We start from the raw sequence: 138,492 nt of genomic DNA on the forward strand, positions 1-138,492 counted from the left end.
CTTGGCTAGGCTGATCTTCCAGATGCCCCAGAACAAGTCCACCAAGTTCATGGAGTCGGTGATCTTCACGCTTTACAACTACGCATCCAACCCACGGGAGGCTTACCTGCTGCTCCAGCTCTTCAAAGCAGCGCTGCAGGAGGAGATCAGGTGGGTGGTTATGGGTGCCCCCGGTTTGGGGACAGGTTTGGGAAAAGGCTGGACCAGGCACATCAGCTTGGATGCAGTTATCTCCTCTGGCTGCTGCCTCCTGGGTTGGAGAACGCACACACTGGTCCATCCCCTTCATCCCACCCATCCCATCTCTGATCCCAGGTCCAAGGTGGACCACGTCCATGACATCCTGACGGGGAACGCCACGGTGATCCGGCTGGTGGTCAGCTTCTACCGCAACGCGCGCGGGCAGAACGCCCTGCGGCAGATCCTGGGTGGCCCGGTGCAGGAGGTCCTGCAGGACAAGACCCTCAGCATCCGCACCAACCCCGTGGACATCTACAAGGCGTGGATCAACCAGACCGAGTCACAGAGCGGGCAGAAAAGGTCAGGCCTTGGGTGAGGAGGCTTAAGTCAGTCCCACCACAGGGTGATGGGCACTGGGATGGTGATGGAGACCTTGTCTTCCATCCACAGCAAGCTCCCATACGAGGTCAGCCCTGAGCAGGCTCTCAGCCACCCCGAGGTCCAAAGGCGGCTGGATATTTCCATCCGCAACCTTCTCGCCATGACGGACAAGTTCGTCTCTGCCATCACCTCTTCTGTGGACAAGATCCCGTACGTATCTCGATGGCTTGTGTGCGCATCCCTGCAGCGCTGTCACCTTGAAGGCAGCTTCAGCAAGGCCTTGGAAAGGGAGGTTGGGTGATGGGGAACTTCCCGGCCCCTCGGCTGCTGCAGGACTGAGTTACTGCACTGTCAAGAGGAGAAATCCAAATATCAGTGGGTGCTGCTGCTTCTGCTCCTCCAGCAGAGCCCTGGTGGGCTGGCTCGTCTTGTCACTCTGTTTCTGAGCGCTTTGCTACCGGCGTTGAGGTGTCTGCAAGGAAGAAGATGAGTTTTGTGGTAACCCCAGAGGATGAAGGCTTCCTCCAGGGATGTCTGGGCTGACAGCAGGGTAGGGGAGGGAGCTGAGGGATGCAGCAGCCGCCAGCCTCCCCTGTGGGCTCCTTCATCTCCCCAAGGCTGGGGGCTTGCCCCTTCTTTGGGTGGTGGGTTGTAGGGATGGGGCAGGGTGGCCAAGCTTCATGCTGCCCCGCATGCTGACGGACCTCTCCTTGCCCTCTCCTCAGTTATGGGATGCGCTACGTGGCCAAAATCCTGAGGACGTCCTTGGCTGAGAAGTTCCCCAAGGCTTCAGCGGAGGAGATCGACAAGGTACCCCTGGGCTTGGGGGGTCTGCGTGGCTTGGTGGGGTTCAACCGCGTGTGCATGTGAAGTGCCACTATTCCTTCAGAGAAGGTCAAGTCCTCTTGACTTAAAAACACCTTCAAGTCAACGTTTTTCTTGAGCCACTAAGGAAATGCCAACAGTGGGCTCTTCCCTGTGCTGCTGTCCCCTCTGGGAGGGTCCCACCGGGCAGCGCAAGGACGAACCCATCCTTCCCTGCTGAGCTCCCACCTCCTTGGCCACCTCCCCACCACCCAGCCTGTCTTGTCCCCTAGATCGTGGGGAACCTGCTCTACTACCGCTTCATGAACCCAGCGGTGGTGGCCCCTGACGGCTTCGACATCGTGGACTTCTCGGCTGGGGTGACTCTGCATCCCGACCACCGCCGCAGCCTGGGCTCCATCGCCAAAGTGCTGCAGCACGCGGCCGCCCGCAAGGCCTTCGACGGGGAGAACGTGCATCTCTGCGGGGTGAACCAGTACCTGGAGGACACCCATGACAAGTTCAGGTGGGCACCAGGATGGCGTCGGGGTGGGAGGGCGGCTACGAGCCGGTGGCTGATGGAAGAGGTCCTCCTCTGCAGGAGGTTCATCTCTGCTGCTTGTTGCGTCCCTGAGCCAGAAGAGAGGTTTAACGTGGATGAGTACTCGGAGATGGTGGCGGTGGCCAAACCGGTCATCTACATCACGGTGGGGGAGCTCATCAACACGCACAAGGTAAGGGCATAAAACTCTTCTGCAAACAAGCAGGTTCCATTTCTTCTGCTCCTACCTCCTGGGCTTTCTGCTGCGTTCCATCACACTCCCTTGTATCCCACCACGAGCACAGGTCCTCCATGCCTTTTTTCATTTTTTAAGCAAGTAAATAATCCAGATTCTGCAAGTTCTCCACTGCTTGTCCTTCCTTGAACCTCACCACTTTGCAGTCCCCTCTCGGGTGCATTGTTCCTGACTGGCCTTCGCTCCCTGTTCCCTTCCATGCCCCTTTGCCGCTGACTCTCCTCCCTCGCACCATCCAGCTCCTCCTCGAGCACCAGGACTCCATCGCGCCGCACCACGGAGACCCCCTGCACCAGCTCCTGGAAGATCTTGAGGAGCTTCCTACGGTCCAGTCCCTTGTCGGTAGGTAGAGCTCTGGGGCCACCACCCCACCTCGGCAGGAGGAGGATGGAGATCAGGATGCTTTTCTTGCATGAAGCTCTAGCTGGATTGCTTTGGGCATGGGGAAATTGGCCCTCCTGAGCCCCACGTGGCTACTGGGGCTCTCTGTCACTGCAGGGGAAGGTGTACCCAGCCCAGCGGACAGCAGTGCCGAGCAGGCGCTCTCCCAGCTCAGCAAAATGGAGATCTCCCTCACCCTCACTGGCAAGCTGGTGCCGACAGCCAGTAGCGAGGAGAGCGAAGCGAGGAGCTTGCTGTTGAGGTGAGGATGGGCTCTGTGGGCTTGAGGGGAGCTTGGTTGGGGTTGGGGTGCCAGCTGGGATGCTCAAGTGGGGCAAGAAACCCTTGGGAGGCAACTAAATAGTGTGCTGCTCTGGTGGAAGGGGGTGATGGTCCCGATCGGATGCCTGACCTCTCCCTCTGGTCTCTAGCACCAAGCAGATGCTGGTGGACGTGATCCAGTCCCAGCCAGGAGATTCCCTCCCGGAGATCCTATGGACACCGGCCTTGGAACACGAGGTGGGATGTGTGAGGCTGCTGCTGGGGATGAGCTTAAAAGCTTCTTGGGGAAACGGCAAACAAGCCCTCAGCAAAAAGCTGCCCTGCTCCTCTCGAAGGCTTGGCCACTGCTCTCATGTTCCAGCAGTGGCTGGGCTCTGTTTTTTAGAGAAAAACCTGTATTTTGGGCCAGGAGAGACTCATATTGAAGTGTGTGTGAGGGGGGGTTTGATTGCTCCATCTCCTCGTGTCCCCTTCCAGCCATGGGCCAGGCTCTCACCCCTTTCTCATCCCCAGGAAGCCTCCCACGACCACCTCATGCAGAGGCGAGCGCTGCGGGACGCTCAGACCCCGGCCAAGCTGCAACGCAACCGCTCCCTGGCTGCTAACAGCCAGCTGTCCGTGGAGGAGAAGAAACGCAAGATCATCCGCAACCTGCGGCGCTTGGAGAGCCTGGGGCTGGTGGACTCTGCCCATGGGTACCAGGAGCTCATCAATGAGCTGGCCAAGGTGTGCTGGGGGGTGGAGGAGACTGAGTTGGGAGGTCACCTCTCTAAACCCACCTGAGATCCCACTCTGGTGCTTTGATAGAGCTCAGAATGGGTTATATCAGCTTTTTGATATGGTTTTGTTTCCTCCAGGACATCCGCAACCAGAGGCGTTACCGGCAGCACCGCAAAGGGGAGCTCCTCAAGCTGAGACAGACCCTGCAGAGCCTCGACGCCAAGACCTTGTTTTACGAGGAGCAAATTGATTATTACAACCAGTACATCAAGACCTGCCTCGACAACCTGGCAGCCAGCAACAAGTACGTTTCCTCCCAAACCCAAGAATTTGATCGTCCCTCTGTAGTCGGCACTGGTGAGGCCACACCTTGAATCCTGTGTCCAGTTCTGGGCCCCACACTTCAAGAAAGATGTTGAGGTGTTGGAGCGAGTGCAGAGGAGGGCGACCAAGCTGGGGAAGGGTCTAGAGGGTCTGACCTCCGAGGAGTGGCTGAGGGAGCTGGGGGTGTTTATCCTGGAGAAGAGGAGGCTCAGAGGTGACCTTAGTGCAGCCTACAACTACCTGAAGGGAGGTTGTAGCCGAGTGGGAGTTGGCCTCTTCTCCCAGGCAACCAGTGATAGGACAAGAGGACACAGCCTCAAGCTTGGCCAGGGGAGGGTCAGGTTGGACATTAGGAAGCATTTCTTCTCAGCAAGGGTCATTAGCCATTGGAAGGGGCTGCCCAGGGAGGTGGTGGAGTCACCATCTCTGGAGGTGTTGAAGAAAAGCCTGGACATGGCCCTTAGTGCCCTGGTCTAGTTGCCATGGTGGTGTCAGGGCGATGGTTGGACTCGATGATCCCAGAGGGCTCTTCCAACCTCATTGATTCTGTGAATTTAAAAAAAAAATAGATTATTTTTTTCATTGCTATCTGGATGTTGAGTCCTGGAGATGTTGGAGGGTCCAAGGGGTTGTGTGTGGTTGAAGAACGTGGTCCCTTCTCTTCAAGGGTCAGTGGGAAGAACAAGAAGCTGCAGCCGCTGCGCTACACGGCGGCGCGGCTGTTGGAGAAGGGGGTGCTGCTGGAGATCGAGGACCTGCCGCTCAGCCAGTACGTAGTCCCTGGTCCCCGGGATGAGCTATCGCGGCACAAAGCTGGGGCAGGTAGAAGGAAAATAGCCTGGGAAGAGGGTGGATGTGGGCCCACCATCATCCCCCCAAGGCTGGGGTGAGTTGTTTTGGGTATTACCAGGAAGACATGGGAGATTTGGGATTTGGAGAGGGGTTTTGGGTGGTTTTGACCTTCTCCTTGGTTGCATTAATGTCTTGAAGCCTGTTGTGGTAACGAGCGGCTCTGTCCCTTCAGGTTCAGGAATGTGATTTTTGACATCGTCCCCTGCGAGGAATCGGGCAGGTTCCAGGTGAAAGCCAAATTCATGGGCATCGACATGGAGCGGTTCCAGCTGCACTACCAGGTGGGGAGCCCAGGGCAGGTGGATGGTGTCCCCACAACCTGCCTGGGGCTAAACCTCACCGTGCACCTCCCTGCTGAGTGTCCTGCTGCTCCCCTCTCCCATGGGCAACGCTGCAGCTGGGTGCCCAGGGTGCGATGGCCCCTTCCCCTGGCTGGACACGCAGTGGTGACAGTCCCCTCTTCCCCAGGACCTCCTGCAGCTGCAATACGAGGGCGTAGCAGTCATGAAGATGTTTGATAAAGCCAAGGTCAACGTCAACCTCCTCATTTTCCTCCTCAACAAGAAGTTCTTCAAGAAGTAACATGGGGGGGTGGGTGGGGAGGGCTACGGGGGGGGACGAGAGGGCTCCAAGCTCAGCCCCAGCCCTGGGCAACCCCAAATCGGTGTTGCCTGGAGCCCCCCCACCCCTGTGGCTCGCGCAGGCGTGAGCTGGTACCTGACACTCCCTGCACCAAAGATGCGGCTGCCGCAGCTTTTTGCAGCTCACGTGGCTTTTAAAGTCGAGACTATGGATTTTTGGACACTACACATGGTTTTAGTGATGAAATAAAGGTATTTTAATATATATATATTTTTAATTTCTCCCACTAACGCTGGGGGAAATGTCAGAAGTTTAGGGAGGGAAGGAGAATAGAGAGGCAATAACTGTTTTTTGAAGACACCCATGGGCTCTTCTCTAGTAAATCAAGGTGCAATAGGAGAATTTTCCTTTTTTAAAAATGAATTTCTGGGCTAGAGGAGGGTGGCCTAGAGCCACTGCTGGCCCAGGGATGCCTCAGGGACCTCTCCTCTCCTGTGGCCTGCAGTGATGCCTGGCAGCTGGTGTGCAGCAGCCCCAAGGTGATACCTGGGCCAGGGTGGTGGTTTCTCTGTCCCCTGGTGCTTTGCTCTGATGCTTAATTAGTTTTAAAGTGTGACATAATGACCGAGTTTGGCCACGGCTGCTTTTAAAGCACTTTCTTCTCCATGTAAAACCCTTCCACGTGATGGGAAAGGAGCCGGTAACGGTCCCCATCCTCCTCCCAACCCTGTATCCTCCAGACACGGGAGCTGCAGGTCTCAGACCCGCTCCCCAAAGGAGGTTTTTTGGGGGACCTGAGCAGGAATCTCCTTCCCTGCTTCTATAACTGCCTCAGCCCCTCAAGGCGGCTCAACGGTACCTGATCTATTGACATCTGCGGCGTGTGTCTTGTCTTTGAGAAGTGATGAGTGTTTGTGAGGATTTTTATGTATTTTATGTATTTTTTTTTCTTCTGTCCTATAAAAGCTGCAGCCAGCGCTTACCCCTCCCCTGCGTGTGCTGCCTCCCCGCTGCGCTGCCTTTGCTCATTTATTCTAAATAAATATGTATAAGAAACGAGATAATTGCTCTAGATTTGTTATTTCTCCTTCAAACCAGCCCTGTGCTCCTCACCTGCCTCTCCTCTCCCTTACCGGGTACTTTCAGCCTTGGGCCATTTCCCACAGCACCAAGGACCTCCCCTTGGCTTATGGCTACTGGAATCAGGGCCACGGTAGCCCGGCACCACGTGCTGCTGAGTTAGATGCCAAGGCATCAACTCAGCTCTTGCACGAGGAATTTAGGCCGCTTTCAGACGCACTTAATTCTTCAATAAATACTGTGATTACATCTCGTAAAGGCTGTGATTATATCTCTAAAGGAACGAATCGGGATCAAGCTGCAGCGCTGTTCCAGTGTTAACCGGTTGGGTGCTGCACCATCAGCGGGGACACGCTCCTGGGGAGTCACTGGTGTGTGTTACCCATTGCCACACTTTTTTTCTTCTTATTACCATATATTTTTTTTAAATTCCTTGTCTTCAGTGGAAGAAGAACTGGTGCTTCTCTGGCCGTGGCTCGGTGTGGTCTGTTTGCCATCAGCCACCTCCTCTGGCAGCCGTTGGCTTTGTGGGAGCAGCATTTGACGCCCTAAAACCATTTATTTGTGATCATCACAGAATGGGTTTGGTTGGAAAAGACCTTGAAGCTCATCGAGTCCAACCGTTAACCCAGCACGACCAAGGCCACCACTAACCCATGGCCCTCAGCACCACATCTACACGGCTTTTAAATCCCCCCAGGGATGGGGATGTGAAAAGTTAGACGCAGAATTCCCAGAACTAACCTATGCTTTGGGGATAGAGGGGGGAGCCTGACCTAAAAGGCTCTGCACGATGATAATAATAATCCCCAGCTCTTCGTTAAGCGTGTCAGCCTCAGTACAGGCTGGAGGGGACTCGGTGTTGCTGTGGGAAAGGTGATTTTTGGCCCTGGGAAAGCCGTGCCACGGCCGGCCACCACTTAGTAATCAACTGCTGGGTTTTGTAGAGGTGGTTGGAGGGGAAAATCCAGCCCTGGCAATGCCGAAGGAGGCCCGTGAGCTCGCTCGGGCTGAGCCATGTCCCCGAGGCAGCTCCACTAGATGTCATCGCATGCCGGGGAACGTGCCGGGGCTGGTAGGAGCCCACGCACCGGCTGTGGGTGCTGTGCGGGGCTGAGCACTGTGGGTGCTCCGGGCACCCCGTAGCATCGTGGGGCCCAGCAGCGTCCTGCCGCGGGGTCCTGGTGCAGCCCCGACTGGAGGGAGGGGTCAGTCGCACCGTCCCAGGGCGTGTGGTCCAAATCCGGGACAAAGTGGGACTGAGGCACGCGGGTGAAGGGGACTTGTCCTCGCACGCATGGCCCTTGGCCTCTCCTCGGCCCTGGCGGCTTTCCCCGAGGCACTGGGCTCGCTGGGGGCTGCGTGGGGCTCGCCCAGGCTGGGACAGACAACGCGAAAGGGGACAGGGAGGAAAGGCAAGTCCTGCCCCAACTTATTGCTAAATCCATCCTGAAAGGTGTTATTTGGGCATGGGGAGAAAGGGAGAGATTTGGGCTCCCCCTGAGCCTCATATTTCACCTAATCCAACTCCAGCGGGTCCCATCCAGCACCTTGCACCCGTGGTCCATCCAGCCCCTTGCACCCATGCTCTGTCTAGCACCTTGCACCCGTGGTCCATCCAGCCCCTTGCACCCATGCTCTGTCTAGCACCTTGCACCCGTGGTCCATCCAGCCTCTTGCACCCTTTCTCCATGGAGCACCTTGCACCCACGCTCCATCCAGCATCTTGCACCCACGCTCTGTCCAGCGCCTTGCACCCATTCTCCATCCAACCCCTTGCACCCATTCTCCATCCAGCACCTTGCACCCACGCTCTGTCCAGCACCTTTCACCCACGCTCCGCCCAGCACCTTTGCTGCACCCATCCACGGCCGCACGCATCACGCCCACGCTCAGCCCCCTCGCTGACCTCCCAGGTCTCGCACCCAGCCGTGATCAGTGTCCCCAGCTCTGCAGAGGAACTGGTGACCGTGCCACGCTGTGCCAGAGGGTGCTGGTGAAGGCGCCACATCCCCAGTGGCCACGCAGCCCTTTAGCAACACCAGCCCCGCTCTCTCTCCCTCATTACTTATTGCCATAATTGCCTCCAGGAGCAGAAATGAGCTGCCAGATGGGTGAGCTTTAAAAAAAAGAGAGGGAAAAAAGGGCATGAGTGAGGGTTAACAGAGTATGTGTGTAAGTACACGCGTGTGTGTGTGAGAGGGAGAGGAAAATGGTGTGGGGTATGAGATATGCTTTAAGGATTTCAAGTCTAATCAGGCTGGTTCTCAGGGCATCAGGGATAACCCCCGCAGCCCCTGGCACTCGGTGTTTGCAGGAGTTAAGGAGATTGGAGGCAGCTGCCAAGTGTAATCAGTGGGGATAGGTGCCACCAGAGCCACCCCGGGGTGGGGAAGGGGCTGCTGGGTCTGGGATTTCTCAGATTTTGGGAGGGAGAGGTGAGATGGGATGGAGGAGCGTGGGAAGATTCATGGCTGGGAGCATCCTCTGGGATCCATCCATCCCCCAGCGCTCTCACAGGAACCCCCAAACCCCCAAAAGGATGGAAAAACTTGTTAAATTGGGCTCAGAAAGCTGCTGCTGAAAGCCCTGATCCTGCCAGCTGGGGGGCTGCCTGGCCCGGGGGTGCTGGCTCAAAGGCAGCGTTCCCGGCGAGCCGCTCTCCCCCCGCGTCACGTGCCGCGGCGACGCTAATCCCGGTTTGAACGCCCGCGCCCCACGCTGCGCCCGCTAATCCCCCCTCGCTGAGGCGGCTGCGGGGGCTCGGCGAGCCCCGGGGTGTCCGTGCATCCAAGGCACCCTCCATGGGCGCACCTGGCCGTGTCCCCATCCTCTGCCTGCTCCTGCTCCAGCCTTGAGGATGCTCCTGTGCTCAGCACCCTGTGCAAAAGTGTGCTGAGTCCTGGACCCCCCCCTAAAACACACTGTTGGATAGAGGTACCAGCACTGAGGTCAGGACATCCCCGACGGCTGCCCAGGAGGAGGGAGTCACCTCCCTTGGTGACCCCAAGGGAGCCAAGACCTTGCCTGCAGCACCGAGGAGGTAGGTGAAGAGGCTCGAGCGCGGCCGTGGTGGATTTGGGGTTCAAAACAGGTTTTCTGGTTCCTCCCCAAGAAGCAGCCGCTTTTCCCAGCAGCGCTGGAGGTTTTTGCTCCGCGGCTCGTGCCGGGATGGCTCAGGCTTCGTGCGCTTCAGAATAATATTGTTCCTCTCTGATGGCAGCAGCTTCGTCGTGGGAGAAAGTGGGGGGGGAAAAAAAAAAGCACAAACCGAACCGGGGAGAAAATAAGAGAGGGAATGTTTGCCCACTGTCTGCTGCGTGTTGTTGGTGTTTGTTGTGTTTCTGCCGTTGCTTTGGCAACCCCGGGGAAGCCATGCCAGGCTGGAGCATCGCGGGTACCAGCGCTGCGTGGCGAGGAGCCGGGGAGGATGAAGCTGCCGGCCCTATAGCAGCGTCCCCCCTGGTGAGGATGGGGGGGCTTTGGGGTAGGGGGATTGATGGGGTGATGTTTGCGCTCGCTTTGGGATGTGGCATCCTGCGAGAGGGACGCGGAGGTGAGATGAACCGTGGCTGAAATCGGGCACAAACTGAAACATGGGAAGTTCTGTGTGAATATAAGGAAAATTGTCGTGACTTTGAGGGTGCCAGAGCCCGGGCACAGGCTGCCCAGGGAGGGGGGGAGTCTCCTTCTCTGGAGATATTCAAACCCGCCTGGCCTGACCCTGTGCGACGTGCTCTGGGTGACCCTGCTTGGGCAGGGGGTGTGCTGGGGGGTCCCCAGAGGTCCCTTCCCACCCCAGCCAGGCTGAAAGGTCTTGATGGGTTTTCCTCACCCCTGGGGTGCCCGGGGAGTGTCTGGGCTCATCCCTTTCCTTTTTGTGCAGGGAAAAGGGAGCAAACCCCCTGCATCGTGGGGGGTGGGTGCTGTGCAGCACCGTGCGCAGCTCGCAGGAGGGGCTGCGAGGGCGTCGGGTAATGCCGTGTGTGGGTGCACCCGTATCCATCCAGGGCAGGAATTATTCCTCTTGATGCACCAAACTGTGGCAAAACGTGGTTAAATTGCTTTTTATCTCCTGCTTTGCAGGCTGGGGGTGGAGGTGGCTGCTGCGTGTATGGGCAGTGAGGGATGGAGCAGGTTGGGGCTGGGGTGACCAGGACAGGGGGAGAAGGGCCAAGAGCAGGCTCAGGGAGGATGGTGATGATGCTCCCGGGAGCTGTGCGAGGGCTGACATCCCTGACAGGAGCCCTGTGTGCCCCGCGGCATCCCCAGGGCTGAGCAATCAGGGGATGGGTGAAGACTTTGTCCCTGGGGGCCAGGAACCAGCTCTGTGCAGCACCAGAGATGGGTGTTAACCCTTCGGGGGCTGCAGCGGGAGAGCTGAGCTCCTCGGGGATGTGGTCACGGTTCTCCTGGGGTTTTGGGGGTTATTCCCACAAGCCAACGGTGTGAGGGTTCCATCGCTTTCCATCCCGCTTCGTGGCAGCGTGGAGAGGTCGCTGGTTCCAAGTGCCAATTTAATGAAATGATTTAATTGCCTCGTCTCCGAACGGCGCTTGTTTTAACTGAAAGGAGAGAGGCCTGCTGAGGAATCCTGCCCTGAACTGGGAGCTGACTCATTCTCCTCCCAGTCCTGGGGTCAGCGCTGGATTGCAAATAAACACACCGAATTCCCACCGCTCCCTTCTGGGAACGTGCTCAGAGGGCAGGGACCCGGGAAGGGGCTGGGTACCCGCCTGCCTCCCGCTCCATCCTCCCACCCTGCGAGCAGGGGGGGGCTTGGTGGCACCTACAGCCATCTCAGGGTGGGGAATAAAACCCCCGGGGGCTTTAAGGGGAGGGAAAACCCCCCGCTTTGCTCTGATGAGGGTCTGAAAAATCCCGAAGCGCAGGGATTCACTGCCCTGTTCCCTCTTCCAAAGGGAGGGAGCAAGGATCAGGCCCCAGCTCTGTCGCATCCTTGCTGTAGGTACCAGCTGAGACCCAATTCCTATTTCTTTCACCCCATCCCCTCCTCGGGGTATGATTTCCATTGCTGTGTGCAGCTTCAGCCCGAGCCAAGAGCTCGGAGCAGGGAAAAGCGAAGCAATAAGAGGGACTTGAAGCCCCCTCTGACTCCCAGGATGGGGCAGAGCCGGGGGAGGCAGCACTTTCCACCCCAAAACCCTCCCTGCGTGGGGCTGAGCTGGGAGCCAGCCGTGAGTCACCCCGCCAGGACGGAGCGACCTTGTGCCGCTGAGCCAGCGCGCGCTGGGGACCCGGCCCCGGGAAGGGGAAGCTTTTGCTCAGCACGGATGTTCGCGGGGAAAGAATGAGCTTTGGGGCTGAAACCGCTGGTCGGAGGGGACAGCAGTGACAGGCGTGAGGGCAGGGAAGGTTTGGGGTCTGCCCCGTCTCTGAAGGGAGAGCACAAGGGCTGCGTGCTCCGGGGCTCGGCGCACTGCGTGTCACCCCAGGGTGGGACCTGTCCTCTTCTGTGAAACTCCAAGGGGAAAAAAAACCCCAAACAATCTCCCCTCTGCTCCTGCCACCCTCTCCTCAGCCTTGGGATCCTTCCAGCCTGGCGCTCGCCAATGTTTTTCCCCCTCCCGTTGGCTTCTTTCGCTTGAATCAGCGGACGTGACTCACCGGGAGGGAAAAAAAGGGCTTGGGCGAGCTGGGCTGCAGCCCGCGAAGGCGACGACGGGTCCCTTTGGGTACAAGGTTGGACTCGATGATCCTAAAGGTCCTTTCCAACCAAAAATATGGTTCTGTGGTTCTAAGGGCTGACGCAGCCCGGCGCCGTGGAAGCGGCGTCTCAAACCCCCTTTGCGAGGAAGCAAACTGGGCTGCCACCCACCTCCGTCCCACCGCCGTCCCCTCCCCGTGCCCAGCCCAGTTGGGTGCAGCAGGGTGGGAACTGGTTGAGCTGGTGCACCCCGTCCTGGCGGAGAGGGGACATTCCTCTGATGGGGAGGAGGGGGCAACACTTTGGGGGGGGGGCTGTAAGGTGCCTGCGCCTTTATCACCGGGGTGGCCGTTGCACCACGAGGGGACCCAGTGTTGGGGACATGTGTCACCCATCCCAGGGGACTGTCAGAGGGGGGAGCAGGCAAAAACCCAACCACAGCAGGTTTGTGCTTTGCTGCGGGGTGGGGGAAAGATGGAGAAAATTGCTCGGTGGTCGGTTTGCTCCTCTCAGCGCTGGATTGGGGGAGCAGATGAGCGAGGGTGCCAAATCTTGGCTCATTTAATCTTGGCTGGATTAAAGAGATGGAGCAGGCGAGGGATTAGGGAGTCAAGAGAGCCGAGCCACCTGCAAAGGGGAAAAAAATACCCCATGGAGGAGGATATGGTGGAGCTGCGGAGAGAGGTGTGCGAGGCCTGGGCTTGGGAGCGATTAGATAAGTGAATCGGGGCCTCGGAGCGATTAGAGAAAGAAATCAGGTTTTACACCAATTAGGTAAAGTCCCCGAGCGATTAGATACGGCGGTGGCTGCAAAGAGAGGTCTCCCAGAGGTCCTTGGAAGAGATAGGGCTGAGAATTGATTAAAGGAGCATCAGAGGCTGAGAGCAATTTGATAAGAAAACAAAACAGTGGATCAATTAGCCTGGGAAAGAGGAGGAGGCTGGGTGATAACGAGGACGGGAGAGCGGAGCCGGTGAAACCAACCCCTGTGGCTCCTACAGTGGGGCTGGTGGAGCTGATGGGATGAGATGGGGATGGGGATGAGATGGGGATGGGATGGGATGGGATGAGATGGGGATTGGGATGAGATGGGGATTGGGATGGGATGGGATGGGAGGAGAACGGTCCCCACTGGATCCTCCAAGGGCTGTGAGGACCTGGGGCACCGGGCTGTGCTTAATGGACAACTTCAGCTTGATTTTTAGCACAGGTAAATTAACAACCTGGCCTAAAGATGAGTGTGTTGTTGGCCGTGGCTGGTGTGAGCCCCGTGTAACTCATCACGGAATGCAGCAAAGCATCTCCAGGCTGCTGCTCCTCTGAGGTCTTGCTCCTCCGACCAAGAGAAGCACCAAGTTCTTCATCTCGGAGAATTTATTTTATTTTTTTAAAGTGGGTTTTGCTCTGGGCTCACACCATCACACACCTGGAGCAAGTTTATTCCCTGGAAAAGCAGTTACACCAGGGTAACTCAGACCTGAGTCCTGTCCCAGATGCTCTGGGAGCTTTCAGATACGAGTAACAAATGAGTAAGCAATTAAGTAACTCAACGGAGCCTTGGAATGATTAGACCAAGGAACGTGGCTCCGGCAGATGAGTTTAGTGAAGGAATGGGAGTGTTGGAGAGACAGAGATGAGAAGGGTGATCAGGTCTCGGCACAATTATCTAGAGAAAGTCTGCTCCAGACTGATTAGAGGAAGGGAAAAGAGCTTTCCGGGCAATTAGGTGAGGGAAATCAAGTCTGGGCAGGAAGAAAAGAGCCTGTGGAAGAGATTGGGGTGGGAGATAGCGAGTTGTGTCTGCTCCCGAGTCGGACAAGGGAGCTCGATAAGGGCAGAAATGAGGATTAGGGGGGATTAGGGAGCGGAGGTGGGTGCTGGGAAAGAGGGAGCGGGGTGAGAGGGGGCAGGTTGTCCCTGGGATTGCCCAGGAGAAACGCAGCCCTGCGCCTGGGGAATGGGAGGAAGGAAATCCTGGGATTAGGGCTGACACAGTAAAATGGGGGTCCTGGCCCCGGCGAGGCAGCGGGGAGCGGTGAGGAAGGGAGTCGGGCATTCTTTCCGCCCCATCGCGTGGCAAGATGCTCCCTTAATCTGTAAAACGGGATTAGCCCCTCGTGCCTGGAGCTGTTACGAGCTGGCAGGTTCTTTCTGCAGGAGTGACTTTGGCTTTAGGGCAGGGGAACAGAGCGTGGCCGGGGCAGAGCACGGGGCGAGCAGCCCCAGGGACGCGCCCCGTGGTACCCAGCGGACCCTGGCTGGAGCTGGGGGTCGTGCAAAAGGGGGTACCCACTGCAGCGAGCTTGACCCCAGGGTTTTGGGGTGCTGAGCCACTGTGAGGGAGGTAACAACGGTCGGCTGCAGCCCGAGGTCGTGTCGCAGGACGGCGGCAGCTCGCAGGTGCCGAATCCTTTGGGAACGGATGCATTTGCTGCTTAATTAGCCTTGACTGCTGCTGGAGCAGATATTGCTGGGCTTTTCCTCTCTGAAGCTGGCCCCGGCTTAAATTCGCAGGGTGGTTTTTTTTTTTGCCTTCCTTGCCTTATTTTTTTTTAAAAAAAATTCTTGCACATAAAGAAGGCGAGCGGAGGGAGGGAGTGCAGCATCACCCGGGGCACATGATGCTGACTCTGGCGCTGCTGGAAGGGGAAGCTGCGGTTTGGCTGCCGGGGCATATTTTGCCCTCTGGAAATGACCCTCTTGGAAAGATAAGGGTTGTCGTGCCAAGCTCAGTCAGGGGACTCAAGCAGCCCTCCCCCGGAGAGGCGGCAGCAATGGGGATGGAGCGGGAGATGTCACGAGCAGCGACGCAGGGCGATGCTCAGCCCCCGGGCACTGCTGCACCGCGTCGGGGCTCAGCCCCAAGTTAACCCAAGCACCCTTGGAGGTCATGGAGATTTTTAAAATTTGTTTTATTTTATATATATATTTATTTTTTATTTTTAATTTATTTTTTTTTTCCCCTCCCGATTTGCCCTTGAGAGGTTTTGCCGCAGCTCCCTGCGGCTGATGGTGAGTGATGGAGAGCAGAGCCAGGGCCAGCAGGGGAAGGTCTCCTGGACGCTCGTCCCTCCTGGGTGTCACAGTTGTGCTTTTTAACAGCAGGAGGGAGGCTCTGACATATCTCCTTCACCCTTTGGCCTCTCCGCTGAGCTCGCCGGGACGAGCCTGGTTTCTGCGGGGTGACAGCGTTATCTGGGACACGAGTAGAGCCAGGCTCCGCTGTGGTCCCTGCTGCTTCGCTGGCGGTGGGTGTCCTCGGGAGATAGCGAGGCAGATCGTCCCCCTGGGACTCCCTGTGCTTCACCTCCCATCAGGAGGATGGAAACGGGGTTTTATGGTTTGCTACGACCCAGCAAAGCCCTGCACGGATCCATCCCTCTGAGGGCCCAGGGTTGCATCCTCCTCCCAATCCTGAGACGCTGCTTTTATTCAAACCTTAATGTGGATTTCAGTGTTTTCATGATTTGTTTTAATTTTTTTTTTTCCCTTTCCAATTCTGATGAAAAATATATTTGGGGAAAATAGAAATATTTAGACATTTCCCTAACAGTTGGTAGAGCTGGAAGGGTTCGGGGAGATCCGCAGTACGGCATCAAATATATACATATATATATATCAAAACCCCCTATAAATGTCATATTATATATATAAAATATATAAAAAATATTTTTCATTTATATATAAAATATATTTTACTTTGCATTGTGCATCCGTCAGGGCTGGCAAGGGAGTTGGGGTTTGTGGTTCATACCAGCCACCCATTTTTCCATCCGCAGGGTGGGTGCCTGGGTGCCCACAGAGGTTGGGCCACTTGTACCTCAAAAGGGCCAGTGAAAAATCCCACCCGCAGCCCTGCACGGACCTTGGGGGTGTCAGCGAGGGCTGCTGGGGACAGAGCCACCCTCCTCGGTGCCGATGGCCCTGGGATGATGAGCCCAGACCTCCCTTCCCAGAAGGCAGAGAAATCCCCAGCCCCGAAACTTGCCTTCCCCACCCCATTTTTCTCCCGCTCACACCCTCGGGTTTTGGTCTCGGGGAGATGTCAGCCGCAGAGGAGGGCTGGCTGCGTCGCCCCGAGCGGAGGGCGGCCACCGCACCCTGCGCCGGGGAGGGGACGGGTCCCATCCCTCACCCACCGCTGTCCCCGCGGGCTTGGCACCCATGGGGTCCCCGGACACGGGTGGCACGTGGGGCTGCCGAGCTGCACCCTGGGGAGCGAGAGGGGCTGGAGGTCCTTTGGCTTGGACTTGGAATCACCGGATCCCAGCCTGGCTGGGGTGGGAAGGCACCTCTGGGGATCCCCCAGCCCAACCCCTGCCCAAGCAGGGTCACCCAGAGCACGTCGCACAGGGTCGACTGAGATCCCCCCTCAGTCTGCTCTTCTCCAGCTGAACAGCCCCAGCTCCCTCAGCCTCTCCTCGCAGCAGAGATGCTCCAGCCCTCTGACCATCTCCGTACCCCTCCGCTGGACTCTCTCCAGTAGCTCCTGGTCTTTCTTGAACTGGGGGGCCCAAAACTGGACCCAGTTACTCCAGGTGTGGCCTCACCAGGGCAGTGTAGAGGGAGAGGAGAACATCCCTTGACCTGCTGGCCACACTCTTCCTCATGCACCCCAGGACATCATTGGCCTTCTTGGCCCCAAGGGCACCTTGCTGGCTCATGGGGACCTTGTTGGCCACCAGAATCCCCAGGTCTTTCCAAGCCCACTTGCCTGGAGACCCCACAGAGGCATTTTCCTGCTCTGAATTTCAGTGAGGTTTTTTGCAGAGGTGTTCAGTTGCCCCCTCCCTCCCCTCTCTTTTCTAGCACATTGCTGGGGTGGAGCAGGGGGGGGGAACTAAATGCATTTTAAGAGTTTTATGGCTGCAAAATCTCCACAGCTCTGGATCACGCGCAGCCTCCGAGCTCCCAGAGTGGGGAGATGCCGGGGCAGGGCAGTGGCGGTGGGATGGGGCATCCCGGTCCCTGGCCCCAGCCCCTGCCTGGTGGGAAGAGCAAGGCAGGGCGAGCTGGTCCCAAATCACCTGCAAACCACCCCGTCACCCTCGTGTCCCTTGGGGAGGGGACCTGCAGGTGTGGTTTTGCCCCATGGCCATGTCTGTTCTGCCTCAGCCACCCTTGGTCTGTGTGGATCCCCACTGTGTGGTGGAAGGCTGGAGACCCAGACTGACCCATAGGGACAGGAGGGATGGGAAGGGCGGTGTGACAGTGGGATGGGGTCTCCGTCCTCCCCGTTAATGGGGTCGGGCTCGCTCGGAGCACGTGCATCCTTGGGCCATGCAGACATTGAAGGTGCTGAGGCAGTTTTGCTCCAGCAGTGGCAGGGACATGCAGCAACGATGGTTTTCCCATCTGTTGGTGCTGGTTTTGGGGGTCGGAGAGTGGCACGGGGTGGGCAGCGGGCTGGTGGCTCACTGCCCCTTCCCGCAGCCCCCCCCCAATGCATCCCGGCTCCATCGTTAGCCTGACCCCCTGATTACACTCCGCAGGCTCTGCATCGCTGCCGTTGCCCTGGCAACGTGTCGTCGCCACGGCAACCGTGACAACCTTATGTTCATTAATTTAAAAAGGTTCACAGTGTAACAAATGAAATAGTTATAAGCTTGTCAGGGTGTTAAGGAGCAAGGGGCTGACAACTCACCCCCCCCCTCTGCCTGCGCCTGCCGGAGCCACCCAGCCCAGCTCCAGCCCTGGGATGCTCATCCCAGACCCTCCAGCCCAGCTTTATCGCACCTCCCTTAATTACAGCAATTAATTTGGGGCAGTTTTTGGAGGATCCTGGCAGCGCAGCATCACACGGTGACTCCCCTGGGGAGATGGAGACCTGGGAGGCGAGGTCTGCGGCAGAGAAGGGTTTGGACCAAAGGTTCTCCTTGCACTGGGGCATCAACCCTGCTGATGTCTAGGATGGGGTCAGGGTTACCCCACCATCCTCCAGAGCGAGTGCGGGATCTCGTAGAGGCTAATTGTTTTAATGCAACCTGTAGCACCTTGGTGTTATTAAAATATTGGTATATTAAAATGAATATCTTTACTTTGGTACCCAAAGGGCGAGGATGGACAGACCAACTACATGATGATCCATATCTTGTTTCCTTAGGTCAGCATCATATTTACCCCGAACAACCCATCTCCGTGGTGGGGGGAAGTTAATCCCGGCTGGCTGAGCCCAGCAGCTGGACTAAATCAGCATTTCCCTTGAAGTCCCTGGGCCAGGTACAAATAGGTGTGAAACCCCAGATAATAAATCCCCAACAGTTGATGCCAGTTGAGTATATGTGGCTCTTTACTCCATTATGTATTATTTTGCTGATATCTCAGCAGACTTCGAGTTTGACCATAACCCTTTAATCTCAAACAAAGACCATCCTCTATTTGGCTTTTTTTGTGAGTGGAAACATGAAAGGAACCGGTTTTTAAAAAAAAAAAAAAATCTCTTGCTGTTGCGAGCTGAGAATAAGGTTGTTTCTCCAGCAAGAAAAGTGGTTGTTTTAGTTATAAATTAAAAAATGGTGAATTTTGGGCGATGTTCGTGCCTGGTGGAAGCCGGCGCTGGGATCATTTCCCAGCTCCGACATCTCATGCAAGTGGTCCCTTGTGCTGGGGACAGGGTTTGTCCCTCGTTTCAGCCCCCTGAGCTGCTTTCCCCGTGTGCAAGAGGGGGTTATTGCGGGGTTATGGCAAGAGGGGTGCTCACCCACCGGTTTCAAAGCCTGACCCCGCTCTCCCCATCCCCAGGGCCAACAAACAGAGCCTGGGAGGGAGCCGGTGTCGGAGGATTCATGCGGTGAAGGGGGATGTTGGCTGCTACGGCCCCGCTCTCTGCTTGGTTCTTCAGGGCAGGGGAATCTGGTGAGCACCCGCGGATGCTCTTCTCCTCGCCTTCAAGAGATCCTTCAAAAGCTTTCTCAATAATTCAACGAGCAAAGCCTAAATATAGCCCCGAGATCTACTATATGTGGCAGGATAATTTAAGGGGAGAGCAGGGAACGAAATGTCCTCCCTGTCCCAACCTTCCCCCCCCCAGCCCCAATGACTCGGTGGGCACCAGCTTGGCACGGGGACGGTGCTGGTTTCAGGGGAGCAATGGTCTGGCGGTGGGTGAGCGAGATGTTCTCCAAAGCAGCCAGGTTTGGGGAAGTTTTGTGCTCTGGAAGAGGCTCTTGGGCAGCTTTTTATGTTGTGGTGGCTTTTGGAAGGGTACGCCTGGGGATCCCAGGCTGCGGTGAGGAAGGGACCCGTTGGGGCACCCCGTTGTAGCTTGGAGACTTCTCCTCTGCTCCAGGCACCCCAAAATAAGCTGGTGGCAGGGTCAACCACCCAGCCTGTGGTTCACGTGTATGGTAGCTCAGGAATAGCATCCCCAGAGCCCTTAAATACTTGGCTCTCCCAAGCCCTCACTTATCTCCAAAGCCCTCCAGCAGAAAGCAGGGCTGCGCTGGAGCAGATAAACCCATCACCTGGAAGGGGAAGGTGCTGCTCGAGCCTCTGCTCATGGGAGAGGGCTCCAAGGGGAGTTCTGGGGCTGGGGGGGCTCAGCCCCTTGGGGCACAGGGATTCGGGATGGTGCTCATGCCATGCTGGCCTTCGAGGGGTGCTTGTGCTTCTCTGTCCCACGGGGAGAAGCTAAATGGGACTCGGTGCCAGTGGTCCTGGGGCACAGAGATGCAAAACGGGGCTGTAACTGCCCCTTGGAGTGTAATTAATGATTCTGGATGTGACCCGGCAGGGTTAGCTGGGATGCTGCTGTGGTGTGGAGGAGCCCACGGGGAAAGGGACCCTGTGGGAGCGCTGGGATGCCTGGGAAGAGGAGAAGGGGAAGGGATTAGGAGTGGCCAGCAGCCCCAAAGGTAGGGCGAGGGAGGGAGCCAGCGTCGCTGCCTCTCGGTCCCAGTTTGGGGCACCCCAGGACCTGCCCGCTCCCCAAACGGGGTTCCCAGCCTGGCCTCCCCAAACTCCCTCGCAGCGAAAGGCAAACAGCTCAGCAGCACGTTGCATAACCGGGAAAAAAAGGCGTCCTCGGAGCCGGGTGGCTGCCGGCCAACGTTCGGCATTAAAGCTGAGCAGAGGATCCCGGGAGGGGAGCGGGGATTAGGCGAGGAGGAGATGGGATCAAGCGAGCAGCAGCGAGGGCAGCCTGGCCGCTGCCTCGCAGGGGGTTTGGAGGGCTCCAGCCCTTTTATCGTGGTGTCGAGAGCCCCGGGCATCTCCCATGTGCATGAAGGATGGGTCGGACCCAGGGCTGGGAGGTTGCTTTGACTCACGGGTGATAAGGACCTCACCCAGGAGAGGGTTGTTTTTTTTCTGTTGTTTGTGCAGGTTGAACTGGCTGGGTGATGGGGAAGGTGCCGGGCCCTTTCATTAGGGCCAGGCGTGCGTGCAGGAATTGCAAAAAAAGAGTCTCAAGGAGGGTTGCAGGAGGGGAATGGAGATGGTTGTCACGTACAGCAAAGAGATCCTGGCTGCAGAAAGCCACATCTTTGCTTTCTCCGGGCTGCAGAGCGTGGAGCTGCTCTGGATCTCGCGCTCTGATTCAGCAAGACGTGAAGGCTTGTAACTTTGGGGAGTTCCTTGAAATTGGGCTGCTCCCAATCAGCACCTAACTCCTACACATGAAGGAGATGCGCTTGCTCAGGGAACCTGCTGAAGCTCTACCCCGCCGCGTGCGCTCAGCTTTGGAAGAAAAAGGAGAGATCTGGTTAATCTGGAACTGCGAGATGCTCTGCAGTGTTTTTCTTCAGCCTCAGCTAGCTGATAAGCTGCGTGCTGGGCTTAACCCTCAGGGGTGCTAAAAGACACCTCCCTCACTGATAAATCCCCCAGCAACGGGAGCTGGGGGATGCTTTCGCTGTGCCCGCTCTGCCCTAGTTGGAAACCTCCAACGCAGACCAGCAAAGCTGCTGCCAGCTTGGGCTGAGTTAAGCCCCAGGCTGGGCTGAGTTAAGCTTGAGCTGGATTTGCTGCTTGGAGAAGGTTTTGGACATTTCCCATCAGGGTTTGGCCCTGGCGGTCACCCCAAGGAGCACAAGCTGTGGTGTGCAGATCCCGCACCCCCCCCCCAATTTACCAAGTGAGCTCCAGGCTGGTCCAAGCCTCCAGCCAGCCCCGGCAGCCCAGATGAGGAGGGGGTGACCTTCCTTTTGCCTCAGTGCCCCGAGCAGGGTGTCAGAGAGGATGAGAACGAGCCGTCCCCGCGGTGGGTCCCATGCTGGCCTCAGGGATGCTCACACAGGGCTGTCCCTGCGAGGGGGTGGCCCTGACTCAGCTCCTCTCTCGGCCGCAGACGGTCTGTGGGACTTTGGGCAGGACACTGAGGTGGCTGCTTTTATTTTTTTTAAGATTTTTTGTTTTTTCCCCCCCTCTGTCATGGTGGCTCCTGTTTTAGGGCTTGCCACGATGGCTCCCACTCACCCATCTGTCTGCCTTCGAGAGCAGAGTGTCGCACCGATCCTGCTGTGAGCGCGGCACCGAGCAGGGGATGCTCGAAGGGAGGAGGAGGAGGAGGAGGAAGAGGAGGAGGAGGTTTAGGGCTGGGAGTTTGTGCCCCAGGGAGCTGAAAGGCAGCACATTTGCACACAGCTTTGCATCAAAATCAGGGACAGAGCCAGGAATCTCTGTCCCCCACGAGCTTTGTGGTGCCAGCGCTGGTGGCACGCTGCCCAGGCTTCCCGGCCTTGGGTCGCGGATCGGGGCGAATCCCGTTTGAAGGCAAAAGGTTATGGGTGGGAAGGAAGCAATCATAAAGCAAACACCGCAGCGTTCTCCGACCGCGCACGGCTTTGGCACAACCAACAGAAGGGAAGGGACAAAAATAGCCCCCCCAGGGTTGCAGCGTGGACGCAGAGAGGAAGCAGGGCTGTTTGGGGGCCGGGGGGTTGCTCTCTCACCCCACCCTGGAGCCCTGAGTCACGGGTAAGTTGATGTCGTGCGGCTGTAAAACAATATCCAGGAGCAGAAATGATGGGTGGGCTTCAGGGAAGGCGCCTGAGCCCTCGCAAAACTCGCTGCACCCCACACTCCTTGCAGAGATCTGGCGCCTTCCCTGCGTGCAAACCCTGTTCCCAGCCTTTAGGACCTTTTCCCTCCCTGTTCTCACCCCAATCTGTAATTTGGGTGCAGGCAAAGCGCAGATATAAAGGCACAAGGACCCACCCGGAGCCTGACAGCCGGGAAAAAAACGCACCAGGAGCCTGGTTCTGGCTTTTGGAGCCAGGGCTGCAAGCTCGCACGTCCAAGGCAAGCTGCCCTCCCTGGCTGCCAGCGCTTCTGGTCCCCATTTGGGGTGGGTTGGGAGAGCAGCGGGGAGGGAGGATGCAGGCTCAGACCTGGAAGCAAAATGTTTTCACGCTCCCGTGCAAACCTCGCTATGGGAGAGAAAAAAAAAGCCTCATCTCACCCCAACCTGCACCGCGTCCCCCCGGGGTTACACCGGGAAACACCTCCCGGCTGCACCAGGGTCTGGGTGTAATTGGGGTGGGGGGGTGCAATGGGGCCTGGGGGGGCAGGGGCTCCCGTGCCCCCCTCCCTGCGCAGCTGGAGCCCTCGCAGGGCCCTGCCGCTTTAAACCTGCCTCTCCCACGTGCTGTCTGGTTGTGCTGGAGACGGTGACGCAGGCGGGACGTCAATGGACGCTGTGGGAGAATTTAGACTTGGAGAGGAAAGAGAAGGGGGGGGGGCAGGGAGGAAGGGACCGTTTGCAGGGAGCGGGGGGCCATGGGGGTACACGGCTGGGGCAGGAGGGACCCGCCATCCAGCCTTGCAGGGTCCCCTGGGAGCATCGCTCCATGCAACGTCCCCCCCCTCCCCAGCAAACGCTGGGGCTCTGCCAGCTGCGAGGGCAAATAATCCGCCTCCAGCGTGCCCGTGCCAGGGTGGGCGACATGGGGGGGGGATTGGGGTGGGACACGTGAAGGTGACAATGCTTCTTGCCCCCCCACCCCGCCACCGCCTCGTCACCGCTCGTGTGCCACCCTCGTCCTCCCCCGGTCTCTGAGCTGCACCATGCCCCGGGCACCCCGCAGGCAGGAGGGTTGTGGGTGCCGCAGGGTGTAGGGCTGGCAGGGACCCTTGGGGGGGTCACCGGGGCTGTCCCTCGGCGCGGGGCTGGAGAACATGGATTGAGCCCGTGAGTGAGTCTCGCTGCACAGCTCCGGCTCCTCTCCCCGGTCGGTGTTTGCTCCCCTGTCCCCAAAGCTGGGCTGTGCCCCCCACCACCCACCCCTGGGGTCAGGGTGCAGCTGATGTGGGGCTGGCAGGAGACCCCACATCCCCCTCCCTCGCTTTAAGCCCTGCAGCATTGCCGGGGGACGAGCACTTCCACGCCAGCGCGTGATGAGCTGAGCCGTGGATTTTGGTTGACATCCGACGCCGATGTTTTGAAGAACCAAACGAGTCTCCCCAAAGCCAGCCTGGGAGCTCTGCTCGGCTCGGGGGGACGGACGGTGGCAGAGACCGAAAAGTCACCGCGAGGAGGGTAGACATGATGCTCAGGACGCTGCTCTGGGCCTCTTGGCTTTGAAACCAGCCCTCGACCGGCTCCTCTCCCATCTTCCCAGTGCTCGGTGCAGGGAAGGAACAAATATTTTTCCCACTTTAGGTTTTTTGGGTGTCTTGGTTTTGGTTTTGTTTTTTTTTTTTCATAGCCTGAGGGTGGAGGTGGCTGCATATCTTGGAAGACCCAGGAGTCCTGCCTCCTCCTCCTCGCTGCCACAGGGCAAGGGAAAGCAATTTCCACTGTCGAGAGGCTGCGCACCAGCTGTACGAAGCCATCAGCCTGGTGTGGGAAGGGAGTTACTCAGCACTTGGTTCCCAAGAGAAAAAAAAAAATTACAGCTCCAACCGACTTTCCAAAATACTTTGAGGTTCAGAGTAATGTTCTTGTCTTCGTCTCATAAATATCCCGGGTTGGATCCTTCCTTCGTTTCCATCCCGTAGCTCACGGAGAGGCACCGGAGCTCGGCTGCTGCGCATTATGCTGACTATTTTTATTTTTTATTTCTTTGGATACATGATCTCAGTTGATTGGAAAACAAACCCCAGAGAATCTTTGAGGAGAGACTGCAAACAGCTCTTGGTGAGATGACTAATCCCATCTCTATCTAAACCAACAGGGTGCTAAAAATAGCCCTATTTCTAACAATAAATATAATAAAATAACTAACTGACAACAAACAGCCCCAAAAAGCCAAACACACTGAAAAGTCCACTAGAAATTGGGGGAAGGAGCCAGCGGGGAACTGTGTCACCGAGTCAGAGGGATGACAACAGCGGAGGTGCCCGTGCCACCGGTGATGCTCGGGTCGGATCCTGCCTCTCACCTCTTGCCCTAAGGGAGATATTTGTGTCTTTGCTTAATTTGTCCCAGATTAACGCAGGGAAAGGTGCAAGGGTCTGGCTGGATGTGATCCAATGGGGCTGGGATATCCTTGTCACCAGTCCCCAGACCCCCCGTGCTGGGACAGTGGCCTTGTCATCACTCAGCATCCCTGGCTTTTGGGGCATCAGACTCCCGCAGGATTCGTGCCAGCTCCACACCACCTGTATGGGAAGGTGGGTCCGGGGAACCCATGGAAAATCTCCCAACTCCCTAAAAATCAGAGTCCTGCCCCAAACCACAGCCCCAAAACAGTGAGCACTGCAGTGGGAGTCATTGTTCAACAGGTTGGATTTCTTGAGGGTAACCACAGAGCAATTTATCCGTGTTGAAGCTACGGGAGGAGCTGGAGGAGAGGAAACGTAATGCCCCAGCGTGGAGCGGGCCCGCAGCGCCAAGACCCCGGGGTTCAGGGCCGGGATGGTGACAATCGAACCCCACTGACCCCAGTGCCCTGTGCCTTGTCATCCCATGGAAGGGGGTTGGAACAAGATCACAGAATCAAACTGCTTTGGGTTGGAAGGGACCTTAAAGCCCATCCAGTTCTCACTCCCCTGCCACGGGCAGGGACACCTTCCACCAGACCAGGTTGCTCCAAGCCCCATCCAACCTGGCCTTGAACCCTGCCAGGGAGGGGGCAGCCACAGCTTCTCTGGGCAACCTGGGCCAGGCTCTCACCACCCTCACACCAAAGAATTTCTTCCTCAGATCTCATCTCAATCTCCCCTTTTTCAGTTTAAAACCGTTCCCCCTCGTCCTGTCACTCCATGCCCTTAGCAAAAGCCCCTCTCCCGCTTTCCTGTAGCCCCTCCAGGTGCTGGAAGGCTGGTTTTTAAGTTCCCTTCCAACCCAAACCAGCCTGTGATGATTCCCTGATCCCCACAGGAGCTCCTGGCAAAACCCACCTTCTCCCCCCCTCTCATCATCCCAGGGCAGCTGCCCCCCACCACAGGGGCTCAGGGGACCCCACATCTCCCCACCCCGCTGCTGTGGGTGAAGCACCGACACGAGTGGGGCCTGTGGGGGTGTGTGTGTGTGGGGTCGCACCTCTTCACCCTCTCCCCACCTCTCCCCCCCACCCCAGCTCCCCGGTTCTCCCCCCCCTGGCTCCAGCTCTACCCCCCGGCCCTGGTTCTCTCTCCCCCCCGCCCTGGCTCTACGCCCCCACCCCGGCCCCAGCTCTGTCCCCCCGGCCCCAGCTCCCCGGTTCTTCCCCCCAGACCCCCGTTCTCCTGCCCCCTCCCCAGCTCTGCCCCCCCGGCCCCAGTTCTCCCCCCCCCAGCTCCGGTTCTCCCCCTTCCAGACCCCAGTTCCCCCCACCCCCGGTTCTCCCGTCCCCTCTCTGGTTCATCCCCCCCTCCCAGCTCTCCCAGCTCCCCGGTTCTCCCCCCCCCAGCTCCCGGTTCTCCCCCTTCCAGCCCCCCGGTTACCCCCGCCCCCGGTTCTTCCCCCCCGGCAACGGTTCTTCCCCCCCTCCCGCCCCCCGGTTACCCCCGGCCCCGGTTCTTCCCCCCCGGCCCCGGTTCTTCCCCCCCTTCCAGCTCCTCCGTTCTCCTGCCCCTGGCCCCAGCTCTGCACCCCCCCAACTCCCCGGTTCTCCAGCCCCCACTTCCCCCCCCCCCCCCCGGTTCTCCCCCCTCCCGCCCCCGGTTCTCCCCCCCCCCGCCCCGGCTCTGCCCCCGGCCCCGCTCCCCCCGCCGCGGCCATTGGCTGCCCGCGCCCTGCGCCGCCGCGTCCTGACGCTGCGCTGGGCCGGCCCCGGCCATGGTCGCTCCCCGCCGGCTCCGCCGCAGCCCCGGCAGGCGGCCGGGCTCCGCGCCCCGCTAAAGGTGGGTCCCCGTCCATCCTTTCGCGCTTTTTTATCACATCGCGTTGCTTTTATTTAATTTTTTTTTTCCTTTAAATTCTTATTTTTGTCGTTATTTTTGGTTTTTTTTTTTTAAACGTCTTTTGCGATTACTTCCGAGAACGGGCCGCCCCGGGCCGTGCCGCCCGCTGTTGGGAGGGCGAGGAGGCTCCGTCTGTGTTTCTCGTGTGTGTGTGTGTGGGGGGGGCTCTCTGGTAGCCCCCCCCCCCCGCCCCGAGGCGGCGGGGATGGGCGGCGGAGCGCGGCCGGAGCGCGGGGGCGGAGAGCACATCCTTCCCCTTCACCCCCCCCCACCCCGAGCTCCGCCGCTTCAAAACAAACCGTCACCAAAATGGTGCAGAGGTGAAGGAGGGAGGAAGGAGGGAAGGGGGAAGAAGTGTCGCCTCGGCGCTGCGTGGGAGGGGGGACAGGTGAGAGGGGTGGGCTGGGGAGGGGGGGACGCGGGTGGGATGGGGGTGGTGGGTGCGATGGTCCCTCTACGCGTTGGGTGCTGCTGGTGTGGGGGGGGGGGCAGGCACTGGAGGGTGCTCACCCCACTCTAGGGTAGTGCCGGAGGGGTCGCATCCCTGTGGGACCCCCGTGGTGACAGTCCCCAAGCCCGGGTGTGACACCGCGGCCACCCCGGAGAAGCCTGGTGGGACCGAGCAAGAAGTGGGGCCCAGCAGCTTTTTTGGGGGGTGGGTGGGAGGGTGCCCTCCCCAGTGGGGTGTGGGGTGATGCGGAGGGGGGAGCTGGCAGTGACAGGGGCCACCAGCGAAGCTCGGGGTGCTGGTGATGGCGGGGTGGGGGGGCTGTGGTTTGATTGGCAAGAGCAGCTTTTTGGAGCAGCCGGCGGTAAATCGAGTCCTGGAGCTTCAATGACTTGGCCGGGTGCCGGCTCCGGAGCTGACAGCTGTGATTGTTTGTTCCTCGGGGCCGGTGGCAGCGGCGGTGGGGACGCAGGGACGGTGGCAGCGGCGGTGGGGACACAGGGGCAGTGGCAGCAGCGGTGGGGACATGGGGACAGTGGCAGCAGCGATGGGGACACAACGTCGCGGCTGCCATTTGACGGCAGTTGGAACGAGGTGTTGTGGTGGGGGGCAAAGCCCCCGGTACCGTCACCGCGGCCTCCCCGGGACGTTGAGCGTTTTCTCGGCGATACGAGGCGGCGAGGGGCTGCGTGATGCCGGGGGGGAGGGATGCAGTGATGGACGGGGCGTCCCAACATCTGGGTGCTGTTTAACATCTGTAACACCTGTTTGCCGGCGGCTTATCTCCTCTCCCCCCAGCTCGCCCCCCTTGGCTTTGTTGTTGGCTTTTATATTTTTATTTATTTTCTCTTCCCCCCCTCCCTGTCCTTGCGCACAAGAGCAGCACACACGCGTGTGCACGCACACACGGCTCTTTCCTCTGCACCCCACGAGCTGGGGTGTCCCCCCCCTCCCTCCTCATCCTCACCAGTTGTCCGGAGCTGCCGCACGTTTTTGGCCAGTGACTTACCCCCCCGTCACACGCAGGCAGGGGGGCAGATGCCGGTAAGTGGAGCGCAGCCGGTGCGAATTCCCCCAGCGCTTCAGCACAGCACCTCTGCTTGCACCCCCCACCGCGCCGGGGAAGGCCCGATCCTGCCCCTCCAAAGCCCCTTCTCCTGCCGCGCGTGGCCCCACGTGGATTTTGAGGCTGGTTTTGCTCTGCCAAGGTGGGTGCTCCTAAACCACCGTCCCGGGACAGCCGCCCCAAAACCTCGCTGCCGACGGGGACGGGGCAGTGCCGAACTCGATGTGACAGGGACATGGGGACAGCTGCGTCCCCTCATCCAGGCTGCAGATTTTGAGTGTAGAAAGGTTTATTTTCGGTGTTTTCTTCCCTTCCCTGCGCTGATTCGGTGCCGACGGCCCCGGCCTGGGGGGTGCCGGGGCTGCCCGTGTCCCTTGGGCGCGCAGTGAGCTGCCTGCCCAGCCCCGGGGCTTGCTGCCCGTGGGCTCCTGAAGGTCACGGACCTCTGGAAGGGCCTCACGGCTTCTCCTTTCCTTCCCCCCCCCGCCTCGCCCTTCAGCCCCTGCAGTTGTCGTGGCTTTGCCAGGCTGAGGCATCCGCACTTGTGCTCGGCTCCGAGCAGGTGGCCGATGTCCCCGGCGCGGCGGGGGCCACCGCTCGGGTTTCACCGGTGCTGCCAGCGCGGTGGAGAAGCGCCCGTCGCCTCCGCCACGGCGGGGATTTAACGTGTCGAAGGGGCATTAGCTCCCGCGGCGGGTGGCTCGGCGCTTCCACCCCTGCCCCGGCTTCCCCCGGCTCGGGGGCTCCTCGTGACCCTGCGTGCGCTCCGTCCTGCCGAGGGGCTCCGGGGACCTTGGGGAGTGACCTTGAGCAAGTCCCTTTGCTTCCCCACGCTTCGGTGTTGCTCTGGGGAGGGGGGTGGATGGTGTATAATGTGTTTAACCCCTCTCCTCTCCTCGCTGGTGCTCTCGGCTCCGCTTGGGAAGTGCCACCGCGGAGTTGGGAAGGGCTGTTGCTATTTTATCCTGTCCCCGAGCGGGCAGAGCGGAGGGACGGACGGTGCCGGAGTCACCCGCGGTGGATTTTTTCCCAGGCTGCCAAGTGAAACAAGTGGGGTCTGATTCTCATTTAACGCCGCGGCCCTTTGCTGCCACTCTGGCAACGTAAAGGAGCCTAAATATGGTCATAAACCACATCCACGTCGAGGTCCCTCCGTGCTGCCAGGGCAGCGCGACGGCGGCTTTGCGCGAAGGAGAACGAAAGCCGAAAAGCATCGGATGAAAAGTACGGGAGCGGGACCCGGCTGCCGCGGTGCTGGCACGTGCCGGGAGATGTCGGTGCCGGTGCAGGCCCTGGTTTGTGGAGAAAGGATGGGGAGTGATGCCGCCCGGCTCATCCCGAAGGACCGGGAGGGCTCGGTTGTGGGCTCTGCCACTGTGACCCCCATTTAAACCTAAAAAAGCAGCAGCGGTGAGGGGCAGAAATGGCTTTTCCCTCTTTTTTTCCCAAGCCAAGGTGCTTCCCGGGGTCAGGCCGCGAGGGACCCGCCGTGGGATGCTGCGGGGCGTCCCCCTGCCGCGATGGATTGCAGGGCCGCGGCCATTTTGCGGTGGCTTGTTTGGGAATGGAGGGGACAAGGGGGACAGGGATGTGTGTCACTGGCGTCGCCAGACCCCTGCCACCCCGCAGGTGTCCCTGGCATCCCAGTGCCGGCAGAGATGCGGTGCGAGCTGGCCCTCGCCAAGCGATGCCTGAGGCCTGGGAAGCGAGCAGGCAGCATCCCGTTAAATCCCGTTAATACCCGGGAGCAGGCACGGAGGTGGCCCGAGCGGGACCACGGCGAGCTGACACCGGGGCTGCCGTGCCGACGCCGTGCTGGACTTCCCCATCTGCAACCAGAGCTAAAAATACCCCCTCTGCCTCGCCCCGTGGCCACCCCATCTGTGCGGAGGGCCAGCGAGCTCCTCGGGCCAGCGACTCTTTGTTTTTTTCCCTTATATTTTTATAGCTATTTTGGCAGTTCCTAGAGGCTGAGCCGTCCCGAGTTCAGAGGTGACTCTATCGCAAATGACAGTCCTGCCCCCGGGAAGGTACGGCTCTGCCGCGGTGAGCCAAAAAAGCGAGTGAGTCAGAGCAGGGGCAGGGAGGAGGAGGAGGAGGAGGAGGAGGAAGGCTGGGGAGGGAGGCATGGAAACCCGGGTGCCCCCGGCCGCGCTCGCCCTCCCTGTGATGGCAGAACCATGGGACGCATCAGCCCCTCGCTTCCCCGCGACGGTATTTATGACTTTACCATCCGATTATTATTATTATTATTATTATTTTTAATATCTTTTTATTTCCTTTTTTTTCACCTCTAATTAGAGACGCTTTCAATAAATAAAAAAAAAAGCTGAAATTTGTTAATCATTTTGTTTGATCAGAGCTTAGGCAGTGCCGGAAGACCTCGAGGTTTTTTTTTTTTTCCTTCTGCCTTGTTTGAGCAGCAGTTTGCTTTTGCTTTCAAGATGGATCTAGCCGCCTGCCTGCCAGCAGCTCTACCTCCCCAGATCTGTCGCTTTTCATCTCCCGTTCGCTTTGCTTGGGGTTTTGCTTTTTAATTTATTTTTTTTTTCTCCCTTTTCCCTCGCTCCCGGTGTCCTCCCTGCCGTAGCTCCCCGCCGCTTGCAGCCTTTAAAAAATTATTAAAAAAAAAAAAGAAAAAGCAGAGCGAGGGCTTGTTAAATACGTGGGAAATCGATTCAGAAGGATTTATTTTGAGGTGGGGGCGAGCTGTAGGTTTGCTTTCTCTTACATGGTGGCTAAAAAGATGGGGGGAGTGGGGTCTCTGAGCTGCACGGGGAGAGTTTTTTGGGGCAGCTTGGCCCGTTTTCGCAGCGTTCGCGCCAAACCTGGGGGGATGTGGCAGCTGCTCCCCAGTCCTCCGTCTGCTCTCTCCTGAGCTATAGGTGTGCCTCTTCCCCTATATAAAAGCAGGGGGGTAGGTATGGATGAGACAAGGCGCATGGGGTGGTGCTGGGGCTCCGTCTCGCCTGGAGGGGCCTGGTTGTGGTGAGATGTCCCGGCTGCGGTTGAGCGTGGGGATGCGGGAGCAGCTGTCGGGGCCTGTTCCCCGACGGGGCTTTTAACAGCTTCGTGCCACCCCAGTCCCCGTGGGAAGGGGTGAGTGGTGCCGGGACGGGCGCCGTGGTGCGCGCAGTGAGGTCAGGATGATGCCTGTGCTGGGATGCGTCAGGCTCCGGCCACCACCCAGGAGCCACCGCGATGTCCCGTCCCGAAGCAGCCGGACCGGCCCGTGCCGAGGCCGCGGGTTTCGCTCCGTGCCGAGCAGGACACGTCTCATTTCACCAACGTGCAATTAGCCGTTGGTTTTTTCCCAGAGCCGGCGCGCCGGGGCCGTGCTCGGTGGCTCTGCATGGAGGAGGCTCAGCCCCGACCCTCGTTGCTTTAATTAAACACCGCTAATTGCAACGCAGGAGAGGCGTGCTGAGTCCTCGCCATCCGTGCACGAGCAGCTCAAGGTCAAAGCCGTGTCTTCGGGCTGCTGCTGGGCGCGGGGTTGAAGCCCTCCCACCTTCTGCCTTGAGTCACTGTTGTTTTGGGGTTGGAAAGGTGGTAATTAAATGACCTATTTCTGGGCAGGGAGGAAGAAGAGGAGGAGGAGGAATTGTTTCTCTTTCCAGAACTTCAAACAGCTTCCAGCAAGCGTCCGGCGCAGACCCAAAACCACTGCGGGGACGACGTGCCTCCGATGGCCCCCCGAGCCGGGATGCTCGGGGTGCGGGTGGGGGACAGGGTGCTGTGGGGTAGGGTGACCTCCTGCTGCCACATCACCCTTTTTTTTGGGAACCAGGCAAGGCAAAGCCGCAGCTCCTGAAATTTTATTTTTTTTCTTTTTTTTTTTAAAAAAAAAAATAATAAAGAGATTTGGGAGGCAGCACCCACCCACGGGGCTGCGTCCCTGACCCGAGCCCCCCCTGGGGCTGCAGAGCGGGGGGGTCACCTCTTGTAGGTTCATCTGGGAGGGTAGCGAAGGAATTCCTCCTCCTCCTCTTGAAATAAGGGGGATGATTTGCATCGCCTGCGAGGTGGGATCCTGCACCCCGCGGCAGGGTGCTGGGGGCTGTCACCTGCCCGGGAGGATGCAGTGGAGCTTGCGGGGTGGAAGGTGTTATTGATGGTTATAAGCAGTGGTTATAAATAACTCTGGTTGAAAGTTTTCATTTTCCTTTTTAAATGAAAGTGCCTTTTGGAACAATGTGACTTTTCCCCATCCCTTTGGACAGCATCTTTTTTTTTTTTTCTGATTTTGAAGACGAAACCTTTTTTTTTTTAAAAAAAAAAGATAATTTTTCCTTCCCAATTATTGGAAGACTTCAGAGGAAAAATTGCCGAAACAAATACCCAGGAAACAGATCCCATGTCGTGCAGGTGGGGAAAATATGTGGGGTCAGATTTGTTTCGTTTGGTTTTCCTCAAAAAAAAAGCAATTGAGAATGGAAAATGTTCACGGCGTCAGAGTTTTCTATCAAAATTTTGGGGGAGGGAGGCTGAAAAAATGGGGTTTGCTTAAAACCTGCTGCATTGAGCTTTAAAAAAGTTAAATAAATTAAATAAATTGGACGAAGGGCTTCCGTTTAGCAAAAAACTGGGTTTGTGTGTGGAATTTTTCAGTTGTAAAACCTGAAATCCTCCCTCACCCCAAGCAGTAACCTTGAGCCGCGGTGCCGTAGCAGGAGTTTCCACTGACGGGGAAGAAAAATATGAAAAAAACCCCATTGTGGATGAGTTATTTTGATCGATCAGACTTTTTTTTTTTCACCAGTTCAATCACCGAGACCATCCTGTCCCCCAGCCCGTGCCGAGAGCATCTTCTGGGAGCAGGAAATAAAATAACGTGATTAGGGGTTGCGGCGGGGAATGGCCAGGATCGGGCTCCTGGTGCGTGGTGGCACCCGTGGGAGGGGACCTTCTGCAAAGAAATTAGTGTTTTTTTACCGATTTTGAGGCGTTACGGAGACGGGGAGGGGCTGTGCGTTTGCGTAACCGTCGGTGGGGTCTGAGCTGTCGTGCGTCGTCGAGATATTGCGATAAACGTCCCCGTGGAGCGTGCTCAGGGCAGTTTTTGGTCTCGTGTTGTGGTGAGGAGCAGTGGTTGGGATCGTGTGAGCATGCCGGGCTCTCCTCCGAGCGCATGGACCGGCGTCGGGGGCTCGGAGGCTCCTGGGGAGGGCTCAGGGCTGTGGATTTGGGGTGCAGCAGGAGCCAGGCTGCTCTTCAGCCTCTTGGGTGATGCTTCCCCAGCGAGGTCGATGCGCCGCTGGACACCTCGATCTGTGCGACTTTTGGGGACTTGCTGCCCCATCCGTAATCGGCACTGGTGAGGCCGCACCTTGAATCCTGTGTCCAGTTGTGGGCCCCGCACTTCAAGAGAGATGTTGACGTGTTGGAGTGAGTCCAGAGGAGGGTGACCAAGCTGGTGAAGGGTCTGGAGGGTCTGACCTCCGAGGAACGGCTGAGGGAGCTGGGGGTGTTTAGCCTGGAGAAGAGGAGGCTCAGAGGTGACCTTAGTGCAGTCTACAACTACCTGAAGGGAGGTTGTAGCGGGGTGGGAGTCGGCCTCTTCTTCCAGGCAACCAGCGCTAGGACAAGAGGACACAGCCTCAAGCTTGGCCAGGGCAGGTTCAGGTTGGACATTAGGAAGCATTTCTTCTCAGCAAGGGTCATTAGCCATTGGAAGGGGCTGCCCAGGGAGGTGGTGGAGTCACCATCTCTGGAGGGGTTTAAGAAAAGCCTGGACATGGCACTTAGTGCCATGGTCTAGTTGCCATGGTGGTGTCAAGGCAGTGGTTGGACTCGATGATCCCAGAGGGCTCTTCCAACCTCATTGATTCTGTGATCTCCTGGGTTTTGGGCATGGGGATCAATCACAGCTCCATCCCCAACCTTCCCTTGACTGGGCACGGCCGTCCTTCCCACGCGCCGCGGGGAAAAACTAGCACCTCTCGACTCGCTCGTTCGAAAATATCCCCGGCCCCGCGCGGATGCCGCTGCCAAGATGGGGGGGAGCGGAGCCGACGGCGCTACCTCTTTGCAGAAATCTGTCGCCTCGCTCGGCGGCGGGGAGGTTGGGAGCCGCGGAGCGCCCGAACCCCATCGCTTTCTAAAATAGCAGCAGAACAAATGGTTGGAGCGAGATGCCGGTGGTGAAGGCAGCCAAGGCTCTTCCCGCGGCAGCTGGTGGCTGGTATGGCTGCTTCTTGCTCCCTCCATCAATCCTCTCCCCCGAGCTGGCGTTTTATGGCAGGGGGAAAGGCGAGCATCTGTTTTTTGGGCACCTGGGTGCTTTTTTTGGGGGTTTGGTGTCATTCCTCCCTTTGCTTTTTGGGACGGTTCAGCTTTAATCGCGTGGTGGGGGGTGGCGGGGCACAAAAGGGTTTCGGTGCCTCGGCGGTGTGCGCCTGTGAGAGATAAGGAGGAGATGGGGAGTTGGGTGGCACCAGCTCGCGAAGGGACTTTGTCCCAAAACAATGACGTAGGTGCTGGGCTGAGCCTTGGGCACGGTGTGGCAAAGGGTGCTGGCATGGCGTGTGGGATGGGTGAGCGCGGAGCTGCTGTATCTTCCGCCCGCTCCTGCGGGAGGGTGGGGGTCTCCATGGGGTGAGGTCCTGGGTGCTCCCGGGGTGTTGGAGGAGCCACTTTCGGGCCACCCTCTCCCTCCTCTGGAGGAGTGGGGTTGGGGTAAGGCTGCACCCTGCCAAGGGTGGGGTTCTTAGAATCACAGACTGGTTTGGGTTGGAAGGGACCTTAAAGCCCATCCAGTTCCCACTCCCCTGCCACGGGCAGGGACACCTTCCACCAGCCCAGGTTGCTCCAAGCCCCATCCAACCTGGCCTTGAACACTGCCAGGGAGGGGGCAGCCACAGCGTCTCTGGGCAACCTGGGCCAGGCTCTCACCACCCTCACAGGGAAGAATTTCTTCCCAATATCTCATCTCAATCTCCCCTCTTTCAGTTTAAAACCATTCCCCCTCGTCCTGTCACTCCATGCCCTTGTCAAAAGCCCCTCTCCAGCTTTCCTGTAGCCCCTTCAGCTGCTGGAAGGTGCTAGAAGGTCTCCCCGGAGCCTTCTCTTCTCCAGGCTGAACAGCCCCAGCTCTCCCAGCCTGTCTCCAGAGCAGAGGGGCTCCAGCCCTCTGAGCATCTCCGTGGCCTCCTCTGGACTCGCTCCACCAGCTCCGTGTCCTTCTGCTGTTGGGGCCCCAGAGCTGGACGCAGCACTGCAGGGGGGTCTCAGGAGAGCGGAGCAGAGGGGCAGAATCCCCTCCGTCGCCCTGCTGGCCACGCTGCTGGGGATGCAGCCCAGGACACCGTTGGCTTTCTGGGCTGCCAGCGCACGTTACCGGCTCGTGTTGAGCTTCTCGTCACCCATCACCCCCAAGTCCTTCTCCTCAGGGCTGCTCTCCATCCATTCCCCACCCAGCCTGGATTTGTGCTTGGGATCGCCCCGACCCACGTGCAGGATCTTGCACTTGGCCTTGTTGAGCTCCATGTGGTTCACATGGTCCCAGCTCTCCAGCCTGTCCAGGTCCCTCTGGATGCCATCCCTTCCCTCCAGCGTGTCACCGCACCGCACAGCTCGGTGTCACCGGCAAATTGCTGCGGGTGCATCTGACCCGCTCCCCTGCAGACGTTGCTCCCGAGGACGGGGGGCCACGAAGCCACGTGGCTGCTGGCACCCAGGAGAGGAAACGCTGAGACTGTTGCTCTGGTTGCAAATCGAGAGAGTTTGGAAAAAACCCGTTAACTGCCCTCTGCTCTTTGGAGGTTTGAAGGCCAGACGCGAGCTGTGGGCTTTGGCAAAGCAGGATTTCACGCCTGCTTTTTTGTGCTGGAGAGGGCTGCTCCAGCTGGATGAGATGAAAGTGGGAAGGTCGGGAAGAGGTTTCCCGTAAGGGAAGATGTTCTTGCCTTGTCCTTTCCAGCAGAGAGGACCAGCCACGGCGAGCTCAGCATCCTCTTGGGTGACCTTCAGGCCTTCTGCTCGGTGAGGGACAAAGGCTGCTTTGCATGTTTTCTCCCCCCACCGCGATGCTACACATGTAGGAGGAAAAAAAAAACGGGGTCTTTTTGTTATGCAAATGCAGCTTTGTTTTTAGCTTCTCAAAGATAAATCCCTTTGAGGCTAAATATGGAGCTCAGGGCACTGCTACAAGCAACCCCGATGGCTCAAGGGCTGACAGGTCGGATGCTGAGGCTGGTGGTTTGGGGGTTTATCTCCCCTTTGGGGACTCAAACAAAACGCTCTGCGTTATTTTTGTGTTTACCCTGAGGTTACACAAGCTTTTCTGCAGGTCTGGGCCCAGGTGGGACGTTGCACCGAGGAGCATTGCGAGCCCCGGCGTGGGGTCCCACGGCAGCACCCGCTGCCCCACGCCTGCATTTCCCATTTTTACATGTGATTTTTTTTTTTCCCCCAAGCATTTATAGGCTCGGGAGACCCTTTTTTGTCCCAGCATCACGCCTCCCTCTGAGCATCCCCACTTCAAGCTGCCTTTCTGAGCTGTGTCCTGGCACCGTGGCTCCGGCACGGGACCGATGGTGATTTCCACGTGCCGCGTGATGCCGTGCACCCAGATTTTGCCGTTGATTCTTTCTCTTGTGCAGAGAGAAAAGCCGAGGGGTGCAGGCTGCATGGCTGGATGCTGTGCCAGGTGCCGTGCACCGGACCAGAGAGCCTTTTTCTCACCTCTCGCCTCGCAACCGAGCGCTGGAAGGGTGCGTGGGCGACCGTGGCGTGGGGCGAGGCGTCCCCCGGGGACTTTCTGGCTTCCTTTGGGACCCTGGCAGCCCGTCTCCCTCGTGGTGGTGGGGTCACAGGCCGTTGGGTTGTGTTTAGGCCGAGGTTTTTGTGTACGAGCTTATTTTTATTTGTGCCTCGTTCGGAAATTTTGCATCACGGGCGGGTGCCGGTTCGGTGCGTGGCGGTGGGGTGGGAAGGGGGGGGTGGGGAATGGAAACGCGGCTAAAATTGGTTTAATTTCTGCTTGTGTAATTCTCCTGTGCTGCAGGAGAGCTTGAGGCTCCTGGGATTTTTGGAGAGGCTGAAGGGGTCGTGGTTCACTCCTCATGGAGGGTAACAGGATGCCTTCCAGCCTGAAAACTTGCTGACACCAAAAACTCGCTGACACCAGCCCGGGGGCTCTTTGGGGCCGAATCACGATAACGTGACGCTAAGAACACCCAGAATTATCTCCTGGCCTTGCAAAACCAGGGAGCAGCGGTGGGTTTTTCTCCCGTTGGGAGCTGGACAGGAGCTCGGGGACTCCCGCATCCCGTGGGCGATGGGATGTTACCGGGAGCTGATGTGGGCAGAGCGAGGTGGAAAGGTGGTGGAAAAGAAAAGGTTTAAAAAAAAAAAGGGCTGGGCAGCTGTTGCGGAGCTGCTGCTTTGCAAAGTTCATTGGTTTTGCCACTGAGCCGTGGTGGGCAGAGCTAAGGCCACCCCAAAATAGGGTGTTCCTGCTCGGGGCTGCCTGGGGTACTGCAAGGGAATTTAGGGCTTGTCACTTTGTCCTGGCAGGGTGACAAGGCTGCATCCTCCAAAACCCTGCGGGGGCTGGAGCATCCACACCTGGGGAAGCTGCTGCCCAAGCGATGCCCAAAAGCAGGGGCAGGAGCTGACCCCCGTCCCCTGCATCCCTTCAGCTCTACGCCTCCATCTGCTGATGGAGCCAAGGTGCCCCCTTACTTCTTTCTTTCTTTTTTTAAATTCTTTTTCCCTAAATCCGTTACCACTTGCAGCTTGTCCATATTTCAACCACCTTCTCCCTCCTGTTCTCGCGCTGAAGTCTATAACGCTGAAATTATAGCATCGCCCTCGTCGCCGTGGCAACGCGCAGGGATGTATTTAAAAAAAAAAAAGAAAAAAAAAAAAAAAAAGGACCAGAAGCCCTTCAAGGATTATGACTTCAGTGAGGGATCAGGCTGGAGGGGAATCTGGGTCACGGCTGGAGGAGGCTTTTCTTCCAGCCTGTCTTGGGTAATTCCCCTTCCCGTGACCGAGGGGACGCGTCGGGGCAGGGCAGAGCCGCCGTTAGCACCCATGGGTGCTCCCCGGGGCCACCCCGGGAGGTGCTGCGCTCCCTGTATCGCCGTGTGCACCCCGGGAAGGAGCATCCTCTGCGAGCTCCGTGCTCCCACCCCAAATCCAGGCTTTTTGAACCAAAATTCTTTTCTATATTACAAAGCGCGCGGTGCCAGAGCCGCCCCCCGCGCGTTTGTGCATTGCGAGTTTTCTCTCTCATCCCCCAAAATAAACAGGGCTCATTTTTTTTTTTCCTAATTTTTTTTTTCTCCTCTTCTTCTTTTTCTTCTTCTTTCCCCCCCCCGCCTCCCTTTTTCCACACCCCCAGAGCCGCTGTTGCTGGTGGCAGGGAGCCCAGACTCCGTAGGAACTCAGAAATGCTGCAGATCCAAGCCCCGGCTGCCCTCTTGGTTTCGCAATCCTTTGGAAGTGGGGGGGAGAGAGAGAGAAGGAAGAAAATGGGAGGGGATTTCTCTTTATTTCTTTATTTTTTTTACATTTTTTTCTTTATTAGAGATTTATAGACTTTCCCACCAGTCAGGACAAGGAGCCAGAGCCGAGCGGTCAATTTTCAACAGTAAGTTTCCGACACTGCTCCTCTCCGGCCTCCGCGAAAGCCTCCGCGGCCTCGCCGACGCTCGCTTGGGTTGGTTTAATTTTTGGAAAACCATCAGCGATGCCGACATGGGGGGGGGGACACGGCGGGGCGAGGGCTGCCAGCGCGGGGGCCGGCGATGCCGCTCGGTGTGCCGGCACCTCCCACGGCGCCGGCGGTGGGTTAAACGATGCTAATGGCCGGGAAAAATCAACTCAGGTGGGGTTTTTTTTGAGCTGTTTGGCCTTTTTTCTACCTATTTCTCCGTCGCACACGAACCCTTCGGTTTGGGGTTCCCGGTGATGCCGCGACCGTCACTCGTGGCCACGGTCCCACCGGCTTGCCGGGGCACCTTCGCTGCCGTCTTCATCCCCCTCTGCCGTTTGGCGTCTTGGGGTTTGTGGTCTGGTTATTTTTAGGTAATTGCAGCGTCCGGGGCTCTGAAGTCGCCCGTCGGTACCCGCAGCCGGACAAGGGAGGGTTTTGTTCACAAGAGTATTTTAAGCAGCTGTTTTTTTTACAGGCAAGAGCCTGGCTGACGTGGAGGGAGCCAGCTCCTGGCCCCGCAGGTACCCCGTTACCTGCACCCGGGGCAGGGTGCGAGGGTTTGGCTCCCCGGCCCCGCTCCGCGCCCTCGCACAGCATCCGACCCTCTGCCAGCATTCCCGTTGGAGAGGAAAAATCCTCCCTCCTCGAGCTGTGCCTGGGTGAGGGCTGAGTCCTGGCAGCTCCGGTCCGAACGTCCAGTGATTAATGGGATTAAACTGGCGCTCCTGGTGAGGTTTTTTTTTTTTTTTTAATTTTACATCTGGTTTTCTCAAGACTTTTTCAGCAGAGGGGGGAGGACCGGAGCAGCGTCGCGCTGAGATCTGATTAGATAAGGGAGCGAACAAAATTCCTACCGGATAATTATTTATACCTCCGTCTGCGTCACTGGTAAACATCTGGATCCACTCCAAACATCTTCATTCGATTTGTTTCGCAGGCTCGCGCCGGGGATGGTTCTCAGATCCCCTCCCCACCTCCCTTTCGTCGCGTGGCTTTGGGCCACTCGGCTGAAATGAGGGGTTGCCTCATTGCCCTGTTGCCCGTGGGACGAGCCCATCCCTGCCAGCGAACGCGCTGCCTGCTCCGTGCCAGCCTCTCTTGCCCGTTCACCCCTGGGTGTTACCGATCTTGGGGTTGGTTTAGTAAATCCCCACCTCCTGGAGTCTTGTGATGGGAGGTGAGAGTCATGTAGCTCTTTCTTGGGCAGGAGAAAGTTTCTGGTGTTTGTGGTTGCAGGAAAAATACGAGTGGCCAAAAAAACCAACCCCAAAAAGCAACCCCAGATGTGTTGCTTTCTATTTTAAACCATCATCGTTTGATTTGGGGGCGAACCAGACTCCTGCCCTTTCGGAGCGCGTGGGGCTGGCAGTCACGCCGAGCTCTTCGAGGCCAGGGCTGACTTCTTGCTCTGTTTGCGTAGAGCCAAGAAATGAATATTAATAACTTTCCCTGAATGAGAGTCGAGTACCTGCTTCCCTGGGGCTCCTTGGAAGGCTCCGGCTCGGGGCGGATAACATCAACAGTCATTCTGAACGGGATGGAGAGATGCTCTCCCGCAGCTGGGATGCAGATGGGAAGGGGCTGGTGTGGGAGGGGAGGGATGAAGGGAGCATCTAGCTCGCTTTTAAAGCGCCTCGGGCTGGGCTTTCAGGCGCCACGAGCAATTTTTTTTTGCTGTTCCTCCATCCTTTTTGCAGCCCCGCACGACTGCGGTGAAAAACCATCCCGAGTCGCCGGAGCTGGTGACGGATGCTGGTTCTCTCCGCGTTGGCGGGGGCTGAAATCCGGGTCTCACCTCTGCCGGGCTCTAAAAAAAAAACAAGAAAAAAAATAAATAAAAAAGTTTCAGCGCTGTACCCAGCCTTAATCTCTTTAAACTGTATTTCGTTAATCCTTCATTAGGATCTCATTGTGAGCTTGTTATCCCGTTAGGGCTTAGAGCCGCGCGTGGCGGCATCGCCCGCAGAGCCGGGGTGGGAAGGGGCTGCGTTGTCCCCGCCGGGACGTGCCGGGTGCCCGGCTGAGGTGGGCTGTGCTCTGTGGGGTGGGTGCCTGCTGCTCCGTCCAGTTCCCACCAGTTTAGGTGCTTGAAGAGGAGTGGGTGACAGCAGGATGGGTGCTGGGCGCCCGCAGTCCTGGTGTCTTTAGTGTCGACTTTATCTTCCCCTCCATCGCTGGACGTGCCCCTCTGGGGTGTCGGTGCCGGCGATGGGGGGGTGTGATGTAAACTAGAGCTGGGTTTGTTTGCACTGAGGCTGGATCTTCCGTAGGAGCATTTCTGAGTGGCCCCGGGTGCCAAGGGCAACGTTTTAGCCGGGGTTATCCGGCGAGCTCGCGGGAGGTGACCCTGAACCGGCATGGCAGGAGGAGGGCGAGCTCGGTGCTTGCTTGACCCCCTTCCCGCTGCCACAGGAGCCTTAAAAAGGGCATCGGTGGGACCCGACGTGGGTGGATTCCTTCCCTTAGCTGGGAGGCTGGAGCTGCTCCGTGCCGCCGGCTCCCCGGGCACAGCCACACTCCCCTTGGCACCTTTTGGCATCCTTCCCCCATCCGCAGGGACCTTGGGGCGACCGGGTGGTGGCAACAGCTCTGCAGCACCCAGGGGTGTCGGGATACCTTCAAGCCCTGATTTTGGAAGGTGTTTTTTGGAGGAGGAGAGCGGCTTCGCACGGGTCTAAAGCCGGCGAGGTGGGAAGCGTCTCGCCGGAGAACGGAGCGGGGCTGAGCGATGTGCGAGGCGTCGGGAGATGGTCCGCAGGGCGATGTGAAAAGCAAACCAAAACCTGCACGCCCCTGTGTTCCCACACGTGCCGGCAACCGGGGAAGCGAGCAGCTGGAGTTGAGACTCAGTTTCCCCTCCCTCAAAAAAACCAATAAATTAGGTGGGATTTTTATCTTCCCTGTTTTTTTTGGTGTAGGAACGTGGCGCTGAAGAGGGGCTAAAAGATTGCTGCGTGTTTTAGTGCTTTCTTGTCCATCCTCGTCGCTGGAAGGTCTCGCAGGACACGTTAACGTGTCCTCGTCCGCTCCTACGTGCTGGATACCGGGGTCGGGTGAAAGGAGGTGACTCCTGTGACATTGCCCAGCGAACGAAAATGGCCCAGACTCTAAGATGTGGCTCCATGGCGAGCGTTTGATGGTGTTTAAAGTTTAATGCACATTTATTTGCCTTCAGGTCACGGAGCATCTCTGCAGGTCGTGCTTTTGGCAGGGCGCGAGGGCACGGTGAGGGGCTCGTGGCATCGCTTGGAGATAGGAGGTGGGGTCTCCGCAGGATGTGGGACAGGAGAAACTTTGGTTCTTGCTGCATTTATTTCTGCGGCCGATGCTCAGCCTGTGCCGGAGCAGCAGATTTTACTTTTATCCTTCCAGAAAATGGGAATAATGATGTCTGGGAGTGCCGGCTCCTTGCCTTGGGTTTCACCTTCGGGGTGCTCCCACCGTGGGGCTCGTGCTGGGAAGGTAAAGCTTTTCCAAACTCCTCTCTCCCCTTTTTCCTGTGCCTATAATTAGCCCTGGCTCCCCGCCACCGTATACTTGTACGATCCTGGAAAGAGGTCACGGCTTCGCCGAAATTCTTGGGAACGGAGCTGCCTTTGCAGCTGGGAAAGCGGTGCAATTTCCAAGCAGATAAGAAATAGGGCAAATGTGACTTTTTTTTTTTTTCTTTTTCTGCTGTAATTTATGGGCTCTGGGCATGGCAGCCGCCGGGCTCCTCCCTGCTCCGCTCTCCTCTTGCCTGGGGGAGCGGATGAGTCCGTCTGGATCGGCACAGAGGTTAAACACGCTTCTGCCTCCTCCATCTCCTGGGCTACTGGGTTTTGTTTTCCCCTTCTGCTGTATCCCATCCAAGGTCTTCCTCAGGGCTGGAGGAGGAAACAAAGCCCGTTCCTGCGTGTTTGTGGTCCTTTCAACTTCTAAAACTTCCCGTTTTTATGAATTTCCCTGGAGCGGGGATCTCTTTGCGGCAGGGTGAGGGGTAGGACCCCGTTTTTCTCCCACAAAGGGGCAAAGCAAATGGGAGCAGAGGGGGCTGGGGAGGGTTTTCCTGCCTCTGAACCCTCCCTTGCCAAACCGGTGAGAAACTCAAAGCGAAAAGAGTATTTTTAAAATAGAAAACTCCCTTCTTCCTAAAAGAGAGACAGAAATACAGCAAAATCCCCTGTTTAAAAGTTTCCCGAAGCTCTGCTGTTGTTTCTCTACCCCTGTGCAGTAATTCTGAGAAAAAATCAGGATAAACAGGACCAAAAAGGACGGGAATGGAGAGAGCGAGGGCTCAATCCCGGCATGTGCCGTATCCCTTCCCGGCAGCATCCCACCGCCGAAGCCGATCTTCCATTGGAGAGATTATCTAAAAAAAAAAAAATCAAGAGCTTAAAAAGCAAAACACTAATTGGCTCCTAGGCCCGAGAGCGGCTTTTCTTCCCTCCCTTTTAAATCTGAACACTGGGATTTTCGCTTTTAAATTCCAGCACCGCAGAGCTGGGGTTTTAAGGGGAAGAAGCACCGAGGATGCTGAGACCTGTGATGCTGCTGCCAGGTCCCCTTTTGAGGCACCAAGAGTTTTTCCAGCAATTGCAATATTTGATAAATCCCTTTTTTTTGTGTGTTTGCTGGCGTGTTCATATTGCAGGTTGCATTTGGGATTTGGGATTTTTCCAAGGGTTATCTTTAATAATCTTTAATATCTTTAGAGATGATCTAGACGTAGGGATTGAGTGCACCCTCAGTGAATTTGCAGGTGACCCCAAACTGGGTGGGAGTGTCAATCTGCTGGAGGGTAGGAAGGGTCTGCAGAGGGATCTGGACAGGTTGGATCGATGGGCTGAGACCAACGGCGTGAGGTTCAACAAGAACAAGGGCCGGGTCTGACACTTGGGCCGCAACAACCCCCTGCAGCGCTCCAGGCTGGGGGAAGAGTGGCTGGAAAAGGACCTGGGGGTGTTGATCGATGGCGGCTGGATATGAGCCATCAGTGTGCCCAGGTGGCCAAGAAGGCCAATGGCATCCTGGCCTCTCTCAGGAATAGTGTGGCCAGCCGGTCTGGGGAAGAGATCGTCCCTCTGTACTCGGCACTGATGAGGCCGCACCGTGAATCCCGTGTCCAGTTGTGGGCCCTGCACTTCAAGAGAGATGTTGAGGTGTTGGAGCGAGTGCAGAGGAGGGCGACCAAGCTGGTGAAGGGTCTGGAGGGTCTGACCTACGAGGAATGGCTGAGGGAGCTGGGGGTGTTTATCCTGGAGAAGAGGAGGCTCAGAGGTGACCTTAGTGCAGTCTACAACTACCTGAAGGGAGGTTGTAGCGGGGTGGGAGTCGGCCTCTTCTCCCGGGCAACCAGCGATAGGACAAGAGGGCACAGCCTCAAGCTTGGCCAGGGGAGGGTCAGGTTGGACATTAGGAAGCATTTCTTCTCAGCAAGGGTCATTAGCCATTGGAAGGGGCTGCCCAGGGAGGTGGTGGAGTCACCATCTCTGGAGGGGTTTAAGAAAAGCCTGGACATGGCACTTAGTGCCCTGGTCTAGTTGCCATGGTGGTGTCAGGGCAATGGTTGGACTCGATGATCCCAGAGGGCTCTTCCAACCTCATTGATTCTGTGATTCTGTTATGGGGGCGGATCCGTGCGAGAGGTGCTGGGAGGTGATGCTTGCACCAGCCGTGGAGGTTTTGTTGCCCCACGGGGGACAGAGTCATTCGGGCAGTGGCCGGGCGCTCTCCTATGGATTTGTGCTGCTCGGTTGGCTGATTAACCAAATTACACAGAGCTTTTTTTTCTCTGTAGGTGCCTATAAAACCCCCCTCCTGCTTTCCCCTCACAGCGGCGTACGTGGGGGGTGGTGTAGGAGTCGCTGACGACGGCACCGAATGTGCAAAGTGTTTCTCTGCACCTTGCCGGAGAGAAATATTTTAATTTTTTTTTTTAAATTTTTTTTTTAAAGAAAAAAGTGGATCTGAAGTTTGGGGAGCAGGCGCCCTCCCTGCGGCGATTCGCCGAGGATGCAAAGGGTTTTTGGGGCTTGAACCTGTAGATTTGGGTAACCCCAGGGGTGATTTTATTCTCTGCTCGGGGTTTTCCCTCGTGGGGTTTTCGGAGGCTGCCGGGTGATGGAGGTTTGCTCCGTCGGGATGCGGCTCACGGTTTTCTGGGTGTGAGCCTGGCTTTGCAGCCGGTGCAGGATCAGTGCTTTGTCTTTTGGCCCAAAGAGTTTGCACGAGGGGTCGGGGTTTGCACGAGGGGTTGGGGTTTGCACGAGGGGTTGGGGTTTGTGTGAGGGCTCAGCGTTTGCACAAGGGTTCAGATTTTGCATGAGGGATCAGGGTTTGCATGAGGGCTTGGGGTTTGTTCAAGGGATCGGGGGTTGCATGAGGGTTCAGGGGTTGCACGAGGGTTCAGGGGTTGCACGAGGGTTCAGGGGTTGCACGAGGGGTTGGGCTTTGCACGAGGGGTTGGGCTTTGCACAAGGGGTTGGGCTTTGCATGAGGATTTGGGATTTGCATGAGGGTTCAGGATTTGCACAAGGGGTCGGGGGTTGCACGAGGCTTTGGGGTTTGTTCAAGGGGTCGGGGTTTGCACAAGGGTTCAGGGTTTGCACAAGGGTTCAGGGTTTGCACAAGGGTTCAGAGTTTGCACAAGGGTTTGGGGTTTGCACAAGGGTTTGGGGTTTGCGTGAGGATTTGGGATTTGCACGAGGGTTTGGGGTTTGCACAAGGGTTTGGGGTTTGCACGAGGGGTCAGTGTTTGCACGAGGGGTCAATGTTTGCATGCCGACTTGGGTCAAACACCCTTTTTTTGCTTTCCAGGGCTGAGCAGCCCCGGCTCCTGCTCGGGTCGCGGCGGTGCCGGCTGCTTTCCCAGCTCCTTGCTTGGGGTTTCATCGGGCAGCGCTGGCGGGTGCTGGTGTTGGTGGTGGGCTGGGTGCTGGGGAGCGGGCGGGTGAGAGGTGCTGGGTGCCTGGCAGGTGGCAGCAGCCCTGGCCGTGGCCGGCTGAGCTGGGGACACACTGGAGGGTCTGTGCCGCAACCCAGAATTAAAGCAAATCTCCCACCTCCTCCCTCTCTGCATTCACAAGAGAGGGGTTTTGGGGGATGCCACCGCAACGTGTCACCTAACGGCAGCCGGGAGGTGACTTAGGACCCACCACCGATTGTCAGAGCCGGGAGATGGATGGGCTGGAAGGTTTGGAATGGGGCAAACGTGTTTGTTTGGTTTCCATGGGGAGAGGATGGGTGGCAGCCCGAGCTGCGATGCAGAACGTCCCCGGGGCCAGCGGCTGCTGACTCAGGGGACAGCAGAGCGCAGCGGTGAGGGGACCTGGGCTTTGCTCTTAATTATGATGATTTTTCTCCCGTCTTCCTTCCCACCCGGCCTCGGCGCACGCTGGCGCGCAGCCCTGGCTTGCCACACCTCGCCGGGTGGCCCTGGAGTTTGGACCTGCCCTGCAGAGCCAGGGCTGGGGCTGTGCCAGGGCTGGGGCTGTGATGCCAGCGGGCGCAGGGGCACCCAGTCCGGCTGGGTTCCTGTGCCCAGGGAGGGGGCAAGCGCTGCATCAGCCTGGGCAAGCTCCCTTGGGGTCCTTGGTGACCTGCCCAAGGGGTGGTTGTTCCCAAACAGGGGGGCGAGGGGAGCTGGTACCGCTGTGGGTAGCCCTGCCATGCTATGTGGCTTGAGAGATGGGTGAGAATCGGATCTGTGGTGTTTGGGGAGAGCCAGGAGGGGTTGGTGGGAGGGTCAGGAGGGCTTAAGGAGGGGTCTGGGGGGCTGGTGGTGACTCCTCTGCTTTGGAAATGCCATCAGGAGCTGGAATTGTGAAGCCGGAGCAGCTCTCGGTGCTGCTGTAAAACCTCCTGCATCCCTGGAGCAGCGCTGGGCGATGCCCCGGCGGGTACCGGGGGATGCGGGCAGAGCGGGGGCACCCGCAGCCCCTCTTGGCACCTCGGGGATGGGTTCACACATGCACCATCCTGGGCTGCCATTAAGGAGGTTAAAATTAGTTAAGGAAAGCAAAGCGGCGGCTGCTCTGGTCAGACGTGGTTGTACCCGTAACCCCGGCCCGGTGCCTGGCACAGCACCGCAGAGATGCTGCTGTCTCTGTGGGCCATGGGGCCCCGGGGCCGGTGCCAGCAGGTGGCAATGTGACCCGAGGCATTGCCACCGTCACCAGGGTGAGGGCAAGAGCTGGGTACTCAGGGTATGGGGCACCCACATCTTGGCATCCCTGGGCTCTCATGGGAGCCCCCCGTGATGCCCTTGGGTGTTTTGGGTTTGTTTTAGGCTCGGGGTCCTCCTGGCGCTGGTGGTTGAGCAGGAGGGAGGTGAGGGGCTTGCTCAGGGGGAGGGAATCGGCGTTTGGGCTGGGGGATGTTTGTGTTTCCAGCTCTGCTGTTTGCTTCCCCTCTCCGTGCCTCAGTTTCCCTGCTCTGGGAGGAGCAGGCAGTAGGGCCACCTCATGCGGGTGGTCGCGGTGCTGCCGATTGGCACTCGGGGACATCCTGGACGGGCTCTCGGAGTGGGGACGTGCAAACTGGAGCCTGTAGGCACCGGACCCCCCCCGCCACCCTTCGGTCACCGGCGTGGCACGGTGCGTGCCGTCGCTCCGAACACCGTGCCGGTCCCCAGCCCTCCCGGCCGCCCCCCCCGCCCGCGTCCATCCAGCTGGAGGTTTCGGTTCTGCATCTCCACCGCCCAAGGGGGAACTCAGCCAGCGAGAGCGAAACTCAGTGGCTCCAACCGTCGCACAGGGGCACCACCCCCCTCCCCGGCACCATCTCCGTGTCCCCCAAGTCCTGGCAGGGCCGGCGGCTGCTGTCGCAACACCTGTGGCCGTGGCTGTGCCATGTGCTCGGCCGCTGTGACCTTTCCTGGAGCACGGCTCGGTGGGGACGGAGAGCAACTCTGAGGAGAAGGACTTGGGGGTGATGGGTGACGAGAAGCTCAACACGAGCCAACGTGCGCTGGCAGCCCAAAGCCAACTGTGTCCTGGGCTGCATCCCCAGCAGCGTGGCCAGCAGGGTGAGGGAGGGGATTCTGCCCCTCTGCTCCGCTCTCCTGAGACCCCCCTGCAGTGCTGCGTCCAGCTCTGGGGCCCCAAGAGCAGAAGGACACGGAGCTGGTGGAGCGAGTCCAGAGGAGGCCACGGAGATGGAGCCCCTCTGCTCTGGGGACAGGCTGGGAGAGCTGGGGCTGTTCAGCGTGGAGAAGAGAAGGCTCCGGGGAGACCTTCTAGCACCTTCCAGCAGCTGAAGGGGCTACAGGAAAGCTGGAGAGGGGCTTTGGCCAAGGGCATGGAGTGACAGGACGAGGGGGAATGGTTTTAAACTGAAAGAGGGGAGATTGAGATGAGATATTGGAATGAAATTCTTTGCTGTGAGGGTGGTGAGACCCTGGCCCAGGTTGCCCAGAGAAGCTGTGGCTGCCCCCTCCCTGGCAGTGTTCAAGGCCAGGTTGGATGGGGCTTGGAGCAACGTGGGCTGGTGGAAGGTGTCCCTGTCCGTGGCAGGGGGGTGGAACTGGCTGGGCTTTAAGGTCCCTTCTAACCCAAACCAGTCTGTGACTCTGTGATTCAGCCCATCCCTGTGCAGGTGTTGGAGGAGCACCGGGGGTGGCTGCACCTTCTGCACGGCGCAGACGTGTCCTCGGCACGGCTGGCTTGTGCCATCGCTCGTCCCGACGATGGGCGGTCGGGTTCTCGCTGCGTTTAACCACCAGCCTGTCCTGGAGTGGGATCTCACCCAGTTTGTCCCTTCCCCGGAGGAAACCCAAATGTAAAAGACTCATCAAGCCTAATTAAGCCCTGGGGATGTTCCCCGGGGCTGGTGCAAACTGGAGGCTGGAGAAACAGAGAAAATCCTATTTTCTTTATATTTTTTTAATATTTTTGGCTGATCCTTGCTGTTGCTGCGACCCCCAGCAACTGGGAACTGGGGTCTGGGGTGGCCCCAGTTTGGGGTGGGGGGTCCCCAAGCAGCAAGCTGGGTCAGGAGCCCCGGGGCAAGGGGAAGTTTGGGTTTGGCATCCAAATGTTTGCGGCCCTGAGCCCGTTGCTGGAGGAAACATGAGAAAAGGGGAAGGAGAGATTGCGGTCGGCTGCTCTTCCCCCGCAATCTGCGCCTCCCTCTTGGCCCCTCGGGCTCCGCGTCGGAGGCCCAACGCGCAGCAGTTCCCCCCCTCCATCTCCCCTTCTCCTCCTGTGTGCTGGGATGTCCCCAGCCAGGCTTTTGAGGCCTTAATTGGCCGGTGATTGATCTAATAACGAGGCTGGGAGCTCGTTTGGGTGATTTAGCGTCTTCCAGCCTCCCGCACCCGGGTTTTGCCTGAGCGTGTCCCTCCGCCAGCTCAAGGGGATTATTTATTTGGGGGTATTAAATGTATATGTGGTGTAGTTGGGGGTGTATATGTATGGGGGTGTATACATTTTGGGGGGATATATGTAAAGGGGATATATATTTGGGGATATATATCTATATATGGGGATATATACATATTTGGGGGTATATATATATGGGAATATATATTTGGGGGTATATATATATATGGGGATATATATTTGGGGGTGTATATATAGGGATATATATATTTTGGGGGGTCTATATCTGTATATGGGGATATATATATTTTTGGGGGTGTATATCTATATATAGGGATATATATTTGGGGGTGTATAATCTATACATGGGATACCTGTGTTTGGGGGTGTATATCTATATAGGGGGATATATTTTTGGGGGTCTATATCTATATGTGGAGAGATATATATATTTGGGGGTGTATATCTGTATATGGGGATATATATAGTTGGGGGTGTATATATATGGGGATATATATTTGGGGGTGTATGTCTATATATGGGGATATATTTTTGGGGGTCTATATGTATATATGGGGATATTTATTTGGGGGTCTTTATATATGGAGAGAGAGATATATGTTTGGGGGTGTAAATCTGTATAGGGGGATATATATTTGGGGTGTACATATCTATATATAGGGATATATATTTGGGGGTGTATGTCTATATATGGGGATATTTATATATTTGGGGGTGTATATCTGTATATGGGGATATAGAGATATACACACCAAATATATATATAGGGATATATATTTGGGGGTCTATATATATGGGGATATATATTTGGGGGCCTATATCTATATATGGAGAGAGATATATATTTGGGGGTGTATATATCTGTATATGGGGATATATATTTGGGGGTGTATATCTATATATGGGGATATATAATATATTTGGGGGTGTATATCTGTATATGGGGATATATATATTTGGTGTGTATATCTATATATAGGGATATATATTTGGGGGTGTGTATCTGTATAGGGGATATATATTTGGGGGTGTATATATCTATATATAGGGATATATATCAGCCCCACCAGCCACCCCGCTGCCTTTGCCTGGCCAGTTGCACCAGCTCAACCACATCAGTTACAATCTGGGGGGTCCCAGGAGGTGTGTGTGTGTGTGTGTCCCCACCAGGGAGGTTTCTCTGCTGCTCTCGGGGCAGGTCCCGCCTCGAGGGGTTTTGGTTTGTCGCTGGGCGAAACCGAAGCTTCAGTTTTCAAACAGGAACAATTTTATCGCCTGCTCAGCAGTTCTGCCTGAAAGCTGGACACAAAGATTGTCTTCTCTTTCCCCCTTTTCCTCCCCTTCTTTTTTTTTTCACTTAGAAAGAGGAATTCACTTGCCTTTGCTGCCTCCATGCCTCCCCTACGTGATTTTTTGAAAACACGGCACTTTTCCCCTTTCCTGGGCAGCATTTCTCTCTTGAAAACAAAAAGGCTTCGAACGCAGGCGGTGCCGCGGGGCTGAGTACCCCGAGAGCTGCTCGTGCCCCAAGAGCTGCTCGTGCCCCAAGAGCTGGTGGTACCCCAAGAGCTACTCGTGCCCCAAGAGCTGCTGGTACCCCAAGAGCTGCTCGTGCCCCAAGAGCTGCTCGTGCCCCAAGAACTGCTGGTACCCCAAGAGCCGCTCGTCCCCCACGAGCTGCTGGTACCCCACGAGCTGCTGGTACCCCGAGAGCTGCTCGTGCCCCAAGAGCTGCTCGTGCCCCAAGAGCTGCTGGTACCCCAAGAGCTGCTCATACCCCGAGAGCCGCTCGTCCCCCACAAGCTGCTGGTACCCCACGAGCTGCTTGTCCCCCAAGAGCCGCTCGTGCCCCAAGAGCCGCTCGTGCCCCAAGAGCCGCTCGTGCCCCAAGAGCTGCTGGTACCCCAAGAGCTGCTCGTCCACAAGAGCTGCTGGTACCCTGAGGAAAGGGTTTCAGGAGCCCATCGAGGGACCCTTTGCATTAAACACCAGGGACAGCATCCGTGGCACGGGTGCAGCCCCTCGGTGCGAGGGTGACCGCGCTCACGCCAACCTCTCCATCCCTCGGAGCCGGCACCAACCCCAGTCCCGGAGGGCAACAGGTTGGTCTGGGCATTAACTGGTGTAAGCAGGGCAATAGCTGGCGCCCCCATCCTTGTCCCCGCCGCTCTCCCATCATGGAGGTGACAGACCCAGACGTGTCCGTCTGTCCTGATGCTGGGAAACCCCGCGGCCGGTCCCTCTGCAGGACCCCGGCACACGTGGCGCGAGGTTTGGTGCTCTCGGGAGGCTGGAAAGCCGCTTGTACCCCGGCTGTTTTGGGGTGTCCCCTCCGCGTGGCTCCTCGGGGACGAGGGGCAGGCGCAGCCCCGGCCGGAGCCACGCGCTCCTCGCTCCAGCTTTGTTCAGGCTGAATTTTGTAATGTCAGGAAATGAGCTGGCCGTGGGAGGGGAGGCAGCCGGGGAGAGGAAGGCTGGTTTTGTGGTCGAAGCGGAGGATGAGGACGGCCGGAAAGCCGAGCACAATTCCTCGCTCTGTTGCAGGCGCCGGGGGTGAGGCCGCAGCTCGGGAGCTCGCGGCGCGTTCGGAGAGCCGGGTGCCGGCCCTCCGTGCCTCAGTTTCCCTTTTGTTCAGCGGGAGAAAGCACCGTGGGGCGACACACTGTCCCACGCCAGCAGCACGGGGCTGAAACCCCTGCGCTTGTCCCCGTCTTCGAGTGGCGAGCGGTGAGGTGAATTTAGCAGCCGTTTCGTTCTCGGCCCATTAATTAACACTAATTTTTGTTTTATGGTTTCTTTCATTCCCAAACTCTTTTTAAAGTTTCTTTTCCCCCTGGTCTCTTTATACCTGTCTCTCTTGCTCTTCTTTTTTCCCCCACTTTTTTTTTGCGGTCCCACAGGTTACCGTATCCCATCCCTACCTCTGGGCACCAGGATACTCTCCGCACTCCATAGGGTCAGGGCTCCTGGTGGCCTTGGGGGGGTCTGGCAAGGTCCTACCCAGCCCCCGTGGCCCCTGCAGTGATGCTCAGCATCAGGATCTGTGCGGGGGGGGACCCCTTCGCCTCCTGTCCCCTCACCCAGGGCTGCTGCGGTGGGGACCAGGAGCCCCTCATTGTCCCCGGGGGGTGCGAGGAGCCCCGTCCTTGTCCCCCGTCCCCTCGGACTGACGGCTGCTCGCTTTTTCTTTGCAGTTTGACTGAGGAGCGGCGGCCGCAGCTCGTCCTCTGGCAGGAGTGGAAGATGCAGGAGTCTGCGTAGCAGGTACGGGGAGGGGGGGAGATCCCAACCCTTGGGCTCTCGCTGCCTTATGGGGTTTGTGCATCCCCCCTGTGCTGGGCTGGGGGTGAGGAGGGGACCCCCACGGAGCTCACCCTGGCTGGATGCAGCTCAGGGGCTCTGCCACCCGTGTTGGTGCGGGATGTGACCCTCCAGCTCTGCTCTGGGTCCTGGTGCGGGCACCCTGCCCAGCTGCGCGCCCCTCACTGCGGGTGCGAGGGGGTCCCGGTGAGCGGCACCGGGCAGCAGTGTGTGTCCCCCACCTTGCAATGGGAAACTGGTGTGGGGCAGGGAGGTGGCACCCGCTCAAGGTCCCACAGCCCCGTGGGCACCATCAGTGGGTGCTCCACGGCTCGGCTCAGCTGCATCCCAGCCGATTTGGGGCTCTGTGGGTTTTTTTTTGGGGTGTCGGCGCACAGGAGGGTTTTCCCGCCTGGTTTCTCCCCAGATGGATGAGACTCGTGACCAAACCCACTGTTATCTTGGGCCCCGTGTCCAGGTTTTCGCCCTTCTCGACCTTCTTTGCCCGTTTATTGCTCTTACAGTAAATGTTTGCGTCTCCCTTGTCTGCAGTGAGGTTGTGGTCGAGCCAACGCCGCGGACCCGTTTTTTTTATGAGGGCTCGACGGTTTCGTGTAATGTGTCTTCTGCACCTGATATCGAAATCAATAAAAGGAAAGATTTTAAAAATAAATATGACCCCCAGCTCCTGAAAGGAGGGGACTCTCATCGCGGTTTTGCTGGGTTGAGATGGGTTTTTTAGTGCCGGAGAAGGGGCAGGTGATTTATTTGGAGGCTTCGTGCCGGGAGATGGGGATGGTGTTCACCGTTTCCTCTGCAAGGTCAGGACCAAGGGCTTCATCTTGCTGTTGGTTTTGCTGATAGGAACCAAGAGCAGCTCCCCAGGCTTGCGTGGAGGAGTGGAAGGGTCCTGCTGCGTCTCGGGTTGTGCCAGCGATGGGTTGTGGTGGAGAACGGGGCCGGGAAGGCTCCACGGGGTCCGTCCTGCTGCGGTTCGGCTCAGCGCGGGGCCGGTATGGGACCGGCTCCGTTCCGCTCGCGTCGGGCACAGATACCAGCCAAGGGTAGCTGGTATTTGTGAATAATTAAAGGGAGCGATGGGGCTGTCTGCTGCGGGGTGGGAGCGGAGGGCAGGACCCTCATGGTCCCGATGCACCGGGCATGTCCCGTCCCCCTGTCTCAGATGCTTGAGGGCATCTCACTAAACTCCTTCTCCCCCACATCCCTCCTAGCTGCTGGAGACGGGCTGCTCACCTCCACCGCCTCCGTATTGACCAGTTACTTATTTTTTTAGCTTGTTATTTTTTAGGCTCACACAAATCCTGGTTGTATGGGTTGGCAGCGTCGTCCCGCAAAGCCCCGTGCTGTTGCTGCCGGAGTTTCGAGCAGGAGAGGAGCAGTTTAGCCAAGGAGCGGTGCGTAATTTGTGCGACTTGGGGGGATTATTTCGAAAAGCATCTCCAGGGACTAGAGAATCATAGAATGTCAGGGGTTGGAAGGGACCTCTGGAGAGCATCGAGTCCAGCCCCCTGCCAGAGCAGGACCAATCTAGGGCAGGTCACACAGGAACGCATCCAGACGGGTCTTGAAAGTCTCCAGAGAAGGAGACTCCACAACCTCTCTGGGGAGCCTGTTCCAGGGCTCTGTAACCCTCACAGTAAAGAAGTTCTTCCTCATGTTGAGGTTGAACTTGCTGTGCTCCAGCTCGCATCCATTGGCCCTTGTCCTATCGCAGGGCACAAGTGAAAAGAGGTTGCCCCTTTCCTCTTGACACCCAGCCCTCATCTATTTATACACATTAATCACATCCCCTCTCAGTCTTCTCTTCTCCAGACTAAAAAGCCCCAGGTCTCTCAACCTTTCCCCATAAGGCAGGTGTTCCAGTCCCTTCATCATACTTGTAGCCCTCCGTTGGACTCTCTCCAGTAGATCTCTGTCCCTCTTGAACTGAGGAGCCCAGAACTGAACGCAATACTCCAGGTGAGGTCTCACCAGGGTAGAGTAGAGGGGGAGGAGGACCTCCCTCGACCTGCTGGACACACTATTCTTAATGCACCCCAGGACACCATTGGCCTTCTTGGCCCCAAGGGCACATTGCTGTCCCATGGATAACTTGTTGTCCACCAGGACTCCAAGGTCCTTCTCCACGGAGCTGCTCTCTAGCAGATCCCCTCCTAACCTGCACTGGTGCATTTCATTACTCCTTCCCAGGTGCAGGACTCTGCACTTATTCTTGTTGAACCTCATTAGGTTCCTCTTTGCCCAGCTCTCCAGTCTGTCCAACTCATGCTGAATGGCCGCACAGCCTTCAGGTGGATCAGCCAAACCTCCCAGCTTCATACCATCAGCAAACTTGCTGAGAAGACACTCTGTCCCTTCATCAAGGTCGTTGATGAAGATGTTGAACAGGACTGGGCCCAGCACTGATCCTTGGGGGACTCCACTAGTTCCAGGTCTCCAGCTGGACTTGGCACCATTGATTACCACTCTTTGGGCTCTGTTGGGTAGCCAGTTCTTCATCCATCTCACTGTTCTTCTAGCTCACACTTTCTGAGCTTGCTTGCTTGATTTAACCCCAACAAAGCCCCGTCCTGTGTCCCGTGACATGCAGCATCGCTCCCCCCGGTCAACAGGCATTTTGTCTTCCCGAGGCCACCCCATCACCAGCAAAACCTCCCTCTGCCCAACTGCTTCTGCTGCAGAAAACTCTTCTTAGGGCCCGTGACCTTAATCAAATCGACTCTTTCACGTCCCGAAGACGCTTGTATCACCTCGCTGCAGCCATGCTCGGTAAATCACGTGTCACGAGCTGCAGGGTCTGTGCCAGCCTCTTTCTCTCGAGGATTTTTTGCTGATTTCCAGCTGCTTGGGAAGAGCCCTTGGGTCTGCTCCTCTGCTCTTGAAGGCATCATGTTCTCTTGGAGGTCTAATGCTGGTGGAGACTTGAGTTTGCAGCTCCTGGGCTCCCACCGTGCTCTAGGCATCTTTTTTTTGGGCTGATACTGCCCAGATCCTACCTGGGCTTAGAGTTAATAATGCTGATGATCTGAATATCCTCTTCGGTGAAAATTAAGGTGCAAACCCGTAGGAAGGAGGACGGCATCCTTCAGAAGCGCTTTTGGTGTTTCCCTCCCAAGACGCCGCTCGCGTGTGCTGGCTGTGATGCTCATGGATGGCTTGAACCCAACCGGGGCTGGAGGATAAACTTCCCCCTTTGGGGTTAAACCCAACCCTTTAACCATCACTGGGGTGGGCGAAGCGGCTTCTCCCCTCGGCTCACTCAGCACTGAGCTGTTTGCATCCATCAGGATCCTCCCTATTTCCAGGGCGAGCTCATAAAAACCGACCCGTGCGCTCACCAAAAACCCAGTTCCTTGCCCCTTGCTGGCTTCGGGATCCGGGGTTTGATAAAATGATGGTTTCGTGCTGCCCGTGTGGCTGCGGGAACGCGATGGTGCTGCTGGAGGTCACCTTTGAGCTCCCCGCGGAGCCGGGTGGCCTTTCGCGGTCACGGCCCTGCCCTGCGCTTCGCTTCGCTGAGCTCATCCGCTATTTTGCCACCGACTGCGGGGGGGTGGAAAAGCTCTTTTCCCTTGGGGAAAAGCCAACTTGGTCAGAAATTTCTGCGCGGAAATGTCGTCTGTGTCCTCCCCGGAGGTCCTGCTGTGCCCATGGGGTCTGTCCCCATTCCGCCGTGCCCACGGGGTCTGTCCCCATCCCACCATGTCCACGGGGTCTGTCCCCATCCCGCTGTGCCTACAGGGTCTGTCCCCATCCTGCCGTGCCCACGGGGTCTGTCCAGATCCCACCATGCCCATGGGGTCTGTCCAGATCCCACCATGCCCACGAGGTCTGTCTCCATCCCACCATGCCCACAGGGTCTGTCCCCATCCCGCCGTGTCCCCAGCTTTGGGGTGGCGGAGGAAGCGAGCCCGGGGGCTGCTCTCGGCAGCTGTTCGCAAGCTCTGGCCGCTCCCTTCCTCCCACCCCGGCACGCTTAAACCACCTCCTCCTGCCTTCACATCTGCCTCTGCCCTTTAGACGCCGCCGTGAGTCCCCGGTGCTCCCCAAAGAGGGCTTTTTTTGGGGTGGGGATCAGGGGGACCAGGGGTGGCCTCAGCGGTGGGGACGGCGGCTTCATCCCGCGCTCTTCCTCCCGGCCGCCGCGGAGAAGGACGCAGCCACCCTGTCTCCTGTAAGTACCTCTCACTCTTTCCACTGGAGAGTTAAAATTAGCAACTTCTTTTTATAAAACAGGCGTCGCTTTAAACCTTGCCAGCCCAGAGTTTCCTTTTATTCCCCCCAACTCCCAGCTCCTTTTTCTCTTGATTTTTATTTTAATTTTATTGTTATCATCGAACGTACGCGTGCACATTTCTCCCCCCGCTCCCCTTTATTTTTTTTTATTTTAATTTTTTTTTTCCCTCCCCCTTCTTTTCGTTCCTTCCTTTTTTAAACACGGGTGACGCTGCAGTGTCGGTGCGGAGTTCGGAGCCAAATAAACAGCCCCGGCGCACCCCCACCCGCCCCGATCGCCTTACAGAGCCCCGGTGCCGGAGCCCAGCGCCGAATTTAGAGCCCTTATCTATGGTCAGCCTCCGTGGTCGCCGCTGCTCTGCCTGGGGAGGGGGTTGGTTTACCCCCCCGAGCCCCTTTTTACTCCTGACACAGATCTTCGATGTGAGTGTGCCTCTATTTTTTTTTTTTCCCTGTCTCCTTTGTGTTCGTGGTAAAGCACAAAAGTGCCCCTAAATCAGGACCCGTTGCTTTTTTTCTTGGGGGGGGTGGTGGGGGAGTTCCCATGTGGGGAGGATCAGCTGCGTGGAGAGAGGGGGAAACTGAGGCACGGTGGGGAGTGGGTGAGCTGGGATTTCCTCCTCTTAAAATAAAAATAAATAGAGATGAGCAGGGAAAATGCAGCAGGATTGGTGCTTGTCTCCAAGGGATGAATTGAGGCCCTTTGGGGACGCTCGTACCCGCGGTCCCCCGTGGCAGGGACGATGCCGGGGACCAGCGTGGGTGGAGGGTGCCGTGGTGCCGCGGCCGGAGCCGGTGGGTCGAGGTGACCGTCGCAGCCCGGATCTGCGAAAGCAAACAGGAAGGCGAGCGGGGGAGCAGCCCACCCTATTTACGGGGCGTCGGGGAGGTTGTTTATTGTGGTTCCTCTGAGGTTGGTATCGGGGTTTTTTAACACCTTCCTGCTCGCTGCCGTTCCCTTTCGGTGCTCGGCGGTGACCAGGGGACCACGCACCTCTCCACCCCGAGCATCACACCGGGGCTCTCCCTCCTCTTCCTTCTCCTCCCATAACTATTTCCTAACTGTTTGCTTTGCTCTAGAGACCAGCCCGGGACGAACGCGGTGGGGCTGGGACCGGCGTTGGCCTTGGCTCATCCTAGAAAAAGTTTTTTCCATCTTAATTTTTTTTTTCCGGGATTTTTTGCGCTGTTACAGCCCAGATCCTGCCTGGGCTTCGAGTTAATAATGCTGATGATCTGAATATCCTCTTTGGTGAAAATTAAGGTGCAAAACCCATAGGAAGGAGGACGGCATCCTTCAGAAGTGCTTTTAGTTTCCCTCCCAAGACGCCGCTCGCGTGCGCTGGCTCCGATGCTCATGGATGGCTTGAACCCAACTGGGGCTGGAGGGTAAACTTCACCCTTTGGGGTTAAACCCAACCCTTTAACCATCGCTGGGGTGGGCGAAGCGGCTTCTCCCCTCTGCTCGACTCAGGGGACCCCATCGTGGCGGGGTCATCCCTGTTTGGGGACAGGGTTTGGGGCTGCGGGTCTCATCCCATCTGCAGGGTCCCGGGTTTCTTCTTTGGCAACCGAACGGCTGCCCGCGGTGCTGCCCTGGGTGACGGCGGAGCAGCGATGGCTGCGAAGCCCTTTCCTCCTCCTGCATCTCTTCTGGGCAATCAATCGATTTGGGCAGCTATTATTTATTTATCCCCACCCTGAAGCCAAAAATTTGCTCTGAAATATTTTCCTTTCTACCCGCAAACTCGTGCCTTCCAAAACCCACGCTTTCTCTCTCGTGCCCTTTGCAAGTCTGCAGAAAAATCCGCCTTATTTGGGATTTTTTGCCCCAATATTTTCCATTTTCCAAGCGGAATCGTGACTGGTGTTTATCGCGACACTCCGGCACTCACGATAGAGCTCTCGCCTGCCCTCGGGATCCATCTCGTCTGTGCTGCAAGAGCATCCCTGCCACTGTCCCTTTGGAAACCCGGGCTGGGACCTGCACCCAAGCCCTTGGCTTCAACCCCCACCCCCAAAATCACCATCCCCCCGGCACGTGGTGAAGGGCTCAGCCAGTCGAGGTGGCTCCCCCCTGCCTAAACCCTCCCTGCTAAACCACAAGCTTTAGGTGGGTTAAAAAAAAAACACCTTTTAGGATCATTTTCCCCACTGTTCCTGGAGGATGCGCCCCAGGATGGGGTCTGGGTGAGTCCCCCTCTCCTTGCTAGTGGGGACCATCCTCCAGCGATGCCATCGGTGCGGGCAGGCGGCACCATGTGCCCGGCTCGGCTCGGGTTTGGTGGCCAGGGAGCGGAGGGGACAGGATTTGTGCGCCTGTGTCTCGAGTGTGCGTCTTGTGAGCGAGCGGCGACAGCTGAGAGGCAGCTGTCGGGCTGCGTTTTAGCTGCCTGATGAGCTGGGGCTGGGTCCTCACCCACCCGCCTCGCTGGCTTGGGGACATGGGGTGAGGGTCCCGCCCCGTCCCTCGTCGTTCTTTTGCCTGTGGATGCCTGTGGGCCGTGGCTCGTCCCGGCAAAGCCTTTGTGCCACCACGGGCATCCCCTAGTTGCAGCAGCCATGAGTTGTGCTGAGGGACCTTGAGCTGGTTTGCCCCCAACCCTGCCCTGGGTTTGGCTGTGGCAGCTCCGGGTGCCCCACAGTCCCCAGTGCCGTGCCCAGGCTCTGGATTGAGGGTCACCGGTGCCAGCGGCAGATGTGGAGGCTGATGCAACGTTACTGGGGTGCTGGGTTGGAGCCGCCGTGTTTGCAGGGGAAGGGGAAGTGGAAAAGGCCCTGGGGGTGTTGGTCGATGGCGGCTGGATATGAGCCAGCAGTGTGCCCAGGTGGCCAAGAAGGCCACCAGCATCCTGGCTTGTGTCAGCACTAGTGTGGCCAGCAGGACTAGGGCAGGGATCATCCCCCTGGACTCGGCACTGGTGAGGCCGCACCTCGAATCCTGGGTGCAGTTTTGGGCCCCTCACGACAAGAAAGACCTTGAGGTGCTGGAGCGAGTCCAGAGAAGGGCAACGGGTCTGGTGAAGGGTCTGGAGCACAAGTGTGATGGGGAGCGGCTGAGGGACCTGGGGGGGTTTAGCCTGGAGAAAAGGAGGCTGAGGGGAGACCTTATGGCCCCAAGTTGCCCCAGGGGAGGTTTAGGTTGGAGATCAGGGACAATTTCTTCACCCAAAAGGTTGTCAAGCGCTGGCACAGGCTGCCCAGGGCAGTGGTGGAGTCCCCATCCCTGGGGGGATTTAAAAGCCGTGTAGATGTGGTGCTGAGGGCCATGGGTTAGTGGTGGCCTTGGCAGTGCTGGGGTAACGGTTGGACTCGATGATCTTAAAGGTCCTTCCCAACCAAAACCATTCTGTGATTCTATGAAGTTAAACCCATTTTTGCTGTGTGACACCTTGTCCTGGCTCCTCCCGTTCACTCAGAGCGAGTTCAGTTCGAGTTCGGTGGCAGCCAGACCCTGGTCTGTGCCTCCCGATGGGCTTTGGCAGCTCCTTCTCCTCTCATGGCCCTTGGGCTGGAGCTCTTGGGGCCAAGCGACGGCTCTTTCTGCTTGGTTCCTCGTGCCCGGGGCCTTGGTCTCTGCTTGCAAATTGTGGTGCTGTTCTAGTCCCAAATAATTAATGCTCTTGGTGGACCTTTGTTTGCTTTATTAAAATAAAACAGTGGTGGCTGGTGATGAGCTTCCTGCTGGTAGACGGCAGCGTGCTCCGAGCGTGAGCCTGTGGCTATGGAGTGAAGTCGGTTTTTGGGGTGGAAATGGTGGGGACGCGCACAGATGGCTGGGCAGGTCCACCTCTGAGCAAAGCAGATGGCCACGGCGCCGATTTCTGTGGGTTTCTTTCCAGGTTGGAAGTGCCAGGGGCTGGTCGGAGCTGCCATGGTTGAGTCTGAGCATTGGGATGGAGGCAGGAGCCTGGTCCTGCCCGTTCCTGGTGGCGTTGGCCAAATCTTTCCCATCCATCTCTCCAGGGGACTCTTTGGTGAGCTCTGCTCTGGCGTCACCCTTGCTGTATCAGTGGCAAATTAAGCTCATTTGCTTGTTATCCTTCTTCTTGTGGTCAAGTGGAGCTGGTAACCACCATCGTCTTCCCAATGGTGGGAAGCTCTTGGCTTCACCAGCTTCACCATCTCCTCCGCACCCCAGTGCTGGGACCACACAGCCCCTGGGGAGCCCGGTGCTCCCTACCTGGGAGCTTAGGGTGTGTAAACCCTGTCCGAGAGCGTGGGATGGGGCAACGCAGGAGCAACATCTGCTTCTACGTTGCCTTTGTGTCTTTGGACCCAATGGATGTCACGGCTGCTTTGGGCATGGATGCAGCGAGAAGTTGGTAGATGCAAATACCATCAGCAGCCCCGTGACTTTTGGCATCGCTGCTATTACTCACCGGTGCTTGGGGGTGGAAAAAAAAAAAAACAGAAGTGGTTTGGGGAGGTTTGAAAGATCTTGGTGGCCCTTGGGAAAGGGTTGAGCCTTTGGGAACGGCGCTGCTGGGGTCATGCTCAAAGGCTGAGCTTTAGGGTGGTGCTGGGGATCTCTGGCCTCTCAGCGGCCCTGGCTGAGCCTGTGTGGTGCTTTGGGTGCTGGAGGGTCTGCAAAGCTGCTCTCGGGTGTCCCTTCCTGGGTGGGGATGGAGATTTGTGCCCCGTTGCCTTTGGGCGAAGGGAAGGTGACAGCAGGATGCTCTGGGCTGGTTGTGGAGAACGTATTCCCAGTCCCATCCCCTTGGCACGGGAGGGAAGAGGAGAGTTTCCCCCTGGGATGGTTCTGCTCTCTGCCACGTCCAGTGGGGCAGCCATGGGTCCCCATTGCTCCCGTGGGGTAACCATGGGTCCCCATCACTCCAGTGGGGCACCCATGGGTCCCATCACTCCCATGGGGCAGCCGTGGGTCCCCATCACTCCAGTGGGGTACCCGTGGGTCCCATCACTCCCATGGGGCAGCCGTGGGTCCCCATCGCTCCAGTGGGGTACCCATGGGTCCCATTGCTCCCGTGGGGCACCCATGGGTCCCCATCACTCCCGTGGGGCACCCATGGGTCCCCATCGCTCCCGTGGGGCAGCCGTTGGTCCCCATCACTCCCGTGGGGCACCCATGGGTCCCCATCGCTCTTGCGGATGCCTCGGAGCAGCAATGGGGTCTCATGGAGTTTCCCCTGGGTAAAACCCACCGCGGGGAGAGACTTGTCCCCTTTGCTACCGGGGGAAATCCCGTCCCCTGGCACGGGGAGCCCCTAAACTCCCTGCAGGGAGGGTTTCACCCTGAGCCGCCCCGGGGGACCCCGTTCCCGTGTGCCGGGGGTGGGATCCTGCCCCCCACAAGGGCAGCGGTTGTTCCCCTTCGGCGCGTTGTGTTTTGGGACTTGACGTCCTTCCGATGACCGTAGCGGGGACAGCACCGGGGGACAGACGCACCCCGGGGTGCACCCTCGGGATGGGGGGATGCCTGAGGAAACGGGGGGTGATGTTGGGGTCCGGGTGACGCGGGGAGCTCCAGCTGCCCCCACCCCAGGTTTGCGTCTTGCTGTAAAGTTTCCCATTTGAGGGTCGGTGTCAGCGGGGGCTGAGGCTTCTCCTGGGCTCGCACCCCCCTGCCCCGGGGGTGGGAGGCAGCTTGGTGGGGAGCAGGGCTGGTTGCCCCCCAAAATTATAGCCGCATCTTCCCCCTCTTCTCCTCCCTGTGGCCTCAGCACCGGCGAAAGTCCCCGCTGTGGGTCTGGTTTGGGGCCCAGAGCTGCTCCTGCTCCCCACGAGTGCAGGATGCGACCCCACATTCCCCAGTTCATCTCTCTCTCCTTCTCGCTCTGTTTTTTTTTAATGAGTCAACCTCTCATCTGTCATATTAAACCTCCTCATTACCAGGTATCGAGATTTTGCTCTGACAATAGTGACAAGGGAAGCTGCGATCTCATTGCCGCGGCGCGGGGGCTCCGGGGGAGCTGGCAGGTGGTTATTTCATGCCCTGCAGGGAGCCGGCGGGGTGGGCGATGGAGCGGGATAATGGGCTCTCGCTTCCCTTCATTTAGAAAACCCTACTTAGTGCGGAGGGGAAAATTACTCCCGGGCTCTAGTTCGGGAGCTGGTGATGGATAGAGGACAGGAGGGAAGGGAAAAACGGCTTCGGTGTGGTCTGGGTGCTCCTCCGTGGGGATGGAGGGAGGGGATGGAGGGTGGGTGGAGATGGAGGGTGAGGATGGTGGGGATGGAGGATGGATGGGGACAGGGGGTGGATGGGGATGGAGGATGGATGGGGATGGAGCTTGGGGATGGAGGATGGATGGGGATGCCTCTTCTCCCAGGCAACTAGCGATAGGACAAGAGGACACAGCCTCAAGCTTGGCCAGGGGAGGGTCAGGTTGGACATTAGGAAGCATTTCTTCTCAGCAAGGGTCATTAGACACTGGAAGGGGCTGCCCAAGGAGGTGGTGGAGTCACCGTCTCTGGAGGGGTTTAAGAAAAGCCTGGACATGGCCCTTAGTGCCATGGTCTAGTTGCCATGGTGGTGTCAGGGCAATGGTTGGACTTGATGAGCCCAGAGGGCTCTTCCAACCTCATTGGTTCTGTGATGCTGTGGGATGGAGGGTGGGGATGGAGCTTGGAGATGGAGGATGGTTGGGGATGGAAGGTGGATGGGGACAGGGGGTGGGGATGGAGGGTGGATGGAGATGGAGGATGGGGATGGAGCTTGGGGGTGGAGGATGGTTGGGGATGGAGGGTGGATGGAGATGGAGGGTGGATGGGGACAGAGGTGGCACAAGGCTGCCCCGTGCAAGCGGCTGGTCCCAGCTGGGAAAGGGGATGCTGTGCCCATAGCGGGGTGCTGGGTCCCTGCCCTGGCTCTGCACGCCCCGGGGAAGCCGCTGAGCTGCCCAGGGCACCGCAGCCAGGCTGGGGGTGACGGGTGACCCCGCTGTGAGGATGCCACTGCCAAGGTCGCTGCTCAAGGTCACGGGGCTTTTGCAGTGGCTGCAGCAGCCTGTGCACGGTGCTGTTCCCAGGGTGCTTTAAAGGTCATTCCAGCAAGGGGCCGTCCGACCCCTCTGTGCGGTGGCTTGTCCCCACCGGTCTCTCCCTGCGGCATCTCCCGCCGGGACAGGGGACCGGCTGCCGCCCTGGGGAACCGTGTGGCCCCCCGGTCCTGTGGGCTTTTCCTCCCAGAGGCCGTGTCCTCGCCTTGGCACGGGGTGACGACGGTTCCCTGGTTGGCTTTTGGCCAGCACGGAGCAGGGCCACGGGCTCGCCGGTGACCTGGGGTCCTGCCCGTGCCCCGGGTCGTGCCGGATGCAATGGCATCCCTGGCGTGGGGTGAAACGGTGGGATTCGGGGTGCAGGGGATGAGGGTGCCTGCTTTGGGTGCTGCCGCGGTGCCTCCAGCCCTTGTGCCAACATCGGGGCTGTCACCCTCGCTCGGTGGGTGCTGTCTGGTGCAAATGGGAAGAGAAAATCCACCCTGGTTTAATCACTTCCCCCAAAGCCTTTCTTTCCCCCCCTGCTTTGCACAAATGCCACTTCTCCAGCATCACTTAAGGGCTGTGCTTTTTTTTTTTGGTCCCCCCCCTCGACTCTTGGCACGGCGCGTGGTTTTGTTACAGCTCAGCAGAGCTGGCTGCGTGGTTGGCATCTGCTTTTCTCCAGAGAGCGCCTGAATCTGGGTCAGGAATAGATGTGTCTGTCTTTTTTTTTTTTTTTTAATTTTTCTTTCTCAAATTCCTCGGGGGCCTCGTTGAATCCGCACCTCGCTGCTGCTCTCCTGAACCTCCCCAGGTTTGTACCTGCAGCCGGCGGGACGGATCCTGCGTGGGCAGAGGGACCTGAGCCGTTGGTTTTGCTGCTGATCCTGGGGAAATCGGGGCTTTTCCACGGGGTTGCACCCCGGCGTTGGGTTTGTACCTGCTGGGTGAGCAGGATTTGGCCCTGGGGAGGGTTTCTGAGCGGGGGCTTTGCTCCAGAGCTGCATTTCGGCCGCCTTCCTCTCCCCTCCCCCTGCCCTGCATCTGGAGGTTCGACACAGGAACCCAGATAGCATCATCCTGAAACCAGAATAGAAGCTTTGGAGGAGACCTTTGCCTGTTCGTGTGGTTTTGATCTCGGTTTGTAGATAAAAGAGGTGCTAAACAATGCTAAAGCTGGCGAGTTGGGAGCCCTTCGCGACAGCGGGGCTGGGGACGCGCGGGGACCTGCCCATCGCTGCCCGCTGCGATGCCAGGGATGTCCCTGCGTGGATGCGTCTCCCCTTTGCTGCATCCCCTCTGCCCTGGGGTGCTGGGGGCTGCTTCTGCCTCCTGTCGCCATCCACCCTCCGTCCCCATCCATCCTCCATCCCCAAGCTCCATCCCCATCCATCCTCCATCCCCACCCTCTGTCCCCATCCATCCTCCATCCCCACCCTCTGTCCCCATCCATCCTCCATCCCCAAGCTCCATCCCCAAGCTCCATCCCCATCCATCCTCCATCCCCACCCTCTGTCCCATCCATCCTCCATCCCCAAGCTCCATCCCCATCCATCCTCCATCCCCACCCTCCATCCCCATCCGTCTTCCATCCCCAAGCTTCATCCCCACCCTCCATCCCCCTGTGCCCCGCAATCCTGCAGCAAAGCCAGCTCGGTCCATTGCTGGCTGGTGGGATGATGGCAAACACCACGCTGGTGGCTTTGTGGGATAGGACGAGCAATAGTAACATGAAAAGAGGTGCTGGATTTTAGGGGGAAGGAGGCTTTGCCCTGCTTTGGGGAGAAGGAAACCGGTCCTGCAGATCCAGAAAGCACCAAGAAGGAAACGCAAAGTCCTTGGTGTCAGCGTGGAGGATACGTTAGAAAAAAAACCCAATTAAGTCACAAAAGGCAGGCCCGGCCGTCAGCGAGAAAGGAAACAGGAAGGCAAGAGCTGCAGTTAAACACTGGGTTCAAGAGGTGACTGGAGCTAAATCCATCTCCTCCAGGGACGGAGTCCAGCCCTGCCCGCCGGCGGGGACCCGGCTGTGTCGGTTTGTGCCGGTGCAAGAGCCGGGAGCCTCCGGCCGAGGCTTGGAGACCTCGGCTGAGCTTTGCTGGGTTATTTGCCGTCACTTTTCAGGCTCTTTAGTGGTGGGTGCTGATGTATCGCTCCTCGACTCAACCGCTTTGCTGGGTAAAAGGTGCAAGTTTGCATTGGGGAGCGTTGCAGCGGGGCGTGGGGATGTTCTCACCCTCTCCAGAAGATGACCCGGAGGTGGTGAGAGCAGCCCCTCTACTCTGGAGACAGGCTGGGAGAGCTGGGGCTGTTCAGCCCGGAGAAGAGAAGGCTCCGGGGAGACCTTCTAGCACCTTCCAGCAGCTGAAGGGGCTACAGGAAAGCGGGAAAGGGGCTTTTGCCAAGGGCATGGAGTGATAGGATGAGGGGGAACAGTTTTAAACTGAAAGAGGGGAGATTGAGATGAGATCTGAGGAGAAATTCTTTGCTGTGAGGGTGGTGAGAGCCTGGCCCAGGTTGCCCAGAGAAGCTGTGGCTGCCCCCTCCCTGGCAGTGTTCAAGGCCAGGTTGGATGGGGCTGGGAGCAACGTGGTCTGGTGGAAGGTGTCCCTGCCCGTGGCAGGGGGGTGGGAACTGGATGGTCTTTAAGGTCCCTCCAGCCCAAACCAGTCTGTGATTCTATGATTCTACGATCATCACCACCTCCGGAGCATCATCGCTCCCTCCCTCCACTTGGTCCATTCCCCCCCCGCGCCCCTACCCCAGCACGGGGCAGCGAAGGGCTCGGCACGGCGTTACGCACCAGGTGTAAACCACTTCCCATGGCAGGCTGAGCTCGCGGGCTGGTTTGCAGCGCAGCGGCGTTTCCCTGGTGTGGGCAGAGAGAGACGGGACGAATCCTGCACCTCGTAACCCACGTGCCCAGCGGTCGCGTGCTGAAGCTCTCTTACAATGACCCACCTCGCCTGGGGATGCTCCAGGCTGGGGGAACGTGTCCGTGCAGCATGTTGTTGTGGTTGTTTATCTGGATAAACCCTGAGCACCCCCAAAATACTTGTAGAGTCCAGAGGAGGGCGACCAAGCTGGTGAAGGGTCTGGAGGGTCTGAGCTACGAGGAACGGCTGAGGGAGCTGGGGGTGTTTAGCCTGGAGAAGAGGAGGCTCAGAGGTGACCTTAGTGCAGTCTACAACTACCTGAAGGGAGGGTGTAGCACAGTGGGAGTCGGCCTCTTCTCCCAGGCAACCAGCAATAGGACAAGAGGACACAGCCTCAAGCTTGGCCAGGGGAGGGTCAGGTTGGACATTAGGAAGCATTTCTTCTGAGCAAGGGTCATTAGCCATTGGGAGGGGCTGCCCAAGGAGGTGGTGGAGTCACCATCTCTGGAGGTGTTTAAGAAAAGCCTGGCCATGGCCCTTAGTGCCCTGGTCTAGTTGCCATGGTGGTGTCAGGGCAATGGTTGGACTCGATGATCCCAGAGGGCTCTTCCAACCTCATTGATTCACAGGTGAGCGTTTTACTTCTTTTCCCTTTTCCTTCCTTTTTTTTCCCGGCCTCCAACTGTCCTTTAAAGCCGCTTCCCTGTGACCAAGGACATCCCCATGGCACTGGCCCCACTTTGGGGGACAGAGATAAGCAAAAAAGTCCCTTGAACGACGATAAACCCGTCCAAATTTTACCATCGCTCGTAACGTTGGCTCTGCCGCGGGGTGGGGAAAAGCTCAGAGCTCGAAAGGAAAGAACCTTTTTGGAAAGGATGTGTTTATTTGCCTTTATTTATCTTCCTAAAGCTTTTGGCTTCGTCTTTTTTTTTTTTGATCTCTCCTTTGCTGGGCAGCCAGAGGTTTGGTTTATTGAAGCTGACATCGTGCTGAGAGCACGAGGCTTTGCAAGGTTTTAAAGGAAGGGAACGCTTCGGAGCGTCGCCTTCGAGCGGCCGCGGCAGGGCTGGCTTTAGGAAGAAGGCGACTAAAAAAAGGGGATGCAATAAAAGGATATTAAAAATAGCAGCGAGAAATATGGGGCTGTTTAGTGGGAAATGGAAAAAAAAGGGGCAAACGACAGAGCGGGGCGAAGAACCCCGCTGCTTGGGCAACGCCGAGGTGAAACCGCTTAGAAATAGGTAAAATAGATTGGAAATATGTTTAAAAAAATCCAGAAATTAAGATTTGGAAGAGTGATCAGCTCTCCTGCCTCTCCCAAATCTCGTCAGCACCCCCAAATTCCTTGTTTTATAAAAACAGCTCCCAGCTGAGATCCCTCTCTGCTTTTTTTTTTTCCCTTTCTTCCCCCATTTGCAAAACGCTAACTCCGCTCCCTCGCCCGTCTCTCCAATTTAAAGCAATTTCCTTGGAGCAGGGTATGAATTACTCAGCACAGAGTTAACCAGCACCTGCTCGGAGTTAATTGGCATGTGTGTTAATTGCTGTGATAGTCATACTCAGCGCGCGAGGGGGTGGAGGGCAGGAGGGGGGGGGATGCGGGTGCTGCCTTCGTCCCGGTGCCTGTCGCCGCTTCCCCGGGGCGATGCCGACTGTCCCCTCTCGCCGTCCTCGCCGAAGCTTTGCGGGTGCTCAAGAGGGACACGATGACTTTTTGGAGGTGTTTGGAGTTTTTGGAGGTTTGGAGGTGCCCTTCGATGCCCTTGAACCCTCGCGCCGCGATGCTCGGTGGTTGCGTGGAGATAGTCGCCATGGAGACGGGTACCACGGGGGATGGTGGCATCGGGGTGACAGGGGGGAGGCTGTGGGTGCCTGGGGTGGCCCCAAGCCTGACCCCGCTCCAGCCCTGCTGCACCCCATGATGTTTGAGCCATCCTAAACCTGGTTTAGGACGGCGCTTGGTCTTATTTTGGACATACCGGTCTGTGGAGGTTCTCTCGTGTCTCGTAAGGGCTTAACCCATCCGCTGGTGTTGGTGTGACTTGGTGGGGTGTCACGGTTTGGAGGGTGTTGGTGCCTCATCCCAAACGGGATGGAAAGGTCCCGTGGGCTCAGGTTCTGCGCGGGGTGGGTGCCTTCTCGTCCCGCACGCCCCACGGGATGGGGTGAGCCTTGTTCCCTTGGAAAACCAGGCTAAGGAGAAAAGCTGCTGTCTCAGAAGGAAGAAAAGATGATTTAATGACTGAGAATATTGAATAAAAACCCCCAAGATCCCAGATGTTAAAAGTTATTTAGGAGTTCTTTTGAAAACTCCTGCGCTCTGGGTGCTTGACTATATATATATATTTAGGTGCTTAAATTCCACCTGATCACGGAGGAGGGTCATGGGTGATCCCAATGCGTCGAGGTGGGCGATTAGGGAGCCAGTGGTGAAGGAAAGGGAGCTCCGGAGGCGCTCGGCAGGGTGCAGGGTGGGTGCTTCTGGGGTGGGTGGGAGCAGCCCGTGGTGAGCGGGACGGGGAGAGTCTCTCCAGGTTTTTTGCGCTGGCAGATGTTGAGCAGAAACTCGAGCCTGCGGTCGGGCTTTTCTGAAACAGCCACATGGGCAGGAAACGTGAAAATACCTGGGTTTAAAAATATGTTGGGGAGGGAAAGAAAAAACCAACCTAAAACCAAAGAAACCCACCCCAAAACCCCAACTCCAACAGCGGAAACGTGAAGAGAAACGTGAGGAGTTTTCAATCCCCTCCGTTGAGTTTGGAGGGCAGCAGACGGCGCCGTGCTTCTCCCCGTCCCTCCTCTTGACCCCCTCGAGGACCGTGCTCGCCGTGGGGTGTTCTCCTTCCCATGCAGGGGTCAAGAGCATCACAGGGCCAGCTCCTTTTCTCCAAAAACAAAGCCAAAAAAAGTCTTGGTAAGTCACCCTTTTTCCTCCAAGGGACTTTATCCAGCGGCGTGAGCAAGCCCCGAGGCTGGGCTGATGGTCGCCATCCAGCCGGGGTGCTGAGGACTGAGAGCAGCAGGAGGAACGTGATCTGGTGGTTGAAAAAAAAGGTGATTTGTAGCAAAACACCTGGGGAGGGGAACGTGGTTTGAACGTCACCGCTCCCAGGCAAGAAGCACTGGGGTTTTCTCCTCGTCCCTACAAACATCCCATCTCTTTTTTTCAACCGCCGCGGAGTTTTTGGCCACGGGAGCATCCTGTGAAGAAGCCCCACAACCGAATTGTGTTAAAATATGTTTCCTTTCACTCGGTTTAAATTTACTGCCCGTTGTTCTCCAGTGTTTATTGTTGCTTCTGGAGAGTTCCTCGCTGGTTTGGACAGTAAATCCGCCGTCTTTTCAGAGAGTTTCTCTCTCCAAGAGCTGCAGCACAAGGAAAGAATTAGCATCTCGCCCTGGGTCCGGATGCGGAACTGCTGCTACTTCACGCTGCTGCTGGTGGTTTTGAAGATGGTGAAGGTGAATATTTTTCAGCCCACTTAAAGAAATGGCAGCTCCAAAGGGGAAAAGCTGCAAAGGAAACTCAGCGGAAAGTTCCTCCTTGGCCAAATTTTCTCCAATCGTGTGAAATCCTCCGTTCCGGCCTTGGGGCTGCGGGCTCGCTGCTGCGGGGGCTCGCGGTGGTGGAGATGCCGAGTGGACACCCGGGGTGGATGAACCAAAAATCCTTGTTTTCAGCTCTTCCCGTATCACCGGCCTTTGAGGGCTGCTCTCGTGGCAGCGCGGCGCCTGCGTCCCCTGCTCACCAGTGCCAGGAGATGCTCTGGGATGGGTGATGCTCTGGGACGGGCGATGCTCTGGGACTGGCGACGCTCTGGGTCCGGCGGTGCTTTGGGACCAGCGATACTCTGGGACCGGTGGTGCTCTGGGACTGGTGGTGCTCTGGGACTGGTGGTGCTCTGGGACTGGTGGTGTTCTGGGACCGGTGGTGCTCTGGGACCGGTGGTGCTCTGGGACTGGTGGTGCTCTGGGACCGGCGAGGCTCTGGGACCGGCGAGGCTCTGGGACCGGTGAGGCTCTGGGACCCGCGATGCTCTGGGACTGGTGGTGCTCTGGGACCAGCGATGCTCTGGGACCGGCGAGGCTCTGGGACGGGCGATGCTCTGGGACGGGCGATGCTCTGGGACCCACGATGCTCTGGGACCAGTGATGCTTTGGGACCGGCGGTGCTTTGGGACTGGTGGTGCTCTGGGACCCACGATGCTCTGGGACCCACGATGCTCTGGGACCAGTGATGCTCTGGGACCAGTAATGCTCTGGGACCCACGATGCTCTGGGACCAGTGATGCTCTGGGACCGGTGATGCTCTGGGACCGGCGATGCTCTGGGACCGGTGATACTCTGGGACTGGCCTTTTCAGGGCTACCCTCAGAGGGATGGGGAGCGGCAGCCGAAGGGCATCCCCCTGGCACCGGCCTGGTACCCCCCCACAGCGCCAGCGCTGCTCGCAGCCATATGGTCCCTCCCATTTACTGCTGGGAGAAGAAACGTGCACCAATTTTGAGAAATAATGGTTTAAGAAGCAAATGTCATCCCTGTATGGTTTGTCCCGACAAAGAGTCTTCCTGGTGGGATTTATGAGGGAAAACAGGGATTTTTGCTGCCCTTCATCCCTCCAGTCTCCTTCCTGGCCTCCCCATTGCTTGTCGCCCCTGGTGAGCAAATTGTGGGTGTCGGGGCAGGGGGAAAGTCTCCCTGTTCCCCTCTCAGCTGCTCGAACCAGCGCTGAAACCACAGAGCACGATGCGCAATGAATAATTTTACCCCTTCAAAAAAAAAGCAAAGCAAAGAAAAAGATGAAGTGACTCACATGACTCGATGAACCCCGAAAAACAAGTGTGGGAGTGAGACCCTCGGGGCTTGTTTGTTGTCGGAGCGTGGTCTGATGAGGAGGCGAAGAACGGGGCCAAGGTCCTTGGGGGGCTCAGCGGGGTCTGGGGGGGGCTCTGTGCTCTGGGGTGGGCAAGGAGCTCGCTCGGGGCTGGCTGTGGGTGCTGCGGGTGACTTTGGGCTGGTGGGAGGGGAGAAAAAGCTGGTTTTTTTCATGCTTTTTGGAACAAGACGGAGGGCTGAGGGCTGCCAAGTCGAGGCAGATAGGAAGCTATTTTGGGACCGGCTTTTCCCTCTGCCCGGGTCTTGGCACGGGGCACCCTCGCCTTAAATGCGATGTTATCGCTGCTCTTATCCGGCCGCTCGGAGAGAGAGAACCAGGAGAAAAACATCCCTGCGGCAAAGCAAACCGCCCGGCTTTCTCCCTTTATCCCCCTCGCTGAAAAAAATGGGGTGAAACGGGGCTGGGGGGGGTGTGTTGGTGCCGTGGTCCCTTTGGATACAGCCTCCAGCATCGCGGGATGCGGGTGCTCGGTGGGGGCTGAGCCTCTGCCCCGTTAGCCAGTGTGGGGTCGTGGTGCGAGGCTGAGGAAGGAGCAATCACCCCTTTGGGGAGAGATACCCCATTTCCAGAGATGCCCCATCTCAAAAGTTACCCCCGAGTCGATCCGCTGACCTCCCACATCAATGGAAACAACTGGGATGGGGCCGTTGTCCAGCCCAGTTGGACCCCAGGGTTGTCCCGGCTTCCTTCAGAGTCCTTCTTCCCCATAAGAATTAGGTTTCTGTGCCTGATTATAGTTGGTTTTTTTTTTTAAGTAATCAAATAAAGACATTTTAAAATTCCAAATTGAAGATTAATGCAGAAATTGGAGCCGGATTTAAATTGCCCCAGCTAATCACCAGCCACTCGACTGCGTGTGACTTTATTAAGAGGAAAAAAAAAACCCCAAGTCTGGAGCATCACGGAGGAGTCACGATTCACGGGCTCGTTGCTGCCATCTCCTCCTCCCCACACGTGTCCTGGGCTTCATTTTTGGGCTCAATCCTTGAGGTTTTCTTTCGAGATCAGGTTGGATAAATGCTTTTGCCGCGCTCCTGGCCCTGGAGATGAGTGGGAGGATGGAGCAGAGCCCTGGGCTGGGGGGCCAGGAGCCGTGGCGGCGATGGGGAGGAGGGTGCTGGGTCCTGGCTGGGGTTTGGGGATGGATGATCTTACTCTTGTCTCTCTCCTTGCACAGGTTTCTGAGCAGCTCCGAGGGCTCAGCCTCGCTGGAGGATACCATGAACTGAGCAAGCAACGACGCAAAACTCTCTAATTTTTTTTATTTTCTTTTATTTTGGTTTGGTTTTCATCTGGAAAAAAAAAAAGAAAGCAAAGCCCCCTCACGCTCTTTAATGAAAGCGTTTTAAAACGGGCTTGACTTTTCCCCTCCCCTGAACCGAAGTCGTCCCGGGTACGGCGAAGATTTCCAGAGAAGATGGGGAGAAAAAAGATCCAGATCCAACGGATCACGGACGAGCGCAATCGGCAGGTCGGTGCTCCCCTGGTCCCTCCTCACCCGCTTCCCTCCCGTCGGGTATTTTAAGGGTTTTACTCCAAAATAACCCATTTCCAGCCCATTTGGGGCCAACTGGTGGTTTATTTTTTTTTCCCAACCCATAAAATAACTCAGCACCGGGGCCAGATTCAGGCAGATACCCAAAACCAGGCAAAAAAAATCTTTAAATAATCAAATAAAGACATTTCAAAATTCCAAATTGAAGATTAATGCAAAAAAATCTCCGTTTTTTGCCATGCTGGGGAGCTGCAGCCCCCACCCAGGCATCGCTCCTCGTCCTGGAGCTCCTCACGCCGTTTCCATCTAAACGCTTTTCCAGAAGAAAGTATCTTCTCCGCTTAGCTCCCCCCCTTCTTTATTTTTTTTTTGTCTTGCAGAAAATATATTTCAGTTGACATTTTTCCGTGAGGTTTTTCCAATAAAAAACAGCCACAACAAGTATCCATTTTTCTGAACGCGAAACAACCCAAAAGGATTCTTTTTTTTTATTTTATTATTATTTTTTTCAATTGAAAACTTACACGAGTCCAAAGTTTTTTTATTTTCCTTGTGCTCTGTTGAAGCCAAGCCCTAGACACGCACGCATGTGCATGTCTGTAGAAATCCATGCGCGTGTTTCAGAGGAGAAAAAACCCCAAAACCCCAGATTTTTCCCTCATTTACGTGTTCCTTGAGGCGGCAGCGCTTTGCTGGACTGGGTTTGCTCGTGATGACTCCATCCATGTATTTCCCTGTAACCATAAGACTTTCAGGCACGTTCCTTTGCTCCGTGACTTCCCGTGGTCCTTGAGTTGGGCTCAGTAGATCCAAGCCTCTACCTTTAGTCCAGCCCCAGCTGCAGATGCCTCTGCCACACTTCTTTTCTCCTGCTTTTATTCCCCCACCCTCAAAAAAACCAAGAAAAAAATATGTATATATATCCTTAATGCTTAAAAAGTAGCAAATAACGGAGTTATTGGATGAAGTGGTTTATTGCTCTGCAGCGAAACAATAGAAAATTGCAGGTTTTCTTCATTAATTTGGTGGCTGGGGGATGGGATGGGCATTAAGTGGGGTTTGATAATGTCCCAGTTGCTCGTGGCACTGTTTGTTTCCATAAAGAGCAGGAAAAGGGGTTGTTAAAGAAGCCGGAGCGTGTTTTATGGGGCAGCGCTGGTGAAGGTTGCGTAGAGAGGGATTTGCAGCTCTTGGAGCCCCGTTGAGGAAGTTCAAATGAACGGAAAATATTTGGTAATGCTGGAGGTTGATGGCCCAGCCTGGCCCTCGTCGTGTGAGCCTGCAGGAAAGGAAAGAGGCGTTCGGCTGCCAAAGGCACGAGCCAAGGCGGTGGGAGGTGGTTTTGGGGGGTTGTTGAGCTGCTCCTTGGGGCAAGGCTTGGCCAAGGGGGGCTGGAGATGAAGATCATTGCCAAGGTGTCCCCAACCAAGCCAAGCCCAGGTGGGATTTAGCAGTGGGAGTTGCTTGATGCGGCCGGGTGCTGTGGGTTTAGCACATCTGAGATGACCTACGAGGAGCGGCTGAGGGAGCTGGGATTGTTTAGCCTGGAGAAGATGAGGCTCAGAGGTGACCTTAGTGCAGTCTACAACTACCTGAAGGGAGGGTGTAGCGGGGTGGGAGTCGGCCTCTTCTCCCAGGCAACCAGCGATAGGACAAGAGGACACAGCCTCAAGCTTGGCCAGGGGAGGTTCAGGTTGGACATGAGGAAGCATTTCTTCTGAGCAAGGGTCATTAGCCATTGGAAGGGGCTGCCCAGGGAGGTGGTGGAGTCACCATCTCTGGAGGTGTTGAAGAAAAGACTGGACATGGCCCTTAGTGCCCTGGTCTAGTTGCCATGGTGGTGTCAGGGCAACGGTTGGACTCGATGATCCCAGAGGGCTCTTCCAACCTGGTTGATGCTGTGATTCTGTCAGGTGTTGGCCCCAAAACCCAACTCCTGGGTCTGGGGGATGTTGGGTTTCCCTTGACAGCAGCTACGTCCCCAGCCAGGCTGGTTCTTCCAAAACCCAACGCCGGAGCATCGCTCCCCACGTATCGCTTTGCTTTTCCAAAAACACAGCCCTGGTTTTTAAGTTGGGTGTCAGCGAAGCAGCAGCTGTTTAATTGGTCACCAGCGCAGGCTTTGCAATCGATTTTATTTTTCCTGCTCCCTTTCTTCGGGGAAACAAGGACACACCAAGAAGTGAGGACGTTTCGTGATGAGTGGCTGCTCCAGGCAGCGGGTTGCTGATCTGCTCCATCCACCGCAGTGGGAGCTGCGTGGGGCTGGGGCATGTGTCATCTCTGGAAAGCAGCTCTGCAGGGAAAGACCTGGGAGTTCTGGTGGCCAACAAGTTCCCCATGAGCCAAGAGTGTGCCCTTGGGGCCAGGAAGGCCAATGGTGTCATGGGGTGCACGAGGAAGAGTGTGGGCAGGAGGTTGAGGGAGGTTCTCCTTGCCCTCTACACTGCCCTGGTGAGGCCACACCTGGAGTAACTGGGTCCAGTTCTGGGCCGCCCAGTTCAAGAAAGACAAGGAGCTACTGGAGAGAGTCCAGCGGAGGGGTACGGAGATGGTCAGAGGGCTGGAGCATCTCCGCTACGAGGAGAGGCTGAGGGAGCTGGGGCTGTTCAGCTGGAGAAGAGCAGACTGAGGGGGGATCTTCTCAATGCTCACAAATCCCTTCGGGGCGGGTGTCAAGGGGATGGGGCCAGACTCTTCTCAGTGGTGCCCAGCGCCAGGACAAGGGGCAACGGGCACAGACTGAAACACGGGAAGTTCCATGTGAAAATGAGGAAAAACTTGTTTGCTGTGAGGGTGCCAGAGCCCGGGCACAGGCTGCCCAGGGCGGGGGGGAGTCTCCTTCTCTGGAGATATTCAAACCCGCCTGGACCGACCCTGTGCGACGTGCTCTGGGTGACCCTGCTTGGGCAGGGGGTGGGCTGGGGGATCCCCAGAGGTCCCTTCCCACCCCAACCAGGCTGGGATTCGGTGTGATTCTGTGTAAAGGGGGTGATAACCCTCCTGCTTTGCACTCTACCTGTTCAGTGCCAGGATCTGGTCCCTGGGCTCAGAAATGTCCCGTCTTGCTTCGTCTCATTCCAGATCAGAGATAAGAAGCATCCATGCCCACGTGGCCACCAGGCTATCGGCTAAGCTGGCTTAACCCCAGGGTCTGGGAGCATCCTCAGCCCATCCCTGTGTCCCCGGCAGCCCCCAGATGCTCGGTGTGGGGGGCATGGCTCGACTCTCCCGTGTCACACCCCGGGAGCCCAATGCAGCCCGATGCTGCGGGATTATGCCTGGGGTTTTCATGCTGCTGGAATTGTAGGTCTGGCAGCTCCGGCGTGCACCATCCTTGGCGTGTGCCAGCACCCGGATGGCTCCTGTGGCATCTGCGTGTGTCAGGAGAGGGAGGGATGGGGAAAGGGAATGGGAATGGGAGTGGGAGTGGGAATAGTGTGTGGATGCGCTGGGGTTCACCGGTGGTTGTGCAGGGAGGTGGAGGCAGAGCAGCTCTCGACGCCTGCGTTTCTGCTCGCTCTGCGAGTGGGGTTCATCGATAACGGTGGTTCGGGGCCGTGTTGGACCCTCAGGAAGGGTTAAGGGTGAACAGGGGCTCTCCAAAGCCTTCGCTGCGAGGTGAAGCTCTTCCCATGCATCTCGCACCATCCCACCCTGCTCACCCCCCCGCGCTCACCTCCCATGGGTGCACGGACCACGAGCCTGCGCGGAGGAGACCAGAATTACAGCAGAAGCCAAAACCAGGGGAGGAGAGCAAGTAAGAGTCGCTAATGTCATTAGAGGAATTACTGGAGAGGATTTGCCATAACAGATCAGACCGTGGGTCCTTCGGGGCCAGCCTGCTGACTCTGGCAGCAGCCAATATGGTCTGCATCAGGGGAAAGGCAAAAATCCCCCGCTAGTGTGGGGCAGTAATTCCTTCCTGACCCCTTTGGTGATCGGCTTATGCCCTGAAGCATGAGATTTGATTACCCTCTTAGACTTAGAAGGTTAATTCTTCTCGATGAGGCTCGTGCAGTCTACAACTACCTGAAGGGAGGTTGTAGCAGGGTGGGAGTTGGACTCTTCTCCCAGGCAACCAGCAATAGGACAAGAGGACACAGCCTCAAGCTTCGCCAGGGGAGGGTCAGGTTGGACATGAGGAAGCATTTCTTCTCAGCAAGGGTCATTAGCCATTGGAAGGGGCTGCCCAGGGAGGTGGTGGAGTCACCATCTCTGGAGGGGTTTAAGAAAAGACTGGACATGGCCCTTAGTGCCCTGGTCTAGTTGCCATGGTGGTGTCAGGGCAACGGTTGGACCCGATGATCCCAGAGGGCTCTTCCAACCTCATTGATTCTGGGATTCTGTGCACAGCGGTAGGGGAAGGTTTGGTCGTTCAAGGGCAACACCCAAACCACGCTTGTTTCTAGTCTCCATGGCCAAGAGCTACCCCCTCGCTCGCGCTCCTTGGCCTCACCCCGTTGCCTCCGATCTTGGTGGCTGAGCGGGCTCATGGCACCTGGCGAGGTGTGTTTTGGCGAGGTGTCCGTGGCACCGGCGGCCGCAGAAACAACCACCCTCGGCTCTTCCCTCTGTCTTGGCGGAGACGCCGCGTGTTTTCCTCTCCAAGGCTCCTCGGGCTGCTTCAAGCGTGAGTCAGAGCGGGGCCGTCTCGGCGGGGGGACAGCAAGGCACGGCGTGCCAGGCTGCGGCAGAGCAGCTGGTCTCTATTTGGGGACATAAGACCAGAAACACCGCTGGCACGGCACCGGTGAGCCCCGGGTTGGTTTTAGCGCCTGTCCTGCCACGGGATGCAGGAGGAAAACCGCAGCTGGGTCCCACCTGAGGTCATACAGTGTGGTGGTGGCTGCAGTGTGGCACTGCCGGCTCGGTCTCGGACCTGGGAGCAGCGATTTTGGGTGGCCAAAATGTCCAGGATGCCACCGGGGAGGGGGAATTGCCGGTGACACCGGCGCTGGCCCTCGAGTGGTTTAATTTGCGTCACGGCACGTGGGAGCTGGAGGGGACGGTGGCAACGTGAGCGCTGGCACTTGTAGCCTGGCCATGGGCAGGGAGCAGCGGCGTGGGGTGCCGGCCCTGGGGATGAGGCGATTAGAGGCGAATCTCGTTACCGCTTAATCACCTCTGGGAGACGGTGGGGAGGGACGGGCAGGTCCCGTGCTCAGGGCTGCCCCTGCTCTGCCCTCCCGCGGCACGGAGGGATGCGGCTCCATGGCGAGGGGTGCTGGGTGCTGCGTGCAGGACTGTGGTGGGTGCAGGCTGGGTGCTGCTGGTGGCATCGTGGTGGCAATGGTTGTCACTGCTGTTGCGGACGGGGAAGCTCCAGGTGAAGCTCTTTGGGCTGAGGCTGTCACGCCACTAACTCGAGTTGAGCGAAGGCAACGGCCTCGTTCCCTCTCCTCCCTCAACGCTGCAAATTCAAGCTGTTCAGCTGCAAAACGGCCTCGAGTTGCCCCAGGGCAGGTTTAGCTTGGAGATCAGGGACAATTTCTTCCCCGAAAGGTTGTCAAGCGCTGGCACAGGCTGCCCAGGGCAGTGGTGGAGTCCCCATCCCTGGGGGGATTTAAAAGCCGTGTAGATGTGGTGCTGAGGGCCATGGGTTAGTGGTGGCCTTGGCAGTGCTGGGGTAACGGTTGGACTCGATCTTCAAGGTCCTTCCCAACCAAAACGATTCTGTGATTCTAAAATCGATGCCGTGGCGGAGGCTCTAAGTGGGGTCAAGCCCTTCCGTGCACGCGCGGGGCGAGAGAGCAGCTCTGGGCACCCCAGGGCATCTGGGCTCATCTCCAGCCCTTCCCCGTGCTGGCTTCTGACCTTTTATGTTCCTTTTCTTCTTTTTTATTTGCTAAGAGGGCATTGGCCAAGCGTCGCGCCGTTCCCCGGCAGCGTGCCCTTCCTTGCAGGGGGGTGTTGAGGGACCTTCAGCGGCTGTCTCTGCCCTACAGCCGGGATGGAGAGCCCCAAACCAGCTCCTTCCCCACCAGCTGGGACCTCTTAGGAGCTGAGCGTGGGCTGGGAAATGCAGCCTGACGTCTGCCTGGCGTCTGGAGCCCAGCTCCGTCCCCCAGGCAGCTCGTAAGGATCAGTCCTGCAAAAGATGCCTCGTTAAGCTGACAGCTTGTTTCAAGGCAGGGCAGGTTGAGCAAGATGGGCCAGCAAGCTGTAGAAGAAGAAGGCTTCTTCTCCCAGGCACCTAGCGATAGGACAAGAGGACACAGCCTCAAGCTTCACCAGGGGAGGGTCAGGTTGGACATTAGGAAGAATTTCTTCTGAGCAAGGGTCATTAGCCATTGGAAGGGGCTGCCCAGGGAGGTGGTGGAGTCACCATCTCTGGAGGGGTTCAAGAAAAGCCTGGACATGGCCCTTAGTGCCCTGGTCTAGTTGCCATGGTGGTGTGAGGGCAATGGTTGGACTCGATGATCCCAGAGGGCTCTTCCAACCTCATTGATTCTGTGATTCTGTGGGGTGGCCGAGCCCCCAGCTCTGCAGCTCCCGCGGTCTCAAGGATGAGATGTCTGCTGCTTGAGATTTCTTTTTTTTTTTTTTTTTTAAAAAAAAAACAACCCCACAACCCGCAGCCCCCGGACAGATGGTGGCTCTGCTGGGGATTTTGCTGAAATTTGTTTTCTCTTGGTTTGGCGAGATGTGATTTCCAACGCTGATAATCATCTTTGGGCTTGTGAAGTGTCTGCCTTCGGAGGCTCCCAAAATAGGCAGCGGTATGAACCGGTTGGAAGAGGGAGGTGAGAGAGGAGAAGCTCAGGGTGGTTTGTCCAGTTGGGGAAACTGAGGACAGAGGAGGGCAGCCAAGCTGATGAAGGGTCTGGAGGGTCTGACCTACGAGGAACGGCTGAAGGAGCTGGGGGTGTTTAGCCTGGAGAAGAGGAGGCTCAGAGGTGACCTTAGTGCAGTCTACAACTACCTGAAGGGAGGTTGTAGTGAAGTGGGAGTCGGCCTCTTCTCCCAGGCAACCAGCAATAGGACAAGAGGACACAGCCTCAAGCTTGGCCAGGGGAGGGTCAGGTTGGACATTAGGAAGCATTTCTTCTCAGCAAGGGTCATTAGCCATTGGAAGGGGCTGCCCAGGGAGGTGGTGGAGTCACCATCTCTGGAGGGGTTCAAGAACAGACTGGACGTGGCACTTAGTGCTCTGGTCTAGTTGCCATGGTGGTGTCAGCGCAATGGTTGGACTCAATGATCCCAGAGGGCTCTTCCAACCTCATTGATTCTGGGATTCTGTGACAGAAGATTCCCTCTGCCCCCACCTTCCTTTTCCTCTTCCTCCAACTGGTCATCCCAGTTTTCTCCAGGAGGTGTCAGGTCCGTGGTAGCGTGGGCATGGCTTCTAACCACGGCTCTCCTTGCTTTCAGGTGACCTTCACCAAGCGCAAGTTCGGCTTGATGAAGAAAGCCTACGAGCTGAGCGTCCTGTGCGACTGCGAGATCGCCCTCATCATCTTCAACCACTCCAACAAGCTGTTCCAGTACGCCAGCACCGACATGGACAAGGTGCTGCTCAAGTACACAGAGTACAACGAGCCCCACGAGAGCCGGACCAACGCGGACATCATCGAGGTGAGGCCACCCGTCCTCTCCTTGGCTTTGCCGTCGTGGTGGAGCCAGGGCTGGGTCCGGTGCGGGAGGTCGGTGTAGGGTGGGGATGGGAGCGAGCAGGTCTCTGACACTCGGTGCTGGCCTACTGGTTCAGCCTACAAAAATACTCAGATCTGGGTGGTGGAGTTTGAAGCTGTCTGGAGTTACGTGTTGATCTACTGCCGTAAAATTGAGGTGCAGGTTTTCTTGGTGGGATTTTGTCTCTTTCTCTGGAGATGTTCAAACCCCACCTGGACGTGACCCTGTGCAACGTGCTCTGGCTGACCCTGCTTTGGTAGGGGGTTGGGCTGGATGATCTCCAGAGGTCCTTTCCCACCCCAACCAGGCTGGGATTTGGTGATTCTGTGACTTTCCCATGGTCCAGGCAAACCACGGGATGGTTTTGGAGGCATCTCCTAGGGCTGTTGTGCTGGGTTTGTCGGTGCAGGTGGTGGCATTGCCCCTGTCCGTTGTTTCAGACACACATAGTGTGGTTGTAGGAGGGCACCAGGGACTAAACCACAGAGTAATTCAGGTTGGGAGGGACCTTTGGGTGCCTCTGGTCCATCCCCTGCTCAAAGCACTGCCAAACTCATGGGGTTTGCTCAAGGCTTGTCCGGCTGCGCTTTGTGGGTCTCCAAGGATAGAATCACAGAATCGTTTTGGTTGGAAAGGACCCTTAAGATCATCAAGACCCAACCGTTAACCCAGCACTACCAAGGCCACCATGGATGGTGAGTCCAGCCTGACCAACCCCAAGGGCACCATGTCCAAACCTCGCCAACGCTGCACTCCTCCTCCAGCCCGCAGGAGATGCTTGGCCACCGTTTGCTGTCGGTGGCCCCGCGTTGGTCCTCCCCACCGCTTCATCCTCATCCCTGCTGCTGGTAGAGCCCGTTCTGGTTGGTACAAGCCTTAGAAATGGTTCCAAACCATCCTTTTTTTGGCCCAGTTGAACCAGGTAGTGCCTGTCCACCGTGAAAACGCCGGGGTTTTGCCGGCGCGGTTCCCTGCCGCGCTCGTCAGCGCAGCCTCCCCGGGCTGCTCAGCCTGCGGCGCTCCAACACATTTGTCTTGGCCTAAAAATACCGTAAACATTTTGGGCAGCGTTCTCCGTTCCCTTATGGTCCAAGATGCAAACACTCCCAAGCCGACAAGTTACGCACAGTCCTTGGCACCCAAAGAAACGCTGTGTTTGCACCACATGAAAAGCTGGATCCGCATCCAAAGCCGAGGAGAGGAACATCGGGAGCGGAAGGAGGGTGGTGGATGGCAAGAAAAAGAGCTCCAACGCGCCGGGCTCGGCACGTCGTGCCGGCAGAGCCGCCTCGGGGTGAAACCCTCTGGGGCACAAGAGGGTTTTGAGGCCGCTTGAGCATCCCTCCCCGTCCCTGTCTCGGCTCAGAGCAGGGTTAAGGCTGCTCTAAGGTTTTTACTGTTTTCTCTCCTAAATCCACCCACCCCCAGGAGATCATTCCTGCTCTCAGTGCTGATTTCCATCTCCCCGCTTGCCATCTCCCCTCGCCCAGGTCAGGTCCCACCAGCCTGGCTTTGTCCCCACCGCACACAGACCCAGTTTATCTCCTGTTTCTTGGTAGCTCCCGTTGAACTTGGCTCCTCTGAGAGTATCTTTGTGTCCTCGAAGCTTCTCCAGCATCACAAAATCAATCAGGTTGGAAGAGCCCTCTGGGATCATCGAGTCCAACCATTGCCCTGACACCACCATGGCAACTAGACCAGGGCACTAAGGGCCACGTCCAGTCTTTTCTTGAACCCCTCCAGAGATGGTGACTCCACCACCTCCCTGGGCAGCCCCTTCCAATGGCTAATGACCCTTTTCATCAAGCTTTTGTGGAGCCGTGAAGGCGCAGGCTGGGAATTTGCCACCAAATACGATTCTAAGTGGATTTTAGGTGTTGCTGCGTGTATCTGCCTTCCCTGAAACACCCATGGCCCCTTTCTACCAGAGCTCTGAAGCCTGAATGACTCTGGCAGCATCTCAGAAAGGATGAGGAGCAACCAGGACCTGGGTGAATCAAGGCACAAGCCGCTTGATTTCATTTTCCTGGCAGAGGGGGAGCGAGCGGTGGCTCCGGAGCCTTGGCCGAGCTGGGATCTCCTCTCCCAGCCGGGCTGGGGGGGCTCCTGGGGCCAAAGGTGCTGGTACCACCAACTCTGGGTGGTACAAGTTGGTCTGTTCAAATCATGCTTTAAAACAACAACAAACATGAGATCCCCCCTTTTTTTTATGGTCCTGGGGAGGTGCAGTCCGCAGGGGACACCCCAGCATGGGGATGCCCTCGAGGGGTTTATCCCCCTGGATATTTCACGACAGGCAGAGGTGCTCCGGGGTGAGTGGACCCGGCCCTGGTTCAAGAGGGGTTCAACACCCCAACTGCCTTTTGGGGACCTGGGGGGGTACTTGTGTGTTTCAGCCGTGCCGGGGATCGGCAGCAGCCATGGGAGCAGGATTCAGCCACGCAACCCCCGCGGCTCTCCCCGTGCCCAGCAAAGTCCTGGCCGTGGCAAGCTTTTAAGTCTGAGCAAATCTCTTTTAATGCAGAGCAGGGGGTTTCCTTCATGGGGGGGGATGGCCGAGGCCCCCAGCCAGGCACGCTGGGTGCCACGTGAGCGCCCGGGCTGGGATCACGCCGGCTTTGCTCCTCGCTGTCGCTTCTCGTTTCCTCGCAGCCCGGCTGACGTGCCAGTTTCTGATAAGGGACTCGGAGGAGAGCGGAGCTCGCCGGGCACCACCAGGCTCCGGGGCCGCTTCAAGTCACGCAGCAATTTCTTGCCTTTCCTTGGCTGAACGTCCCAAGGCGGGGGCTGATTTTTTTTCCCTGATCATCCTGGGGTTGTTGTTCCCCAGGGTGCGTGAAATGAGGCGTTTTGCAGGGTGCTGGGGAGGTGGTGAAGTGCAGAGGCAGCTGCCATGTCTTCATCCTCACCCTCACCCTCATCCTCAGCCTCATCCTCAGCCTCATCCTTGTCCTTGTCCTCAGCCTCATCCTCGTCCTCATCCTTGTCCTCGTCCTCACCCTCACCCGCATCCTCACCCTCACCCTCACCTTCACCCTCACCTTCACCCTCATCCTCACCCTCATCCTCACCCTCATCCTCACCTTCATCCTCACCTTCATCCTCACCTTCATCCTCACCTTCATCTTCATCTTCATCTTCATCTTCACCCTCATCCTCACCCTCATCCTCACCCTCATCCTCACCCTCATCCTCACCCTCATCCTCACCTTCATCTTCATCTTCACCCTCACCCTCACCCTCACCCTCATCCTCATCATCATCCTCAACCTCAACCTCATACCCACCCTTACCCTCATCCTCATCCTCACCCTCATCCTCATCCTCACCTTCATCCTCACCTTCATCCTCACCTTCATCCTCACCTTCATCCTCACCCTCACCTTCATCTTCATCTTCATCTTCACCCTCACCCTCAGCCTCACCCTCACCCTCACCCTCGTCCTCATCCTCACCCTCACCCTTGTCCTCACCCTCACCCTCACCCTCGTCCTCACCCTCACCCTCATCCTCATCCTCACCCTCACCCTCACCCTCACCCTCCCCCAGACTCCCCCAAGACCTGGGGCCGGTGGCTCTCCCTCCTCTAAGGGAAGTCACCACATCCTGGTCCAGCATCAGTTTCCTCTCCCTTGTTCTGCATTTCCTGCTGCTCCCTCACCCTTTCGGGTTGGAAATCTGCTCCCGTACGAGCTGGGCTCGTGGGAGTGGGACCTGCAGCGGGTCCTGCCGTGGGGGGACTCCCCATGGGGTGCCAGGGAGATGGGGCAATGAGCGGGGTGGTTTTTTGGGGGGGCCATGAGAAGTTCTCACTTTGCTTTTCTCCTTTGAAAAATGTTTCTGCTGTGAAGAAATTGATTTTCAATCTATTTTATATGAGAAACAGTCGTATAAAACGCATCTCCTGGGTTTTTCCCCTGCAAAAGGGAATGAGGAGGAAGGAGGAGGAAGGCTCTTTTCTAAAGGACTTTGCAGAGAGCCTGAAAACGGGAATCTTGGCGTTTGGTTTCTGTTGTTGTTTTGGGTTTTATTGGTTTTTACGACTCATTTTATGAAGTTAGTGGCCGGAGAGAGGGAAGAGAGGGAAGAGGGAATTATTGGTTAATTGGTCTCGTGGAGGCGAGAGAACCAAAGAGATCCTCCAAAGGGATCTGCTGCAAGGTGGGCACAGCCCCTTATTAGACACTAGAGAGTCTCCCACCCAGACAAAACCCCGCTTCATCCCTTCCACTGCTCATGGAACAATTTTTTTCCACTTTCCCTCTGAAAAAGAAAGAGAAGGAGGAAAAAACTTGGGTTTTGTTTTTTGTTGTTTTTTACAGAAAGGCTCAACTTTCCGTCTTTCAGCAAAACAAAAGATTTTGGGCAAAAAAAAAATCCCCAAAAAGCAGTTTTCCATCCCCCCCCAGCAGCACCCGTTCCTTTTTTTGGCCCGTTCTAAAACCAAACAAGGACAGATATAAAAATAGGAAAATAATAGGGAAAAATCCTCGGGAACCTGCAGGGAAAAAGCCCTGGGAACCTCCTGACTCAGATTCCTACTACCCTTTTTTATAAAAAGATGATAAATAACTCAAATTAGGGATAGGAAGAATTATTATTAGGTAATTAGGTAATAATTATTAGGTAGCAAGAATTGTTGGTAACACCAAACAGGGCTTCGGATGCCACCACGGTCAAGAGCAAGCCGGATCCTTCACCGGTGGAGCTGGATGGGGACAAGGACTTTTCGATTTTTATCCATCAATTTTTAACCCCTTTTTTTATCCATCGATTTTTATCCACCAATTTTTATCCCCTTTTTTATCCACCAATTTTTATCCGTCAGTTTTTATCCCCTTTTTTTATCCATCAATTTTTATCCCCTTTTTTAATCCGTCAATTTTTATCCATCAATTTTTATCCACCAATTTTTATCCCCTTTTTTTATCCACCAATTTTTATCCCCTTTTTTATCCACCAATTTTTATCCCCTTTTTTATCCACCAATTTTTATCCCCTTTTTTATCCATCAATTTTTATCCACCAATTTTTATCCCTTTTTTTTTCCCCTTTTTTATCCATCGATTTTTATCCCTTTTTTTTTTCCCCTTTTTTATCCATCGATTTTTATCCATCAATTTTTATCCACCAATTTTTATCCCCTTTTTTTATCCACCAATTTTTATCCACCAATTTTTATCCATCAATTTCTATCCATCAATTTTTATCCACCAGTTTTTACCCCCTTTTTTTATTCATCAATTTTTATCCACCAATTTTTATCCCCTTTTTTAATCCACCAATTTTTATCCCCTTTTTTTATCCACCAATTTTTATCCCCTTTTTTTATCCACCAATTTTTATCCACCAATTTTTATCCATCAGTTTTTATCCACTCCAGCAGAAATTCCCCCACAAGCTCCATGTTTCCTGGAGCTCACAGGTAGATGACGAGCCGCACCAGGACACTTTTTGGCCTCAAAATAAAGATATTTATTCCTGTTTAGGAAAACAGAGGAGAATTTTTTAATCCCTTGTGAAAAGAATTCAAGAATTCCGGGAAATTCTGTAGCTTGGACTTCAAAAACATAAATAAATTGAGGTCAACAACGTCTTGGGGTGAAGGTGTTCGTGGGGGCGAGTCCTCGTCTTTACGGTCCGGGGGATGGTTTAGGGGGGACGTGCCCGTCTCAGGCAGCTGCCCGTGGTCCCCACCCTCCCTCCTAGATCTCAGACTGTCCCGGTTGTGTTTTCAGACGTTAAGAAAGAAAGGTTTTAACGGCTGTGACAGCCCGGAGCCCGACGGCGACGACTCCATAGACCAGAGCCCCTTGATGGAGGATAAATACCGTAAAGGCAGCGAGGATCTGGATATCCTATTCAAGCGATACGGTGTAAGTACCTGCCCCGTGGCCAGAAAACCTTCATTATATGTTCTTTTTTTTTTTTCTTCTGTTCGATTTCCCTCCACCCTCATCCCCTGACCCCTCCCTGACACCCCCCGACCCCAACCCCGAACGTAACAGGCGCTGAACAAGAAGCACAGGGAATGCGAGAGCCCGGAAGGGGACGAAGTGTTTGCGTTGACCCCGCAGACGGAAGAGAAATATAAAAAGATTGATGAGGAATTTGATAAAATGATGCAGAGTTACCGGCTCGCAGTGAGTAGCTGGTGGTCTGCAGCCCCCCCCACCCCTCCGGGTGATGGAGGGGGGGGACACGTTTTGCATGGCTTTGCTTCGGAGCCGTGCTCTGCGCCTTGGGAGCCGATGCGAGCAGCCCCGGACGCGCCCCGGCTCTGCGGGGTGGGACGCACGGGGGCCCTGGAGGGTCCCTCCTATTTCCCACCCAGAAAAGCAGGAAAAACCCTTGGGAAAACCAGTCCCATTAGCTCCGACATTCCTGAGCTTCCTCCGCTCCGGCCGGGCTATTCTCCCCTCCTTTGCTGCAAATACTCTATAGGAGCCTCCTTTTTTTACCCTTTTTCCCCCAAAAAAGGGCTTTTTGCCTGGGTTCACGCGAGCTGGCGGCGTGTGCCGGCTCCTCACATCTCCCTGCGAGACTTTAGCCTGGTTTGGGTTATTCCGCGTTAAATCCCCCTCCAAATCCACCGAGCCCTCGGGGCAGCTGGTGACCCGTGGCAGAAATCCCGGGAGGTTTTAGCCGGTGATCCCGGGGTGGCATCAGGACAAGGGATTTGTGTCAGGAGATGGGAGGAGGAGGAGGAGGAGGAGGAGGAGGAGAACGTTTCAAATTAGTTGTTAGTTGAAGGGAGCAGAGAGTATTGATGCAGGCGAGGCTGAGCCCCGAGTCGCTGCAGCCATAATTAACGCTGCCAGGAGAAAGGAAGCTCGTTTGCAAGGGCTGGATGCAGCACTGCGAAAATTATACCCCTCCCTCGAAAAATAATCTGCCCTCCTGTGCTTTGCGAGCCCCCACAAGATAAAATTCTGGCTTTTCTTGCGGATTGAGGCTTGGGGAATCCATGGTTTTTTTTTATTTTGCTGACTCAGCAGGTGAGCGCTGCGTCGCTCCCTCACCCCAAATTCTCCATCTCCATCCCCTGTGTCTTGGGGTGGTGACTACCATGAGCCCTGGGCGAGCTGGGGGGGTGAAGCAAACCGGGGTGCAGGCAGCGACGGTGGCTCGCAGCTCTGCTGTGGCAGCAAGCCCAGCCCTCCGGCGCGGCTTTAGCGCAGGATTAGCTCCCCCGAGCTCGTCTCTGCCTCATCCTCCCTGAGATTTCTCCCTGGGGCATGTTCCCACCCTGCCAGGGCTCGCGTGGGGTGGGGGCACAGCCCCAGCTGGATGTGCCCCCCCCAAGTCCCTTGCACAAGCCGTGTCATGGGTACAAAGTAGGTCCCAAACCCAGCAGAGCAAACCCTTGGTCCAAAACCACCTCGGGAAGCAGGGGCTGTTCAGCATCTATTTTTCTGCTGCGAAGGGAGGGCTCCAAGCAGGCTCCCTGTCACGGAGGCAGCCCCCAGACCTGCCCTAAAGGATCAGTCCGTGCCCTAAAGGATCAGTCTGTTCCCTAAAGGATCAGTCCGTGCCCTAAAGGATCAGTCCGTGCCCTAAAGTCGTTTTGGCTGGTGGCATCGAGGTGCTGGGCGTTCCGTAGCATCTGGCTCCCCGACTAAACCTCCCTGTGCGATGCAGGTTGGAGCGTGTGCAGTTGAAGAAGATGCTTTTCCTTTTTATTTTTTTAACCATCTGCGGTTGGTTTTGCGTGTGACAAGGACTAACCAGGCTGGGGAAGCTTTAACAAGAGCCTTGTTCGCAGCTTCTGCGATGGGTGGTTTGCAACGGCTTTGGATGCAAACAGAAATCGTTGAGGTTTGGCTGATGTGTGCATCTTTTCCCCCTCCCCACACCCTGATTTTGGATTGATGTGTGAGCTGCCTTCCCTAGTTGTGGCTCAGAAAAACCTGGCACCACGCTTAGCTGGTGGCCTGGGTCAGCCTGAGGCTTGTTTGAAGGTGCCTGGGAGCAGTGCCACCGTCCTCTGACTCGGCTGCAGCCACGGGGTGTCTCGGAAGGACGAGATGCCCTTGAGAGGCTGGTGGGGAGGGTTTTCCAGCAGCGAGGTGTGGGTGAGCACCAGCCCACCCCTTCCTCCCTTCCTCATCTCTACCCCGTAAGAAAATGACCCATCTAAGAGCAGGTTTCTGGCAGGGAGAGGGAGCTGCTGCCCTGCAGTGGGGGGATGCTCGGCTCCCTCTCCCCTCGCCGCTGCAGCCTGCGGGGTCCCAGCTCCGGCCCCATCCAGCTCTGCCTCTCCCACCCTGAGCAAATTAAAGTTGGACTTTAGCTAAGCCCCTGCTAAAGCCTCTCAGCAGGTGCCCGCTCCTGTTAACGAAGAGCAAATCAGGGACATAAGACAGCCAGGATAATCGCGGCGAGTCCGGCTCCAGCGGGGACGCTGGTAGGTGACGCTGGTCCTCGACCTGCGGCCAAGGATGGGGCTTTAGCGATGCTCCTGCGTCCCTGGGGTCAGCTCCTCCTCCTGCCCAGCAGCTCCCGGAGGTGCCAGGATGGATCCCAGCGTCACCTGGGGGCTGTGTGGGATGAAATGAGCCTTACCCACATAGAATCAACCACAGAATCAACCAGGTTGGAAGAGCCCTCTGGGCTCATCGAGTCCAACCATTGCCCTGACACCACCATGGCAACTAGACCAGGGCACTAAGGGCCATGTCCAGGCTTTTCTTCAACCCCTCCAGAGATGGTGACTCCACCACCTCCCTGGGCAGCCCCTTCCAATGGCTAATGACCCTTGCTGAGAGGAAATGCTTCCTGATGTCCAACCTGAGCCTCCCCTGGCCAAGCTTGAGGCTGTGTCCTCTTGTCCTATCGCTGGTTGCCTGGGAGAAGAGGCCGACTCCTACTTCACTACAACCTCCCTTCAGGTAGTTGTAGACTGCACTAAGGTCACCTCGGAGCCTCCTCTTCTCCAGGCTAAACACCCCCAGCTCCCTCAGCTGTTCCTCATAGGTCAGACCCTCCAGACCCTTCCCCAGCTTGGTCACCCAAATGAGACCAAAGCAACTGGTTGCCAAGGTTGGATGTGTCTGAGAGAGCTGATTGCTCTTCCTGGTCTCCCCCGGTGGGGTCGGGGCTCTGGTGCATCCCTTCGAGATGCCAGCATGGGCAGGGTCAGCAGTGACATGGGGGCTCGAGGGGCCCCGGCCTGTCCCCCCTTGTTCAGCAGTGGGGTGTTGATGGTGCTGTGGAGCAGGATCAGTCCCGCTGTTGCTCAGAGCGAGGAACATCCCCCCCTGCTCCCCTTCACCCCCCGCTCTCTGTTCAGTCCACAGTGCCCGCTCCGAACTTCGCCATGCCCGTCACGGTGCCCGTCACCAACCAAAACACGCTGCAGTTCAGCAACCCGGGCAGCTCACTGGTGACCCAGTCCCTGGTGACCTCCTCACTGACAGACCCTCGGCTCCTCTCACCGCAGCAGCCGGCGTTGCAGAGGAACACCGTGTCCCCGGGGCTGCCGCAGAGGCCGGCCAGCGCAGGTGAGTGATGCCATCACCCTTCGCACACCCCCCTACTCCTCATCCTCACTGCAAGAGCCTTGCTGGGCGTGCAGCACCGAGCACGGGGCATGCTGGGATGCAGGGGACATCCCTGCTGCCTCCATCCCCTGCCCAGGGGTAGGACATGTCCCTGCATCCATGAGTGGCAGGACCATGGGTGCTTGTTCGTGCCCTCCTGCCAGAGGTTGATGCCCCCCAGTTTGTGCCTTGGCCTCAAACTGGGAGTGACTCGAAGCATGTGGAGGAAAAGGAGGTTATCAGGAGTAGTCAACATGGATTCACTAAGGGGAAGTCATGCTTGACCAACCTGATGGCCTTCTATGAGGGTATGACCAACTGGGTAGATGAGGGGAGAGCAGTGGATGGTGTCTACCTTGACTTCAGCAAGGCTTTGGGCACTGGCTCCCACAACGTCCTCATGGGAAAGCTCAGGGAGTGTGGGTGAGATGGGTGGACAGTGAGGTGGATGGAGAACTGGCTGCAGGGCAGAGCTCAGAGGGTTGTGGTCAGCGGCGCTGAGTCTAGTTGAGGGCCTGTAGGGAGTGGTGTTCCCCAGAGCTCAGCACTGGGTCCAGTCTTGGTCAACTTATTCATCAATGACCTGGACAAAGGGACAGGGTTTAACCTCAGCCAGTTTGCTGGTGACACCAAACTGGGAGGAGTGGCCGATCCCCCCAAAGGCTGCACTGACGTTCAGCGAGACCTGGCCAGGCTGGAGAGTTGAGTGGAGAGGAACCTCATGAAGTTCACCAAGGGCAAGTGTAGGGTCCTGCACCTGGGGAGGAATAACCCCATACACCAGTACAGGCTGGGGGTGACCTGCTGGAAGGCAGCTCTGCGGAGAAGGATCTGGGAATTCTGGTGGACACCAAGTTCCCCATGAGCCAGCAAGGTGAACCAAGATTGGCCAGGACAGGCCAATAGTAGACCAACCAAGAAGGCCAATGGTGTCCTGGGGTGCACGAGGAAGAGTGTGGGCAGCAGGTCAAGGGAGGTTCTCTTCCCCCTCTACACTGCCCTGGTGAGGCCACACCTGGAGTAACTGTGTGCAGTTCTGGGCCCTCCAGTTCAAGAAAGACCAGGAGCTACTGGAGAGAGTCCAGTGGAGGGTACAGAGATGGTCAGAGGGCTGGAGCATCTCTGCTGTGAGGAGAGGCTGAGGGAGCTGGGGCTGTTCAGCTGGAGAAGGGCAGACTGAGGGGGGATCTTCTCAATGCTCACAAATACCTTCGGGGCGGGTGTCAAGGGGATGGGCCAGACTCTTCTCAGTGGTGCCCAGCGCCAGGACAAGGGGCAACGGGCACAGACTGAAACACGGGAAGTTCCATGTGAAAATGGGGAAAAACTTGTTTGCTGTGAGGGTGCCAGAGCCCGGGCACAGGCTGCCCAGGGAGGGGGGGAGTCTCCTTCTCTGGAGATATTCAAACCCGCGTGGCCTGACCCTGTGCGACGTGCTCTGGGTGACCCTGCTTGGGCAGGGGGTGGGCTGGGGGATCCCCAGAGGTCCCTTCCCACCCCACCAAGCTGGGATCCGGTGATTCGGTAATTCTGTGACCCCCCCTCGCCTTACCCAGGTCTGTTTTTGAGAGCTGGGTCCCCGCAGGGATCCGTTTCGAGGTTGGGCAGCGCAAGGACATGAGTCACCCGGCGCCGTTCCCAGGCTTGGGGGGGTGGCTGCCGGCATCCCGCGTGCCGGTGGCACTCCGGTGACACACAGGGACTGCTGCCTAAAAAGGGCTTTTCTGAGCGGGGCTGCGCCGGTTGCAGTTGGTCGCCGAGCGATTACTCACGCGGATCTGCTGACAGATCGGAGGGAGCAGTCGCTTCCAGCGGGGACCGGCGATGGGTGGCAGAGGGCAGGTCGGGGGAGAGGAGCTTGTCACCCGTGTCCCCCCCTGTGACCACAGCCCGGCTCCCCTGCGGTGCGATCATAAATCATAATAGCGTGTAGAAAGCCCCTGCTTGCTATTTCGGTTGTCACAGATGGTCTAAAAATCAGCCGGGCTGCAAATGGCAGAGCTGGAGACTGTGTCCGCCCAGATATCGGGGCAGTGTCTTTACTCCGCTCTCCTGAGACCCCCCTGCAGTGCTGCGTCCAGCTCTGGGGCCCCAACAGCAGAAGGACACGGAGCTGGTGGAGCGAGTCCACAGAGATGATCCAAGGGCTGGAGCCCCTCTGCTCTGGAGACAGGCTGAGAGAGTTGGGGCTGTTCAGCCTGGAGAGGAGAAGGCTCCGGGGAGACCTTCTAGCACCTTCCAGCACCTGAAGGGGCTACAGGAAGGCTGGAGAGGGGCTTTGGCCAAGGGCATGGAGTGACAGGACGAGGGGGAACGGTTTTAAACTGAAAGAGGGGAGACTGAGATGAGATCTGAGGAAGAAATTCTTTGCTGTGAGGGTGGTGAGAGCCTGGCCCAGGTTGGCCAGAGAAGCTGTGGCTGCCCCTCCCTGGCAGTGTTCAAGGGCAGGTTGGATGGGGCTTGGAGCAACCTGGTCTGGTGGAAGGTGTCCCTGCCCTTGGCAGGGGGGTGGGAACTGGCTAGACTTTAAGGTCCCTCCAACCCAAACCAGTCTGTGACTCTGTGATTCTATATGATGGGCACTGGGCTGTGGTCCCCAGGGCTGTGGAAGCTCATGGGGGGCTTTGCAAAGGGGCTGGAGGGGTGGGAGAAGGGCTGGGAGGTGCCTCCAGCAGCAGGTTGGGTGGCTGGGGCAGAGCGAGCAGGAGGAGCTGCCTGGGCTGGGATGTGATGGTCACTCACCGCTCTCAAAGCACTCAGATACCAGGATGGGGCCCCAAAACCTGCGGGAACGGGGTCTTTGTGCTCCAGGACTGGTCCCAAAGAGCAAGGTCTCACCCCAGGCTGGGCGGCAGAGCCCTCCCCGGGCAGGACCAGAAAGGGCTCTCCCCTGCCCTCTCGCAGGCCCCTCTGCTGAGAAAATAAAAGAGGCTTCGGCGTAGTGTAAGATCTGCTGGAGGCTCCACGTCTCCGGCTCGCTCGCCCTTCATTTGGAGCGGGATAATTCCGCGGTCGCGAGCGCCGAGGTGTTCCAAGCCCGGCCATCTGCGGCTCATTCGCTCGCTGCCTGGGACACGGCAGAAATCCTGTTTGTAGGAGCCAGGCTCTTGCATGGTACAAGAGCTTTTTTTTTTTCCCCCCTTAAATTTGGGGTTTTTTTTAGCAAAGCAGCGCTGCGGCGTTGGGTCGGTATCTCGGTCTGCTCGGGTACGGCCAAGGGGGTTTATAGGGTTGGCAATGGGGTTGGCATCACTTTGGCAGCGTGGGTGCTGGGTTATGGGGTGCAAGTGGGGTCCCGCAGCAGGGCACAGCCCCCAAATCCTTTTGGGGTCCCTCCTCCGGGACTCCCCATCCCTTGAAGGGAGGATGCTGCGGTGCCACGTTTTGGTCACTTTGCCCTTTTGCAAGCTGGAAAATGTTTTTGGGATCACCAGTATCCTCGATTGTGCTCCCACATGGGGAGCAAAGGCAAATCTCAGCCCTCCAGCATTCCTTCTGCTGCCAGGGGCTCACTGCAAGCCCAGACCGGAGAGCTGGTGGGCTGGGAAATGAAAGGTTTCGAGCTCAGGTTTCCCCATGTGGGGTGAGAAGGGTTGGGTGGTGGTTAGAGGTGGGGTTTGGGATCACAAACTCCTCGTTCCCCTGCCCAAGGGCTCTGGGATGACCGCGCGGGGCTGGTTTCCATTTGGTGCCAACATTACAGGGGGGATATAGTGTTTCACACGCTGCTGGGGCTCACTTTTCCCCATCCCCGTGTTCTCCCACCCTAAAAAAAGGGGCTTGGAGTAAAATAGCCGCAGTGTTTTAGCGGGTTCTTGTGCTACCTGGCTCCTGCCCAAAGGAAACGGAGCTGCCCGGATGATGTTTCCCAACCTGAGCACCAGGAATGCTGCTCGTTTTGCCCAGGACTTTCTCCCCGGGAAGGGAACACAGCTCGTTTTCCTTTGCTCGCCCCCAAAGGAGGGATGCTCGCCCTGTTCCCGAGCGGACGCTGACCCCCGTGTTTCCCTTTGCTTTGCAGGGGCGATGCTCGGGGGGGAGCTGAACACCACGAATGGAGCCTGCCCGAGCCCCGTGGGTAAGTGAAGGAGCCGTCGCAGTGCTGTGGGTGCCAGGACCTGCGCCCCGGGCTCTGGTTGCCGTTCCCTGCCTCAGTTTCCCCACGTGTGTTTAGAAGAGCAGACTGAGGGGGGATCTTATCAGTGCTCACAAATCCCTTCGGGGCGGGTGTCAAGGGGATGGGCCAGACTCTTCTCAGTGGTGCCCAGCGCCAGGACAAGGGGCAACGGGCACAGACTGAAACACGGGAAGTTCCATGTGAATGTGAGGAAAAACTTGTTTGCTGTGAGGGTGCCAGAGCCCGGGCACAGGCTGCCCAGGGAGGGGGGAGTCTCCTTCTCTGGAGATATTCAAACCCGCCTGGCCTGACCCTGTGCGACGTGCTCTGGGTGACCCTGCTTGGGCAGGGGTTGGGCTGGGGGATCCCCAGAGGTCCCTTCCCACCCCAGAGGTCCCTTCCCACCCCAACCAGGCTGGGATTTGGTGATTCTGTAACAGGGTTTTCCTTTGCCCTCCAACACCGTCGGTCGATGGAGAAGCACTAGGGAAGATTTTACTGCTCTTGGCAGCAGGAGGGTTTGGCCTGTGGAGCTCCAGGCCAGCACCTTTGCTGGAGGCTGCTGGTTTCAGTGGGGACCCCCAAAGACTGAGGCAGGAGGAGGGGGGGTGCATGTCCCAGCACCTCCCCTGCGTTTTTGGAGTTGTTGCAAATCAAGGGGCTGGCTGAGATGGGCACCAAGGGCCGTGGTTTGGGCAGCTCTGGCTTTAGCTCCCCACGCTGCAACTGGTCCCTGCGCTGACCTCGGGTGAGTCACTCAACACCTGATTCCTCCTCGCGCTTGGGCCCTATAAAGGAACTTTACTGCAAGGAAAAAAACCTCATTAAGGTCCTTTTCCACTGCGAGAGCCTCCGTGCTAACGAGGCTCAGACCTTGTGGCTTAACTCCCTGGCTATAAAATGGGCTAATAATACCTCCCTTGGCCGTCTGCAGGGCGAGGGCTTCAGGGCCGGCGCTTGCGTAGCTACAACCCAAAAGCCACCAACAGCCCCCCCGGACCCCGCTGGGAAGCAGCTGCCGCTCCCGGCACCGCGGCTGGGGCAGGGCTGCGGGCCAGGGCTTGGGAGGATGGATGGGAGGTGGAGAGGGGGAAGGCAGCCTGGCATGGGGAGCCTGGCTCGGCACCCCCTCGGGGGCTGTGTGCGGTGGGGCTCCAGCCGACAGCGCGGAGGAGGGCGGAATTCAGCGGTGTCCCAGTTAAAAGCAAATTGGAGCCTGGGTGCCACTGGTTGTAGGGATGGGGCTGGTCCAGACGTGGTTCTGCAGCACCTCAGCTGCTTGTCCCCATGCCCTACACCTCAGCCACTTGTCCCCATCCCCTGCACCTTGGCTGCTTGTCCCCATCCCCTGCACCCCATCCCCTGCACCTCAGCTGCCTGTCCCCATCCCCTGCACCCCATCCCCTGCACCTCAGCTGCTTGTCCCCATCCCCTGCACCTCGTCCGCTCCTGGGAATGACCTTTTCCCCGTGCCAGGCAGCAGCTGTGCCAGCACCAGGGTATTTCCCTGCCGGGGCAGTTTGTGGGGCTGGGGTCTCCCGGGGGGCCCTTGCACCGCCCGACGTGGAGCTTTGCTGCTCCTTCGCAGGCAGAGGGAAGGGGCCATCGTGCCGCAGCCCCCAGCCACCTTGGCGGCCCCTTTTCCCCGCCGCGGCCGCCCCCACGTCAGCTGTCGGGAGCAGCCGCGGCGGCGCGGAGCTTGGCAGGGCCCGTGAATGTCAGCATTGACGTCACCGGAGCATTCCCCGCGTTCCTGCCGCCGCCCCAGGAAACAGGGACAGCCCGGCCGTGGCCAGCCCCGGACCCCCACCATCCCTGGACCCCTGATGTCCCCAGACCCCCACCGTCCCCGGACCACCGATGTCCCTGGTGCTCCCTGTGCTGGCTGCAGGATGGGAGCATGGTGCTGGCACCGTGCCTGTGGTTTTTGGGTACTTGGGATAACGTGGCGTACCTCAAAGTGGCTCTCAAATCATCCCCAGCAGCGTGGTCAGCAGGGCGAGAGAGGGGATTCTGCCCCTCTGCTCCGCTCTCCTGAGACCCCCCTGCAGTGCTGCGTCCAGCTCTGGGGCCCCCAGCAGCAGAAGGACACGGAGCTGCTGGGGCGAGTCCAGAGGAGGCCACGGAGATGCTCCGAGGGCTGGAGCCCCTCTGCTCTGGAGACAGGCTGGGAGAGCTGGGGCTGTTCAGCCTGGAGAAGAGAAGGCTCCGGGGAGACCTTCTAGCACCTTCCAGCACCTGGAGGGGCTACAGGAAAGCTGGAGAGGGGCTTTTGCCAAGGGCATGGAGTGACAGGACGAGGGGGAACGGTTTTAAACTGAAAGAGGGGAGATTGAGATGAGATATTGGGAAGAAATTCTTCCCTGTGAGGGTGGTGAGACCCTGGCCCAGGTTGCCCAGAGCAGCTGTGGCTGCCCCCTCCCTGGCAGTGTTGAAGGCCAGGTTGGATGGGGCTTGGAGCAACCTGGGCTGGTGGAAGGTGTCCCTGTCTGTGGCAGGGGGGTGGGACTGGATGGTCTTTAAGGTCCCTTCCAACCCAAATCTGTGATTCTGTGACTCTAAAGTGGCCGTTACCACGAGAGCCGCGTGTGCCTCCACGTCGATGCCACCTTGGGAACATCAAGGGGTTTAATGTTCCTTTTGGCTATGCCTCCGTTGGCTTTTGCCTGGCACGGCGGGTAGCGAAGGTCACCCGGCAAATTTTATGCACCTTCGTTATTAATTGATATAAAAGCTGGTGGCCTTGCAAAGGAAATGCACGGCACGTGGAGGTCCCCAGGACATGATGCACGAGGCACGTGCCTTATGCACGGCTGCTCACGGTGGTTTGGGACAGGGAGGTCACCTCGCTGGGGACAGGAAAGCCTGTCCCCTCCCTCGGGCAGGGACATGGGTACAGGATTTACCATGTGGGACTGCCAGCCCGCAGCATCCCTGATGGGCACCTCCCAGGCACCACCATCCCCAGCAGCATCGGTGGGTGCGTGGCCATCCCCCATGCCCAGTTTACCCCATCACCGCCGTGTCCAGCCCCGGGCCAGCTCTGGGGGAGGCACCCGGCCCCCACGAGCACGTGCCACGGCTGCGGCGTCACCGCCGCCAGCTGAAATGCAGATGTAGCGCGATGCTGGATGTGATTAATAATGCAATCAGCGACCTATTTTTCCCGGTCTAACGTGCGATGAATATGAGGGCTGAATCCTGGTGATTGCTAAACGCCTTTCTATCTTTGGGGCCTATTCATAAAAAAAAAAAATACCCTCATCAGAACAGTAATCTGATCCAATTTATTCCTTTCCTGATGTTCATCAAATCTTTTCCTTTTTAAATTTTTTTCTTCCTTTCCTTTCTTCTTTTTTTTTCTTTTTTTTTTCCCCCCTCCTCTTTGCACATAAAATCCTTAAGTGGGGCAGCAGGAGGAGGAGGGAACCTCAGATCTTCAAAGGGGCAGTGGGATCAGTGAACTGAGTCCTTGCTCTACCCCTTTTTGCTGCTCTGGTACCATAAAGAGACCTTAAAAGTGACCGTAACAGTAATTATCCCCCCTCTGCTCCGGCCCCAGTACCTGCCAGAGCAGCGTCACGAGCCCTTGCTGCAAATTAAGCCTGTAATATTTATTGGTGGTTATTGCAAGTAACAATCAGGGGGTCTGGCAGGTTGAGGGGCTGCCCTGGGCGCTGCGGGCTGGCTGCCTGCCCCTGCTTCTGCCCCTGCCCCTGCCCCTGCCCCTGCCCCTGCCCCTGCCCCTGCCCCTGCCCCTGCCTCTGCCTCTGCCCCTGCCCCTGCCGCTGCCGCTGCCGCTGCCCCTGCCTCTGCCCCTGCCTCTGCCCCTGCCCCTGCCCCTGCCCCTGCCCCTGCCCCTGCCCCTGCCGCTGCCCCTGCCTCTGCCCCTGCCTCTGCCTCTGCTTCTGCCTCTGCCTCTGCCCCTGCCCCTGCCCCTGCCCCTGCCCCTGCCCTTGCCCTTGCCCTTGCCCTTGCCCCTGCCCCTGCCCCTGTCCCTGCCTCTGTCCCTGTCCCTGCCCCTGCCCCTGCCCCAGCCCCTGCCTGGCACAGGGTGGGTTTCCCTGGGGAGGTTTGCCCCTGCCAAGCTCGCTGGGGGCTGCGGGTGAGCCTGCCTGGGGTGCAGGAGGGTTTGGGGGAGCCTGGGGGGACGTGGGGTGGCTGCTCTCGCGGGGAGGAGCAACCGTGGAGCCCCACTGCGGCACCGCTCGTTGTGTATCATTCACCATCACCGTGCGTTCACCATCACCGTGCGTTCACCCCCTTCCTCCCTGTCACCCCTTTTCCCGCAGGTAACGGCTACGTGAGTGCCAGAGCCTCCCCGGGTCTCCTGCCCGTGTCCAACGGCAGCACCATGGGCAAAATCATCCCGGCCAAGTCCCCGCCGCCGCCCTCGCACGGCGCGCAGCTCGCCGCCAACAGCCGCAAGCCGGATTTACGCGTGATCACGTCGCAGAGCGGCAAGGGCTTGATGCACCATTTGGTGAGGGGCTGGCAGAGGGGTGCGGGGAGGAGGAGGAGCGGGGTGGGAACCGCGGCCCCTGCCAGCACCCTGGGCACGGGGGGGGCTTTGTCACAGATGCGGCGTGGGCACCTATTGGGTGCCGTGGTGGTGGGAGCTGGCGGAGGGGGATGACTTGGGGGTCTCAGTTTGCACCGTGCTGGTGGTGGGCACGAGCGTACCCCGTCGGTGCCCCCGGGGTGGGCGAGGGCGCGGGGCCGGTGGTTGGGGCCGCGGAGTTAACGGTGCCTCTCGGTTTTCTCTCTGTTCCCCCGCGGGCAGACCGAGGATCACTTGTCTCTGGTGAGTTCCCCGCTGAGCACGGACCGCGGCGGGGTGGGACATGGGTTTGCTTGTCCCCTCGGTCCCCACACCCAACCCCTTTGCCCTCCGTTGGGGACGTGGTGCCAGCACAAATGCCACATCCAGCCCCGCCACGGAGCATCAACCCCCAGAAAAACGCACTTTTAGGAAAATCAGGTTCCCTATGGGAAAGGAGGAGCTGGCACGAGCTGGAAAGCGCCTGTTTCTCCACCAAGGCCAAAAAAAGCTGTGCTGGTGTCCCCGGGGGAGCTCAGCCCGGGTCCCTTTTGGGGCCAGTGCTCCGGGGAGCCACCCTGGGCACTGCCACCAGCCTGGGGACCTGCCCCATGGGCTTTGCCGGAGCCACCGTGGTTTAAAGCACGGGAAGAGCTGGCCCAGTGCCCCCACATGAGAGACAGGGAGTAAACGAGGCTCTTCCCATATTAAGGATATTATTTAAAGCCTGTGTAAATCCCCGGGCTGGCTCACGCGCTCCCTAAACCTCCCTTGTGCACAGGGGCAGTTTTCCGTGTTATTTTTATGGCTTTTTTTTTAATTTCCCCCCCCCCCATCCCTGCCAGCAAAGTGAACACCACCTTGTTTGTGGCAATGATTCACCCTGCTCCGTTGCTATTCTGGTGCGGGGCAGATGGGCGACAGGTCAGCGCAGCGCGAAGGGTGGGAGCCACTGTAGGATGCAGGGAAAAGCTCTCCAAAACCACAGGGCTAAGCCAAAACCTCTCGCAGCCTTCAAGGAGACACTCTTGGCCCAGGGGAAGGATTAAGCCAGGCTTTGGCAGACTTGATTTCTGCCGCTTTTTTTCTCTTCTTGCTCCTCCCAGCAGCTCCGTGCCTCAGTTTCCCCATCTGCGGCGTGAAAACAGTCACCACCCGCCTCCCCATCTGCTCGTCCCCGCTGCCGCAGGGCATTTGCCTGTCTCCCAGCTGGAGGAGCAGCTTCGCTTTAGGCGAAAAGCAGCCGGGTTGGCATTAACGAAGAGTTTTTAATTGTTAAGTCGGAGCTAACCCGGCTGATTTTTTTTGCCTGCGGTGAAGTAGGACCCGAGGCGAGCTGGCAGCGGGGAGGCGGAGGGTGACGAAGGCTGGGAGCAGGGTGACAGCGACCTGGATGGGGCAGGGGAAAGCTGAGAGGTGCGGATTCACCCTGCCTGGTGCAGATCCTCCCTCCTTTGCTCCACTAACCTTCCCCCCACATCTGCTCCCTCCACGTTGCTCAACCCCCACGGGGCAGCTCCCACCCTCTTGCCCCTCTGCCCCTGCCCACCCCCTGGGGTTGCTCCCAGCAGCTTTAGGCTCTGAGTCTCTGCTCTTTTAGGGGGGTTCAGAGGGGGCCCCCCCATTTCTCTACACTCTCCTGATGTCAAGGGTAGAGCAGGTTTGAGCCCACAGCACCGGGGAGCATGTCTGCACGCGGTTTGCAAGCGGGAACAGTTTCCGAGGCACTCGGGGGTGTGAGCTTGGGCACCTCGGCACCCCCCACCTGCACGAACCGGGGGGAAAACGTGGGGGCTTCCTACAGCGCGGTCGGGTCTGACATCCCTCGTGGTGTAACGGGGTGGCTGCTGCCCCGTTGCCACGTCCCTGCTCAGCCCGTGTCCCACCACCCCGGCCGGACACGTCCCCGCAGGCGATGGGCACGGCCGAGGGGCGGTTGCCAGCGGGCTACGTGCCAGGAGAAGCTGCTCCTGCAGCCGCAGGGCTTGAGTAATTAGAGCCCTGGGTGATCACCCGCCCGGGGTGCCAGGGAGGGAGGTGCGGGCTGGGGAGTGTGTGGGCGCAGGGCGCTGCGAATCCAGCGCGCTGGGGTGCTGTCACCCTCCGGGTGCTGTCACCCTCCCTGGGTACTGTCACCCTCTGGGGTGCTGTCACCCTCAGGGGTACTGTCACCCTCTGGGGTGCTGTCACCCTCCAGGGTACTGCCACCCTCCAGGGTGCTGTCACCCTCTGGGGTACTGTCACCCTTTGGGGTACTGTCACCCCCTGGGCTGCTGTCACCCCCTGGGGTACTGTCACCATCCAGGGTACTGTCACCCTTGGGGGTACTGTCACCCTCCAGGCTGCTGTCACCCTCCGGAGGTGGCAAGAACAGGGCTTTTACCCTCCAGCCTTATCCCAGGACAGTCCTGCGTGGCCGTGACCATCGCAGGGTCCCGTGCTCAGCCCTAAGATGCCCCAGGACCTCTCTGTGCCTGGCAGCAAGGTGGCAGGGAGGCTCCGCGCCGTGTCCCCCGGGATGCAGCCAGCCTCGTGCCAGGCGCGGTTTAAGCTGGGCGCTGCCCCGGCCTTCGCAGGGTGACGTGTGCCGGGGTGCTTCAGCTTAGAGCCAAGCCTCTTGAGGCCGATTTAAATCAGATCAGCAGAGACAGCCCCGATTATCTGCCTTGTAAACAGGGCTGAAGCTGACCCGTGGATCTGCCCACGTAACTGCCCGCAGAACCACGGGGGGAGGTCGGTGTGCACCGCTCCAGGGGCAGAATTTTTCCATAGTTGGACCCGGCTGATGCCCCAAACCTCCTGAGGGCACCAAGGTGGCAGGTTGCTGAGCGCTGGATTTTAGGTTTAAGGGTGCCAGAGTGCCTTTAAAACTCTGAGAGCGACGCTCAGCATCGCCTTAGGGGCACGTTCTTGGACGTGGGTGCTGCAGGGAGGAGGATGTGGCAGCTCTGCGCTGCGTCACCCGGCCCTGGTTGTGTTTGGTGCCTTTCTCCCTGAGCATCAAACCAAACCTCACGTGCATCCTCTGGAAAACAATAACTCTATTTTTCTGCACCAGAAGGAATACAGGCTGGGGCATCCCACTATTATTCCCCCCCTGTGCACGCAGGGACGTTGCTGGTCCTTGCAGGTGAAGCCCAGCCCTGGGCAGAAAGGTGACCCAAGGCCAATGCCAAGTGACCTGCAAATGAATGTCACAAGGGTCCTCGATGGCTGTGAGCGGCGTGGTTGGCTTTGTTGCAATAAGGCTCCGTCCTGCTTAGTCCCACAGTCTCCATGATGAGCTTCAAACCTGGTGCATGCCCTGGTGGGGTGGCAGCTGCGGGTGGAGGTTTGAGGGGTCACAACGCACGAGGACGACAGAGTAAAACATATCTGGGTTGTAACTCGCTCTCCGTTTGCTCCCGCAGCAGAACACGCAGCGGTTGGGTGTCTCCCAAGCAACTCACTCTTTAACCACGCCGGTTGTTTCGGTGGCCACTCCGAGTCTGCTGACGCAGGGGCTGCCTTTCTCGGCCATGCCCACAGCGTACAACACAGGTAGGAGCGCACAGCCCGGCCGAGGGCTTTCCCGTGGGTAATTATTTCATACCAAGAGGGGGAATGCGCTGCTGAAAGCACGTGCCTGGCTCTCCCCGAGCAGCTGCAGCGTCACTCGTGGAACTCATTGCTGCAAGACTTGGTCGGGTCCAAGAGTTTCACGGGATTGAAATCAAGGGGAAATTCGTATGATGAGTTTAGTGGGTGGAAAAGGCCCTGGGGGTGTTGGTCGATGGCCAGCTGGATATGAGCCAGCAGTGTGCCCAGGTGGCCAAGAAGGCCACCAGCATCCTGGCTTGTGTCAGCACTAGTGTGGCCAGCAGGACTAGGGCAGGGATCGTCCCCCTGTGCTTGGCACTGGTGAGGCCGCACCTCGAATCCTGGGGTCAGTTTTGGGCCCCTCACGACAAGAAAGACCTTGAGGTGCTGGAGCGAGTCCAGAGAAGGGCAATGGGGCTGGTGAAGGGTCTGGAGCACAAGTGTGATGGGGAGCGGCTGAGGGACCTGGGGGGGTTTAGCCTGGAGAAAAGGAGGCTGAGGGGAGGCCTTCTCGCTCTCTACAACTGCCTGAAAGGAGGGGGTGGTGGGGGTGGGGGTCAGGCTGTTTTCCCAAGCGACAGGATGAGCTTCGCCAGGGGAGGTTCAGGTTGGACATTAGGAAGCATTTCTTCTCAGCAAGGGTCATTAGCCATTGGAAGGGGCTGCCCAGGGAGGTGGTGGAGTCACCATCTCTGGAGGGGTTTAAGAAAAGCCTGGACATGGCCCTTAGTGCCCTGGTCTAGTTGCCATGGTGGTGTCAGGGCAATGGTTGGACTCGATGATCCCAGAGGGCTCTTCCAACCTCAGTGATTCTGTGAGAGGAAACGGCCTCAAGTTGCCCCAGGGGAGGTTTAGGTTGGAGATCAGGAACAATTTCTTCCCCAAAGGGCTGTCAAGCGCTGGCACAGGCTGCCCAGGGCAGTGGTGGAGTCCCCATCCCTGGGGGGATTTAAAAGCCGTGTAGATGCGGTGCTGAGGGATGTGGGTTAGTGGTGGCCTTGGCAGTGCTGGGTTAAGGGTTGGACTCGATGATCTTCAAGGTCTTTGCCAACCAAAACCATTCTATAATTCTATGATAAATCGTGAGAACTCACTGTCATCTCCAGCCCTGATTCTGTTAGAGCCCATTGTGCTGTGCTGGCAGCGTGAAGGTGCTTTTAAGTGGCTGCTAATTACAGCTACACCCATCTCCAAGCTCTTGGGATGTTGTAACAGGGGCTTAATGCAAATGAGCGTCAGGCTCCCAAAAGTTGGGGAAGAATGCAAACCAGCCTGCTCGTAGGCACATCCCAGTTGGGCTGGTGGGGTTCGAGCTGGCCCGAGGCGACGGTTACGGCACGCTCGCCCGAGCGAAGGGATTGTTCATCTGCAACCTGTCAAACCTCCCCGAAGACTTTAAGGACTTGCTGGTTTCCTGCGTAACTCACTTTGGCGTTTGCTCAGAGAAAAGTTTGTGAAAAAAAATGTAAAAAAAGCTGCTTGTCTGGAAGAACCCAGAATAGGCGTGTCGGGAACTCCCTCTCCTAATTAGTAGGTGTAGCCCAGAAGATGCCTGTTTGTGCGTGACGAGTAGGCTCCTCTCCCTACGTGGAAGTCATCGTTGGTCCCTCGGCCACCCTGCGTACAGCCAAAGTCCCCAAAATAGGTTTTAATTGAGCCTTGTGCTGCTGTTGCTCAGGGCGGAGCGGGGCAGGGGGAGCTGAATTTCAGCTTTCTGGAGTTATTTTTCTCTTTGTAGATGACCACAGGCAGAGAAACGTTCCCACTCGGGCGCCTTCGGTGGCTGTGGCTGGGGGGTTTGGTGGAGATATCCCAGAATCACTGAGGTTGGAAGAGCCCTCTGGGCTCATCGAGTCCAGCCATGGCCCTGACACCACCATGGCAACTAGACCAGGGCACTAAGGGCCATGTCCAGGCTTTTCTTGAACCCCTCCAGAGATGGTGACTCCACCACCTCCCTGGGCAGCCCCTTCCAATGGCTAATGACCCTTGCTGAGAAGAAATGCTTCCTAATGTCCAACCTGACCCTTTTTGCCTGGTTTAACTCCAACCCGACCGTTTGCAGCTTCGAGACAGGGGTTGGCTCCAGTTCAAGCTCTCTGCGGAGGCGGCTGTCGTAACCAGTGGGTGTCACGAGCTCCTAAACCAGAATGGCTGGTGCTGGGGTGGAGGGGGGTAAAAGAACTGTGGAGGGCAAAGACCCCTCCCCAAGTCCTGGGACTTGCTGGGAGGGTGTGCCTTGAATCAGCCCGGCGGCTTTGGCAGCGGTTCAGCACCTTCGCAGACACCTCTTTGTGTGTTCTGCTGCCGCCGGCGAGTTTGGGCCCTGCCAAAAGGGAAGGTTGGAACCATAAGACGCGCCAAAATGACAGTGAGAAAAGGGAGGAGGGCAGGGGCTGGGGGAGGGAGGCCGAGCGTTTGATAAATGCTCAGGATCTGGGGGTGTCTGTGTCCGCTGCAGAGGCGGCTGTGGGGAAACAGCTCACAGAGTCACAGACTGGTTTGGGTTGGAAGGGACCTCAAAGCCCATCTAGTCCCACCCCCCTGCCACAGGCAGGGACACCTTCCACCAGCCCAGGTTGCTCCCAGCCCCATCCAACCTGGCCTTGAACACTGCCAGGGAGGGGGCAGCCACAGCTTCTCTGGGCAACCTGGGCCAGGGTCTCACCACCCTCACAGCAAAGAATTTCTTCCTCAGATCTCATCTCAATCTCCCCTCTTTCAGTTTAAAACCGTCCCCCCTCGTCCTATCACTCCATGCCCTTGGCAAAAGCCCCTCTCAGCTTTCATGTAGCTCCTTCAGGTGCTGGAAGGTGCTAGAAGATCTCCCCGGAGCCTTCTCTTCTCCAGGCTGAACAGCCCCAACTCTCCCAGCCTGTCTCCAGAGCAGAGGGGCTCCAGCCCTCGCATCATCTCCGTGGCCTCCTCTGGACTCGCTCCACCAGCTCCGTGTCCTTCTGCTGTTGGGGGCCCAGAGCTGGACGCAGCACTGCAGGGGGGGTCTCAGGAGAGCGGAGTAGACCAAGGGTTGACCAGTTGCCCAAGAGTTTGACCTGGAAGAGCAGTTGCTTCCCCCCAACCCTGCGCCATGCAGGATTTCCCACCCTTTGTAAAATTCTCCCCGCAGTTTTTGGGGCTGCTGGGCTGGAGTTGGGGGGTCAGGCGTGGGAAGAGCAGCTCCCTCCAGCCCCAGAGGTGGGCGGAGGGCGCCCCCTGCTGCCGCGCGGGGATGGGCCCCGCATGGGTCGGGGGTTTGCTGTCCCTGGGTGGGGGTCTTGAAGAAGACTATATATATATATAGATATAGATAAAGATACATAAGGAAGACATTTTTTACACTGAGGGTAGTGAGACACTGGCCCAGCTTGCCCAGAGAGGTGGGAGATGCCCCATCCCTGGAGACACTCAAGGTCAAGTTGAACAGGGCTCTGAGCAACCTGATCCAGTTGAAGATGTCCCTGCTCATGGCAGGGTTGGACTAGATGACCTTAAAGGTCCCTTCCACCCCAGTCTGTGATTCCATGACTCTGAGCCATGTCCTATGGGCAGCGTCGCCATCTTCCCATGGCGCTCAGGGAGCTGTTGGAGTAGGTTTGACATGGAGAGGACTGATGGGCTCCTTCCTTTCCAGATTATCAGCTGACGAGTGCTGAGTTGTCTTCGCTGCCGGCGTTCAGCTCACCTGGTGGGCTCTCCCTTGGCAACATCTCTGCCTGGCAGCAGCAGCAGCAGCAGCAGCAGCAACAGCAACAGCAGCAACAACAGCAGCAACAACAACAGCAACAACAACAACAACAGCAGCAACAGCAGCAGCAGCAACAGCAGCAGCAGCAGCACCTGGTTCCTGTATCACTAGGAAATTTAATGTAAGTGAAACGGGTGCCAGGGGCTGCTCAGGGGCTGTTGGAAAAGGAAAGAGGGAAATGGGGGATTGCACCAAGGGGAATTACTGAATTACCCTCAGGGAGTTGGCAGATGACACCAAGTTGGGTGGGAGTGGTGATGTGCTGGAGGGCAGGAGGCTCTGCAGAGGGATCTGGACAGGCTGGATCGATGGGCTGAGGCCACTGTGTGAGGGTCAACAAGGCCAAGTGTTGGGTCCTGCCCTTGGGACACAACAACCCCACGCACCGCTACAGGCTGGGGGAAGAGTGGCTGGAAAAGGCCCTGGGGGTGTTGGTCGATGGCGGCTGAATATGAGCCAGCAGTGTGCCCAGGTGGCCAAGAAGGCCACCAGCAGCCTGGCTTGTGTCAGCACTAGTGTGGCCAGCAGGATGAGAGGAGGGATGCTGCCTGCAGGGTCATGTGGGGTCTAATCGTGGCTTGGCAGTGACGCATCGTGGTGAGTGTGCGGATTGTGAATTCTGAAGCCATAATAATTCATAATTCTAATTATGAATCCAGATTCGTAATGTAATCCAGATTCATAATATAATCCAGATTCGTATCATAGAATCCCAGACTGGTTTGGGTTGGAAGGGACCTTAAAGTCCATCCAGTTCCCACCCCCCTGCCATGGGCAGGGACACCTTCTACCAGCCCAGGTTGCTCCAAGCCCCATCCAACATGGCCTTGAACCCTGCCAGGGAGGGGGCAGCCACAGCTTCTCTGGGCAACCTGGGCCAGTGTGAATATAATCCAGATTCATAATATAATCCAGATTAATAGTCTAATCCAGATTCATAATTCTGGATTCATTCAGCCACGGGGTGTGCGGATTATGAGTTCTGTGGATTGGAGGGTAAAAGGCCACCGAAAAGATGAATAATGAGAGACTTCCCGTTATCTCCTCCTCCATCTGTTTCTCCCCCTTCCTCCCCTCCTCCCCTCCTCTCCTCCTCCTCCTCCTCTCCCACCCTCATCCCCACCCGGATGCCCAGACAAGGGAGTCACTTATCCCACACCACCACTTTGACTGTCAACACCAACCCCAACATCAGCATCAAGTCGGAGCCCGTCTCGCCCAACCGAGAAAGAAACACTGCCACCCCGCTCAGCACCTTCCCCCACCAGCCCCGCCACGAGCCCACCGGCCGCTCGCCCGTCGACAGCCTCAGCAGCAACACCAGCTCCTACGAAGGCAGCAGCGAGCGGGACGATCCCGCCCGTCCCGATTTCGGGTCATCCTTGGGCCTCCTGCGACCCACCAGCGAGCCCGAAGGAGAGAGCCCCTCCGTAAAGCGCATGCGCTTGGATACCTGGGTCACATAACGGGGTCCCCCCGTCGTCCCTGGGAACGCCGCAGCGGGGAGGGGTGGGGTGGGGTGGGGTGGGGGGGGGTAATGTGGGGGTGAAACGGGTTACGGGGATGGGGTGGGAGGGGAAATGATCATAAACTGCCTGAGAAAATAGCTTTAGGGTTTTGTAGGCGTTCCTTCTAGCGCAGCGGGTGACGCACGCAGTACCTACGGCGCTGCCCGGCTCGGGGACAGCGCGGGGACGGGGGGAAGGACAAGGCCAAATCCCTGGGGATGCTCGTCCCCGCGGGCGGGGGGACCGGGCGGCAGTCGGTGACCGGCGAGACCCCGGGGACGCTGGTCCCCTCGGCGGGGAGGTGGGACAGTGGCCCTGGAGAAGAGCGTCTGCGGCAGGACGGGCTGTGAGGGGGGACGGGGCGCGGGGCGTCCCCGAAACGTGCCGTGGAGCAGCGCCTGGGCTGGCCTGGGCCCTGGGCAGGGAGGGGACATGGCTCTCAGAGAGGTTGAAGGGCTTTGGCAGGCACCGGTTTTCCTAAAAAAGGATTTTCCTGAAAAAGGGTTTTCCTAAAAAAGGTGTTCCTAAAAAAAAGGGATTTTCTTAAAAAAGGGGTTTCCTAAAAAAGGGATTTTCCTAAAAAAGGGTGTTCCTAAAAAGAGGGTTTCCTAAAAAAGGGGTTTCCTAAAACAGGGTGTTCCTAAAAAAAAAGGATTTTCCTAAAAAAGGGTGTTCCTAAAAAAGGGGTTTCCTAAAAAAGGGTGTTCCTAGAAAAAAGGATTTTCCTAAAAAAGGGTTTCCTAAAAAAGGGATTTTCCTAAAAAAGGGTGTCCCTAAAAAAGGGGTTCCTAAAAAAAGGGGTTTCCTAAAACCGGGTGTCCCTAAAAAAGGGATTTTCCTAAAAAAGGGTGTTCCTAAAAATGGGTTTCCTAAAAAAAAAGGGTGTTCCTAAAAAAGGTGTTCCTAAAAATGGGTTTCCTAAAAAAGGGATTTTCCTAAAAAATGAGTTTCCTAAATAAGGGTTTTCCTGAAAAAGGGATTTTCCTCAAAAAAAGGGTTTCCTAAAAAAGGATCTTTCTAAAAAATGTGTTTCCTAAAAAAGGGTGTCCCTAAAAAAGGGATTTTCCTAAAAAAGGGTGTTCCTAAATAAGGTGTTTCCTAAAAAAGGGTTTCCCTAACCTGGTTTCCCTAAACCAGCTGGGATGTCAGGCGCGGAGAGCCCGGCTTCAATATTAAATGTGATGCCGACGCATCCGCGGGCTCCTTGTGCTGCCGGGATCCCACAAAGGTGTGTTGGAGGCAGATTTTTAAGGCTTAACCCTATTTGTATGAAAAGTTGGTGCTGACAGCATCCTTGGGGGCAGGTAAGGGAACTAACGCCGTGATTTCTGGCCGCAATTACTTTGAAACCGCAATTAATTTTACCCAAACGCGGAGGAAAAATTATTTTATTATTTTAGGAAATTATTTTATTATTAGGAAATAGAAAATTATTTGATTATTAGGAAATATAAAATAAAATTATTATTAGGAAATTTTTTCCCAATGCTGCCCCGGGCGCAGCGTGTTTGAGGAGGAAGGATGGGTTATTGCTGCTTTTAAAGAAAACAGCAGGTTTTACCCAAAAAAAAAATTGGTAAATGCATTTTAAAAATGCGTGGGCCAAAGCTTGGGATTAGGAAAACAGGAATAAATGGTTTTTATTGAAGGATGCAGCTGAAATTGTTTATCCTTTGGGATTTTTGCCTGAAAATCTGCCAAAGTCTTGACGGGGTGATTTAGTGGAAGGAAAAAAGGAGGAAAAAAACAAGGGATTTCTTCGTGTTACCGGTTGCTCCGGCGATTTCCCAGGGACGGGTGTCAGCGCCCCGACCCCAAAGGCAGCAGCCAGCTCAGGGCTGAGTGTTTGGAGGAGGAAGGGCCGTTCCTGGCTGGCGGAGGCTTTAGGGTTGAGCTCTATCCTTACAGACACTCTTCTCCGGGATGCCCGTCCCCGCGTCCCCGTCCCGTCCTGCCGCCTCGTCACCCCCGCACCGGCCCCGCTCACCCACGGGGTCCCAAACTGGCACAAAACCTGCCCGGATGCTTCGCCGAACGACTCCTTCGGAGGAGCTGGGAGCTGCTTTGGGGCTGACATCCCCCCTCCCCAAAACCAGGGCAGAGAGAGAGGAGTAAAAAGTCACAGTAGGATTTATCCCCCTCCGGAACCCTCCGGTGTCCAGCTCAGCCTGTTGGATGTACAAAAATGTACAAAACAGAAGCAAATTTATGGGTTTTTTATTTATAAACTTTTCCCAACCAAGCGTTTTTCCCAAAGTTTCTAATAGGAAAAAAAACACCAAAAAAAAAAATGCTGATTATTATGAAATTAACAGAGGGAATTTAAAGGGAGTGGTTGGAGGAGGAGAGGAAATCCTTGAAACCCGGAGCTTCGGGTACCGGCATCTCACCCCTCAATCCCAGCCTGCAAGAACACCCCCCCCGAGAGATGAGCCGGTTACAATTTCCCCCTGAAAAATCCTACAAATATCAAATTGCTGCTGCAAAAGTTTTTCCAAATGTTGATTTTTTTTTAATTTTTACTGATAAATTTTGAATTCCCTCTCCTGTTCCCACGCTCCGGCGGGCGCCGGGAGCCCCGCGGCGCCGGGGCGGGCTCCTGGCAGGTTTTGTGCCGTTAAACCCCCGCCCCGTGTCCCCCTCCCCAGCGGGTACCGCGGTGTGCTGGGGAGATGCTGGGATCTCACCTCCGAAACGCCGCCGCGGCGTCAGATCTGCCTCCCTCCGCCTCCGTTCATCCATCCGGGAGAGACGCTGCGGACCGTGGTCATCCTCACCCACGCTGACCCCCTCCCCGTACCGGACCACGCACCTGAGCTCTTTGCACGGCCTTGCTTTGGAAATTAGGCGGGGATTAACGACGTCTCATCGCTCTCATTTTATATTTTGGGGTTTTTTTTCCTTTTTTTTTCTTCACAAAAAGTACGAATAAACCCAACCAAACGGTTTCTCCCCTCGCTGCGAAGGTGCTGGCGGAGCGGCTCGCTCCGGAGACCCTGGCGAGGAGGAAGGTGATGAAGACTCCCCACCCGCACCGTTGGAGCATCGGTGTAGAGCAGCGCCGAGGGGGGCACAAAAAAACCCCCACAAACCAAAAAACCATTTTTTTTTCTTTTTTCTCATTAACTTCACACCCTCCCGCGTTCACACGTCTACCTTGAAGCTGAGAGCCTGGAAAAAACCACAAAAAAACAAAATATCAAGACACAAAAACACTCCGGGTTACGTAAAGGTTGAGATCTACGTGGAGGGGAGAGCGCGAGCGGTTCGGCGCCGCGCCGGGACGGACCCGCGGCGACGGCGACGACGGGACTCGACGATCCCCTTGGGCTGATGCCACGGGCAAGTCCGGCTCGTGGGAAAAACGGGGCCGCCCTGGCTCAGCTACGGCATTAGCTTCACCGTCGCGGTGAAACCGGTTTTAGGGGTTCATTGTTCGGGGGGGGGGGACTTTTATTTTGTTGGGGGGGCTTGGTCGGGGGGGTCTTTTATTTTGTTGGGGGGGTTGGGGTTATTTTATTATTATATTATTTTTTTTCGTCGTTGTCCGGGTCATTATTCTTTATTTCCTCCCACCCCAGACTGTAGTATCCAGTAAACTCCTCCTCATTTTCATAAGACAACGAGAAGAATGACAATCTTAAGAAACCAACACCCTCCTTTGCGCTTCTATAAATATGTTTCTGATCTAATTTTATTTCTCGTGCTCATCTGTACTGTTGACAGTTACAATTGTGTATAATTTTTGTTTTGTTTTGTTTTTTTAATTTGGAATTTTTTGCGTTGTATAGGGTTTAGTTTTAAAATATATATATATATATTTTCCATTTTTTAAAAAGGGGTGTTGCAAAAACAAAAAAAAATTGCACGATTTCAATGACAATAGTTAAAAAAATGCTGCAGTTTTTAGAGATGTGGAAGCAAAAATGGAGCTTATTTATTCTCAAAGGCTATAAAGGTGTAAAATGCATGAAGAAAAAAAAAAAACATTTACAAAAAAAAAAAAAAGGACAAAAAAAGTGTAACCTGAACAAAGTGTAGCGTTAAAAGTTTTAAAGGATGATGACGACAAGGAAAAAAAAAACAGGGAAAAAAACAAAAAAAACAGCTAATATATTGTGTTTGGGCTAGTTTGCTTTTGTTTTTAATTGTTCCTTTTTTTTTCGGAGAATGAAATACAATTGTGTATATTTTCATATAAGAAGTATGCACTGATAACGTTTCCAAAATGCTCTATTCCTTTCTAAAAGTGTGGTTCCTTAACCAAAGTCTTGTTTTTTTCTCATCCTTTACCCTTCTCGCAATCTCTTACGGATCCCCCTCGACCTCGCGCACGCCGGGGGCTCGCCGCCGTGGGCAGCACCCAGAGGTAAGCCGGGGTGATTGGCACCCCGGGTCCGGCTGCTGGGGCGATGCGAACCACCCCCCACCCCACCCCGACCTCCGCTGGCATCACCCCCTGCGCCCGCTGCGGGATCTCTCCGGTCCCCGTGGGGGGAATGTGGGTACCCGGCGATGGGGAGGTGGGTACCCGGCGATGGGAGGTGGGTACCCAGCGATGGGGAGGTGGGTACCCAGCGATGGGAGGTGGGTACCTGGTGATGGGGAGGTGGGAACCCAGCGCCAGGGTGGCTGCTTTTGGGGGGGTGTAGGGATGCGGGTGTGATGCTGGTGTGACCCCTCGCCCAGTACTGGGAAGGCTGGACTTTCCCAGGATGGTTTTTGGGGTGTTTTGGGGTGTTTGTGCCAGCGGCGGTGGGATGTGCAGTGGCCCTCGGTGGGATGATGCTGGGGCGAGCGGCGTTCCGGGGGGTAAATGAAGAATAAAGGGTATGTCTGCGTGCCAGGGGGGTGAGCGAGGTCTTGGTGGGGGTTTTGCCCCTGGCTGGTGCGGTGAGGAGGAGGATGGAAGGAGGTGATGGGGTCTGGCGCGGGTGATGCCACAGCTGGCAGCTGTAGCAGCAGGATGGGGTGGGAAATCACCTGCCCACCCCAGGAGGAGATTTAGGGATGGAGCAGGACCCTAAATGACACCTCGAACCTCAAATATCGAGGTGGGCTCGTGGGTGCGTCAGGCGGGCGTTGAGGATGGTGATGGATGGATGGGGACGGTCGCACCCGCGCCGGGGGGGCTGCGGAGGTGGTCAGCAGGCACCGGGTTGGGTGACCCCAACGCTAACGGGGTGGTTTTGGGGGATGGCGAAGAGCGCGGCTTGGATGAAGGCTGCTGGGGTGGGGGGTCCGGCGGTGGGTTGTGGTCGTGGCAGGGAGACCCTCGAGGAGGGGGTTTGTCGCCGGCGCGTGTACGGAGCCGCTGCGGGGTTGGGGGGCTGCGGGAGGTGGTAAAACCAGAGCTGGTCACGCGTGGTCCCGTGGGGGAAAGCGGGGCGAGGAGAAAGAAAAAGTTCCTTTTTCTCCCCCTCTTTTCCACTTTCCTCTTCCCCCCGCCACAAAAAATCTCAGCAAACCAGGGAAAAAGCAAATTTACAAAAAAAACCCCCACATTTTCCTTGAAAATTCCACCTCCGCTGCGGCTTTCTGGCAGGGGGGAGCAGGGCGAGCGTCCTGTGGCCGTGGGGAAGGGGCTTTGGGTTTTTTTCTATTTTTCTTTTGTTTTTCTTTTTTCTCCTTTTTTTTTCTTTTTTCTTTTTTCTTTTTTCTTTTTTCTTTTTTCTTTTTTCTTTTTTCTTTTTTTCTTTTTTCTTTTTTCTTTCTCTTTTTTCTTTGTGTTTTTTTCTATTTTTCTTTTGTTTTTCTTTTTTCTCCTTTTTTCTTTTTTCTTTTTTCTTTTTCTTTTTTCTTTTCCTTTTTTCATTCTCTCTTTTCTTTGTTTTTTCTATGTTTCTTTTTTCTCCTTTTTTCTCCTTTTTTCTCCTTTTTTCTCCTTTTTTCTCCTTTTTTCTCCTTTTTTCTCCTTTTTTCTCTTTTTCTTTTTCTTTCTCTTTTTCTTTTTCTTTCTCTTTTTCTTTCTCTTTCTCTTTCTCTTTCTCTTTCTCTTTCTCTTTCTCTTTCTCTTTCTCTTTTTCTTTTTCTTTTTCTTTCTCTTTTTCTTTCTCTTTCTCTTTCTCTTTCTCTTTCTCTTTCTCTTTTTTCTTTTTTCTTTTCCTTTTTTCCTCTCCCTTTTCCTTTTTTTCCTTTTTTTTCTTCTTTTTTTCAACAAAAACCCAACCAGACCCATAAACCGAGTATTATATTTTCACTACCTCCATCACCTTTCCCTGTCCGACGCCAGAAGCCATGCTTGGGCCATAAGGCGGCCTTTCCCCCTTTATTTTTCCCTTTTCTCCAGAGATTTTCTCTCCCCATCTTCCCTTCTCCCCACTCCTCCTCCTCTCTGCTCTTTCACTCGTAGTATTTTACCTGCCTACTGTAACTGTAAATAGCGAGTTTCACTATGTTAGCGATGGTAACAGTACAGAAAACTGTTTTTTTTGGGGTTTTTTTTTGGTTGTATTGATATGAAATGAGATTATATTTTTGTCAGAGTATATTGTAATAATACTGACTTTGGACCTGGCCGAATTGTACAGCTCGTTCTTCTTTAACCCCCTCGGCTCTTCCCGTGCACCCCCCTCTCCCCATCCCTCCCTCCCAGTTTGCCCTATCCCAGACCCACACCCCATCACCCCACGTGCTTGGCGATGGCTCATCCCAGCTCCCCTCTCCCTCCAACGGGTGGAAAACCCTTTTATTTTCCAGTTGATTCCCCTTGAGTTCAGTTCTCCATGTCTTTTTTTGCAATATTCTTGCTTGAAGCCAGAAGAGGGTGGTGTGGCTCAGCCTGCGCCTCGCTGCATCTCCGGAGCAGGCTGGGATGATCTGAGGATTTTAGGACATCCCCAAGCGCGATGCTGTAGGGAGAGGCGATGCCAGGGTGGGCTGCTGCCCCCCCCCACCCTGCATTTACCACAGCGTGGGGTAACCAACAGCTTCGTGGTGGGGAAAATAAAGGGGATTTCTTCCCTTCAGCTGGGTTTGCAGAGGGGGATTTTCCTACCGGTGCCACTCGAGCCACCAAGACGTGGAGACCGGCGCGGTTCCTGGCTCTCCGGGCATGAACACACCGCAGGGAGACACGGAGCATCCTTGGACACCCACCGGCGTAGGATGGGTGCTGGGACATCCCTGCGGGCTCCCAGCATCTCCCTTCGGGCTCGAGGGGCCGGTCACCCAGCTCAGGCCATCACCCCCCCATCCCCAGGGCTCTCTCTGAGCAGTTTGCAGGCAAATAGGACGCTGAAGCGGGTGGGGACCACGGCGGCTGGGCCGCTGTCCCCCCTCTTTGGCAACCAGGTCCCCCCCGATGGCCTCGGGGTCAGGTTCTTACCCCATCCCCTTCGCTCCCCCCCAGCTCCCCGTAGCTCAGATAAAGCAGGTAGGTGGTAGCGTACTCTGGGGTGTCTGCAACGATCCGTGTAAAATAGCGTAAACCCTTTAAACGATGCACTAAAATAAAAAATATATATAAATAACCCCCTTCCTCAGCCCCTCTGTGTGATGGTGGTTGGATCTCCTGCACAGCTCAGCCCTCACTGGCAGCTCTCCTCTCCCCCCTCCTTCCCCAGGACGCTGCACAGGTAGAAAGAAAACAACGTGCACTTCCCTCGAGTAGTTTTATTTATTGTTTTGAGAAGCGATTTAAAAGGAGGAAAAAAAAATATATAAACTGTGTATCTATAAATATATATATATATTTTTAGCCTTTTTTTTTTTTCCCTGATGCTCCTCCACATGTGTGTGTGTGTGTGTGTGTGAGTCGAGGGACCCTGCGCCCGCGGGTGGCACATGGGGACAGTCGTGGGACGGTCCCCCTTGTCCTGCCACCGGGACGCGGGGACCGGGGTGTCCTCCGTAGCTCTTGGGGTGCGATGGGGCGAAAGCCGACGGCAGCGTTGGGAGGGGAGGGAGGATTTATGCCAAGAGCTCGTCAAGTTTTCACCAGAATCTTTCATTCCATCTTTCTCTTGAGTATTTGCACCCTCGGGGTTTGGTTTGGTCGAGCCCTGGGGACACCGTCACCCCCGTCCCTGTCCCCACTCCCATCCTGCACCCTTGACAATCAGTGGCTCCTTCCCAGGGACTGCAGCACGTGGTTGAGACGTCCGTTGCGGTTTTTTTTTTTCCAATATTCCTTTTTTTTTTGTGCTGTATGGTGATGTATATTCCACAATAAGATTAAAAAAAAAAAATAAAAAAATTATAATAATAATAATTACCATGAAAAATTCTTATGAGTTTTGTTTGGAAACTCTTTCACTATATTTGTTGTAAAGAGGTTTACTATTAAAAAGAAAAAAAAAATACACGTTTCTGATAATTTTCTGTGCCTCTGGCTCTTTCTTTCTCACCCTCCTCAGCCCCGGTGTTGCAGGGTGCAGTGGGGTGTCCCGCTGGGTCCCAGGTTCAAGCTCCTGCCAGAAGTCCCGTGAGGTGGGGATGGTCCCAGTGTCACCTGGGCTTAGTGACTGGGGGGTGACGCTGCTGTCCCAGTTCCCACTGGGCGCATCGACACGAGGTCACCTGGATGCAGGACCGTGACCTTGCCAGTGGGACCCATCTGGGGTAGCCCCAGGGGTGCTGGAGCAGGGGGTTACCCCACTTTCCTGCTCAGGTGTCCCCACTCTCCCATCCCTGTCCCATGTCCATGAGAGATCCAACCAGTCCGAGGACCAGTGGACGCCTCTTGCTTGGCAGAGAGCCCCCTCCCCACAAGCCCTGATGCAGGGTGGTGGTCGCCCACAGGGGAGATGGTGGTTCCCACCACAGAGTTTGTGGTTCCTCCCTTTAGGCCACGCATCCTTGCGCTGCTCACTTGCTTGGCCAGGATGGACACCCCCAAGACACCCCATGCTGTGGCTCCCACAGACCCTCACAGCCTCCTCACTGGTCAGGCACCACATTTCCTCCTCAAAGCTCTTCCAGGTGGCTGTGGGACCATCTCCTTAATCCCCTCATGAGCTTCACATGGGCTTGAAATTAGAAGAGGCCCTTCCTCCACCTGGAGATGGGTTTTCTGGTGGGCTTCCAGTGAGGACACCAGGTAAGTGTGACCATCTGAGGGCTGCCTTTGGTTTGGGGTCCCCATCGCACACCCCAGTTGGCTGCTGGGTGTCTTTGGGGTCAGGGGAGGTTGTGAGACTGGTGTCTGTAGGGAGGACAGCAGCACCCAGCTCCTCGGTGAGGGGAACTGGTGGGAGCTGGTGCAAGCAGCAGATTGGGGTGTGGGGCAGAGCCTGCACCCCATCGCACCCCCCCACTCGCTGCAGGGGGTCTCTGGTTTTAGGGTTGGGGTGATGGGGCTGGTGTGGGGCAGGATTTGGCCCCTATAGGGCATGTGCCCTGCTGCAGCCGGGCTGGATCGACGCTAATTTCAACTAAACCGGGTTAAGAGCTGCCTCCGAGCAAAAATCACCTTTCCACCCCAAAACTAATGGGGGGGGGGGGTCCCCTTTCTGCCTCACACATCCCCCCCCCCCCCCCCCCCCCCCCCCCCCGCAGCCCCCCGGGAGGGCTCCGACCCCGGCCCAGGCGGAGCCGGCGCTCGGGTCCTTTTAAGGCTCAAAATGCGAATTTATTGAGTTTATGAAGTTGTTCCGGATGCCGGAATGGGGAAGGGGGTGTCGGGGGGGGGGTGAGGGCTCTGCACGGTCGCGTTTCGCCGCGACGGCCACGAGGTGGCGGCAGAGCGCAGCGCGGGGCTGATTGACAGCTGTCAGTCACGGCGGCTGCGGTGGGATGGGCTCGGTGGGAAAAGACCTGGAAGATCATGGAATCCAACCCTTAACCCAGCGCTGCCAAGGCCACCACTAACCCATGGCCCTCAGCACCACATCTACACGGCTTTTAAATCCCCCCAGGGATGGGGACTCCACCACTGCCCTGGGCAGCCTGTGCCAGCGCTTGACAACCCTTTGGGGAAGAAATTGTCCCTGATCTCCAACCTAAACCTCCCCTGGGGCAACTTGAGGCCATAAGGTCTCCCCTCAGCCTCCTTTTCTCCAGGCTAAACACCCCCAGGTCCCTCAGCCGCTCCCCATCACACTTGTGCTCCAGACCCTTCCCCAGCCCCGTTGCCCTTCTCTGGACTCGCTCCAGCACCTCAAGGTCTTTCTTGTCGTGAGGGGCCCAAAACTGCACCCAGGATTCGAGGTGCGGCCTCACCAGTGCCGAGCACAGGGCGACAATCCCTGCCCTGGTCCTGCTGGCCACACTAGTGCTGACACAAGCCAGGATGCCAGACATGAATTTCCCCATTCCAGGGAGACGGTCTGAAGAGTAGGGTCAAAGCTGTCCACCCCAAGAGGCTTCTCGCAGGGCAGGAGGGTCCGGCTGCTGCTTTGCTACCGCCGTGTTCGGTCGGGGTTGAATGCAAGCAGCCGGCCCCAAAACTTCCAACAAAACAGCTTTGCTGGAAAACATTTTCATTCAATTTCATCAAATTCGCTTTTTTTACGGGACTTATTTCTAAGTTTCAGCAAAGGAGGAGGCTGGAAGCTGAAGTTTGGTTCCTCCCTGTGTAGTGGGTTAAAGCATCTTCCAGCTCCAGGTCTCAGTTTCCCCACGTAAGATAATCACTCCCTGCAGCCAGAAACTATTCTTTGTATGGTAAAAGAATAGTAAGAGAATGGTAAAAGAATAGTAAGAGAATGGTAAAAGAATAGTAAAAGAATAGTAAGAGAATAAAGCACAAGTTTATCTGTTATTTCTTAATTTTTGAGGTACAGTCTTAGCTCAGGAGAGGGAGCTGAGGGTCAGCAGTGTGAGATAAAAGAGGGCATTTAAATCCCTCCTTTGGCTGTATTTGATGTTCGAAGGATCTCTAGGACAGCACCTTTCCAGCAAGTCCATGAAAAGCTGCTACCCATGAAATTCCGTCCCTTTGGACTTGTGCACGCCCGTGTACCCAGCACACCCCCCCCAAACCCCATCAGCAAGCCCCCGCCTGCTCCTGACTGTTTATTTTACAGACCACCCCACTCAAACTTTGAAGTAGATTTAAACAACAGCAACAAAATTATACGCCCAGTATAAATCTTTAATCAGAACTTGTTTCCCCCCCCTCCTCAGAGCCTGCAACCGCTGCGTACAATCAGGACGCAAATCAAAAGAAAACGGAGTAAATTATTCATTGGGAATCTATTTCTGCTTTCCCTACGTGGGAGACTCGGCGGCCGAGTTCGGGGGCAAGCGGCTGCCTCGGGGCTATTAATATTCACTCCGATAAGTTGAGCCGTGGCCGCAGCGCCGAGGGATGGGTAAATTGACAATAACTTTGGCTTCTGCTTTGTGCAGCTCCCGGTTCTGCTGTCCCATCAGCACGTCCGTGAGGACCAAGGGGTTGGGGTGACCCACGGGTGGGAGCTCCGCCAGCGCGTGCTCCAGCCCCTCCGTGCGGGACGGCAGCGCTGGATGCCGGGACATCTCCCACGCACCCGCCCGTGGGACGATGCTCGCGTGGCTCCAGTCCACCCGCACCAAAAAGCATCTGCGGAGCTTTACACCCGGTGGGAATCGGTCCCCTGAGACACCCCGGCGTGTCTCACCGGTTATTCCACACCTCCCTCTCCCGAGCTCCTCAGCACCCACCTACACACACTATTTATAAACCAGCATTTCTAATACACAGCCGACACAAAGCCGCACCTGCCTGCGAAGCGTCGCGTCGGGGGGGGCTCGGCTGGTGTTGTGCCGTTAACGTGACACGGGGGCGTCGGAAGGATCTAAACATTGAGGCAGAGTTGCCAAAGCTGTTTGGAGAATAGCTCAGAGTGTGCTGTAGAAAGGGGGAATATTATTATTATTATTATTATTATTATTATTATTATTATTTTATTACTACTATTACTATTATTATTATTATTGCTATTACTACTATTATTCATGTCATCATCATCGGTATTACCAGTATCACGACTATTATCTGAGGAATGCTTGGGCCTATATATTGATAAATCTCTGACACGGCGCATTGTTCTCACTCATTAGTGGAAGTAAAAACCTTCTCCTTGGATTTATTTTTTTTTTTTTTAATTTTATCGCTCCATGGCACAACCTGTAAAAAAAATCCATTTTAAAAACGGCCCAAACAGGTCGAGACCTTTCTGTTAACAATCCTCCACCCCATCCTTGAAAAAAAAAATCTAAAGTAGTGAAGGATTTTGCAGAAAATAATGGATCATTTTCCCATTTACCCATGATTCAAGGATTAATAACTAATCCCATCAAAGGACATCTGCTTAGATTGTTCCTTGTCAGTGAAAGTAAATAGAGCCTTTTAGTCTTTAGACCTAAACTCCTCGGAGGTTATTATGCCCAGGGAACCTCCTACAAGCCGTTGCTTTCTCTTTCGCTCCTGCTGCGACTAACCCTGGAGGGAGAAAGCAAACTTTGCTAGTCCTGGGACATAAAGGTTATTTTCTACAATGGAGGAGACTTTTATGAGAGGCCGAGTAAGCTGAGACCCCCACCCTCCCCTAAGGCTCGGCTTTAGCAGGGGGCTGCGGCCCGCTGAGCCCTTGGGGTTGTGTTATCCTGGAAGATTTCCCCATTTTCAGGTCAGGGATGTTGCATCTTCATCCCCCCAAAGCTTCTCCCCTCTTGACGTGGTGCTTTGGATCAGCTCTTTTGGGGTTAAATGGGAAAAGGAGAAATTGTTGGGGGCTGGGGCCAAAAAAAAGATCGCTGGGGTTGGTAGAAAAGGTCGAGGTGGGTGTGGGGAGGGATGGATGGGGCTGGGGTCTCCAGCAGCACACGGGACCGGGGGAAACGGGTAAGGGGATGACACAGGTCTTGAGGGTAAAAGAGGTTAGAAATAATGAACTTTTTCTTTAATAATGGGCTGTCGTAGCAGGACTGGCTTTTTCATCGAAGCTGCTTTTTGGGGGACGGAGATTTTCCGAGGGGCTAAACCAAACTGTGAGCAAATGGCCCCAAATAAGAGGAGGTACTCTCTGGAAATACTAAAGAATGGACTTTCCCAGGGCAGAAAGACCCCCCGAAGCAGATATCCTCTGGGGTCACCCAGGGAGAGCCCGGCGAAGGTCACAAGCTCTGCTTTCCTCTCCTTGTGCTGGGGTGGAAATGAGCACCAGGCGCCCGTGCCAGGCGGTTGGAGGGATGCGTGTTGTAAGCATTGCAGAACATCTAAAATTAGACTTTTTCTTTTCCCCCCCCCTACAAGAACATGGCTGAGCGTCTCATCCACGAGCACCAGCTGTGGATTTCTTTTTTTGCTCTCCCTTTAGAAAGAAAAAAGCTTCCGCAGAGATACAGACAAAAAAGAAACGCCTCTCCCCCCCCCCCTCTCCTTGGCACGCACGAATTACAAGAAAAATTACAAATTGAGGGTTGTGGGTCCCAAATTCAGACCTTGCTCTGGGCTATTGAGGGAAATCTTTCAAAATCCTGATGGAAACCAGCCCCACGTGGGCCTTTTGCTGTGCTCGCCCGTCGGACCCGACCCCTCTGTGCTCTAGACTCGGCTCCGAGCTCCGGCGAAGGGAACAATTGGAGGCGAAGCCAGTGGGAGTTCAAAAGGAGCAATAGTGAATTAAACGATAGCAATTCCCCTTATTTTCTGCCGCTTAAAGGTGCACGCTGGGAATGTTTAAATATCCTTGTTATCCCCTTCAATACCAACCAACCTTTTTTTTTTTTTTAACGAGCGGGGCTGTAATCAGGCCGCGTTCGTGCCAGGCATCCCTTACGAACAAACGCCGTTCTCCAAAAGAGCTGTCCAGATCCCATCCAAAGCCCTTTGAAGCAGAAGAAAAGGCACCTGCTGGACTGAGAGCTTTGGGCAGCTGGGCGAGCCGGGGGTAGGTGCCGGGGAGACACTTTACCTCATTTTAGCAAGACAAAACAGAGCTCCCCACCAGTATGAGAATTATTTTTATATTTTTGTGGTTTTGATTTATTTTTTTGCTTGTTCTTTTTTACTACCAGTTTAGGGATGAGCTGAAAGTGAAGATAACATCCCATCTCAGGCCAGAGATGATCTGATATAAATGAATTTGCTTGTTTTCAGGCTCCCTCTGAAGCTCCCAGCTTACGCAGGCGCCTTTGAAGGCATCTAGCTGCACTTTGGCCTTTTCGGGGAACTATTAAAAATCTTCACCTGAGGTAGGAAATACTCGCAGGAGGAAAGCACAAGGCTTTCCAGCTCGGAGCTGACTCAGGGGAGAAGGGTTTGGCTCACTGTGGCTGCTCGAGGGTGTCTTGGTTGAGGATGGAGCGAAGGATGCGGGTACCCAGGGCGGAGGCTGCGGGCAGCAGCTGCTGGCACAACCCTACGGGCTTGGGGACGGCTCCAGAGCTTCAAAACGCATCTTTTGTTGCGATTTTTCTTTGTCTGAGGGGATGCTGAAGCGGTGGCACCACGCGGCCCAGGAGGCAGCAAAAATGCCCGGCGACCGCCGTGGCTTGCAGAAAACAGGGCACGCAGCGTTGGTGCCTTTCAGCATTGAGACAAAGACATTTATTTAGGAATCACCCAGCTCCAGGCCTCTCTCGCTCCCCAAATCTATAAGCCACTAACCTGCCCAGACACCCACACCCCAAATTTTGGTGTGATTGGGGCCGGGAGGAGGATTTCAAACAAAAACCTGTGTGTGAACCTCACACAGGATCAGCAACACTTTGAGAGGCAGCGGTGGGTGCGTGGCCGGGGTTTATAGACAATAAGCACACGCGGTTTGGCTGGAGTCACACGTGTTTGTGCACAGCTCAGCGCAAATACTTAAAAAGCCAAAAAAAAAAATCTTCTTTCAACCATATGTGGCGTTTCTTACAGAGCTCAAACATCTCCCGAGTGGAGCCTCTCTGAGCTGGCAGGCAAAAAAATGAGGGAATTGCCCTTAAAAATCCCACCAGGGAAGATCCAGGCTGTGCCAAGCCGGAGCCCTGAAGGCTCTGTGCACCCTACAAAGCCATGGGGGTGCTCGCTGGTGTCCAGCACCCATCAGTGAGCGAAGGGATCACCCAATTCTTTTCCCCACGCAGGGAAAAGCTGCGGGCAGAGCGTTTTGCGGTGGGTATTTTGCCCCTCCGCATGCACAGGGGCACGGAGAGCATCTCCCTGCGTGGAGGGAGCCTGGAGCTCCTTGGGTGGCTGGAGCCGGTGTGTGCAGCTGGGTGTGAACATCGCCACACGTGTGCCACACGCGTGGTGCACGCATCCTGCATGCGAGCACGCTTGTGGCATGCTTGCCATGAATAGGGGCACGAGGCACGCATGTAGGGCACACATGGACAGGGTGTGGGTACCCTCCAAGGGTTTCTGAGCAGTTTTGGGGGGGGGTGTTGGTGCATTAACCACCCCCTTTGCAGCAGGGGGGCAGCTCCCCGATGTGCGTGGCCTCTCCTGGGTCTGACCTGGGCTGGGGGCTGCGGGTGGGGAAGGGGCTGGGGGGCTGGGTGGGGGGACAGAGCCTGGACCCCACAGAGCTACAGCAAAGCCTCATCGAAATAAAATCTGGGGTGGGGGCTGCACACTGGCCCCCGGGTGGGGTGCCCGGGGTTGGGGGGGGGACACTTCATCCCCACCCTGGCATGGTGTGTGCCTTGTGCTCTGCAAACAGGTACGTTTCTGGGCAGAATTAGGGTTTTACTTGGGTTTGTGGGGGGTTTTTTTGCATTATCTCAACAAGTATTTTGTAATCGGGGCGGGGGGGAGGGGGCACAGCCGCGGCTCTTCCTCGGCCCCCAGGGGCTGGTGGCGGGGGTCCCCACAGGTCCCCTCCCCGCCTGCTTCCCCCTGGACACCGAAAATCCCGATTTTCCGAGGTGAAAAATCCTCCTGGATCATTTGAGATTAACCACCCCCACCCGCCGCAGCCCGGAATTTGCTTTCCATCATGAGGTTACTTAAAAAATAAGTTTAAAACGCCCTTTTTCCTTCAATAACGCCCCTTTAACTGCCCGTACGGCAAATGACTAACGCTATAAAAAAATAAATGTGAGATGAGACGAGTATAAAACTCCTGGGCTGTAGGCAAAGGCTGCGTGCCTTCGGATGGAGGAGCCAGCATTTCCTCAGCGATTCCAGAGGCAATGCCGAAAAAAACCTGGGATGAATTAATCTCTCTCTTCCCTCCAACCCCTCCTCTTTAAAGTTCAATATAAAAGAAAATAAAGCAGAACTTCGCCATCCAAAAAAAAATGAAGGTGTGGCAGGTCCAAGCCTCGTCTGAAAGCAAAAGTCGCCACTTTCTTTAATTGTTATTTTAAGATAAAGAGGGGGAAAAAAAAAATAATCCACTTTTTTAGCGTAATCTGGTGGGCGAAGCCGCCGTCCTCACTCGCGGGTAAAGTGATGCCAAAGCCTCTCGGGTCTGGAATGAGGATTTTTTGCAGGGAAAACTCTTCATCTCGTTGGTCGTCGGTAACTGCGAATTTACCAAGAGAAGGGGAACCGAAAGGGATTTTTTTATATATATATTTTTTTCCTTTCCAGTGTTTTCTGCATTTGGAAACTCACAGGAGGTTTGTAGAAACCAGCGACTTAATTCCCCCAAACAGAAATAATAACCAAATCAAAATATTAAATGCGACGGAACGAAGATGCTCAGGGTAAAGGAAGGTCCCTCAGTCTGTCGCCGTGCGGGTTATTTTCCAGTTCTGGCCATTCAGAGTAAATAAATGAATGAAAATATAATAAAATACTAAGAAATCCTGGTAGCTCAGGAATTAATGAGGGATGGGGCAGAGGAATGCAGAGAGCAGAGACCCGGACGGGGCTGGGAAAAGCGGCTCAGCTGCCGAGTTGTAAATGCAACCACTGAAAAGGGCTTTTCCCAATTTAAAAAAGGGAAAAAACAAAGAAAGAAAGAAGGAAAGAAACCCCTGCAATTACCTTTTTCCCCACGTCTGTTGCGGAATAACCCGGGCTCACGGGTAAAGCTCTGTGCTCCCCCCTCCTCCCCGGGGCTCCCCAGAGCCTTTGGGGCGGTTTTGCTCACTTTGAATATTTTTATATCTATTTTTTTTCTTACTGAAATCAATCCCCAAAACGTGCTCAGCGGAAGGAATCGATTCCTGGTTTTATTTCATTATTGTTATTTTGGGAGTTTGGGGAGAATGTTATTCATTGGGAAAATAAAAATAAAATCCAAAAGTAGGGAAGAAAATTTAGAGTCCGACTTGATATGGGAATTATTCTTCTTTAATAAACCGTGATTAGGGTTTGTGGAAGGAGGAAAACAAAGTCATTGCCCAACTAGAGGGAGGGGGAAAGCACAGAGTCGGGTATAACTTCATAAAATGCCACGGTGGGAGACGCTGCCGCTGTCCCCCTCCTCCTCCGAAGGACACCGCGGAGGAAATCCGCTCCCTGCCTTGCTCCTGCGGTGACATCCCCAGCTTTGATCAGCATTCAGTAAATGCCGGGGGGATTTTGCTCCTAATCTGTGCTTATTAAGCAAAAAAAAACCGGCGATGTTTATAAAATCGCAGGTAACTGTAAGGGAGCCCGCGATGGAGCGTGTGCGCCAGAAAAACGCCGGTTTATGGTGTTTTTTTTTTTTTAATAAAATGTAAAAAGTCAGTAGTTACCTTTCAAATATTCTCTGCAGCGTGTGGGCACGGCCGGGCCGGTCCCAGGACCGGGGTCCCCCCCAGCCCGGCCCGGGGCCGGTGCCTGGTACCCGGCGTTTCCCCTAATTAACGGGTTATTTCCCAGCGTCCAGCCCGCAGCAATGGCTGAGGACACAATCTCGGGTGGTTTTTTTTGGGGGGGAGGGCTCTTCGGAGAGCGGAGAAGCCCGGCTGGGCCGTGCTGTTCGCTGTGAGTTTTATTTGAAAGGGAAGAAATTTAATTTTCATTAAGGAGCAAATTCGCAGCGGCCGCGCGTGGCTGAGCCCCCCGAGCTCTTTGTGCACCCGCGGCCCCTCCGCCTTCCTTCCAAACCCCTCAAAACCCCCCAAATACCCTTTTTTTTCTCACCCTCCCGTTCCCCCCCCACACCTCACCCCAATTTCCAACCCCAAACCCCACCGCGGTTTTCTCGCACGGCTCAGAAACGCTCGCCGCATCTCAACCCTCCTCGCCTGCGGGGCTGCCGAGAGAGGTTGCCATATTTGCATATATGGTAATGAGCACCTAATTGCCAGGCTTGCTGTGCTTTGCTGATCGATTTCGAGGAGCAATCCGGAGGTTAAGGAAGCTTGGAAATAGCGCGGCTCCCCCCGCCCCCCTGCAGCCCCCCGCCGGACCCCCCTTGCCATGGAGCTGGCCCCGCATTTGCATCGCAACTTTTTTTCTTTTTCTTTTTTTTTTTTTTTTTAATATAACACGTATACTTTACGTATAGGCTACGTGGAGGCTCCTCGGCCGCTCCTATATATCCTTACGCCGGGTACAGCCCCCTTCTCCTCCGGCTCGGGGCTACGGCGAAGACCCGCGGGCTGCAGAGGTGGGGGGCGAGGTGAGCTGGGGCTGGGGGAGGCAGGAAGAGGTGGGCAGCACAGGGAGGGGTGGGCAGGCAGGTGAGGGCAGGGCAGGGAGGGGTGGGCAGGCAGGTGAAGGCAGGGCAGGGAGGGGTGGGCAGGCAGGCAGGCATGCAAGGGGAGCGAGGGATTGCAGGCAGGATAGGTGGGCAGGGAGGTGCAGGCAGGGAGGGCAGGGCTGGGTAGGCAGGTGAGGGCAAGGCAGGTAGGCAGGAATGCAAGGCAGTGGAGGGAGGGCAGGGAAGGCAGGTGAGCAGGGTAGGGAAGGCAGTGCAGGCAGGAGAGCGGTGCAGGCAGGTGGACAGGGCAGGGAGGGGAGGGCAGTGCAGGCAGGACAGGCAGTGCAGGCAGGACAGGCAGTGCAGGCAGTGCAGGCAGGTGAGCAGTGCAGGCAGGGCAGTGCAGGCAGTGCAGGCAGGTGAGCAGTGCAGGCAGGACAGGCAGTGCAGGCAGGTGAGCAGGACAGTGCAGGCAGGACAGGCAGTGCAGGCAGGGCAGTACAGGCAGGACAGGCAGTGCAGGCAGGTGAGCAGGGCAGTGCAGGCAGGACCCGCTGGCCTTACGGGCGCATCCCCCGCTACCAGCCGCCCCGAGGTGGGGTGAAGAAGTCGGGGATAACCCCAGGGCAAGAGGGGCGGCCGGGCTGGGAGACCCCCCCCCCCCCCCCCCCCCCGACAACCATCGCTCCCCCCCGCGCCCCGTGCTGGCTGCGGGCTGCCGGGGCGGGCCGGGGCGCGGAGCCCCCGCGGAGCCCCCGCGTACCGCGCTGGGCCGGCCCCGCAGCCGGACAAACAATGTGAGACTTGGCGGAACAAAAGCGGCGGGGCTTGGGTTGCTGAACACGTCTGAGGCCAGACGAGCCGCGCGATTTATTGGACTTGGTGAGAAAATCATAAGAAAAAAAAAAATAAGGGATGGGGGGGGGCTGGAGGGATTCGTCTCTCAAAGCGTCTTTATTTGGGGCTGGGGGCGGCAGCGGTGCGGGGCCGGGCTGGGGATACCCCGGGACCGGAGTGGGGGGGGGCAGCTCCTGCCGCCGGCCATACCCGGGGCTGGGGGCGTGGGTCCCGTTCGCCCCCGGGCCGGCTGCGGGCTCGGGTGTCCCGCTTGCCCCCCCCGCGGCACCCCTGCAGCTGAGCTGGGAAAGTTTGGGTATGGCCGGGCACGGCCCCCCCCCGACCCCCTCAGACTTTTCTGCCCCCCCCTCGGCGACCCCGGGCCGGGATTATCTGCCCCCTCCCTCCGCCTTTCCACGATCGCGGGGGTGACCCAGATCCACTCCGGGTGGGGGGTGCACTGCCTTCCCCCCCACCCGGGACAGAGTTTTGGGGTGCAGAGGTCCCCCCCCGCCGCTCTGGGCCGGGGGTGGGAGCGGGGGGTGCAAGGAGGGGCCTGTCCTGGTGTCCCCCCCGCCGCCCCCACGGGTGTCCGTGGGCTCCTTGTCGCCCTCCTTGCCCAGCAAAACTCCCACCCGTGGGCACGGAGCAGGCAGCGACGCTGCCCACGGGGCTTTGTGCTGTACCCGAGGGGATGCTCGCGGTGCGTGGGGAGCGGAGAGACCCCCGCGACCGTGGGGTGTGTGTGGGGGGGGTCCCCTAAACCCCCCCTCCTGTAAGCGGCTTCCCCGGGGGTGCTGAGAGGGGCCGAGGCGTGGGGACACGCACACGAGTGACCGTGGAAGTGGTGGGTCCGGGCCACCCCCCCCCGACCCATCCCGGCTGGGGTGGGGGATGCCCGGCTCCGCACCCCGTTATCAAATAAGATAAGGTTGGGGCTGAAAGCGAATTAAAACCGCGTTACAATAAACCCAGCGCGGAGGTTCCGCGCCTCCTCCTCCTCCTCCCTCCGGGCTGAGCGCGGCCGGGTGCGGAGCGGAGGAGCACAGAGGGAATTTCTCTTTCTCCCTCCCCACTTCGCAAACTTCTCGCTGCTTTGAATTCCTTTAATTTCTCCCCCCATCCCACCCAGGTCCGAGCTGCTCCGCTCAATGAAACGCCCCTGCCCGGGAACTGCTGCCGCCCCAAGGCTCCCCCCGCAGCAGGCCGGGAAGGTCACCGAAAATAAGTGATTTTATATTTTTTTTTCTTTTTTAGCAGCTATTCAGGACCAAATGTGAGCCTCAGGGTTGGGGGGGACTGACCATGCCCCGACCAAACCTGCTGCAGAGGGCCCGGGTGCTGCTGCCGGTGCAAAATCCCGCAGGGTTTTTTTTTCTGCCCAGCAAAACCTTCTTTTAATTTTTATTTTCCTTATTTTTCTTTAAAATACGCATCCCTGCCAGCTGTCCTGAATTGTCCCCATCGGGGCGGGGAAGGAGAGGAGTTTGTGCTCAAACGATGCGCGGGGAAAAATAAAATCGCTGAGCCATTGAGTTGCTTTTTTTATTATTTTTCGGTTCGTGCGTGGATTTCTGTCCACTTGCTCCCATCAGGTCAGGTCCTGCGCAGCTCAGCTCCCTTTTTTTAGGGCCATCCTCCCTAAAAAATTAAGTTTTTCTTTATGCAATGGTATACGAGGAAATTTTAGGGCTGGAAATCTTCAAATGTGCCGTGAATCGTGTGATCCCGCGATCGCGGCGGCGGCTCCTTGTGTTTATCGGCGGGTTTTGTCTGGCTTCGGTTCGCCTAAAGCGACTTCATAGAAAAAAAAAAAAGCAGCAAAGCACGGAGCAGGTTTTTATTTGCTAATGAAACTCCAAACACACCCCAGGTTTCTTCTGCGAATCGCTCGTGTCTTTCCCTAAATCCTCGCGGATCGGGACGTGTCTAACGCGATGTTAATATATATATTTTACCAAAAATGCAGTGTCATCTGCATAATCCCATAAGTTTGAAAAGAGAATCCGTGTCTTCGCAGCGTGTCTCGGGCTAAATAGCAATATTCGTCGTGTTTCTTCTTTTAGCGGGTTGAAAAAATAATTATAATTTCTGGAGGAGCCTAAAATAGGTATTTAGATTTTTTTTTTTTTTAAACGTGGATTTAATAAAAAGGAGAATAAAAAAGGGAAGCATGCGGGTGTCTCCCCAAAAATCCCATCCCAGCGAGGGTGGGGAATGGTTAAAGCCGGGGCCCGTGGACTGCTCCGCGAATGGCCACGCGTGGGGGCTGCGTGGGCGCCCACCCCCGCCGTCGGGTCTCTGACCGTCCCCTCTGTCCCTTCTCTTCCAGGCCAGCCCCATGGCTCCGGTCTCTGCTTCACCCCCGGCCCGACGCAGCCCCGCCGGCTCTACCCCCGGGGGAGCAGCCCCTCGCGTGGGGAGAACAACCCAGGTGGGTCCCGGGGAAACCGGGGCGGGGGAAATCACCGGGAGCGACGGCCCCGGGATGGGAACGGCTCCGGGAAAGGGGCCTGAAAGAGATGTGGCAGCTCGGAGGCTGCAATGCGGAGGGGGGGTGTGCCCCTGGGTGCCCCCGGAGGAGCCCCCCATGGGTGCTGCAGCCCCACCCGCGAGCACCCGGCAGGATGATCCCAAATCTGCGGGTTTTCCCCCAATTAGGGCTGGAAGCTAATGAGGAGGGGGAATAAAAAAAAAAGGCACAATATCACCTCCCCCTCCCCAAACCCTTTCGTGCAGCCGGGGGCTCACAGAAAAGCCAGGCAGGAGGCCACGGGGAGGGGCTGCCGGCGGTGAAGGGGTAGTCCTGGGGGGCAGAGCCCGCGCCCCGGGGGAAGCGGGGCCAGGCTGGGTGGGGTTGGCCGTAACACCGAGCTGCTGGGGACCCCCCCCGGGCAGATTTGGGGACCCCCAGGGCTGAGCTGGTTCCTGCTGTGTGGGTGCCCCCCAGGACCCTCCCTGCTCACCCCATCGGTGTTTTTTCCCTAATGTCCCCCTTTCCCCGCTCCCAGCCAGGGCTGTGAGTACTGGGCCTGATGGGAGCCAGATCAGTGGGTTTTCCCAGTGGGGGCAACTGGGACAGAGGGCCCCGATGGGGAGGATGTGCTGGTGGTGGCGGCAGCAGGAGAATCGGGCTCCGGGAAGGAGGCAAAACTCGTGAATAACCTCCCACCCCAAACCCACAGCCCTAAACCCATCTGGTTTTACGCTAGGAAATAAAATTCCAAGGCAAAGAGGAATTTTAAGAGAAAAGGGGAAAAAAAACCCAACCAAAAACCCAAACAACTGTTCTTGTTTGAGGAAAAATCCTGTTATTAGTTTTGACGCTATCTGTATTATAACAGGGAAAATAAAAGGGTAATTAATAGAGAGCCTGGGGGGGTTAAAAGTACAGAAATAAAATAGCATTTGATTTCTGTCTGGGCTCTGCACGGTGGGGCCAGGCCCTGGCATCAGCATCAGCACCAAGAGTCGGTTGGATGGCACCGGCAGCGATGGGCTGTGGGCAGGGGGCTTCCCCTTGCCCAGGAGAGGGGAGCTGGGAGGGGCTGAGCCCCCTGGGAGGGCAGAGAGATGGGGGGTGGTGATGGCAGTCATGGCTGGTGGTGGTGAGCCTTGGTGTTGGCGATGGGTGATGGTTGGTGGTGATGAGGGTAGTGGTGGTGGTGGTGGTGGTGATGAGGGTGATGGTGGTGGTTGCGATGGTGATGAGGGTGGTGGTGATGGTGATGAAGATGGTGATGATGAGGGTGGTGGTGATGGTGATGAAGATGGTGGTGATGAGGGTGCTGGTGATGAGCGTGGCGATGGTGCTGAGGGTGCTTGTGATGAGGGTGATGGTGGTGCTGAGGATGCTGGTGATGAGGGTGATGGTGGTGGTGATGGTGGTGGTTGCGATGGTGATGAGGGGGGTGGTGATGGTGATGAAGATGGTGGTGGTGATGGTGATGAGGGTGGTGGTGAAGAAGATGGTGATGAGGGTGGTGGTGATGAAGATGGTAATGAGGGTGGTGGTCGTAATGATGGTGTTGGTGGTGGTGATGGTGCCAATGAGGATGATGGGCTTGGGGGGTGATGATGGGGGTGGATGATGATGGTCCTGATGGGGATGACAGGGATGGGGGTGCTGGGGGGCGGCGATGCGCGTGTGCGCGCCTCTCCCAGCCCCTTCCCCGCCCATTGATGAACCGATAGGCGCTGCAGAGGGGGGGGGGTGTAGGGGGGTGGGAGTCAGGGCAGGTGACGTCAGACGGGGCTGAACCAATGAGGAGCCGCGGTGAGGGCCGGGAGTGTGAAAGCATGAATGAAAAGTGCCGCGCGCCGCTGCCCCCCGGCGCAGAGGCTGCGGGCAGCGGTGGGCAGCAGGTAGGAGCCGAGCCGAGCCGAGCCGTGCCGAGCCGTGCCGTGCCGTTGGCTCCGCGTCCCGGCCCCGCTCCGCGGGAGAGGCGCGGGGGAAGGGGAAGCGGGGGGGGTGGTCGTGGTCGTGGGAGCCGGGATGTTTCGGGGACTCCGAGCATCCCCCGCAGCGTGGATGTGGCGGCCCAGAGGGGCAGGAGGGATGGGGGTGAAGGAGGGAGGGATGGAGGTGAAGGAGAGAGGGATGGGGGTGAAGGAAGGCTGGATGGAGCGGTGCAGGTCCCTTGGCGAGGGTAGGGAAGCAGGAGGGAGGGCTGCGGGGCTCCCGGAGGAAGTGAGAGGGATGCGGGTTCCTCCCCTGAAGAATAGAAAGCATTGCGGGTTGCCCTGAAGGGGAGGGAAGGGTGGAGGGATGCAGGTTCCTCCCCGGAGGAAGGGAAGGTGGAAGGACGCAGGTCACCCCGGGGAAAGAGAGGGATGCAGGTCCCCCCCCCCCCACCTCCGCCGCCCCGGAGGAAGGAAGGATGGAGGGATGCAGAGAGCCCCCGAAGGAAGGATGCAGGGATGCGGGTTCCCCGTGAATGAAGAAAGGACGGAGGGATGCGGGGAAAGGATGGCGAAGGCTGCGGGGAAAGGAGGGCGAGGGACGCGGGTCCCCACCGCTAGAAAGCTGCGGGTCCCCCCCCCGCGAAGACAAGGAGGGATGCGGGTCCCTGCCCGAGGTGCGCGGTCCCTGCGCGCAGGGCCGGGGTCCTGAGCTGCGAGCGGGAGTCGCTCCCTTCCTTCTTTCCTCCCTTCCCTCCCTTTCATCATTTCCTCTGTGTTTTCCGTGTTTATTCATCGCTTCTATTCCCCCAGATCTTGCCTGAATCCAAAGCATCACAAGTTATTTATTTTCAGCGGCAGGGTTTGGTTATTTTTTTCGCAGTCATTTTGTCGAGAGCGCGTTAAATGCATTTATGGGCGGGGGAAAAAAAAAATGTCCTTTTGGTCTTTTATGCATATTTGAAGTTACGGGCGCAAATTATATTTGCTTTGATTATTACCAGCTTGAATGCATTCATTTGATCGTTATTAAAAATAACGCGGGCTTAATTCTCAGCACCTGCAAGAGCATCATTTGGTTTGCAAATGAAACAAATTGAAACTCGGCAGAAAATTAGAGCTTGAAATCCTCGAATTCTGCTCCAAATTGTATTTTCCAGGGGCCTGATCCTGCCTGTCCCATTGATGCTCAAGGAGAGCTTCGCAGGAACAGGGCCACTGGTGTAGCTGGGTGCTGATATTCTGGATCTCGCTGCTAATATTTGCATCTCTTTTTATTCATTTTCCTCCCTCGTTCCTTCCTTAAAAGCCCCTGAACCCCCTCCCCGGAGAAGAAGAGGTTGGCTTTTTCCTGCTAATGCTGTAGACTTCAGGGGTTGGTTGTTATCTTTGGTTATCTAGCTGTATGAGTGGTGTCAATTCTTCATAAAGCTAGATAACCGAAAGTAAAAATAACCCCATTACACGCCTGAGGAGGATGTGGAGAAGAAAGGAAATTCATCAAAAGGAAGAGGAGGAAAAGAAAAAAAAAAATGGAAAAAAAATAAAAAGGAAGAGAAAGGAAATGAGAGGCGGAAAAAAAAACTGGGGGAAAAAAAGACAACTTTTTGAGACTGGAATTAAAACCCGAGGTAGGATTTTTTTTTTTTTTTTAAAGACCCTGTTTGCCTCCTGTGATTTTAAGAAAGAGTTTACTGATTCTGTGCATGTGAAGAAAAACGTCTGTCTTGAGAAAGCCAAGGCTGTTGCCGCTCTCTCCTCGGCTGTTAACTGTAATTGAATTAACAAACTAAAACTTCCAATCAGATTACGAATTAGTTAAGCCCAGGACACAGACTCCAGCTCAAGGATGAACTTTCATTGCATAACCAGTCGTATAGCATCAGAGAATCCATAAATCAATACAGATTACTGTGGTGGATTATCTGTTTAATAAAGCAGCAACAGAGCAATGTTTATTAATGGTTGGTTTGCAAATACGAGCGCTGGATTCTTATTTTTGGTTTGTTTTTTAAATTTTTTTCTTCCCCACTCCCATTCCCTACCTGTTATATGTTGAATTTTCTTCCCTGACAGATATAACTTGATCTCAGCATTAGAAAGAAGGCTGTGGTGAGGTGGAAAATGGTTTCTTGCAGTTTTCTTTGTTTTTCTTCCCTAGTACCTCTAGCCCAACGCTTTCTTTCTTCTTTTTTAACCCTTTGTCTATGAACGTTTCTTTGAATGGACTCAAGATTCCAAGATTGGGGATTTACAAAAAAAAAAAAAGTAGATATCTAACTTGTGTATGAAACCGCTTGAGACTAATTGGGGAACTTGATTTTTGTCTAATTAATCCTCTCTGCAAATTCCTGCTGGTCCTTACCCCCTTCACTGGATTATATGTCAACCTCTGCTTTATGGAAACTGAGATTTTTTTTTTTTACCTGCTCTACTGTAGAAGGGAATTTGGGGTCAAAGAGGTGAACTGGGTGCTCCTCTCTCGCTTTTAATGGTCAGACTGGTTGCCTTAGATGCCACCTGCAAAAGCCAGCAACCTATTTGGAAAGGTGTCTTGGTGTTGCTTAGAAGAACGCAAAGATCTTGCGATGGATTAAGATAATCTATAATCTCAGAATGGTGATTCCAAGGAAAACAAAATCATAATAATAAAGAACAAATATGGGTATCAGCATCGGACCTAATTTTGGAAAGGAGCAATTATAGCATTGCGACTTTATGAAAACCCTCTTGTGAGAGACGTAGAAAAGAGCTGTGCTGGACCCGCTCGTTTTGCTCGTGTGCTCATTGGGAGCGTTAAAAAAAAAATAGACAGAAGAAACTGTCCCTGGTACCTTCTCCTGGGTGATTTGAAAGATTTATCCTGCTCGTACGATGACTTTAAATTAATAAATAAGAATTTTTTTCTCCCCCCTCGCCCATGGCCCTGTAATTCAGAATAATTTAGCGCATGTGTTAACTCCCTCTAATGATCTTCTTGGGGAAAGCTGAGGGAAAACCTCTCTGTCTTCCCTTCGGGGTTCATGTAGGTGCTGCTGTTGTTCCTGGCACTGCTCCTGCAGCCCACGCCGGCGGTGGCAGGGCTGTAGGGAAGTTTGTACAAGCTCCTCTTTTAGTCCCTGTTCTCTGTGACCTTGCTGCTGCTTCTCCTTTGGGCAAAGCATTGCTCTCCTGGCCTGGTGGCTTGTCCCCAGCTGGAGGGGGACATTGCAGAGGACAGGGCAACAGAGAACCAGCTCCAGAAAGTGTCTGAGACTTGGTCCATGGAAGGGCAGAGAGAGCATCCTCCATGGCAAGGGAGAGAGCATCTTCCATGGAAGGGGAGGGGACATCTTCCATGGAAGGGGAGGGGACATCTTCCATGGAAGGGGCAAGAGCATCCTCCATGGAAAGGGAGAAAGCATCCTCCATGGATGCTTGCACCCCGAGCGCCTTGTAGGATGAAGTTGGACCCTCTTGGCTTGGTGGCAGCAGGATGTCACCGCACGGAGCCCTCCTCCTTCATCCCTCCGAGGCAGATGAAGCCAGGAGGAGAGCGGTTGCTGGTTGAGCCAGTGCCCACCAGGCTCGTGGGCTGGGACGTGTCTGCGGGAGGACACTGGCATTGAGTGGTGGCCCCTAAATCCTTGTGCGAAGGGGTGTGGTGGCTCACCCAGGGATGAGCGCGCGGAGGACGAGGGACTCTTATTGCTGGGTGAGCACTGGTGAGCTGCCATGTGCCATCCACCATTGGCCAGTGTCTTCGTTCAAGGGTAGGGGGGAGGAAAAAAGCTCCTTTTGTCCAGTCAGGGGCTGGGAGAGATGTTATGTGATCATCTTTTGGTGTTCCTCGGTGACCAATCATGGTCTGTGTGGGGCCAAGGCGGCACCGCCATAGGCTGATGTTTGATGGTGTCACTTGCTTGGGTGTAACAAAGGCATGAGCAGGAATGGAGGGATGTGAACTGGGACGAGGGAGAAACTCAGTGGGGAATTTAGCAACCTGGAGCATAGGGAGCCCGTGTGTGGTGGGGCCGGATCCAGGGGCAGGAGGTGCCCATGGTGGTCAATGATGGAGGGGGTGGGTTTAGAGCCCATCTTGCCTGACCCGGCTCTCCGGAGCTCGTGCATCTCATTCCCTGCTGCAAAAAGTGTCCTTTAAAATGGTCGTGAACCCCCACTTCTGCTCAGGGACGTGGTGACACCACGGGGCTAAAGCATCTCCAGGTCTTCACGCATTCCTTTGTGCTCCCAGCTTGGCAGGGTGACTGGGAACCAGTGTCACCCCGCTCTCCGCTCCTCAGCGGGGGCAGCCCCCGGGGTGGGTCCCTCGGGGCTCTCGGTGCCGCCAGCTTTGCCGCGGCTCCCCCGGGCTCTGGGGGTGCTCTCGGGCCGCGTCGCTCTCCGTGCGGGTGGAGATTGCTCTTTAATTCAGATTTTTGGTGTGGCGGGTGATCGTGCCCAGTGGTGGGGCTGCGAGCTTGGCGCTCTCAAAGGCCTTTGGGAACATGAACCAGAATAGTCTTGCAAACAGCTGATTTATTATATATTTTTTTATTTTTTTTGTCCCTTTTCTCCCCGATTTGCTACCGGAGTAGAGCAGCAATAAGAAAGCCCGGTGTGTTGGCATGACGTTGATCCAAATTGCAGCTTACATGTGGCTGTTTAAGCTTGCTTGGACACTCTGATGTGACTGGTTTAACACTCAGCACTGTCTACTCTGTTCTCCCTTATGGCTCCGTAACTGCCGGAGACGTTAATAGGAGATACGCTCGCATGTTCTGTAGCGAGAGATTAGCTCGGCACGGTCCTTTTCATGCTTAGGAGCAGTCAAAAAAAAATTAGGAGCAAAATAAATGCTAATTATTCTATGGTTCGGTGAGTCATTGAGAAGAACTAACCTATACAAACACAATAATTGAAAATTATTAATTTCATTCAATATATCACTCTCATCTAGGAAAGAGCTTGTGACTGAGTCGCTTTTAGCTTCTGTCTTCAACGCTTACGCCAGGGACGCAGAAATGCAGCAGATCAGTTTGCTGTTGAGTCCAAAGCCCCTTCGCATCGCTCTCATCGTCCAAACGATGCGCCGCGGCCGGCACAGCGGGTCGGGGGACTGGTAAACGTGCAGAAATACTCACGCTGGTCAACGCTGCCAGTGGATATTAACTTTTTCTTTGCGAAGGATAAAACATTTATATTTTTTAGAAATAATATTAACAAATTCTCAGCCCCAAACTGTGAAAAATAATTATTTTTTTTTTTTAATCAAGATATTTTTTTTTGCGTGGGAGGCAAGCAGACATTTCCCGACTGAGGGAATTTTCTGCTGGCCTTTTATAATTTTAAACTGAAAACAAAAGGAGGCCCTGATGGCTCCAACCCTTCGAGGTTTCCACAGGGCATGAATTGCCCCTGTTCCTCCTTGGCCTCTCGCTCCCGCGGGCCATGGGTTGGGCAGGTGCGGGATGGCCAAAGAAATCCTATAGGTATGATATAACGTGTATATATGCGTATATCTATATATTTTTGAAATATATTTATATATTTCCTTCCTCCAAGCGATCACAGCCAGGCTGGCGTGGGAGATGGGATGGGTTTTAACGGTGCTCTCGACGCAGGGCTGGCGGGTGGCGGCAGCTCGCTCCCAGCATCGATCCCCACTGCTTTTGGGGTGTCGGGTCTGTGTGACGTGGGGTTCAGGACACCTTGTTGGGTTGGGTTTGGGGGTGATCTCTGTACCAGGAGAAAGCACAAGGCTTCCTGCCATCGGTACCTCAAAACTCCTTATTGAAGCCTCCAGCCGCTGGACCGGGGCTGAGAAGGGAGCAGGTCTTTGTGCCGAGAACAGAGTCTTTCCTCTTCAAACAATCAGGGTTTCAAAACCCCTGAGCGTTTTCAAGGGAAACGATTTTTTTCTGTCGGGATTATGATAAACCGGCTGAGTGGGCGCGCTAAGCCGCCGTAGGAATCAGATCAGGCCCCGCTTTAATTTCAGCGAGTGGCGGGTGTGTGGGAACGGAGGCTGGGGCGATGCTCTGAATTAACCGTCTGAGCCCCGAGCCCCCGCCGGTTCGGTGCAGGGGTGCAGGCAGCTGCCTCTTCGTGCCCACCCTGCTCCCTCTCCCCGCCGTGGCTTTGCAGATGTGGCTGCTGATGCACGACACTTCGCAAGGTGGTTTTTGGGATGGCTTTGGGGTCTGGTGCCAGTCTCCATATGCCAGGAGCAAAAAGGAGAGGGGATTTCTCGAATCTTTCCCCCATCCCAGCGTGCAAACGTGGCGCTGGGTGCCCAGCAAATGGGACCAGACGGCTCTCCTGCACCCTTGCCTGGGTAAAGCGGTTGGCAGTGCCCCGGGGAAGCGGGGTGGGGAGAGCTGGAAGGAAAATGATGAGCTCTGTGGTCTTTAGGCTGCTCGGAGGAGACGGCCTGCCAGCGGGCAGGTCGCTCAGATGCAGCCGGGGTGATTGGATGTGAAAGCGGAGCGGCCGCGCTGGCAGCTTCGCCTCTCCTCCTCACCCGCCGCCGCCGCGGGAGGTTTTGCTGGCCCAGGCTCGTGTGACAGCGTTGCCAGTGTGGTGGTGGTGGGCTAAAAATAGTCCTGGGGGCTGCATTCTGGCTTGTCCGGCGGGATTTTTCAGGGACAGAGATAGGAAGGGACGTGTGCGTGTGAGTCCCGACACCTCCCTGCTCGCTGCCTTTCCCCCGCCGCTGTAAAACACAGGGCGAGAAGGTGACAGGCGATGGGCTTTGGAGCAGGCAGGATGCGGCCACCTGCAAAGCTGTGATGGTCGTGGTTAGTTTTGAAGAAAAAGAGCTGGGAAGGTTCAGTTCAGGAGCCCCGTGCCAGCCGTGGCAAGGGACCCCCCAAATCCTGGGGCTGGGATGGGGCTGGGGGAGGATGTCCCTATGTACTGAAGTCTGCCAGGCTCACGGGGAGGTCTCAGATGGCTGCTCCTGGCCAAATCCATCTCTGGTTACCAGTGGACCCCGGTCTTGTGCTGGTGTATAAGTCCAGGATTTATCCTGCTACAGCTGAGACCGGACTTGGACCTGGCATCTGTAACTAGAAAGCTAAGCTGTGTAATCCTCACCCGGCGATGACGGCCGTGGCCTGAGCCTCAGCTTTGACAGCCCTGGCTGGGTGTAAAAATCATTTTAATTTCACTTTCAGGGCTTTTAGTATTGCCAGAGCAGGGACAAAGGGGGTAGTGGCAGGATGGTGGTGCAGGAGGAGGGAGCACCCGCCTTAGGTGCATCTGCTGGGTTTAACTGCTCGGTCTCGTGCGATGAATTTTTGGAGGCAGGTGGAAGGCACGAGGTGGAGCTTGTTTTGGGACAGGGAGAAAATGCAAGATCTCAGAGGGGAAAAAAAAAGCTGATTAATAAATGCTGGGAATGAAAAAGACTTGATTATTCATTGGGATGGCTTGGCCCTGAGCCCGGCGTGTGGCTCCAAAGGCTGTTGGCTCATCCTGTGGCTTTGCATCGCTTGAGTTGATGCAGGTAACCCAGGTTTGATTCGACCTTCAGCAGATTTCTGCCTGCTGGAAGCTCAAAACTTGTCCCTGT

General features: G+C 56.5%; 2 protein-coding genes across 14 annotated transcripts in view; both read left to right on the forward strand.

Moving 5' to 3' along the window:
* IQGAP3 (IQ motif containing GTPase activating protein 3) overlaps positions 1 to 5,303 on the forward strand; it is a 14,633-nt gene extending 9,330 nt beyond the window's left edge. Inside the window, exons 25-38 of the mRNA XM_068414489.1 lie at positions 1 to 150; positions 316 to 540; positions 631 to 771; positions 1,287 to 1,371; positions 1,659 to 1,891; positions 1,967 to 2,099; positions 2,402 to 2,504; positions 2,661 to 2,805; positions 2,975 to 3,062; positions 3,339 to 3,551; positions 3,683 to 3,849; positions 4,537 to 4,638; positions 4,894 to 5,002; positions 5,190 to 5,303. The exon at positions 1 to 150 is cut by the window's left edge and continues 14 nt beyond it. Coding sequence (XP_068270590.1) covers positions 1 to 150; positions 316 to 540; positions 631 to 771; positions 1,287 to 1,371; positions 1,659 to 1,891; positions 1,967 to 2,099; positions 2,402 to 2,504; positions 2,661 to 2,805; positions 2,975 to 3,062; positions 3,339 to 3,551; positions 3,683 to 3,849; positions 4,537 to 4,638; positions 4,894 to 5,002; positions 5,190 to 5,303 — 2,008 coding nt within the window. The remainder of the gene's footprint in view (positions 151 to 315; positions 541 to 630; positions 772 to 1,286; positions 1,372 to 1,658; positions 1,892 to 1,966; positions 2,100 to 2,401; positions 2,505 to 2,660; positions 2,806 to 2,974; positions 3,063 to 3,338; positions 3,552 to 3,682; positions 3,850 to 4,536; positions 4,639 to 4,893; positions 5,003 to 5,189) is intronic.
* Positions 5,304 to 26,164: 20,861 nt separating this feature from the next.
* MEF2D (myocyte enhancer factor 2D) lies at positions 26,165 to 107,272 on the forward strand. 13 transcript variants are annotated; one of them, XM_068415214.1, is made up of 13 exons: positions 26,165 to 26,256; positions 52,013 to 52,082; positions 72,273 to 72,566; positions 79,965 to 80,168; positions 85,964 to 86,101; positions 86,234 to 86,368; positions 89,518 to 89,728; positions 93,789 to 93,845; positions 98,177 to 98,367; positions 98,668 to 98,688; positions 101,838 to 101,964; positions 105,635 to 105,869; positions 106,884 to 107,272. In XM_068415214.1, the coding sequence occupies exons 3-13, from the start codon at positions 72,513 to 72,515 to the stop codon at positions 107,212 to 107,214; spliced, it is 1,704 nt and encodes a 567-aa protein (XP_068271315.1). In that variant the 5' UTR covers positions 26,165 to 26,256; positions 52,013 to 52,082; positions 72,273 to 72,512; the 3' UTR covers positions 107,215 to 107,272. The 13 variants fall into 13 exon arrangements, with proteins under 13 accessions (XP_068271315.1, XP_068271304.1, XP_068271310.1 ...); XM_068415203.1 differs by lacking the exon at positions 86,234 to 86,368 and having other exon boundaries at positions 101,835 to 101,964; XM_068415209.1 differs by lacking the exon at positions 86,234 to 86,368.
* Positions 107,273 to 138,492: the final 31,220 nt, after the last annotated feature.

This window comes from Nyctibius grandis, chromosome 17 (genome assembly GCF_013368605.1).
Source record: "Nyctibius grandis isolate bNycGra1 chromosome 17, bNycGra1.pri, whole genome shotgun sequence".
Lineage (NCBI taxonomy): Eukaryota > Metazoa > Chordata > Aves > Nyctibiiformes > Nyctibiidae > Nyctibius > Nyctibius grandis.

Bases quoted from the DNA above. Each gene is read 5' to 3' on its own strand.
- MEF2D (XM_068415214.1), top strand. From the start codon at position 72,513: ATGGGGAGAAAAAAGATCCAGATCCAACGGATCACGGACGAGCGCAAT. The intron at 89,729-93,788 runs GTGAGTGATGCC...TTTGCTTTGCAG, and splicing joins GCAGAGGCCGGCCAGCGCAG to GGGCGATGCTCGGGGGGGAG. The intron at 93,846-98,176 runs GTAAGTGAAGGA...CTTTTCCCGCAG, and splicing joins AGCCTGCCCGAGCCCCGTGG to GTAACGGCTACGTGAGTGCC.